Source organism: Phocoena phocoena, chromosome 6 (assembly GCF_963924675.1).
Source record: "Phocoena phocoena chromosome 6, mPhoPho1.1, whole genome shotgun sequence".
NCBI lineage: Eukaryota > Metazoa > Chordata > Mammalia > Artiodactyla > Phocoenidae > Phocoena > Phocoena phocoena.
The window spans coordinates 50,848,836-50,962,650 of NC_089224.1; the positions used below are offsets into that span (position 1 = coordinate 50,848,836).

The window sequence follows — 113,815 nt, forward strand, 5'->3', positions numbered from 1 at the left end:
TGTACAGTTCTTTTTTGGATGGTGCAAACCGCGCAAGTGCAGCATTAAAAACCTCTCCACCCTGGGAAACGATGCAAGAACATGCAGCTTAGGCTGCCAGATTCTCTCCAACACACAGCCAAGGGCTGGAGGCCCGTATACCCGCCCCCAAACCCCGTCCACAACAATCGTTTCCTCCCTCCCCGCCTTTTACATACAGTACACATACAAATACACACACGCAGAGCAGCCAGCAGGGGCGGGCCGGGCCCGACCACTCCGCAAACCGCAGGGGGGAGCCACAGCGGGCCAAGCTGTTTGCTCCCCCTTCTTTGTTCCTTCTCACTCTTATCTCTCTCCATCAGGCTGCACCTGTTAGGAAAAAGCGAACTTGGGGATCTAGGATCTCCTGAAGTCCCGTTTCGAAGCCACATACCTTCGGCGGGTGTTGCGTTATCCCCCCTCCGTCGGCTAGCAGTTGGTCCCGCCCCAGTGCTAGCGGGCGCCGAGCGGGAGCCGCGCGGGAGCAGCGCAGCGACGGCGGCGGCAGCGGCGGCGCGGTTGCTATTCGGAGACGTTGAGACGCCTCTGCGGCAGCTGGTGGCGCAGGTGGCTTGCGTGGACGCGGGCAGAGGCGGCCGGCCCGCCACCGCAGCCTCAGCGCCCGCGGCCCCGGCAGGTGAGCGGGCGGCGGGGACTCGCCCCGCCCCCCCCCCTCCGGTGGCCTCACTCCTGCCTGTAGCGGGGAAGTGGCCGCGGCCCGCCCGGGAGCAGAGGTTCGGCCCGGGGCTGCGATCGTAGGGAAGAAGGCTGGGGGAGAGGCCGTGTGTGGATGGGAGGGGAACGTTCCCTTGCCTTTTGCCATCTTTTTCTTCCCCCCGACCCCCCACCCTCTTGGGGCTTAAGCTTGGGAGAAAAAAGCCAGAGGAAAGATGGGGCGGAAGAAAGGGGAATTCGGGGCTGAGAAGCATCTCTGCCTCAGGTGGTGGCGTCTTTTCGGTCGTCGAGCGGTGGACCTTGCGAAGCCTGGAGGGCTAGCTCTCGGGCTGCGGAGGCCGCGCACTCGCGCGGGAGGAGCGGGAGGCGGCTCTCCCCTCACTCTCCCACCCCCTCCCCACCCCCTCCCCCTCCTCCTCCCCTTCCCCCGTCCCTCCCTTACGGCCCCTCCCTTCGGGTTTCTGAGCTTTAACCGCCCTCCATGCTCTCCCTCGCAGGCGCGTCGGGACACCCCGAGGCATCCTCCCCTCCCGCCGCCGCGGGAGCCTCGGCTGCCGTCCGCCTTCCCGCATCCCCTCGCAGTCCGCACCGTCACACCTCCTCCCTGTGCTCGGACCCCCGGCCTCGCCCCCGAAACATGACTCGCGATTTCAAACCTGGGGACCTCATCTTCGCCAAGATGAAAGGTTACCCTCATTGGCCAGCTCGAGTAAGTGATTTTTAGCCTTCGCGTTTAGCGGTGCTACATTCCCCAGAGGCCTACTTCCTATACCCTTTTCTCTTAATTTTTTTTTCTCGTGTCCTTTCTCTCCCTCGCTTTCACTTAGTCTCATTTGTAACCTGACCTTTTATTTTAGTTTTTTGCCCACTAATCTTCCATGTAATTTAAAAATTCAGGTGTTTATATATACTTAGGTATTTTCCTGTGGTTTGTTTTTGACAGACTTTGGCAGGTTTTCTTAATATGAACTATTTCAAGGTGATGCCATTAGTGTTCCATTGTAGGTGAAAATAAGTATGGATTTTGTGTTTAAAAATTAAGGGAACAGGCATTTTCTTAACTTTGAGTAAAATGCAAAATACCAGTGAAATCTATGCCAACTATTGGGTGTTGAAGAGTTCTACGTGATTAAATTAACATAGGTATTCTTTCCTGTTTTATGGTTGATGAGACCTTCTGGATTGACTTGTTTAATACGATAGAGGACTGGATATTCTTGAAAATTTTACAATAAGGTAGCATCACGGAACGTCTAGAAAGTTTATTTTCACGTTTTTATTGGTGAAGTTTGCCTTATGACCTTGAAGAAGTAGTTTTACCTCTTTGATTGTTTCCCACAGGCAAAAGGAGTAGACCCATATTCCTGGGTTCACGTGTAGTGCAGAGAGGTGATTAAGGACTGAGGGTTTTTTGTAACATTTAGGAATTGAGACTGTCTAAAATATCTAAGTACAATTTTCAGAAAAAGATCTTTTAGGTTATGGTAGGACTCAGGTTCTAAGGTAGTGATAGAACCTAGCAAATGTTGAGCTCAATTAGATTAGTAAGCTCAAGGTCCTTCTTAAATATAAACATGACATAGTCTAAAGTTGTAATTTCCACTAATTTACTCTTCATTGAGGACTGTATTTCTTAAAGATAATTAAATCCTGTAGTTTTAATTATGTCAGTTGGGAGGAAGAGTAACCATTGGTTACAGAGAATCATGGAGTGAGTTGCTGAGTGCTATCCAAGTATAAAATATTCACAAATTCTTAATTTTTCCCATCCAGCTCTTCACAGACTCAGGTTTACTGGTTTCCTTCCCCAGCCTGGAAAGATTTTTTTTTTTCCCTAGTCTATTAAATCTACCTTTTCAGTGGAGTCTTATTGAAATAATCCTTAATCATAATTCGTCTGTATATTTGATACTTTATTTCCTTTGTGATAACCTTTTATTTTAACTCTTATGTGCATTCTTTGACCTCCAGGTAGTTTGTAAGCTTTTCCAGAGAAATAGATACAAACTGAATTTCCTTATTACACACCCTCCCAATCCTTAGTACATAAATCATACGCTAAAAAACACCTTACTTCATGTTTAAGTAAAGAGCATAGGGAAACTGAGCAGGTTTAAGGCCCCTGCAAAATACTTTTTTGTGGTTTTAGCATCATTTATTTTGAGGTGTTATAAAATCCGAGCATATGGGGTACATCTTTATTCAGATTTCTATGCGACAGTGCAGTTAAAAACCAAATGAAAATGTTTTAAAAATTATCTACTCCTCTAAATCATCTTCCCTACATGCTTCAGTCTGTTAGGTGACTAAGAATGCTAATAAAAGCAAACCTAGAGTAGCCTTAGGAGGACCAGGGTATTTTCTTTCTTTCTTTAATAAATTCTATATTTAACATTTTAATTTGGATTGAAATGGGAAATTTTAGTCTCTTTCCTTTTCCCCTTTTTTTCTTAGAAGCAGTTGAACTTAGTTTTGATATTGTCTGTGTCTAAGAATTATGTTCCTTTTTCTATCTTCTCTCCAATCTTATGAATTCTAAGTCTTTGCTTTAGAGAGTTTAATTATGTATTTAAGGTCTCAGCTGTGAAGGTGACAATCATTGTTCCAGTTTTGATTTTAATGCTTTCTGTCTGTGTTTCCCAGGCTTCATTACTTTTTAAGTCTTGCACATTCTTGTAATCCTGTACCAGTAGTAATTGTTTTTAAAGTCAACTTTAAAAAATTGCCTAGCATTTATTAAACTCTTTAGGTGCTAGATATTTGCATAAACTTTTAAAGCTGTTTGCTGGCAGAAAGCATATGAGCTGAGGTGACAAATATATCCCTTATCTTAAGGCCTCTAAGGATTTTCACAATTTAACAATTTGTCACAAAGCCAAAAAGAAAGTATAATCTTCATATAGGTGGGGAAGTTAAGTTCCCAAGGGTGTTGGGTGCTAACGATTCTTATTGATGTCTGAAACCTTCAGATTGCCAACATCACCCTCATGGTCTTTTCTTAAACGTGATAATGCATGTGGAGCATCATAGGTCTGCTGGTGGTCTGTACCCTTCTTAATAGTCAGCTGATTTTTTAAATTAAAGTGTCTTTGAAATTATGAAAGTTCTGAAATAGAAATATTATTATGAAGTTTAAATAAATAAATAATGAAGTAGAAATGTTAAATTCTGGCCAGATACTACCGCCTGATGGCCTTAACTCTGGTAAGCGAAAGTATCAAGTATTACAGATGTGTTAGACATAACAGTACCTGATACTTTCTTCCTTCCTTAATTAGAAGTATTAAAGTATTAAAAGAGAAATGAAAAAGGAACAGGTAACCTCATGTGATTCAGCCATGTAGGTCTAAGATCTTTTCAGAATATGTGTTTCAGACTTGGAGAAATACTGTTTTAAACTTGTTAATGTTTCCTATATTTGGATAGCCTCCCTGCGGAAATAGAATTTAAAATTTTTGAATAGGTTCAGACTCTCTTATCTGGAATTCTTAGGGCCAGATGTGTTTAAAAATTCAGGACTTCGGGATTTTAGAAAGGTAATGATGGTACATATGCTATATATCTTGCTCCTAGTAGGGTCTGGGATGGCACATGGTAATCTAACACGATATTTCTGTGGAGAAGCATCACTAGAAATGCTAGGTGGATAAAAGAAATGATGGAATAGCTTCAGTGTCAATCCAGGTTTTGCTACCAAATGAGTTTTGAGAGAAATAATTGGTTTTCAGAGCTTCTTGGGTTTCAGAACTGGAGGTAAGGGATTGTGGACCTGTAGAACTGGTCCATTTTATAGCAGATCCCTTTTGGATGTCCTGTTTTCAGTTTATTCTGATGTGTTTAGGTGCGTATGATTTAAAAGATTTTAATTTTTCTGATCTTTTTTTAGGTAGATGAAGTTCCTGATGGAGCTGTAAAACCACCCACAAACAAACTACCCATTTTCTTTTTTGGAACTCATGAGACGTAAGTCCTTTTAGCTCTAAAAGCAAATCAGAGTTAATTTAGCACGTTCATTGGGCATATAATGAAAAACAAGTAGAGATTAATTCAGAGAGAAAATAAAGTAACAGGAGATGTTAAAATCATCTTTGAACTTGGAAAAAAAATCTTCAAGTTTCCTTTTAAAATTTATTTTTATGGTAGAAAAATCAGACACTGTAGATTGAACTTTTATTGAAATGGATGTCCTTAATCATAAAAGAAAGATGTACATTTGTCCTCTCATCAATCAGAAGAATAACTGATGGGTGAAAATATGTAAGGGAAGTTTTAACAAGGCATTCAGTATTCATATTTAGTATAATTAGTGCTTTTCATGACAGCCTGGCACCCTATTTTAGGCTTTGATTTTAGCACACAAATGGTATATTGTGGGAAAGGTGAGAAGAAATCTGGATAGTTCCTTCTGTGTGTATTTATATGGTCCTGAGAGCCACTGTTACTGCTCTGCTGCCCCTGGTGGATTTGTGGGCAGAGAACTGATTTGGTGAAGCAAATTAATTTTTCAAAAATTGCAAAAAAAAAAATTTCCAATAGAATATTGAACTGTTACTTCTGGGTACAGAGGATCACTCCAGGGGCTATCTCATTAGTTTTGAAAAACAATATACTATGTGCCTGTATTTTAATAGCCTTACAAGTTGTATATAACCTCGTTGATTTTGAACTTTAAGTTTAGAATTTGCAATAATTTTGGTAAAGTAGAGTTGTTTACCTGGGATCAGGTGAAATAAAACTGGTGATGCTCTAATTAGAATTATGTATTCCTTAGAATGTGTACAGTGGCAACATTGGTTTAATGTTGCTTAGCTACTGTATGAACTTGCACATAATTTTAAGAAATAGTTTTATTAATATGTACTTTACATCATAAAGTTCACTTGTTAAAGTATATAATTCAGTGGGTTTTAGTATATTTATTTCCATAACCATTAGCAGTCACTCTTCATTCCCTCCCCCTCCAGCCCAGGATACCCACTAGTTCACTGTCTATTTTTGCCAATTCTGGACACTTCATATTAATTAATTTATTTATTTTTGTTGTGTTGGGTCTTTGTTTCTGTGTGAGGGCTTTCTCTAGTTGTGGCAAGCGGGGGCCACCCTTCATCGCGGTGCGCGGGCGTCTCACTATCGCGGCCTCTTTTTGCGGAGCACAGGCTCCAGACGCTCAGGCTCAGTAGTTGTGGCTCACGGGCCTAGTTGCCCCATTCATATTAATGATATCGTACAATGCCACGTAATTATCTGCTTTAAAATATAATTTTGAGTCCAGAATTGTATTGGCCTTCACCGTAATTACTTTGAGTTGGATCCAGGTATATTCTCTGAATATAAAAATTCCAATTTGTAAAAAAAATGATGAGTTTCTGATTCTCTGGGATAATCTGTTTAAAACTCTTCCATAAATTTAATAGAGAAAGGTATCTTTTAATGAAAAACTGTGTACTCTCTATTTGAGTAGGGGTTTTCAAAGTGTGGTACCAGGTCAAGCTGCACCCCACATGGGAACAGCACATGGGAACTTCAGATAGTAGGTATGCAAATTCTTGGACCTTACTTGAACCAGAAGCTGAGGTTTGGGGCCCAGCAGTCTGTTCTAACTAGCCTTTCTGGTGCCTGTGAAGTTTGGGAACACTTTATCAGAGTAAAGTGAGTAGACGTTCCCTAGAATTTTTATGTATGCTTATAGTACCATAGAACACATAGTTAATTTTTATGCTAAATTTAGAAGAATGATCATCCCTTCCCCAGCATTTAAAAATGAGGATTTTTATGTTGTAAATATCTGTGATATACATCAGAACAGACTACACCAAATAATTAAATTTTCATAAGCATTGTTTGGTTAATAACAAAACAGTGGTATTAAGTGGTTAATGAAGACAGTGAATTACTAATTTTCAAGAATTAGAATATATTCAGGAAATTAAAGTATAACTTTAAAATTAAGCTTATGGGGCTTCCCTGGTGGCACAGTGGTTAAGAATCCGCCTGCCAATGCAGGGGACACAGGTTCGAGCCCTGGTCTGGGAAGATCCCACATGCCACGGAACAACTAAGTCCGTGAGCCACAACTACTGAGCTTGCGCTCTAGAGCCGGCGCTCCGCGACAAGGGAGGCCACTGCAATGAGAAGCCAGTGCACCGCAGCAAAGAGTAGCCCCTGCTCACCTCAACTAGAGAAAAACCCGGGTGCAGCAACAGAAACCCAGTGCAGCCAAAAATAAAAAATAAATAAATTAAAAAAAAAATTAAGCTAATGATAGTAAATTTTCACTTCAAAATGCACTTGTAATTTTTGTGCCTTAGTGATCTCATAAGTACACCATTACCTTTGGAAAGGCGGTGCTGTTGTATCTATTGGTCTGTTGACTTAACTTTTTGGTATTTAAGGTTGATTTTTAGGAACTAGATCTCACTGATTATTTGCCTTTCCCCTCCCTCAAAAGTTGGGAGGGCAGTTATGTGAACCTTTCAATTTGGAATTTGTTTAAATGGGAGTTTTTTCTAATAGCCTGTAGTTAGGGAGATGGGAAAGGAAGAACATAGAAGAAGAAATGGCAATTTAGAAAACTGTATTTATTCATAGCTTATTTATAGATTAAGTTTTTTAATTGTTAATTTGGAGCAGAATCCTCTTGTAATTGCATTCTTTTCCTGACTTGCAACCATCTGACTTTTCATAGTGTTTTATACCTTTCACAGTAAATTCATCCAGCCAAGTTTTGAATATTAGATAACAATGAGCCCTTATGTATACCAAACGTGATGGTCTACTAGGTATCATAAAGCTAATATATTCAAAACAGATTCTTAGTAAATGAGACAAGGATGCAGTGCTTTGCTGGAGGCAAAAATCGTGGTGTCATCCTTGATTTCCTATTGCAGTCTTTTCCCTTCCTCCCCACATCTAGTCAGCAAGTCTTGTTCTTTTCCTTTAATGTGCATTCTGATCTTTTTTCCATCTCTTCTACTACCACTTAAGTTCATACTGCAGTTAGTTTTAGAAATAGTGTCCTACTCCTATCTTTTTTTTTTAAAATAAATTTATTTATTTATTTTTGGCTGCATTGGGTCTTTGTTGCTGTGCGCGGGCATTCTCTAGTTGCGGCGAGTGGGGGCTACTCTTCATTGTGGTGCGCGGGCTTCTCATTGCAGTGGCTTCTCTCGTTGGCGGAGCACAGGCTCTAGGCACGCGGGCTTCTGTAGTTGTGGCGTGCGGGCTTCTGTAGTTGTGGCTTGCGGGCTCTAGAGCGCAGGCTCAGTACTTGTGGTGCACGGGCTTAGTTGCTCCACGGCATGTGGGATCTTCCCGGGGCAGGGCTTGAGCCCATGTCCCCTGCGTTGGCAGGCAGATTCTTAACCACTGCGCCACCAGGGAAACCCCCAATCCTATCTTGGTCTCAGTTTTCACTCTTAATGTATAGTCAAAGTGAACTTGATATTCCAGTCAGATCATGTCATTTCTCTGTCCAAAACCCGTCAATGGCTGCCTTATTACAGACAAAACTCCCAAGTTTTGTCGACAGATGCTATTTATGAGACCCTATATGAACTAGTCTGTGTTTACCATTCCAACCTCATCACGTTTTTTCACTGTTACACAAATATATTTCATCTTGTCTCAAGTCCTTCTTGGGTGTTTTCTCTGTTGGGAAAGGTATGTCTTCAGATTTTCAGTCATTTAGATCTTAGCTCAAATCCTCCTTTTTATGCTTTTTCTCCATTGCACTGATGACTGAAATTTTTTTCTTTTCCTTCACCCACAAGTGAAAAGCTTGGAGAGCAGGTACCTTGTCTATCTTGTTTGTCATCATTTGCTTAAGTGCCTGGCACATAGTAGCTGTTAAATAAATGTTTGGTGAGAGATAGACAGCTTTGTGACCTAGATAAAATCATTTATGGATTATGAATTTGCTGTCCATTAGCTAGCATTTGTATAGTTTTTAAGACAACTGATCATAAGGCTGTCTTTGAATCCCGCCATATATCTGCTGTATGACCTGCTGTATGGCAGGTTACCTAGCCTTGTGTCCTTCCCTTCCTTACTTGTAAAATGAGAATAATAAAATACTCGACCTCAGAATTTGAGGTGCAAACAAGATACTACATGAAAGATGCTTAGAACAGTGCTTGGCATGTATTAAACACTAAGCATATGTTAGCTATTAATAGTTAAAGGTAATGTTGCATATTATTTTTTCACGACTAATACTTGTGTTTATTAAATTGTTTGCAGTGCAGTTTGAATTCTGCTGACTAATACCATTGCTAATTGAGGGAATACTCTCATCTAAGGTCTATTTATTTTTCTAAAGTCAGAAAATTTTAAATGAAGATGGTGTTTTTGCCGCTTTTATCTCCTTACTGCTCTTGTCTTAATTCAAAGATGTTAGATGCACAGTTCTAGGAACCTTAAAAATATCCATCACAGGCTGTTTCAAAACCTGCCTAATGTACAGTTTTAGGAGTGAAGGTGAATGGGGGAGGTACTGCTTGTTGGTCGGTTTTTTGTATAACCTGTCCACAAGAAAGGAATAAAGAAATGAATCATAAGGATAGGATTTTATTTTCTTCTACACTAGTTTTTCTATACAGTTTCTGTACTACAGACATCGCTGTATGTGTTGGTGAGGGGCTTGTACGGTTTCTTATGAGCCTTATATAATGAGAGGAACTGTTTTTTCATCTCTATACTGTCAGGTTCATGGCACATTACGTAGATGTATCAGTTGTCTGTTGCATCATCTTCTATTATAAAATAGTGTGTGCTGTTATAAAATCTAGTTTAAAACAGTATGTTTCCTATTTTGTGATTTAATAATAATAGAGATGAAACAGCAAGTTAGAATCAATGTTTTAAAAGGTAGACGTTTCTGTATTATAATATGACTTGGCAACAGTTAAATGAGTTTTGAGCTTCATGTCTTTAGCTCTGATAAGCATTCGCATGCCATTTTTTATATGCAACTTTGGTTTGCTTTAAAGGAAAGGTTCTAGGTGTGTGATAACTGAGTTTTGTGAGACATTATGTGTATGTTTTCATGGGTATGTACATTGTTTCCAAAAAGTGACTTTAGAGAGAGAACTGCTTTTCTGTTTACTTACATTCTGTGAAAATTGGGATACACAGGAACACACTTACGGTCTTCAGGCATACGCCACTTAGGAAACACACTTGCAGGCTTTAAGTTGCTTCACAATTATAACATTAGTACTGTAGTTAATGATTTGCTATTTTCTTAGGACATTTTACATGAGCTTTGATCCTTGTGGGCTTTGACATTGGTATTTGGAATGAGTTCATACGTATAGGGATGTAACATCAATAGTTTATTAGTAGATATTTCAAAGACTATATTACAGTGGTTATAGGAAACCCTGAAACCTTTTTAAGGGAACACTGTACAGAGTGGAGGCTATGCTGTTTAATAGCTAGATAACCTTGCCTGCATCAGTTAATCTTTCTGGCCTTCAGTTTTCTAATCTTTAAAAGGAGGATCTTGGTGATCCCCAAGTGTTCCTTTCAGCTCTGGAATTTGGTGGGTAATACGCTTTGAATTAATGTATATCTTTTCATTGTAAAAATTTTAAAAACAATGTTAAAAGAGTTCTCTACAAAGGAAACAGTCATTTTTACTACTATTTTTTAGAAACAATCCCTAAACCTGTTACTGTCTTAGTATATTTTTTTTGAGATTTATATGTCATTTAAAAATGGAATGCTTTGAAGAATGAATCAGAGCCACAGCCACATAAGGTTGTGCCCTTGGGAACTAGTGCTGGCTGTTTAAAAACTAATCTAAGCCCTGTGTACCAAACCTGTGGGATTGCATCCCTGGGGAGGATTCTTTGTGTGTGTATGTGTTTTCTTCTTTTTTTTAATTGAAATGTAATTGATATATATTGTATAAGTTTAAGGTGTGTTGATTTTGATACATTTATATATTGGAGTATTACCACCATGATTTGATACATTTATATATTGCAATATGATTACCTGCCACCATAGCATTAGGTAACATTTCCATTAGGTCCCTTAATTAGTCATTTCTTTTTTTGTGGTGACAACATGAGAGGATTCTTTTTTCATCCACCATAGTTTTTTGAGTCTCATTAAGGAGCTCTGTAGTCTTGAGCATATCATTTGAGCCAGCAGTTCTACTTAGAATTTATTAGGAAGATACGTGAAAAGATTGAGCAATACATTATTTACTGTAGCTGCATTTTATAATAGAAAATTTGATACAGAAAATGGTCCAACAATAGATAAATTTTGGGAAAGCTATTCAATGAAATAGTATTTAGCTGTTAAGTAATTGTTGACATGAAGAGATGTTCATTATAATTTGAGAAAGTATTTATGGATGAGTATGTATCATATCCATTAAAATGACATGTTTATATCTGTATATATGCAACAAACAAGTGGGTGAAACCAGTGGCTATCTGTAATTGGTAAAATTCTGGATCATTTTTGTTTTCTTTGATGGGATGTGGTATTCACTGAAAAATATTTTAACAGCTTTATTGAGATGTAATTCATATCCCAAACAATTAATCCAGTTAAAACGTACAATTCAGTAGATCTTAGTATATCCAGAGAGTAGTGTAGACATTAGCACAGTTTTAGAACATCTCCATCACCCCAAATACAGACCCTGTATGCATTAGCAGATACTTTGCATTTCTCCTTTCTCCCTCCTGTCTTGCCATACGGAACCACTAATCACTGCCTGTTCTGAGCATTTCATATAAATTGAACTATACAATATGAGGTCTTTAATGACCTTTTTTTCTTTTAACTTAGCAAAATGTTTTTGATTTTGTTTGCGGTACGCGGGCCTCTCACTGCTGTGGCCTCTCCCGCCGCGGAGCACAGGCTCCGGACGCGCAGGCCCAGCGGCCACAGCTCACAGGCCCAGCTGCTCCGCGGCACGTGGAATCCTCCCGGACCGGGGCACGAACCCGTGTCCCCTGCATCAGCAGGCGGACCCTCAACCACTGCGCCACCAGGGAAGCCCATGTGTGAATATTTTTTTAACCATCTATATATAACATGAATTATTTAGATTTGCAAAGGTCTTCTCTCAGTTGGAATGGCATAGTTATTTAATTTTTGGTATATTGATAAACATGTAAATTTAAGTATGACTTATAATATGAACATAATAGTAAAATAATAGAAAGTAGTGCTTGAAAACCTGACTGGAGGAGGAGCAGGGAGAGAAGTTTTTTAAAACCTATTCTGCAAAATTAAGAATAAAGGTTAACCAAGTGTAATAAAAATGTATATGTAAAACAAGGTGGTATAAGACCAAATATAAGTGACTACACTATGCGAATAGAATTCTCTGTTAAGATCTTTTGATTGGATTAATCCTATTAAACTACCTTTGTCGTATTTTCTGAGACAAGGCTCAAACAAGTCACGGCCAGGTAACAATATAATGTCACAAAGAAAGCAAGAATGGGACCATTGCTGTCTGATAAAAGTAGAATTTAAAGTCAAAGCATGAAGAGGAGAGAAGGATACAGGCATTCCTTAGCTTTGCATAGTTCTAGTATGTTTAAATTTTGGTCACCATGGTTTAGGTAAACAGCGCCAGTCCCCGCAACAATGTTTCAAATTTCACTTACTCTGGAATACTAACTGTAACTATGTAGACTACAAAATTTGTTGCTAGTTCTTCAGTCCACAAATCAAGATGTAAATAACAGATGTATAGCATGTCACTTTTTTTTGAAGTTTCTTGGTGATTGGTCAGTGTGCATCTGTTTCTCACTTCAAGCATATATAGCACAATGTGTAGTAGTGTTGTTGCCTCTTTGTCTTTCAATGATAATACCCACCCAGGTTACATTTAAAGAAAAAATAAGATGGGGAATCGGCCAACAAAGAAACTGATAATGCCAGAAGTGAAATTTGAATTGAATGTAAATGCAGTTATAGAATAAATAGCCTTGTGAATAATAACCTTGTGAATGTAGATGTGCTGTATATAGGGAGACTAGATACACAGCCAGAGCAGCTTAGGGAAGGCAAGCTTATCAACATAAATGAGGGAAGTGGTTGTAATAAAAAGGATGAAGATGTCTCAGAGGAAGTGACACCAACAAAAAGCATTAAAGATATGCCATAACATTGAAAATACAAAAGACAAAATGTTAGAAACTGATCAGATTTAGAAAGGAGTATGACACATTGCCTTAGGCATAGAAAATATGCTTACTCCGTGTCATAAGTTGTGTGATCAGAAGGGGCAAGCACTGTTAAAACTATTCTTAAGTTTTTTACAAAGACAGGAAACACTTTAATCTCAATGTTTCTAATGTTTTAAATTACAGTGTACTAAATAATTAGTATTAGTTTTACTATATTTAAAATTTCCTTACACACTGTCAGTAATAGTGCATTTAGTGTTTTGACAATTTTTGAAGGTTTTGGAACAATTGTAATTTTTCCCATTGTTCAGTAAGATTGCCTTGCACAGTCAATTTTGTGTTCTCTCATTGTCATACAGAGTGAGGACTGCCTATTTTGGGGAAAGAAAAATTATATAAATTGAACTGTCAAACCTTTATATGCTAAATAACATCATGGTAGAATCAGTTTTCTCTTTTGAATACCTTTTTGGTTTAGAATCATATCTAAAAATGACCCATGTTTGAAGTTTTAAGACATTTTTCTGCAATTTTATTAAGTATTTAAGGTCCCTTCCACTTCTTCAAGTTTCTGATGCCACCAGTTTTGAACCCTTTGGGGATTTTGAACTATAAATTAGGGTACTGACTCGCTTTCTTCTATATTGCTGTTTCGTATCCAACTTTCTTAGTCTTCCCAGCTTTCAAACCTGTTGATAATGTCCCTTGTCATCCTTAGCCTTATGAGTTATGGGGTTTTAGGAGAGAGAATTGCTTTGCTCTAACTACAAGTATGTTTTATTTTTGATGGTGTTTTTAACTCGAGTCATCTACTTGGAATTTGAAGCTGATTATGCAGGAGGAATCGCTTTACTGTTTTAACTAAATGTGTTAAATTTTCTAATTTTAGATTATGGGTAGGAATGAATGATGCCTAGTAAGTCTGAATTTCTAGATCAAATGAGATAGTGATGATTTAAAAGTGCCTTAACTGATGTGCAGTTAAAATACATGGATACTTTGAGTATTTATAAATTGCAGAATTTAAATAATAAAGCTGACTTATATGCATTTGATTATATTTAAGTAGAGCCCTAAGTCTCTTTTTTATTGAAATTTTATCTTAAAGCCTTTTAAAATATTCTAAACTGGAATGTGAGCTATAGTCATTAGGTCCCTAATTCTTAAAGAATTTCAGCAGATACGGAATTTGTGATAGATAATTAGTAATTAATAATCTTAAATTGTAGCATATTTTAGAGAAAATGAGTAGTAATTTGATTTTCCTCTTGCTTTGGAGAATACATATATATCAGCCATTATAGCAAAAAACTGGTACATTCTCTGCATCTACCTTTATAGGATTGACAGACTTCTACAGAACTGACTGACATAGGGAGATATATAATGGGGCTGTTTTGGGGATTATATCTAAATATATATGTATATATACACAAAAAAAATAGTTGTCATCATTCACGGGTTCCATATTTATTAATTTGTCTGCTCACTAAAATGTATTTATAATCCCAAATCAATACCTGTGGTGCCTTCATGGTCATGTCTGTGTGTGAAATGGCAAAAAATTTGAGTAACTTGATGCACACATTCGTAGCTGAGGCTGAACCAAGGCCATGCTTTACCTTGTTTCAGCTCTCATATTGTAAACAAGTGTCCTTTTTGCAGTCTGTGTAGTGCCACGGCTTTTGTATTTTTGTGCTTTTTCTTGGTCATTTTGCCGTTTATAATAGCACCCAAATGTAGTACTTGAAGTGCCATTTGGTGTTCCTAAGTGCAAGAAGCCTGTGCTTTGCCTTATGGAGAAAATATGTGTTATGTAAGCTGTTGGCTGTGAGTTCAGTGTTAATGAATTACCAGTGTATATTAAATAAGGTGTCTTTAAACAGAAACACATAAAACAATGTTATGTACTGATTGGTTGAAAAAATGTTGTGACCAGAGGAACCTACCCTGTATTTACCCTGGAGCAGTGGTACAGTATTCCTTAATTCAGTGTTCATGGTGACATTATAGAATATAATTACCATGAATACAAGAATTGACTCTAATATATATGTGTGTGTGTGTATATATATATATATGAATGAACAAAGCAGTTACAACATCTGATTCCCTCATTGAATAAAGTAAAAGTCTTAACATACTTATTTTCTAAAAATCTACATGTATGTATATACAAATATTAAAACATACATATAATATACCTTATTGACAATGTTTTGAGTTGTATATTCCAAACTACTTTGTAGTAAAACTATATTTAGAATGCATTTAAATGTATAGATTAATGCAGTCTTGTGACACTCTTTCATTTTTATGCATGTTTATAGTAAAATCTGTAAAATTATAGCAAAATTTACCATTTTTTTTTTTTTTCATTTTACCATTTTTAAGTGTGCAGTTTAGTGGCTTTCAGGACATTGACATTGTCGTGCAATTTGTGTGGTTTTTTTCAATTAGGATTGTGGATCTAGGAGTTTGTGACTGAATTTAATAAAAGCATTTGGAATTAAATAGTATTTGTGACTACCTTGAATTTATGTATGATTTTTAATGCGTTTTAGATTAAAAATTTTTGATAATTGCGTTCATAGGGTAGTGCTATTTAATCACTTATATTTGAGATTGCTTTACACTCACATTTCCCCCCCCCTCCTGTTTTAGTGCTTTTTTAGGCCCAAAGGACATATTTCCTTACTCAGAAAATAAGGAAAAGTACGGCAAACCAAATAAACGAAAAGGCTTTAATGAAGGTTTATGGGAGATAGATAACAATCCGAAAGTGAAATTTTCAAGTCAACAGGTGCGTCATATTACGTAAAATTTAGTTTAGTATTATTTACTCAGTTTTGGAGAATAATCACTATTCTAGCTACAAGAAAATGATTGAAGAGCCTTATAAATTTCAGATTAAATTGTTCTTATTTATGAGGTTGAACCTTGGACTTTTGTATCTAGATAACTGATGAAATTCTTGCCTTCGTGGTCAAATAGATCTCAGAAAACTGGGAAACACTCAGTTGTTTAAATCCTGATTGAGGGTTTATTTAATGTATTGAATTTAAAGTCACATGTACTGTTTCCTTAAATTCAGGTTTAATAACTTGAAGGGTGTGTTTTTTTCTCATTTTAATTTCTAAATCCATAAAATTTATTAGAATATGAACTTCATGTGGGTTAAATTAAATATGTGACAAAAATACTTATAGCACTATGCAAATTATACTTATTTTTGGTTTCTAGAAGAGCAACCTTTAAACTTTCTTTATTCTGTGTGTGTGTGTGTGTGTGTGTGTGTGTGTGTGTATGTCTCCAGACTTGAATTAGTAAAAAGTAAACCTAAAGAAGGAATGAGTAAACCTAAAGAAGGAAATAACACACTGAAAATTTTGCAACTTTCTACCTTTAAATCTATATAATTTTTAGTTCTTTGCATGTACCATGCTTTTTTCTCGTGTTTGAGAACTCTTCAGATGCTGTTCTGTCTGGAACATTGAAATCTTTCATTGATGTTCCAGGGCTGCATTAGATGATCCTAAGTGCCTTCATTATCCACCCAAAAGTTATTTGTTACAGTATTCATCATATCACATCATAATTGCTTCTGTACTTGTGTTGACTGCCACAGGCTTATTAGTTCCATAAACAAGGAAGTTGTATGTGTCCTGTGTGCTGGCATTCTTACACGTGTGGAAGGAATAGTTACCCACTAAATGTTGCACAAATGTAAGAATGGATGAATGGTTTCCCATCCTTATTGCCTTGGGAGTCCAAGGAGACTGAGTTGATTGTTTCCTGAAAATAACATTTTGTAACTTAACTTGGATCATACATCCTATGATTGTGCTTTCAAGGTCGTTTTCATCCTCCAGATTGCCTAGCATAGTCACTTTATCCTTTGTTCCTATCTACCTACTTAATCTCCAGGTAGTTTTCACAGTACATACTTGGAATTTTCCATTTCACAGTGAAATTTTTCGTTGGTTGTGTGCATAAAACCCAACAATTTTCTGTTCTTAACAAAAGTATGAATGATTATGGTGGTGTGATGTACTCTGTGTTCCCAGCCCAGACATCCCCAGTGGCACATTCCTGTGGTTTGGTGCAAGCATTGATGCCCAAGCCTATACAAAAGAAACAACAAAAAAAAATTTGGCCATCATAATTTATAAATATTTCTATCGTGCTATAAGTAATTTTGGGCACATTTTTACATTTTTTATATACCTTTATAATTTGTGGGTTATCAGCATTGCCTTTTTTTTTTTACAGAAAAGGAAATGGGTTTACAGTTTAAAGACTTGCCAAAGGAAATAGCTAGAAAGGTGCACAGTTTGGATTGCAGTCCCTTCATCTTGTAGATTGGGAGCTTTACCCTCACTTCCCAATGTATACTGTGTTGCCTCTGGTATTCATCGTTTTGGTTAGTTTTATGAAAATCTAGGGACCCTAGGTTACATGCTTAAGTATCTCTCATATGGGGATATTTTTAAAATTTAATGATTACTGGACTCTCCCACTCAGTGTCTGTTAAATCAGAATTCATTTAAGTTTGGGTCTCAGGAATCTGCATTTTAAATAAACTAAGTTTGAGATACAGATCAATAAGAGTCCTTAAAGTTGTGATATATATATCCTTTGTTAAGGCTGTTCGTCTTAGAGTACATAGATTAGCTTCTTTATCCAGAATATTTCAATAGTTGAATACAGTGTAGGTCTGTGCTCCTCTAAATCACCTTACATTGTATCTTGTTGGGCATTTGCTGGTTAGAACATCAGAATGGTATTCTTTGTAATTGTACTTTTAATTTCTGCCTCACCGTTTTATCTGCTGAGATTGTATGCATCAATTGCAGGAATATAGTTCCATGTAAGACTTTCCTAAATAAAATAGTAGCATTTAAAACTTTTCAAAATTGTGTATATTAAAAGTATCCTGTGCAACAGAAATGAGGGTACTTTTCTAGCTTTCTTACAAACAGGCTTTGATTTTTCATGGGTACAAAATTTTAAAGTTGGCGTAAAATATTATTTTGTGAAACTAATAGACTTGATTGTTTATAGGCATCAACTAAACAATCAAATGCGTCATCTGATGTTGAAGTTGAAGAAAAAGAAACTAGTGTTTCAAAGGAAGATACTGACCATGAAGAAAAAGCCAGCAACGAGGTGTGTTTAATTTCTCTTGCATTCTAAACCCATTTTGTTGCAAGGAAGAATTGTAAAATGAGTTGATTGTGGCACAGTAGAGAGCAATCTTTAAAGTAGTTGAGTAATGAATGGGAAAATATTAAAGGCTTATTTCCTTGTGTAAATATTAAATATAGTATTGTAAAATAATTTTTGCATCTTTAAGATGCATGGATATTTTTATTTGAAGTTACTTTGCTGTGCAAAATATGAGGTACAACTGGGAGAGTCACTTACTGTTTGTTAGGAATATTTTTAAAGTGAGGTATTGTTGGATGGATGTACGGGAAAGGATATTGAACCGAATTTTTTAAAACCTAGATTTATTTCCAACTCTGTATTTGATTATCTGAGTGGGGATACTCATTTAGCCTTTCTAGGCTTCATGAAGTTGTTACTTGATCTCCAGAGTCCCAACCCTCTTAACATTCACAATCCTAAAACTGAGGATTCTACTGTAGAAAGAGTGTTTTGTAAATTTAAATAGACCAACCTCCCAGTGTACGAGCAAGTGTGACTTTTATATTTGATCTGACAGAGGAAAGCATTTTTTTTTTTTAGGTGAATATACTGGTGATTACTTCCACTTTATAATGAATTAATGTTGAGACTTTTAATGTTTATAATTTCAAAGGTCAGAGAAGCAAAACAAGTTTCCATAGTACTTTTAGTGAAACCTGCTTGTGATTTTTAATTTAAGAAATTTTCTTTCAGTCGTGGCATAATTACCAATTTCATCTGTTGTGTTTTTTTTTTTTTTAAGGATGTGACTAAAGCAGTTGACATAAGCACTCCAAAAGCTGCCAGAAGAGGGAGAAAGAGAAAGGTAATTCTACTGCTTAACCACAGAGATCTTAAAAGAATTTTTATTTTAGTTGGATTGAGGGAGTGTAGATAATGAAACGGTACCATTTAATTTAGACTTAGCCCTTCACTCTAAGTCCTTTAATTTTTTTAAAGGATAGGTTATGTTGTTCACTTATCAAAGCTATGTTTCTTTTCTTAGTGATACAGCACCCTTAAGTTGAATGGTATACAAAATAAAACGCACCAATTTTCATTCCTTTTAATGATGCTGTCCCAAGTTTTCTCTATAAAATGGATAATACATATACTCATAAGACTGTTGAGAGAATTAATGAGTTAATACATGTAAAATATTTATAATAAATCCTGGTACATAGTGCTTTTTAAGTGTCCATTATTATGTTGTTATTACTTTACAGCATTGTTGCATGAAATGAGAGTATGTGACAGTTTAGGACAAAGTACCTCTTATGCTTTTAATTAGTGTTTCTTCTTCCCTATGTGAAGTTTTGTTCATCACACCTTTTTCTGACCTATTTATGTCTCAGACTGTTATTATATGACAAAGCTACAAAGAAAACAAGAGTTCAGTCTTTAAAAAAATTTTTTTTTTGTAGTATTCTGAGTTCAGTGTCTTGTAAGGAAGTAAAATGAAAACAAATAATTACAGTGGCTTTCTATTCCCTGTGGGGTGTGTGTGAAGGGGCTATGATAACTTTAACAAGATTTTAAAAGATAGGCAGAATTTTAGTCAGGCAGATGAAGGAGGAGGAGAGGAGCATGTGAGGCAATTACAGGGGCATAGGGAGAATTTTGCTTCAAGCCATTTCCAGTATTGCATTTCAGTATTATCAGGCCATAAAGTTTGAGGGAAACAAGTACAAAAAACCCCAATGTGTTACCCTGAAGAACTTGGAGAAGGGGTGGGAAGCCATTGAATCATTTTAAATTTCAGGTACTTCTCTTTTTAAAGCAGTGTGAATGATGGGGATTGGACTGGAGCAGTGAGACCAGTTCACTGATAAATTCATTCAGAATTTTGGTCCTCACTTCACTGGCGCAGACAGAAAATCAGCAGCAAATAAGGAAGATAAGGTCTCTGTACTTACTGAACTTATATTTTCGTTGAGACAGACAATAAATACATAAAACAAGAGAATTAAAATGGGGAGTTATGATTGGGACTTGATAACTAAATTATGAAAGGCCTTTGTAAAGAGTTAGCATGACATTTTAGTGGTGTAGATGAGAGAATTTTAAGAGCACCTAAGGAGGTAAAGTTAATAGTTGATTGGAAGTGGGTGTGAAGTGAGGGGGAGGTATCTAGGATGACTCAGGGTGTTGGCTTGGATGACTGGATTATACACTGAGAATGCAGGAGATGTTTTGGTAGCAGAGGCATGAGGAGGAGAATGTGAAACACCTTTGAGAATTAGACTGAAGATACATATTTCTCTGACACCAAAGGGGGGAAAGGTAGAAGTTACAGTTGCAGTCTCTGACATAAAGATAGGATTTAGATAGGTAGTCAAGGGAGAACGTTTATTGAGAAGAACGCAGAAAACCAGAATCCTGAGAGATTATAATGGCGATGAAAAGGCTGCCTTGTAAAATTATGGCTGAGAATGAACTGTCAGGAGAAAAATCTAAGAGAGGATATCAAGCTGAACAAGGGAGGAGAGAATTTTAAGAATGAGGGTGTGGTTAGTAGTATCCTGATGCAGAAGGGGTCCAATAATAATTGACAATTAGGATCCCCCAGGATACCTTAAGGTCAAATGGTAAGAACAGATGAAGTAGGTTAAAGAATAAAATGTTTAATGTTGAAATTACACTGTGCTTTTGAAATCTTTGAAGGGGAGGAGAGAGAATGCAACAACAAGGATTTGCATGGTTAAGGGAGGGTGTTAAAAGTGGAAAAATACGATAGAGGCTTTAACACTTTTTCTTTGCGAAACCAGGAAAGATCAAAGATGTGGAAAGAGTATAAAATTACTGTAAGTTAAGAATAATGCTGGGTGAGAGAAAAGGGAGGACACATTTGAGGGAATTGACTTGATGGGAAAGAGATGGACATTTCACCTTTTTTCACAGTGAAGGGAAGGATGGGCAAGACTATTACAAACTTCTAGGGAGACTTGGAAATTAAGGGAATCCCTTTCTGCTGGCCTCAGTCTCTCCCTTCTCCCTCACCAAATTCAAAGCGAGACTGCATGTGTGGTGTAAGGCAGAAAGAAAGGATTGAAAGTTTATGCTAGAGAGAGAAGGAAAGGGCATGACAAAAGACAGGGTAAAGGATTAATGGATGGCTTTGAGATCACAAATGAAGTTGCATAAAATGAATGCATGTTTGTATAGTTTTTTCAGCAGGGCTCAGCAGCAGGGAATAATAGAGCAGGGAAGGTAGAGTTTTATAGTAACTCTCTGTTGGAGATTTGCGGGACAGGTGCAGCCAAACGAGAATGCAGATGAATAGTAGTTCCATGAGGGTTTTGAGGGATGGGGGGGACTTTATGTAAAGTCACGAAGGGAGTAGAGCTAGAAAGTGGGGTAACAGATGGGGAGAAAATTTGTCAAAGGCTTAGAGGTCTCAGTGAGATAAAGTAAAATATGGAAGAAGTTAATCTAGAGTCAATATTTGCATTTGAGATATTTAAATATATGAGATAACTTAATAGTCCTTTCTCTAGATAAAATATTTCTTTGAGTTAATATTTTCACGAGGAATGGTTTTGACTTGCATGATTTTGCTGTAATAGTCAAGAATATATGTCTATGGAAGGGCTGTATTTTTGCTTTGTATAGTGTTTATTTATGGCATTAGTTATTGATGACCTTGTTACCTCTTATTGGTATCTCATAAAGATTCCTACCTGTAATTCTTAGGCGACGTCATGATTTATTTCCAAAAATTGAAAGTGTAATTGAAGAGGGGATTTTTTTGCACTGAAGAGTTCATCAGTTTGATCTGAATTTTGGAGAACTTTTGCCCTCTTAACTGCTCACCCTCCTAACTCAATAGAAGAGCTCTCATACAGTCTTGGGTTCTCAACCTTTGGTATAAAAACAGATGCCCGGCTCCCTACTCCAGAGCTATCATCAAATCAGGATTGGGGTGGGGGGTGGTAGGTAGTCTGCAAGTTCCTAGAAATACAACTTGAGCTAATGTTTTGGAAGCAATTTTTGTAATGTTCCTTGAGAACAATTCAAGGGTTACCTTAGATGAGTTTCTTGACTTTTAATAATGCTTTGAATATACATTATTATATTGCAATTACAAAGGCAAAAATAATGTTTAAAAACTAAGAAAGAAATGGATAAATGCTCAGAAGTGGGACTGCTGAGTCAGATTTGCATATTCTGTATTGCTGATATAATGATCAGAAATGTATTACCAGTTTGATTTGATCACCATTAATCAATATATGAGTAATTCTCCACATTCTTACCAAAATTGGGCATTACCTCTTAAGTGTTTACAAATCAGATTGTTGATTAAAAGATTAAAAAAAATTTTTATCAGTAAGGTTGGATTATGCAAGTTTTGGCATGATGCTTTATTGCCTTTATTTTTATTGAGGTAGTTCAGGCTGAATTCTAAATAATTGGGGGTGGGGGAGCAGCTCATAGTAGTCCTCCCATTCTTCTCTTTGCTATTTATTTTCCCTTCTTTTTTTTTTTAGATGTTGGGGGTAGGAGTTTATTAATTAATTTATTTATTTTTGCTGTGTTGGGTCTTTGTTTCTGTGCGAGGGCTTTTTCTAGTTGTGGCAAGCGGGGGCCATTCTTCATCGCGGTGCGCGGGCCTCTCACTATCGCAGCCTCTCTTGTTACGGAGCACAGGATCCAGACGCAGACGCGCAGGCTCAGTAGTTATGGCTCACAGGCCTAGTTACTCCGCGGCATGTGGGATCCTCCCAGACCAGGGGTCGAACCTGTGTCCCCTGCATTAGCAGGCAGATTCTCAACCACTGTACCACCAGGGAAGCCCTGTTTTCTCTCTTTTCGATTATGATGTTATGTTTGCATTTCCTTTCTAATTGGTGGTTATTAACCTTTGTTGTACTCTAATGCTTGAATTGATTAAACTGATTCTCGTTTGGGGCTATTGTCTCATTACCCTGGGGCATTATAGTTTGCAAAGGGTCATTGCGATTTCTTTACAGTAGTAAATCCTTCTTTATGGAAAATCAGAATAACTCCTAGGGAAGAACAGCAGATGTCTCAGTTCAAAAATAAAACATGTACATTAACAAAGTTAAAGAATGGAAATATCAGCAACTGAATTTCTTGCCTTTTCTAACATTAATTTAGGTTGTACATCCTAAGTACGCAATATAAAGTGTTAGCATTTTGAGATACTCAATGAAAGTACGTTTATAAGCAGTGTGTGTGGGTATTACACTGTAATTACATTATACTTTAACATTTTGCATCAAGAATATTCATTTTATTTTTATAAATGACTTTTTTAGGTTGAGAATATCTAAAAAGTGAGTTTTTGTTTCCTAGAATTACTAGAATTATAAGCTAAATTTGAGGATATCACTCTGATGAGTTAACTGTTGAAAAATAATGAAGATCAATATATATTATGCTTGTATTTGAACTTGTTATCCTGTAGTGGCACGTTTTTGCCATTGAACTAAATTTGGAATTCCTACTATGTGCTAAATAAGTTAATTTAAATCTTTGTGATTCAGGCAGAAAAACAAGTAGAAACCGAGGAGGCAGGAGTAGTGACTACAGCAACAGCATCTGTTAATCTAAAAGTGAGTCCTAAAAGAGGACGACCTGCAGGTAGGATTATTAATGTTTAAATAGCTGGCTTGTGATTAATATTCTAATCCATTAAAGTGTTGTACCTCAGCTACTTTGGAATAGGGGAATAGGTACTTGGTTATGTGTAATATATAAATTCCAAAGGAGATAAACATTAAGGTTTCTGCTCTTTGTAATAAAGTATTTAAATTTGAAATAACTGCTTGAGACTTTTTCATTTTCTGTTTTATCCCCATTACATTTTCCTTTAATAGCAGCAAATGAGGCCGTGGTGAGATTTAAAATCCATGAATGATGGGTTTATTTTACCTCTTACTTTAGAAATATTAAGCTTTCCAAATGGAATCATAATGAAAACAAGAGAAAAACAGCATTTGAATAATCAAAGCTATTAAATTATTGCATTCTTTCTTTATTAGGGCCTGTACAATATGCAGATGTCTTCAGCACTGCCTATTTAAAGTATTTTACTAATTTGGCAAATAGGAAATAGCTTGGAAGGATCTGTCTCTAATACAAAGTAAAACAAAGAATATTAGCCAAGATAGAGCCAATTTTTTTTTCTACTTCATAACATAGGATTCTGTTTTCTTTCTTTTTTTTGGCTGCGTCTGGTCTTAGTTCGACACACGGGCTTCTCTCTAGTTGTGGTGTGCGGGTTTTCTCTCTCTAGCTGTGGCATGCAGGCTCCAGGGCTCCTGGGCTCTATAGTTTGCAGCACGTGGGCTCTCTTGTTGAGGTGTGCTAGCTCAGTAGTTGAGGCACGCAGGTTTAGTTGCCCCGCAGCATGTGGGACCTTAGTTCCCTGACTGGGGATCGAACCCGCATCCCCTGCATTGGCAGGCGGATTCTTTACCACTGGACCACCAGGGAAGTGAAGTCCCATAACATAGGATTCTTAATGAAACAGGATAAAATGAGTAATACCCAAAAAGAAAAAAAAACAATTTACCTAATTTTTACTTTGGAATTTAATAGTGTAATGGATCACATTAATGGTGTTGTTAGAAAATTCAATGAATTCTGATAACAAATTTTCAAATATGTGAGCATACATATACAAATAATACTGTAATATGTATCTGAATATAAGTGCTGCTATCTACTGTAAAGTTGAATTTTGTGACATTCCTATTAAACAACAATGAGGGATGTTCTTTTAAGCCCTCAGCCATACTAAGGACAGATTGAAAATACTCTTGATTCACCTCTGTAAATTTTCTGCTGTTAACTCATTTGAACCACTGGAGGGGATATGATTTTTAAAACCTAAAGTAATTGTTATCTGTTAATAAACTAATATTCTTAGTATATATCATTTGTAACTTTTATATGTGAGATCTACATCTTAACGGGAAAGCTGGTAGTTACAAAATTTTTTTTCCTGTGAATGTCAGCTACAGAAGTCAAGATTCCAAAACCAAGAGGCAGACCCAAAATGGTAAAACAGCCCTGTCCTTCGGAGAGTGACATGTGAGTAAAATTAGTTATGCAGTAAATGAGACATTTCACTTTCAATATGTATAAATTTCTTTGCATTTTTACCAGTTTTATTTACAGGGTGTTCGTTGCTATTACTATTTTGTATTTCTAAGAATTATGGGCAAAACAGTTGAAAAATAGTTTTCATTATGTAAAAAGTTGAAATTGATAGGGAATCAAGAAAAATCTGATACGATTATCGTTTCATTAATCTAAGACATTTTCTTGTATATTAGGATATAAGATACTTGGATAATGCAGGGTAAAATTTATAATAGTTCCCTTTGTTTAAGGGAATTTTTAGACAAAGTATTTTTGAAGCAATTTCCACAAATCTTGCTCCTCCAGAATAATCTTTATTTAAAAAATAATAACACTTAACATTATTTTTGTAAATTTAAAGTTTTAAAGTATTTTGGAATGATAACTAGTTACTAACAAAATAATCAGTTCTTTTTTTTCTTGCCATCTTTCTTTTCCATTATGGATCTTGTTTGTGTTGGATTTTCTGGGTAGAAACTTCACCAGCAGGAATATATATTTAGACAAAGAGGGCAAAACTTTGTAGCTATTGTGTTTAAAGATTTTATAGAAAAGGCTTAAGTGAGTATGTCATTTAAGAATGGATTTTACAGTGTTTTGAATGAAAATACTTTATTGGAAATTTGTTATAGAAGTGTTGGTACTTTTCAGCCAATATATGTTTAAAGAGTTTTATTTTACTGCCAAGCTAGCTGTTTAAATATTCTTGAAAATAGTGGCCAAAAATTACAACATGGTTTTTACTACTATAGTGAAATTAAGAAATTAGGTACATGCAGGTGAGTTTATGTTTTTAAACATACCAAGTAAATCTCACTTATCTCCTCCCTAAGATGTCTTCTCTAATAAGGGCACCAAGCATCAAGTCTAGGATTTTATGATCAACATAAGGCCTTGATCTAGAGACTTAGGAACTGAAACACAGATTATCTGCTCCCCTCTCCCTTTTGTATATGCACATTGATCTGGGAGGGATAGGCAACCATAATAAATATTCCCAAGGAGAAGATTAAGAGGCACACAGCAGTCATTGTTCCCCAGGAAATCTGTTGGGAAAATATTGTGAGATCCCCCTGTTTTAGATAATAAACAATATTTCCTTGATTAGGTCCGTCCCAATTTTCCCTGAGAGTATCTTCCTAGTCCATTTCTCTCCATGGCTTTTGGCTGATTCTTGGACTGGAAAGTATTAACCCTCCTTATTAGCTGAGCAGCTTTCTTATTCTGCTTTCATACTTTACAGAGTTGGGCCCAAGATTCCTTTTTAAATCTCCATTAGTTTCTCTTAATGCAGCCTAGCGTCCCTTTTGGTAGTAATAATACTTTATTGTTAGCGTGTGTCTGTTTAATTCTAGTCAGCTTTATAAGATTTCTCCAGACATGATTATCTTTTTATACTTAACTAAAAGCACTTTTGAGTTTATAGGTTTTCCTGAAAACCTACTCCCTGGTTTCTTTTTCATAGAACCATTTGTTCATCAGAAGGATCAAGGTATCCCAATTTGAATTCTTAAGGAAAGGCTGGCAACTTAACAACCTTGATTGGATCTTTGACTCCAGTCTTTGTCTGAATTTGAAAATCTTTTACTGGATGGAAGTGACTTTCAACACTGAAATGCATGGGATTTTTTTCTCCTTCCTCTGTCGTCCTATTATTTTTTAAACTTACCTCCTTCTTGAAGTACCCTATCAAATTTATGTTGATAACAATCAACTCAAAATGCCAATATTCTATCTTGAAACCTCTTCACCCAGAGCCACAAGTTCACTGAATAAGTTTTCTCTCCAGTTATCACAGATGACAGTTTTACCCATTGTATAATATGTTAGGGTTTCAAATGCAAAGCAAGTGTCAAACGTTTTAGGTTTTGATGATGGACAACCCCAAAATACCAGTAGCTTACAATATTTATTTTTCACTTGTGCTATATGTAGGCTGGGCATTGGCTGTTATAGATACTGTCAGCTTTGTATCTGGGCAAAAACTCAGTGGAGTGTAGAGCACAACTATATAAGCTCTTCTGAAACTTAAGCTCTCCACCATGAGAACAGCGTGTATCTGCTAGTGACAGCTTCTTTGCTGTGGGTCCTGAAATGACAAGACAGTGGATAGAGTCCAGAAGAGCTGAAACCATCTCATAATCCTCATGTGAAGTAAAAATATTTGTTATAAGCCACTGAGATATTTTGGGTTGTGTTTGCATTAATTTTTGCTATTAACATGTATTTATAATTTTATTTATAACATTTTAATGTTTCCTATTGTACCTTGACCTATTGAAAAGGGAATTATCACCATGAGGTCTGTATTTCATGGAAGATGGTAAGGAGGGAGGACCATTGGGAAAAGACTTAATTGCAGCAAGCAGTGACAGTTACGTTTATGGGAGTTCTCTGCTTTGACACTGTTTTAAAAACTTTGAAATAATAATCCCATTTCTTAAAAACTTAACGATACACTTAAATCTACCTTTAAAAAACAGCTGCATGGTATTCCACTGTGTATGTATCACAATTCTTAAAAGTTTATTTCTTGTATGGATACATTTTTTTAGACATTGTCATGTGTCGTTTTGTACATGTGCAAACGTATTGGTTAGAATACATTGCTAGAAGCAGATTTACTGGGTTAAAAGGATATTTTTATTTTTAATACCTGCCTCTTTGCATAGGGGGTAACATTTTGGGGGAGGCAGTTCGTCAATATCTAAGAGCCATGGGAATGCCTTTTATATTTGATTCTCTGTTCCCATCTCCACAAAACAATCATTATTAAAATATTTGCCCCCTTGTGGAAGTATTGAATAAAGTTAAGTGATTTTACTTTCCTGCTTTTTCTTCCATTGATTAAAAAAGTAAAGGATGAAACCTATATAACATTTGAAAATAAACATAGCCAATGGTAGTTACGTGACAAAAAATTTCTAAAGAAATAGTGATTTTTTTTTTCTTTTCCAATTTAATAATCTTAAGGGTTCAAGGAAGCAGTTGTCTGGTAGGTCAGTGGATTTGGAATTGAGATATTGGGCTATTTGACCTTTTGCACCATCATTTTCTCATTCGTTGAATGGGTTGGACTAAATGATCTGGGGTCCTTTCCAGCTTTCAAATCCATTGATGTAATTATATAATATGTGTAAGTCTCAATGAAATTCCTTGAACAATTTAACATTAAGGTTAATTGGCCATATATTTTACCATTATATGTGTCAGTTGGGAGCCTTTTACATTGCAAAGCATATTTCTTTAAATTTTAAAATGACCTTATTTCACCATTACGCAGTTCGATTCTGCAATTGTATTTTTCCCAGCATGGCTACTTTTATAAATACGTAGAATATGAGCGCCATAAAATCTAGGCATCTTACACATCTTATACACGACTGTTCCCCAAAGTCAAGAACGGTACCATGGCATATGAGATAGTACTCAATATTACTTTTAAGTGAATGAGCCACATTACAAAAAACATGGAAAACAAAGGGGAAAAAAAATCACTTTTCTATTACCCTAATGCCACTGTAATTTTTCTATCTTCTAACTCATATTAAAAGGATGTTCTTTTCCTTTTATGATTGGTTGATAATGACACTCCATTATATTTTACTTAAAGATATTTAAATTTTGTTTTTAAATAAAAAACAAACTGCATGTAGCTTATTGTTATCCAGAGTACTTACTCAGTTAACTCAGAGAGGTGGCTGAATGACAAGTACTAATGATACATAAAAGATTATTTTTCATTGTTGTGCCTGTGAAATAGGGTAACTGAAGAAGACAAAAGTAAGAAAAAGGGGCAAGAGGAAAAACAACCTAAAAAGCAGCTTAAAAAGGATGAAGAGGGCCAGAAGGAAGAAGATAAGCCAAGAAAAGAGCCAGATAAAAAAGAGGGGAAAAAAGAAGTTGAATCAAAAAGGAAAAATTTAGCTAAAACAGGGCTTACATCAACCTCTGATTCTGAAGAGGAAGGGGATGATCAAGAAGGTGAAAAGGTAGAACGTTTGCATATCAAATAAAATATTTGTTCTATTTTTAGTTTCCTATGTAGTTCTTAATCTTTAGGAAAGTTTCAGTATCTTTATGAAAGTCTATAAATGTGATTAAAAGTTAAAATGAATTTCTTTACCTTTCTGAATAAACTTGAATTACCTGTGTTAAAAAGCATATTTGAAACTTTATTGTACATCCTAAGTTTATTTACCTTTTCACAATTACATGGAAATTAAATGTTGCATGATAAACTTCCAGTAACCCCACCTACCTATTGACAGAAAAGGTAGGAAAGTAGCGAATTAAGCCAGATAGGTTGTGACCAGTGAAGACAGATGTAAAAAGGTACATTTATACATAGATTTTTATTATTTACCTCAATGAAATTCTTAACACTTCAGGCCTATTTAGGGTACATTTTATTGGTGGTACTTTATTTGAATACAACAGTTGTTTAGGAATTTCATTAAAGCTATACGGTTCTTTTCTGTATAAAAACACGTTTTGTGTATAGCCTTGGAATTCTACAGATCCAGGTTGTATAGGCCTTTCATTTATGTTTATCTAATTTATTAGTACTTCAGGACCCCAAAACTAAATTCGGTAGGTTGAGCAGGTACTTGTCAGTAAACAGGTACTGAAGTCAAAGTCATAGTACAGAGGCAAATAGCCTGAGGTACTTCATTTTAACTCATCTTAACCAAAGCATATCATTCCTATAGCAGTGCAGTAAATAATTATAAATCCCAAAATCATCAAGGGGAAAGTTAAATTTAGATAGCAACATGTAATTATGAGGGTTTTATTTAAATTAGTAATTTATTCATCCCTTAAGAAAACTAGTTGCTTCTTTTCTCCCAAGATTATAATCATAGAAGCATTAGTCACTGACTTGATAGTTAACTAAAAGCATCCTAATTCTCAAATAAAACAGAAGAGAAAAGGTGGAAGAAACTTTCAAACTGCTCATAGAAGGAATATGCTGAAAGGCCAACATGAGAAAGAAACAGCAGAAAGAAAACGCAAGCAAGAGGAACAAATGGAAACTGAGCAGTAAGTATTTTCTTTTTCTAAATTTCGATTTCTTTTTTTAAGCTAGCATGAAATGTTTAAACAATAGAATCTCGTTTTCCAGACTTTCTGAACCCTTTTAAAGAAGTGACTTTTTCAGTGTGTTAGAAAAATGTCCTCAGTATATGATAATCATGTTTCAGGCTTCATTCTTTTCTGAGTAAAGAGGAAATTTACTGAGATAATCACCCTGTGAATTATTTTTAATTTAAACTGAAAGTGCAGATAGGGCTTAACTGTTATAGTGGCTTTGTAGAAAATGTCCTTATCCTCTACTATTTTCTTGTATAATATTAAATAAAGATAATAAATTGGTGGAGAAGGAATGAAAGAAATACCCATATTTGTCATACCACCAGCAGCCCTCCCCCAGAAGACCAGCAAAAATAACAGAGGCACAGCTGGAAACCCAAGAAGCCAGTAAAAGAAAATTTAAAGGCTGACAGGGTTTGCATTAGATGTGTGCAATATAAGTCAAGTTCAAGCTAAGAAGTTTTGATACCTGGAGACAGTATACTTACCATGGGGCATTTCTTTCCCCTTTAAGTTTATTCTATAAAATAATTTTATAAGAGGGAAAACAGCAATGCCAGTGATGATTAGGCTTCATGTTTATTACATTTGTTTTCCTAGTTATCTTTAGACTGTCACTTCTGAGTTCTTTCTCTGAAAGGCCTTTCTTTCTTTGTGAAGCGTCTTGCATTATTCTGACTAAACTTTGTTTTTTTTGTTGTTTTAGTGAGGAGGTGATTTTAAAAACATGCTCTAGGTCACTAAGACAAACTTAATAAAAAACAGTGAAATTCTTAAAACTATTCTTAAGTAATTTTGTACTTTTTTTATATATAATCTGTAAGCCGAAAGTCTTTCTTGATAAGTATAGTGCTTGACCATCTGCTTTCTTAGTTTTTTTGGAGGATATATAAGCAGTTTTAGCTACTTGAGGGAGTAATTTAAAAATTGATCTAAAGCTCAGAAATGTTACTCCCTTTAATGTTAAACTTTGACCATTTATGTAAATACTAGAGTTATTTTTTGTTACCTATCCTTTCCTGTCCTTTCACTGAAAAGTTGTTGGACTGTTTGTTGCTTTTAACTTTATTGTGCTCCCCAAATTAAGATATAAAACTAGTTGTTGCTTAGTAAATCTAGCCCAGCCCTTCTTCAGTATCTCAGAGTTAATCTTTATGTGTTTCAATTTCTTTTTGAATGTCCTCCGAATGTAACTTTCTCAAATTCTAATATTTGTGTTTTCTTTCCTTCTCCTGTTATTACAAAACTTTGTACTTGGACAGTTTTGCTCTGTAAAGCATTTCAGATGCAGCTTGTATGAAATGCATTATGCAAAATAAAGTTTATTGTATTGTATTCCCAGCCAAACAACATGTAATCTACAGTAATAAAAAATATATCTCATTTTGGGCTCAAAGCATTAATCCAGTTACTGAAAAGAGAATACAAGTGGAGCAAACAAGAGATGAAGATCTTGAGACAGACTCATTGGACTGAATTTCCCCCTCCCCCCCCCTTGATGGAAGAATGTTCCAGATTCTAAATTGAGGACTTCATTAATGGCATTATTACTGTGTTAATGATTGTTAAAAAACATTTCCTGTAAGATACACACTACATACTAAGGTCGGCCATCATTCCTGTTAAAAAAGTTTTTTACCAAGCTTAAAATGAAGCTTTGTGTTTGAAAGTTATAATAAGCTCAGATGAAGATGGTGGTTGTACATTATTTCATTTAGAAAATATAAAAATTCATTTTGTTTTGAAGCTAGGTGTTAAACTGGAGTAGCTACTATACCCCCAGAGAATGGGGCAGTTGTGCCCTTCCCCTTGACATTCCTTTGTTGTTCAGTTCTTTAGAAGATTAATCATTGTTTTTTAATCCTGAGAGATTAAACAGCAGACTTGTTAAGAAAACAAAAATGAAACTGTAACCAAAATTTTAAAATAAAGTTTTTTAAAAAAAATACCTGATTTTTAGATATTTTTTTGTTCTTGTCTATTTCAATTGGTTTATTATAATAGGGCCCGAACTCCAAGTCAAGGTACTAGAAATTATTAAGAATTCATTTTTAAATGGTTATTTTTGTGATTTACAGTAAAATGGTACCTTTTCATTTGTGAAATGGTATGTAAATGTTAGTGAATGTCATTTAAGTTTGATATATTGGCACAAAAAAAATCCCACTCCATTTTAATCTAGTAGTATTACAAACAGTCTATTTAACCTTGAAACTAACTTTGAACCCCTCAAATTATCTACCCTTGGGAGATGTGGGAACAATTCAATCAGTCTATTTTGACGTGCTATTTTAAAAAATAATTGTGATGTAGAATTCATGAAACATAGGCATTCTCTTCCCACTATGGCCTGTTTATCCACTGACCCTAAAGTTGGTCTTTTAACATTTACCACAGTATTGTTGGAACAAAATTTCACTGAGGCAGCCATTAAAATTTATTTGTAATGCCACTGAAAAATTAGATTGTTAGATTAGCATGTTAATTTTTACGTTTTGAGTTTTGCTTATATTTATACTAATTAATACTAATGTGGCATTACTGAGTTCTAAAAATTATAGTCAATTCCTTGTGATCTAGGCCACTGACTATTTTAAATTAAAAAAGTTTTAACTTTTACATAAGGGATTGTGGGCATTTGGTAACCAGTCACAAAGTTCCAATGTTTTTGAAATATTTGTGTTAACATTTGATAGGCAGAATAAAGATGAAGGAAAGAAGCCAGAAGTTAAGAAAGTGGAGAAGAAGCGAGGTTAGTTATTTCACTTTCTAAGATGTATAAAATTGTATTCTACACAGAAAGGAAGTTTTACAGACACTTAACTGTATAGGTTTTGAAACTGGTCATTTTATGTTCTTATCCTCCAAGTACACATTTCACATCCCTAATGGATTCTATATACCTTGCATTGTTTTTAAGTGTTATCAGGTGAACTTGCTAAGGAGTCATGTTTATTATTTTACTGCTCAATATATGATGAAGTTAAATTTTTATAACATGGCCTAAAGCTAGATGTTTTACAATTTCTGACAAATCTAGTTTCAGATGGATTTTTTAGTTTTGGTTAAATGTGTAAGGATGAAGCAGTGCCTTAAGGATTGCAGAAGAGGAGTTATTGGATGCAGACTGGTTTTTTTAGCAACATGCAGCTAGATGGTGATTCTTTGCTTATATGATGAATGTTGGTTTCCTAAATACTAAAAATGGCAGATAACTTAATGATGTAGGCAGATTACAAAGAACATTTTTATAAATTTACCAACTCTTTCCATTATACTTTGCTTAGATTATACAAAAATACTGGTTTTGGAAAATCTATTTACTGTGTTTCACATTTTAATTTATAGAAACATCAATGGATTCTCGACTTCAAAGGATACATGCTGAAATTAAAAATTCACTCAAAATTGATAATCTTGTAAGTGTTTAATACCTCATTTAAAAATACAGTGCTGCTTTTATAGCTTCATATTTTATTTTCTCACATGATTTTATAAGTGTGTAAATTTGAGATAACAGACTATTACTGGTTATTTTGTACTGCCTTGTTATTTGAGATTTTAAAAGTAATCTCTAGAAATAGATTATATGGGTTGTGGTAATTAACAGTTACGAAATTACTATTTTGTCATGAAGGATGTGAACAGATGTATTGAGGCCTTGGATGAACTTGCTTCACTTCAGGTCACAATGCAGCAAGCTCAAAAACACACAGAGATGATTACAACACTGAAAAAAGTAAGTGATCTTGAGTCATGTGGATTTTTTAAATTTCCTCATTATCACCACTTCATTAAGTAACATTTAAAAAATTAAGAAAATTATATGTTTTGTTTTCTCAGATACGGCGATTCAAAGTTAGTCAGGTTATCATGGAAAAGTCTACAATGTTGTATAACAAGTTTAAGAACATGTTTTTGGTTGGTGAAGGAGATTCTGTGATCACACAAGTGCTGAATAAATCTCTTGCCGAACAAAGACAGCACGAGGAAGCAAATAAAACCAAAGATCAAGGGAAGAAAGGGCCAAACAAAAAGCTAGAAAAGGAACAAACAGGTATGTGGTAACTGTTCGCTGGAACTACTTTTAAAAAATGGCTTCAATATTTAATCCTATTAATACCTTATCTATATTGAATGATGAGAAACTCTCATAAAGCGCTTAGCAGAACATTAGCTTCTGGGTTTCTTTTTCATCAAGTTTAAATTAGTAGTAGTAGTGGTTGCTATTCTTTTTCCATTTAAATTAGGAAACATTTCTAACCTACACAGATAGTCAAGGGAAATGAACTTCCCATGTCCCCATCACTCAGCTTCTGCAATTATCAATACATGAGCATTGCCTTTTTATATCCCCATCAAGTTTCTCTGTGACACCCCTGAAGATTATTTTGAAGCAAATTCCAGATACACTGTTTCAATCATAAATATTTTAGGATGTATATATGACAGACGCTTAAAACAGAATTCATAGTTACAGGCATACCCCACAGGTTTGGTTCCAGACTACTGTAATAAAGTGAGTCACATGAGTTTTTTGGTTTCCCAGGGTGTATTAAAGTTTTTTACCCTACACAGTAATCTGTTAAGTGTGCAGTAGGATTATGTCTAAAAAAACAATGTACATACCTTAATAAAAAAAATACTTCGTTGCTAAGAAAATGTTAACAAATCTGAGCCTTCAGTGAGTCATGAGTCATAGTAGTAACATCAAATATCACTTGACCACAGATCACTATAACAAATATAACAAGAGTCAAAAAGTTTGAAATACTGTGAGAATTACCAAAATGTGACACACAGAAGTGGAGTGATCAAATGCTGTTGGGAAAATGGTGCTGATAAACATGCTTGATGCAGGATTACCACAAACGTTGAATTTGTTAAAAAAAAAAAAAAAAAAAAAAAAAAGCAGTCTCTACGAAGCCCAGCAAAGTGAAGCGCAATAAATCGAGGTCTGCCTGTACCATTAGCCACTTTCCCCAAAATTAGCAGCTTCCTCAATTCCACAGTACTAAAACATCTTAGCAGCAACTGCTTAATGTAGAAAAAAAAATGTTCCAAAGGAGTTGAATTTTGTTACTCACTTATTAGGGAATGATATAGGTCTCCTTAGAGATTTGTTAATGAAATAATATTTACCGGGAAGCCCTCATCATTTTGTCATAAGAGACGAAATCATGTTAATTAACTACTTTGCCACGTTTTGTTGTTAAATACAAAATCTTACTGTGATTCACACTGCTTTTTCTAAGAACTAGAATAAATCGTAATGCTCCAAAGAGTTGTACCACCCTTTCGTGTTCCTGATAACAGTAACAAATGGAATAATCAGATTAGTAACCTACTTCTTATATGGATAGATATATGTCGTAACCCCATTTCTTATTGTGCCTTGTCTACCCAAAGGATTACAATGTAATTTCAAATAAAATACAGTAGTAGAAACTTTGGGACTATGTTTTATTTTTGATTTTGGGTCTCTCTAACAGTTTTTCCATTGAAATCTTTATAAAGGTTCAAAGAGTCTAAATGGAGGATCAGATGCTCAAGACAATAATCAACCACAACACAATGGAGACAGCAATGAAGAAAGCAAAGACAACCACGAGGCCAGCAGTAAGAAAAAGTGAGGACATGTTTTAGTGGGTTGTGATGTATGTTTTAATTTTTAAATCACATTGCTGTTCCAAGGTTATTTGTGTAAGGGATTTATTTTCATCACTCACTTCCTGAATTCAGGATTCAAGACGCGAATTAAAATGGCCAAGCCGTAAAGAAACTTCGCTTGAAACTAATATGCCACTGTATTCAAGGGAATAGAGCAAGGCAGGACTCCTGTTAAAAAAAAATAACTATTCCTTGGACTTCTTCCACTGATAGCACCTTTAATAATGACCCATGTCCATACTTCTTGAATTTTGACAGGATACAGAAATTAGATCTAGAATCATAGGCTGTGTTGTATTATCATACCCACTCTAAAATAACTAGGTGTGTAACCGTAGTTATCCAAATCTTGGTTTGTCCACCGTACACTTTACGGACTTGGAATCAAGCATCCTTTAGTTCTGAAATTCAGGGAAATCTTGTCCGTGTGTATATTACCCTCTCTTCTTAAGATGTATAATATGTTGGTATCACAGATATAACACTTTCATGTTCTTTAAAGAGAATTCATTTTAAAGCTGGAAATGGTGGGAAAGGGCCTGGGCCATGATGCTTCCCTGAGTTATTTTGCTTGATGTGCATATTACTTTGTGAAGAAGACACAACATGGTAAAATAAAATTTTGGACAGAAGATAACAATTAACAATAAGTCACGGAAAAAATTCTTTCGGTGATTTTCAAAACAAATGCACAGATTTAATATCTTTTTTCCTCCTGAGGAAAAAATCCTAACCCCAGTTGTCACACCTTTCTTTCCCCCTTTTCTTTAGGCCATCCAGTGAAGAGAGAGAGACTGAAATATCTCTGAAGGATTCTACACTAGATAACTAGGTTGACATACCTGGAATATAAAGAACATTTGAGAAGTTTGTAATGGTTTTCATTCGAAATATTTAGACTGCTGAAAGTTTTAAATTTTTATAAGCATAGGTTTTGATGTTTAAAACTTGTTTTGAGGGAGAGATCTCCTTATCTTTGTTTAAAAGTGACTAAACATTGCTGATTGTACTTGTGCAGTATTAACAGCTACATTATACAGTAAATGTGAGGGAAAGTCCATTTTAGGAAATGTTAAACTGCTTTTCCAGACATTGGTTGTAGTATATTTTCAATTAGTGTGTGTATGTAATTGATAGTAGAAAAAGGTTACATTTTTAAAACTGCTACTTGTATAAACCTTCCCTCTTTTCCCAAATACTGTGGGTTTTGTGCATAGTTTTTACAAGTCTTGGATTTACCAGACTGTCTTTTCATTGTTTGTGGGTTTTGTAGAAGTTAATCATTTTTACGGTAGATAAAATGTTACTTCTATACAAGTATTCACTCCCTCCCTTTTATCAAAAGTTAATTTTAATCGCAGTCTACATTGTGCTACATTATCCTGCTGCTTTGTAACAATGTGTGGTCTGTATGCCTTTTTGTATGACAACTAGATACCCAACTGACGTTGAACTGTTCTACGGGGTACAAAACTCATGTTAACTTTTGAAGGTAATTTAGTTTTGTGGCTGGGAATTCAGTGAAGTCACATGAGTTTCCTGCAGCGTGCAGGAGTATATATAGGAATGAATCTGGCTTTAGGGTTCAACCATTTACGATCCTTTACAGGCACTAGTAGCTGAAACTGAAAACTAAATGATAAAAGTTTATTTTTGAGAAATGTCTCGAGTTTCTGAATTTTTTTAAAAGTCACACATTAAAGAAGTCACTAAGTATTTTTTTAATTGGAAAAAATGCAATCCATAATACTTTTGCAGTAAATAAAAAGTAAATACTATATAAGGAAACTGACCCATTTGAAAACATGGCTATACCAGAAGGGAAGTTTTATTTCTATGTCATACATGTGACAGGATTGCAAAAAGTGGAAACACAGTAGACAAAAGTAAAGGAGTTGTCTGTATATTCATGGATATGGACTAAATCAGGGTGAACCAAGGTTAACACAAAATTTAAGGGTAACTTAGCATTTCTAAGGTATTTTGAATACTAGGTCAGTTGGTGGTTTGCAGTAGCTTAAAAGACACTTCTCATGTTTAGAAACTGAATATGGGGAAAAGGCTTAATTACCAGTGTTTGCATGTGACATGCATCTTATGCTTTGACCTCTCAGGTAATTGTTTTCATCTACAGATGAAAAGTTTGAAACATTTCAGTAATTGGGAGTTTTGCTTTTGAGAGGTCTTACAATGGAACTAGGACCCACTGTTTCGAGGGAACTCTTGCTATTATATCTGTTTGGTCCTTAATACAATTTAAATTTGGACAGATTTATTCTAGTTAAGCCATAAGTGTCAACATGTAAACTTGTTTTGATTAAAGAATTTTTCTATCAAAGTCTACTAGTATATTACTTCTTTGCCATTTATAAAACTGTGCTGGAATTCTGGATTTGTTTCCAAGAGAGTATACTTGGTCATAGAAACTGTATTATTTGGGGACACAGGGTTACTAAAACATAAGCTCAAAATGCTAAAAATAAAGGAAATGTTATCTTTTGGTTTACCCTTCCTTTTCTTTCAGTGACCCAACGGATCTATATAGTTTTACCAAGAAACCACAAACTATTCAAATGCTGGAGAGAAATATAGTAGCATTCTGATTATTTATGTCTGATTTTATGGGCTGACCTTGCTGTAGCCAGTTGATTCATGTAGCGTTAAAACACTGTTGCCTTCTCTTCACCCTCATTTCAAGAAAAAAATTTTTTGTCATAGGTTGATTCACAGATAACTACTATTCTCAGAACTCTTAAGAAAAAGTCATATAAACAGGTATCAATTTTCGGGAGCACTGGCTCAATTTAAATTTGTATTTGACCAAAACTACATAGCTGAACAAGCCAGTAAGAGATAATTTAAATGAGATAGCTAGCCCCAACCCAAACGTATTTTTTTTAATATATAAGCAACATCTCTTGTGGTTTTTTTTTTTTTTTAACCATCAGATAACATTTAAAAGAGTAAGTTACATATGACTTGGCAGAATCAGTTGTTGCTTGTTTTCTCAGCTGCTCTAGAGAAATTTCAGCTGTATCATCTGAATTGGAGAACCTGAAACAGCTTGACTGGAATGATTTCAAATAGTAGGATGACAGATTTTATCCAGTTTTTGCTGATACATTGATTGTAGCGTACCCATACACACTTACCTGGTTAAAGACGTCAGGTCTAGATCAGGTCTGCCATCTAATCCTGTACAAGAGCAAAGGCTTTTACAGGGCTCTGTGAGGGCTTCACTAATACAACTTATCCAGAGAAAGATCTATTGGAAATAGCAAACCCATAATTACATATTAAGAAATGGAGAAGCTGCTATATAGCCAAAAATGTGTTCACATATTTATGCCGTGTAATTTTCCAACCTCAGAGATGACAGAGACACTGATATTTGATTGGGAGAAAGGTCAAATTATCCTTAAAGGATACTGAAGCCTAAAATAGGTATTGCTTTTCTAGGTAATTATTTTGTGCCTGTCCATCCACTAGTATATCAAAATTTCATTCATTTCTAACTACAGAGGACGTTGACTAATAAGCTCATGACATTTTCATATTTGGCTTCTTTAGATAAAATGTTGACTGTACTTTGTCATGTGTTTAAAACTGAATTTTACAGCTACAAAATCCCTGATTCAAGACATCTTAAATATGCCTACTTCAAGTTAGAGTGGGAGACCTGTGTAACTGATATGCAATACATTGGCAAGTTCTGAGAATAGTATGGTAGGCCTTTAGACCTCACCAGGAAATGGTAATAGAAAGGTATCTGAGCCTTTGTAACTTTGGTGAAGAAGTTAACCTTAAGAACCAGCAGAAGAATAATCTCAAAGAAGAACAAAATAAGAATTTCGATAGCAGTAATGTTTTAACTGACAGCCTTCTTTGCCAGTAAAATAAATTGATTGGTACGACACATGGATTAATGCTGCTTTATGACAATCCACTTTCTGGAATTTGCTGTTTTGAGATATGAAATGATGAAAATAAAAGTAAACAGTCCCTTGCATACTAATGGAAGACCTATAAGGAATGCAGTTTAAAAATAAAGGAAGCAAAAATTCATTTTTACCTGTGGAACTTTAAAGAATTAGATAAATCTTTGGTTTTCCAGCAGGATTTTCAATCTGTTCTAATTCAGCATCATTGGAAACATGAAGGTAAACATGTAGGCAATAACAGCCAGCCAGCCATGGAGGGACCTCTTATTTCCTTATGCTGATTTCCTGGTGTATTGACTGAATCGGTGAATATGACCACCGCTAGAAACAGGTCCTCGTCTTCTACAAACCAATCGACTTAATTGACTTATGTGGCATTTAAGTCCATAAAACATTTCACTGTCAACCTTTTAAACACACAGTCTTTTAGGCTTCATCAGTTTTTGATTTATATAGTAAATGTTCTTAGCCATCCAGGGAAAGCGGAATCCAGCCGAATTTAAATGTAACCTAGAAGAGAGAACGTGAAATTTAAGTGCAACACATTTAAAATGTTTAATTCTATTTAATATTTGTCCAGCATTCCTAAAAGTATTAAACAGAATTAAATTTTCCACCAATAAAGATTGCCAGAAAACATTTCAATATAGGTAGCTACAATTTTCTCTCATGGATCTAGACCTCAGAATTTATCAAAGTTGCCCTTTGGCCCAGAATGAGAATAGGATAACTATAGAGTATCATAACCAGAAGAATGAAGAGCTGGGATAGAAAAACAATTGTGTTCTTGCATACAGGATGCTGTGTATTATTGCCTAAGAATCGTGATCCACAGCTAGCAATCCAAAGGATCTTGATATCCCATGTCCATTCATTGGTCATATTAGATAAAATCTATTCCTTTAAAATCATGAAAATATTAAATTGACATACATTTTAAACTAATAGCATTTGTGATTCCAAAACTTCTGGTCAAGAAAGGAAGCTTCAGTTTAAGTGTTACTTCTGTAAGGTATGAGTGTATACTCAAGATCTTTATACATTCGTTATTCGTGTAGTGAGTCTTTCTGAAGTGTTAAGTGTGCCTAGTTTCTACCAAAACAAAACCTAACATTACAAAAGCGCTCAGTGTAAGATTAAATTACACAATAGCTACTCTTAATGTTGTATTTATTAAATAAGCTGCTTTTATTAACTTCTCCCTCATTTTTATTACAGATATTTGGAGCATCTTTACCTTGGAAGCCTCATGGTACAAGGTGTAGCGCTCACATTCTTCAAAGAATTTTCAAAACACTTCCATCACTTGATGTATAATGATAGATGAGCAAAAAGCCCTCTGGACAAAGAGTGAATAGGCATACTACAGACTGGGAGAAAACCAGAATACTTGTATCTGACAAAGGATTTGTACGCAGGATACATAAAGCACTCCTACAAATCAATGAGACAACTCAAAAATGGGCAAAACACTGAATAAAAACTATGCTTTGGAATATTAAAATAATTTAATATATTTCAAAACATTTAAATACATTCAAGTTGTTTAATAAGAAGACCTGTGATTTGAACTTTCTTTGCTGGGGTGGTAACTTCAGCTGATGGTCTCAGGTAGATCCTGCTCCTCGTGGCATTTCTTGGAAGTAAAGGGTACACATTTTGATATTAACTAAAGGTTCCAGGATCAACATAAGGATAAGCGAGGAATTCCCCCAGTTTGTTGCCTTCTGAATCATAGTGGAGCATTCGGAAGCAAACATCACAAAAGAAACATGGGTCCTCTGGTGCAAAACTGTCATTGTTCGTCACCCATCTGTAGTTAAAAAAGATGTATATTATTATAATCGACTTTTTCATGCTTTAATATGCTGCAGTAGTTATGACCTGTAATAATATGTATACATAACATTCCCACTATTGCCTTATTTATATAGTCCTTTATATAATTTTGTATACACATGTATACATAAGACATATCGCTACCAATACCCTACAAGGCAAAAGGACAACTACATTCTGAAAGACTTCTCCTTAAAGGTAAGTGGCAAAGATTGTAAATCCATACTTGAAAGCATAACATACTTGCCATGACATACCTATCCTTCAAATAACTGTTATCATAAACACAAATGTTCTCTTCTAATAGGCCATCTTGAAAATGCATAATATTAGATATACTACAGGTTTGATAAACTTTTTGCTTAATCTTTCTAACTGGTAAATTAGTACTGGTTAACTTGAAAACTCCAGCTTTTATTTTTTTAAACATCTTTATTGGAGTATAATTGCTTTACAATGGTGTGTTAGTTTCTGCTGAATAACAAAGTGAATCCGCTATACATATACATATATCCCCATATCCCCTCCCTCTTGGGTCTCCCTCGCACCCTCCCTATTCCACCCCTCTAGGTGGTCACAGAGCACCCAGCTGATCTCCCTGTGCTATGCAGCCGCTTCCCACTAGCTAGCTATTTTACATTTGGTACAAATCAATGCCACTCTCTCACTTTGTCCCAGCTTACCCTTCCCCCTCCCCGTGTCCTCAAGTCCATTCTCTACGTCTGCGTCTTTATTCCTGTCCTGCCCCTAGGTTCTTCAGAACCATTTTTTTTTTTTAGATTCCATATATGTGTGTTAGCATATGGTATTTGTTTTTCTCTTTCTGACTTAGTTCACTCTGTATGTCAGACTCTAGGTCCATCCACCTCACTACAAATAAATTTCGTTTCTTTTAATGGCTGAGTAATATTCCATTGTATATATGTGCCACATCTTCTTTATCCATTCATTGTCGATAGACACTTAGGTTGCTTCCATGTCCTGGCTATTGTAAATAGTGCTGCACTGAACACTGTGGTACATGTTTCTTTCTGAATTACGGTTTTCTCAGGGTATATGCCCAGTAGGAGGACTGCTGGGTCGTATGGCAGTTCTGTTTTTAGTTTTTTAAGGAACCTCCATACTCTTGTCCATAGTGGCTCTATCAATTTACATTCCCAACAAGAGTGCAAGAGGGTTCCCTTTTCTCAACACCCTCTCCAGCATTTATCGTCTGTAGGTTTTCTGATGATGGCCATTCTGACTGGTGTTAACTCACTGTAAAAACTCCAGGTTTTTAACCTAGAATTTAGGATTAAAATGTTACAGAGTGTATACAAATGGGAATATGGGCAACATTATTCAAATGAGATTTTGGTTTTTGACCTGAAATGTCACATTAAGTGAAAATGACATTTTTCAGTCTATCTGAATTCTGCATCCCATGGAATGTTTTGACATCCCCTGATTTCCATTTCGATCTGATAACTGATCTATCATGTTTTCCTATTGATCATTTAGAAAAGCATACTGTGAATATATGCAAATCAATCAATGTGATATACCATATTAGCAAATTGAAGGATGAAAACCATACGATCATATCAATAGATGCAGAAAAGGCTTTCAACAAAATTCAACACCTATTTATAATAAAAACCCTCCAGAAAGTAGGCATAGAGGGAACTTAACTCAACATAATGAAGGCCGTATATGATAAACCCACAGCCAACACCCTCCTCAGTGGTGAAAAACTGAAAGCATTTCCACTAAAATCAGGAACAATACAAGGTTGCCCACTCTCACCGCTATTATTCAACATAGTTTTGCAAGTTTTAGCCACAGCAATCAGAGAAGAAAAGGAAATAAAAGGAATCCAAATTGGAAAAGAAGTAAAGCTGTCACTGTTTGCAGATGACATGATACTATACATAGAGAATCCTAAAGATGCTACCAGAAAACTACTAGACCTAATCAATGAATTCAGTAAAGTTGCAGGATACAAAATTAATGCACAGAAATCTCTTGCATTCCTTTACACTAATGATGAAAAATCTGAAAGAGAAGTTAAGGAAACACTCTCATTTACCACTGCAACAAGAAGAATAAAATACCTAGGAATAAACCTACCTAAGGAGACAGAAGACCTGTATGCAGAAAACTGTAAGACAATGATGAAAGAAATTAAAGATGATACAAACAGATGGAGCAATATACTATGTTCTTGGACTGGAAGAATCAACATTGTGAAAATGACTATACTACCCAAAGCAATCTACAGATTCAGTGCAATCCCTATCAAACTACCAATGGCATTTTTCACAGAACTAGAACAAAATATTTAACAATTTGCATGGAAACACACGACCCCGAACGGCCAAAGCAATCTTGAGAAAGAAAAACGGAGCTGGAGGAATCAGGCTCCCAGACTTCAGACTATACTACAAAGCTACAGTAATCAAGACAGTATGGTACTGGCACAAAAACAGAAATATAAATCAATGGAAAAGAATAGAAAGCCCAGAGATAAACCCATGCACATATGGTCACCTTATTTTTGATAAAGGAGGCAAGAACATACAATGGAGAAAAGACAGCCTCTTCAGTAAGTGGTGCTGGGAAAACTGGACAGCTACATGTGAAAGAATGAAATTAGAACACTCCTTAACACCATACACAAAAATAAAACTCAAAATGGATTAAAGACCTAAATGTAAGGCCAGACACTATCAAACTCTTAGAGGAAAACAAAGGCAGAACATTCTATGACATAAATCACAGCAAGATTCTTTTTGACCCATCTCCTAGAGAAATGGAAATAGAAACAAAAATAAACAAATGGGACCTAATGAAACTTCAAAGCTTTTGCACAGCAAAGGAAACCATAAACAAGACGAAAATAGAACCCTCAGAATGGGAGAAAATATTTGCAAGTGAAGCAACTGACAAAGGATTAATCTCCAAAATTTACAAGCAGCTCATGCAGCTCAATATCAAAAAAAAAAAAAAAAAAACCCAATCCAAAAGTGGGCAGAAGACCTAAATAGACATTTCTCCAAAGAAGGTATACAGACTGCCAACAAACACATGAAAGGATGCTCAACATCACCAATCACTAGAGAATTGCAAATCAAAACTACAATGAGGATCACCTCACATCGGTCAGAATGGCCATCACCAAAAAATTTACAGACAATAAATGCTGGAGGGGGTGTGGAGAAAAGGGAACCCTCTTGCACTGTTGGTGGGAATGTAAACTGATTCAGCCACTGTGGAGAACAAACACTATGGAGGTTCCTTAAAAAACTAAAAAACAGAACTACATACGACCAAGCAATCCCACTACTGGGCACAGACCCTGAGAAAACCATAATTCAAAAAGCATCATGTACCACAATGTTCACTGGAGCTCTATTTACAACAGCCAGGACACGGAAGCAGCCTAAGTGTCCATCGACAGATGAACGGATAAAGAAGATGTGGCACATATATACATGGAATATTAAAAAGAAACGAAACATTTGTAGTGAGGTGAATGGACCTAGAGTCTGACATACAGAGTGAACTAAGAAAGAGAAAAATACCGTATGCTAACACATATATATGGAATCTTAAAAAAAAAAAAAAGGTTCTGAAGAACCTAGGGGCAGGACAGGAATAAAGACGCAGACATAGAGAACGGACTTGAGGACACGGGGAGGGGGAAGGGTAAGCTGGGACGAAGTTAAGAGAGTGGCCTGGACATATATATACACTAACAAATGTAAAATAGATAGCTAGTGGGAAGCAGCTGCGTAGCCCAGGGAAACCAGCTCAGTGCTTTGTGACCACCTAGAGGGGTGGGATAGGGAAGGTGGGAGGGAGACGCAAGAGGGAGGAGATATGGGGATATATATACATATAGCTGATTCAGTTTGTTATACAGCAGAAACTAACACACCACTGTAAAGCAATTATACTCCAATAAAGACGTTTAAAAAAAAAAAAAACATTGTGGTGGGGAACCCAAAACAAACTTATGACACTAAATTCTTCCCTTTTCGTCTAAATGGCTTTTGACTCTGAGCCACAGTTAAATAAAATCTAAACATGCAAAACCACAAAATTTTATGCAACCATATTTTGACCTCATTAAAAATTAGATGCAGTGTTATTTTTATCATCGAGAAGCTGTGGATGAAGCCAACTTTGTAAACTGCTAACAAGAGGCAGAAAGAATATGGCTCCCTGATGACATACATCATCCAGCATAAATTATCAACCAAACTAAAGTTTGACGTAATCCCTAGACTTCCATTATACATAATTCCTTATTGTCTAAAACATGGCTCTAACCTACTAAACTGATTTGTACTACTGTTTGTACTGCTTTCCTACTAAAGAAAACCCTTTATATTATTTATATTCCGGAGTGTAAATCCTCAATTCAAAACAGAAAAAAACTGAAATACCAAAAATCTAAAGTACTTGACTGTTAAAAACCAATACTTTCCAAGGAAAAATCAGAATCACTTACCTAGCTGTGTACATTTTACAAACAAAACATTTTCTGGTCCACAGCCAATGCTTCTTGATAAGAAGGGGATAGAGTGTCCTATCCAGGCAGTCATTATGATGCACAAGCCTTTTGTACATGAAAAAATAAATGACACTGTAGTGCAAATTTCTGTGATCCGTAATGAAATATATCCTTACCTCAAAATTAAGAACACAGTAGGTATATTTTTCAATTTATTGTGTTCCACAAAACACTTTCTCCAAAAGAGCATTTGGGATTAAACAATGTTTTCTTTCCTGTGAAACTTCCCAAATCCCTTTTTGGCCATGTGCACTATGACTCTTAAGAGGGAAATACGGTAGGCAGCATTTCTTGAATGTATTCCTTCAGAGAATCCTTGCTTTGCTCAACACGTAGTACACAGTCTGAGCAAGTGTACTCAGTACTATTTTACCTAGATTAAGTGGTTTTGTGTTACAAACATGGCTCTTTTTTTGCTAAAAGAGCTCTCATTAAAATCCAAATCTGGCTTCTGTTATAATGTGAACTGGTAGGACTTTAGTTTTAGGTGTCAGAATTCAGAAATTTTTGTTATAATGTGAATTGGTAGGACTTTAGTTTTAGGAGTCAGAATTCAGAAATTTTAAGTGGGAGTCAGTTCTCACTATGCCACTAATCAGCTTAGTGGGTTTGGATAAATCCATTAACCATGCTGGACCCCAGATTCTTCATCTGAAAAATGAATGGAATGCACAACAGTATTTTAAAGGCCCCTGATAATTATAAAATTTGATTTTTTTTTTTAGTAAGAAAGGGTAGCAATACATTAACTTCACCATCAGAAAATGATTAATAAACTTTTAATAGTTTACCAACTATTAAACTATGGAATGGCACTGAATGATTAAATCCTCCTGTAAGACAAAAATTACCTGCAGTCAGTTACATTAAAAAACTCCTTAGGAAAGTCCTACAGTGCACATGCTTATTAACAGGTGTAAATTGTTTTTCCAAGTTGCCTTGAATTTAAGGAATGACACTACAGCAATATGCCTACATTGTAAGAAATGTAAGGAAACTCAGATCACCAGAAAAAAGTCGACTGTCTTCCATCTTATGCTTATACTGAGGCACACTCCCCCTCATTTGAGTGAAGAGCAAGAACATTTTATAAAAACTTAAAGAACACTTTATCAAAGAAGTAAACCCATATAATTTTAAGTCATATAAATCTATGAGGTTTATGAGCTCTCCTGGCTCTTGCTTCATTAATTCTTCCCTAGAGGCAACTGTTTTCCATTCTTTTAACTGCCTCTTTTTAATTTAGCTCAACATCCCTCTGCAGAACTACGAAACTTTGGTTAACTAGATATTTTATGTTTAAATTACGACAAATGAATTAAACATCCCCCTAAGCCACAGAATTGACTATAGGTTCATTTTACTGTGTAACACTTTTGTTTTCTAGCTACTAATTCTCTCGTCGGCATTTGCTTAGGTTTCAGTGTACCTGTCACTAATTCAGTTCCTTATTTGCTGACAGAATGGTAAACATGCTTTCCAAATGGGCTACACACCAACGGGAGGTCTAGCAGTCTCAGGACATGCTTTCTTTGTCCCCTGTCCTGCTCCAATCTCTGGACTAAGCTGTTCTCTAGGTCTGTTCTACAGCCATCATTCTGGGAGTTTGCTTTCCCATCATTCTGAGAGTTCCTTTTATGTCTTATCTATTCTGCTTTGCATTCCGTGTTTTCTTTTTTCAAGGTTTACTCTTTGTGTAAAGTACTTCTGGTAGCTTCCTGAGAATGAGGGCATGGGAGGTAAATTTTTAGAGACCAGTCACTAAAACTCCAAAAAAGTGGAAGCAGGGACTTTCTAAAACCATCAGAATGAGTATATCATTGCTCCATAAAAAAATCTGAATTGTCTCTCAGTAGAAATCAAGCCAAGGATAGATCAGGGCTTATTCCTATATAATGGTCCTTCATAAATTGACAGTTCCTAAATAAGGAAATGAATAGCCTTATTCATTAGAGGTACCAGCTATACAAAATTTATAACTAATCCCTAAATCTCATTTTAGACTATTTCATTCCTGACCACTCTAAATCTTTATCAAAGCATTAAAGCCTTCATATTTGTCAAATATTAGAATTACTCTTCTCTTTCCCCAGTTACCTTTTACCTCCTTCAAATTTTGGCAAAAAGAGAAGAAACCTAGAAATATTGCTGCAGATTTGCAAAGCAAAGGGCCTATCTGATATACAAAGTGGATGACTATTACCTGAATAATAGCTGTCCAATATACAAAGATACTTACTTTTATTTACAGATTTTTAACCCTTTAATAAACAGTAAAGTATTTCTTTTTTTATAATAAATATCCAGCTTGTATTGTTTGTCTTTATACCAGCACTGTCATAAAATATAATTTTTTAATATTTTTTAATGGAGGAAGGAGCTCATGGAGACTCACAGAAGTCATACACTGTCCTCGGGCAAAGGAGAAGCTTCAGTTATTTTTATTTTTGGCATATTCTACCATTGCAAATGGCTCACACTGGTTAGTCACTAAAGTAATTATTACAGATTTTCGAAAAGACAAACAATAGAAGATGCAAATGGATGCAGAGTTGGTCACTGCATAGCAAGCAGTTATTTTTGCTGCTCCTGAATGAAGCTGCAGTGATTACTTTTATTCCTCTTATTTCAAACAAGCAAAACTACCTGTGCTTTTATACTGTGAAATAAAGAAAAGGAAAACAGGACAAATAACAAAATGTTCTGAGTTCTACCACTTACCTTATGTCAGTAATGACAACAATGTGTTCACAGTCTCCCTGGTGACAGTATAAGTAAGGAAAACCCAGTTTAATACACAAGTCATTGAAGGTGAAATCTTCCATCTTAGCAGTCTGAAACTTTCCATACCCTCTATCATGGGACTCTGACCACTCAATGATGGTTCTGAGGAGGAAAACGGCAAGGATGTATCACTGCTCCAAGCGGTTTGCAACTGCATATTTCACAAAAGCCAGCTCACCGAATTAACTGGAAAGCTACCAAGTTGAAATGAAAACCAGAGTGGATGATACATGTTGCAAGTAGGAAGGAACTCTGAATTTTTCTGTATCCATTAGAGCAGCAGTTCTCAAAGTAAGGTCCTGAGACTCCCACAGGTTTGTGAGGTCAAAATTATCTTTACGGTAATCTTAAAACTCTTTTCAATTCTTATTCTCTCATAAACGCCAGTTTTCTGGAGGCTATGTGGTGTGTGTTATCACTTCAGATTGAATGGAAAATGTGTAACGTCACTCTTCTCACTATTTTATTTTGTTCTGGAAAAGTTATTTTTCACAAAATTGTTATTAATGGTAACTATAACTGGACAATTTAAATTAGTTAATAAAGTATTTCTTAGTTTCAATTTCTAATACAGTGAATACTTACAGCTATAACCCACATAAACAAAAGCTCTTTGGAGTCAATTATTTATAGTATAAAGGAGTACGGAGACCAAGTCTGAGAACTGCTGCATTAGAATATAGATACAGATGGCTATAATGGAAGAGTTTACATAAACACTCAGAAAAAATATACATATATACTCTATTTGCCAGGATACCAATAATAAAAGTATGGTAATACTTTTATGTAGATAACATGATGTCAGACATAGATTTTTCATGTTATGTACATAAGCAACCTTACATACACATATCCACTGCAAACAGTATACACTGGACAAGCAGAAAAAATAGTGAAAGATTAATTTACTATCACCTAAACATGAAGAACAGAGATTAATAAAGTGTTCAAGTGGGATTTAATCTCTTTTTTCAGATGTATCTAAGGCTCAACACAAGGTTTACTATAATTTCTGAAACAGCAGATAATACATTTAAAAAATAATTCTAGATAGCTGGCAAAGATCTTGAAATGGTCTATGTATGTCTTTGGTAAGAAAATTTTCTTCTTGGGGTAAAAATGTGATTAACTTACTATAACCTAGGCCAACCAGATAACTTTGAAAATATTTTAAAAATTCAGAGATACTTTTTAACCCCAAAACAAACAAAAAACAATCTAACAAAATAATTCCTTGGCAAAGATTCTTAAGAGACCAACAATAGAATTTGTGGTGATAACCCTATTTTGACAACGAGAAACAGGAAAGACTTTAGGATTTTTGGAAAGTTATACCTGCTCAAATCTCTGCATTCAGGGTATCTTTTATCATTGTAAAATATTCCTTCAAAATAAAAGAAGGCTGATTTATATAGGTCCTGAAAGAAAACAGATGGTATTGAGAGAAAGTACAGTATTAACAATTATAAAATTGCTCTAAGTATTAATTCCACATTTGTGTGTCATAAAATCACACTAATATGTTTTACAATAACGTCATGCAACTTCATAGAATATGTTCAGTTCATTAATTTATTATTTAACAGGAACCTCCTATGTGGGAAGTATTATGTTGGTTACCAGGGATAAAGATATAAAGACACAATCCTTGCTGCTATTTTCAATTTTATCCTTTTGTAGTTTTAATCACTAGGTTTGATTTAAATTTGTATATTGTCTTGAGATTCATGAAAGGAACCCAATTAGAAATGAAATAAACTTTAATATTATTTTATTATATGCATACACGGCAGTGATAGTTATTTTGGATACCAGAACTAAAAACGAAACAAAGCCACATCTTTGATGTTTCCCCAGTGTTAATGACAATGATCATGGAGCTATGTTGTTCTGTCCTTTTTTGTACTTTCAATGGGCTTTTATAAAAATTCCCGCTGTATATTTTCAGTAACTCTTAGGCAGGCAGAATGTGAGTATCTATTCTTATTCAAGCAATCTTGCCCAAAGTACCATAGAACCCTCAGGTTTCAACTTTCAGACTACCAGACTTTCCATCAGAGGAGTGGTCTCTTAATCCTGACCTTATAACAGAATCATAAAAATACCACAGACCAAGTCTCACCTCAGATCCATTAAGTGAGAATCTCTGATGATGTGGCTCAGGCATCAATATGTTCCCAACCCCCTCAGGAGATTCAGATGTGCAACCAGCGCTAAGAACCACTCTGTTAGACTCGTCCTTCACCATTTGCTTAGAATTAGACCCCTGGGTGAGAGTCAGAAGACCTATGTCTTTTTCCTACACTTACTCCTCAGACCTCAGTTTCCTCACCTGTACAGTACCTGCCATGCTATGCTATCTTATAGGATTGTGGTGAGAATCAAAAGCAGTTTATGAACTATAAAAGATATATAAGTTTCAGGCATTAAAATAATATCACCCTAAGATAGCCTAATTTCTCTCCTTCGAAGCTTCGGTTTTTCTTTCTTATTTTTCTTCATTCCCCCACTTACAGACACCTGGCACTGGCATGAGACGCCCGTCTAAGACTGGCTATGCTATTTCTTCTCAGACTACTCAACTCAATCTCCTGACCCTCTGTTTCCCCGTGTAAAATCTGAGTAAAGCCAATACGTTCTTCCCATGTGGTTGCAGAGGTAAAAGGATATAACGTACTATAATGCCATGCCTAGCTGCTGTAACACAAAATACACCACTTACTATACTTCTAAACCTTCAAACAGGTAAGCTAGGGTCCAAAATAAAGATTCTGAAAGAATCACTACTGCCTTATTTTGGAAACAAAACAAAGTTTAGTGTATATAAAAATATGTTCATATAGAACTTCATCTTAAGTGATTCAAGCAGTTTAAAACCTTTGGTGTAATTATTAATTAGAATGGGGACTCTAAAAGAACAATCTTTTCATTATATCTTTTTATTATATCATTATATAAACGGCTAGAAAAGAAGATGTGAGTAATCTCACTATCAGTTACTTTTCATTTTCAATGGTAACCAGAGATCCTCAACTAACTAGTTTCCCTATTTGTCAGCTAGTTTAGCTGACCAAGTTGCAAGGGAGGGAAATAACCAACTGACTTGGAAAAACTGTAAGAAGTATAAGAAGTTACTTCTGTTATTAATCTAATGTAACCTAAAGGTCTACCTGTTACTATTTCAAATTTATAAACAAAGTAACTATGGATAACTAGTATGATCATTTGAACAAAGTCATTATCTATATGTCATTTTAAGCATCTAATAATCATGTACTCTCTTGCTATCATTCAAGTCAGCTGCGTTAGAAGCTCAGCAACATTCCTAAGATTTGCTGTGAGAAAAATAGTAATGGGGGAAAAGAAGTGTCAGAGAAGGCTGGGTAAGAAAATTTTTACAACTTAAATTTATGTTACCATTTTTCCTATACCCAGGCTTTACTTATAATAAGTAATAATAATGTGTGTGTAAAGTATTTTCTCAGAGTTTCTCTAAGTAAGACCCTTAAGAGACTATTGACAAAAAGAGATTGACTAATCTGAGCTATGTTAAAAAGATTGATAGATCAGACATTAAAACCTGAAGGACCATTAAAAACAAACAGAAACAAACCTGAGCAGAAAATACTGACACTGATTTTATTATATTTTAAAAATGTACTTCATTCTTGAACTACTATAGTCTAAAAACAAACATTAGCAAAACATTATTTTAGACATGGCTTTTCAAAGAGATTTAAATACACTGGCCCAATTCTCCTAGTCCTCTCACACACCAAATTCATCAAAGAAAGTATTTTCTTCAAATCTGGAAATAAGATTCTCATTTCCTCAGCTACAAGAGCTGCAAGTCACTAATATGTTCCATGATTACCAGTGAAATACATGCCAAATTCTCCCTGTCAAAAAAACCATTATAACTTAAAGACCTATTTTCAGTTTGTTAGGTGTAACAATGGCATGGGGTAAACAGATGAAATAATTCTGGCAAAATGGTGAGAACTGTAATGGGTACATAAGGGCTCCTTATACTATCCTCTTTTACATGTGTATGTTTAAAATTTTCCAAAGCAAAACTTTTTTTTTTAAAAAACACTGTAAAATACAAACGCCAATCATTGAAATAAAAATCTTTCCACAGGCCAAACAACTATGAGTTCACGTTTCTAAAACATAGCTTAGAAAAAGGAGGCAAATGAAACAGGTCCCTGAACAGGCAAAGATTCCACAAGCCCATGTACCAGAATCTTGCCGTTAATCACAGCACAGCTCAAGTTTTCACTCAGTGCTTGTTCACCAAATAAATAAAAGGGTAGGGAAAGATGTCTAAAGCCAGGCATAGTACCAACATGGCAAAGAAAGAACCTGGGGCTTTGAAGGCAAGCTGGCAATGGTCTGAATCCAGCCTCTACCACTGCTTACTGAACACAGGTAACTCATGACGATGCTTTGACCCATCTTTTTCTTACCTGTAAAATGGTGATAATTCTTTCCAAAGATCCTGTACTATCAACTAGTGTACTATACAACTGGCACACGATAAGTGCTAAATAATCAGAAGATATTATTTTAAGACATGGAAGAGGCAGAAACAATGAAACATCAGATGGATAAATAGGACTATGGGTCATTTAGTCCCCTGCTTAGAAAGCTGCTGAAGGCATGAGCACTGATGTACAAACACAATAAACTAAACAAGTCTGGTTAAAAACACTCTCCAGGATTCCTGGAGCTAAGACTGATTCCCAGATCTGACTCACCGCTGTGAGCGGTCATGACATGGTCGGAATAAGGAGGGTGAATTCAGATTTTTCTTCTTAACTTGATCTTATAAACTTATAGCTACACCTTGTTATTCTTTTTTCCCCCAGAGTGGAGAAACTTTGCAGAAGACTGCTTCTCCGTTAAAAGATAAATCTTCTATTTCCTGGTGTGCATACAGCCTTGAGATTCCACTTGTTTCTCTTTAATGTTTACCTTCAAAAGCGCCAAGCTGGCAAACCTGAAGAACCCAAATATCTTAAAACCACTTTCAATATAACTCAAAAACTATGCTGGTCTCCATGCCAGTCACCCAAAAGACTGGAATACAGCCAGCCTTGTGGGGCAGACAAACATATCAAATGGTATCAGCATATTATTATAAAGCACTATAATGGACAAACGAAATGGGGCCAGAGTGGCAAACAGAGGACAGTCAAGAAGAACCTCACATAATAAGTGAGAGAAAGGGCTTCCCACCCATGTTCAAACACTCAGAGGCATAAAAATGTATGGTACGCTTGAGCCAGATAAATTCATTGTGGCTGAAAGATAAGGTGTAAAAGCAGGGGGTGAACAATATAGGAAGTTCACTTGAGAATCACCATTACAAAAGGCCTTATATGTCAGCCTAAGGAGCTTGGACCACAGGCAACAGAGAACCACTGAGACTTTTAGATTGGAGAATGACAGGATCAATTTAAAAAAAAAAGTTTTCAGAAAGAACAGACTTATTCTTTTAGAGCAGTTTTACGTTTATCATAAAATAGGGAGGTACAGAGGCCTCCCATACACCCCCTACCCACCCCAACGCACAACCTGCCCATTATCAACACCACTCACCAGAGTGGTACATTTGCTACCAAGGAGGAGCCTAAACTGACACATCATAATCACCCAAGGTCCACAGCTTACTTTACAGTTCACTCCTGGTGCTCGATTTGTTTTTGAAAGACATCTTCAGTGGCAGGTATGGGACAATCTAAAGGTGGGGAAACCAGTTAAGAAGTCTCTGTAATAGTTCCAGGAGAAGATGCTGAGGGCCCAAACTAAAGCATACGGCAGTGGGAAAAAAAAGTCTGGAGCTATTATGGCAGGATAAACAGCAATGGAAAGGGAGAGTTTCATCTGAAGAAAAAGGGAGATGGTAGAATAATGAGTTTAAGACTAATTGAGCTTGAGGTATCTGGGTTCATTTATTCAGCAAAGACTCGGGCACTTCCTCTGTGTCATACATCATCACAGGAATACATCATTGAACAAAACACAGTCCCTGCCCTCATGATTCAAGGGAAGGAAGACAGATAAATATATAACATGATGTTAGGTAGTGATGAGTGTTCTTAGCATGTCAGGGAAAGAGAATAGTAATACAGGGAAAGACCTCTCTGTCAACGCAACATCTAAAAGAAGAAATGAGGGAGTGAGCCATCTGAATACCTGGTGAAGAACACTCCAGGGTGAGGGAACATAAGATACAAAGGCTCTGAGCAGGACCCTGCTTAGCATACATGAGAAAGAGCAAGAATGGCAGGTTGTTTAAAGGCAACAAGTGACAAAGAGGGTGTTAGGATATGAAGTTGGGAGGCAGACAGGACCAGATAATGGACCACAGTAAGGACTTTGTATTTTATTCTAGATATGAGAGAAAGCCACTATAGACTTTCAAGCTGAAAAGCAGCGGGATCTAACTGATACTTTACAGTATCATCTGGCTGGTACAAAGGATAAACAGAAGTGTGGAAAGGGGCAGGAGGAACAGTCACTAGGCTACTGAAAAAGTCCAGGCAAGAGATGATGATGATTTAACCAGCCTGGTCCTGTGAAGGAGCAAATACATGGGGAGATCCTAAATATGATTTGAAAGTAGAGCCAAAGCACTTGCTGATGCCTTCAATGTGGGATGAAAAGGAAGCAAAGATGATTCCAAGGTTTTTAGCTAAGTCACCAGGTGTAGAATGAGTGTATTTACTGAGATGGGAACACTGGGGAAAGTACAGATTTGAGGAAGAAGGGAGAACTAGAGTCTGTTTTTGAACAAATTAAGTTTGAAACGGCTATTAGACATTCAGTAATTGTCAAGGAGGCAGTCGGAAAAAATAAGTCTGGAGTTCAGAGAAGATGCTGGGATTGGAGATAAAAATCTGGGCTAGGAATCTGGATGAGATCGCCTAGGGAGTATACACAGAGGAGAGGTCTGAGGATTGATTCAAAGGGCTTAATAACATTCACAAGTCACGAGGATGAGAAGCATCCAACAGAAGAATTAAAAGTCAGATAGGAAGAAAATTAGGTGGGTGTAACATCTTTTTTTTTTTTTTTAATAAATTTATTTTTGGCTGCATTGGGTCTTCCTTGCTGCGCACAGGCTTGCTCTAGTTGTGGTGAGTGGGGGCTACCCTTCGTTGCGGTGCGCAGCCTTCTCATTGCAGTGGCTTCTCTTGTCGCGGAGCATGGGCTCTAGGTCCATGGACTTCAGTAGTTGTGGCACACGGGCTCAGTAGTTGTGGCACACGGGTTTAGGTGCTCCGCGGAATGTGGGATCTTCCCGGACCAGGGATCGAACCCGTGTTCCCTGCATTGGCAGGCAGATTCTTAATCAATGCACCACCAGGGAAGTCCCGGTGGCTGTAACATCTTAAAAGCCAAGTAAAGAAAGTGTTTCAAGTAAGAAGAAATATTCAATTGTGTCACGTGCTGATGAGAGGTCAAATAAGATGAGAACTAAGTCTATGGTGGCATCAGTAAAGTGATTTTGGTGGAGTGGTGATGAATAAAAGTGAGTGTAAGACAAAGTGGGGGGGAGAAAAAGAGAAACAATGAATTGAGGTACTATTGTTAATTCTTCTTCTTCTTAACTCATTAACTCTTGAGACAGTTTACTGAGAAGAAAGCAGAAAGATGAGATGGTAGCTAGAGGAAGATACAGGGTCAAGAACAGGTTTAGAATGGGAGATGGGAGATATTACAGCCCACTTGTGTACTGATGGGACAGCCAACAGAATGGAAAAAACTGATGATGCAGGGAAGAGAAGGGATAAATACAAGAACAAAGTCCTTGGTTATGCAATGGCGAATGGAATCCAGTAGACACCTAGATTGGCTTTTGATGGCAGCAGGTTTAGCCCATCCATTGTAACAGGTGCGAAGGCAGAATGCATGGGCAAGTGGGTAAATGTGGGTAAAAGACAATGGAAAATTCTTTTCTGATAACTTATTTTCTCAGTGAAATTAACAGCAAGGTTTTCAGCTGAAGGTAAGCCACAAGGAAAGGATGTTGGCAGTTTCAGAAGGAATAAAACAGTTACCTTGAAAAGTGGCAGAGTGTATCGACTATAGAGAGGTGATAAAAATGCCGGGCAGCACTGAGGCTAAGTGAGAATGCCCAGTGACGCTTATAAATAATGGGTTTGGAAACCAAGAGAGAAAGAGATTTACAAAGATTGGAGTATACTTAAAACCATGAAAACTGCGGGGAAAGCCCAGAAGAACAATTTAGAATAAGAATTAAGATGGGGCTTCCCTGATGGCGCAGTGGTTAAGAGTCCGCCTGCCAATGCAAGGGACACGGGTTTGAGCCCTGGTCCAGGAAGATCCCATATGCCACGGAGCAACTAAGCCCATGCGCCACAACTACTGAGCCTGCGCTCTACAGCCCGTGAGCCACAACTACTGAAGTCTGTGTGCCTAGAGCCTGTGCTCCGCAACAAAAGAAGCCACCACAACGAGACGTCCATGCACCACAACAAAGAGTAGCCCCCACTCGCTGCAACTAGAGAAAGCACGCGTGCAGCAATGAAGACCCAGTGCAGCCAAAATAAATAAATGAAATTTATATATTAAAAAAAAGGCTGATCCTGCATTTATTAAAAAAAAAAAAGAATTAAGATGAAACCTAAGTTATAATAACACCTATATGGCTGGTGATAAAGGAATGAGCCAAAAGAAGAGATTGTGATGGTTCTCGTCCAAACTCTTATCTCCATTCTAGTTGTTCCAAACATGCTGCCCGTCTTAAGTATCCCAGTAAATCTGAGGTCCTCTGCCAGAGTTGTACCAGGTAACAGAATTAGGTCAAGCTTGTTCTATGATGAAATTCAGAAGGATCAAGGCCCTACTGTTATTGAGTAAGCAATCCCTTCTGGAAACTGTAGGTGGCCAGTCTGACACTTGGGTCCTTTCTATCCTGATCCAATGAGTAGGCAGGGTTTCTCTGTCCTTTTGAGAGCAGCACCCTGGGAAACACCAGCAAGGATCATCACCAGATATTACATCCCTCTTTGCTTCGATCCTTGAACTAACAGGTTCTTCTATGGGCACTGATGCTCTCGGGTGGACTCCAACGCTTTGCTGGGGGCAGTTATGACAGACAAACTCATAGAGTTTGAAAGAGAAGAGTGAACAGCAAATTCCAATGCTACAGTGATGTCAAAGTGTATGAACATGGAATAGAGACCTATTGGTTAGACAATTAGGTGGCCTATGACCTTAGAAAGAAGAGTGTACAGAAAATGGTTGAGAAATAAATGGGAAATGAAGAAATCAAAACTGAATATAGCCTCATCTTTTAAAAGGTCTTGATGGCAAAAAGAAGGGAAGAGGGACTTTCCTGGTGACGCAGTGGTTAAGAATCCGCCCACCAATGCAGGGGACACAGGTTCGAGCCCTGGTCCAGGAAGATCCCACATGCCACAGAGCAAATAAGCCCATGCGGCACAACTACTGAGCCTGCACTCTAGAGCCCACGAGCCACAACTACTGAGCCCACGTGCCACAACTACTGAAGTCCATGCACCTAGAGCCCATGCGAAGCAACAAAAGAGAAGCCACCGCAATGAGAAGCCCGCACACTGCAATGAAGAGTGGCACCCGCTCGCCATAAATGGAGAAAGCCTGCACGTAGCAATGAAGCCCCAACACAGCCAAAAATCAATCAATCAATAAATAAATTTAAAAAAAATAGAAGGGAAGAGATAAGCTTGATGGAATGGCATAGAAGAAGAAAGCATTTACCAGAATGTTTATGAGCCTATTCACCTAAAATCACTATCTCCTTAGCTTATTATTATCATTTCCACTTGTTTTATGAGGGTTAGAAAAAAAAAATCACCTTACTTTGCTGATGTGTTCAGGGGCTTGGTCAGGAGTGTTGCTGAATTCCCCACCAATCTGGAGGTCACTGACACAGCAAATTGAATCCCTCAGTTCCGTGAGCTTTTGACTGCCCAATACCAGCATCGTCTGGTATGGTTTGTGTTCTTTGTGCTACGAGTCAGACAGTAAATAAATCAGTGTTCACTTAGAGACAAAGCAATTAAACTATAAATCCTGTCACGACCAGATCTAAATTAAGTTACTAGTTTTCTTACTTTAAGTTATTCCCATAATATGGTGTCCTGTGTTTTCTTAGATTCTGCCTTTGTCTACTCAGCATCGATTAATTATAGCTCCAAAGTAATCACCAAAGCTGTTTACATCTCCCCTGTGATCCAGAGCCCATACTCTAAAACCACCTCTTTTATCTAACTCTCATATACCAAGCCGATATTTCCCCTATCCTAAGTCAATCCAGAGCCAGGTACCAGAAACTAGGGACAGCCTGATAGCCCAGAGCCCAATGGAATTATTCAGGATAGTCAACCCTAAACTGTTTACTCTGCCCTGCCATGTCTTTCCCATGGAAACCCAATAAAGGCTGTGGCCTATGCTTTTCCTTTGCCTCCTGAGTGATACTGGCGCTTCCCCCTGTGGCCCTGCATGATGTGGCATACCCTTTCCCCTCAGGAAATGTAAACAATAAAAATCTTTCAATGGCACTGGCCTCTAGTGCTGTCACTCAGTCACCCCCATAAATTAAAATCCTATGAGTACAATTGAGATACTTGGTGCTGTGGTCTGACTGCTCATGTTTGTCCAAAATTCACACATTGGAATCCTAAGACCCAATGTGATGGTGTTAGGAGGTGGGGGCTTTGAGGGTGATTAGGTCATGAGGGTGGGACCCTCATGAATGGGATTAGTGCCCTTATAAGACAGAAGTATGTAACCCAGAAGAGGACCCTCACCAGATGCTGGCATGCTGATCGTAGACTTCCAGCCTCTAGAACTGTGAGAAACAAGTTTCTGTTGCTTATAAGGTACCCAGTCTGTGCTATTCTGTTATAGCAGCCAGAAAGGACTAATACACTTGGCAATAAAACTTTTTTAGTTTAAGCTGAATTTTATAATCAAGATGCTACTAAAGTGACACTGACATGAAGAGCCTTTGGAATATAACTTCACTGTCTTTTAAATTTTCCTGGAAGTTACCTCATTGAAGTCAAGCAATCTATACACTACCTGCATGTCATAAATGCAGAGGTTTGGTTTTACTGCTTTTGTTTTGCTTTGTTTTGATTGATAATTTGAGATCTTAATCAAACAAGGTAATTAGTACTATTTCCCAGATAATTCATAAAAGTCTATTCACAAGTGCAATTTATGTAGAGTAATATTTCAATGAAACCTTATCAAAGTTTATGATACATGTATTTGGAGAATCAAGAATATATACACTCTGGGCTGGGATAGAGTTCTCTTTATTAGAGACTCCTAAGAAATTCCTGGATACCCCTGACCTGTTAACTTTCTGCATTTTCATCTAAGAAGAGCTGAATTTAGCTAGTTCAATAACTTCCCAAAAATTTTGAATCGGTGAAAAAAAAACCCCACCCCCCTTCCTTCACCAGTTTTTCTGCAAAAAAAAAACCACAAAAAAAACCCCGATCCTCAAGAATTCATATTTTCAGAATCACTGTGCATTTACATACCCTTCCAGTTGCTACTAATACAGAAATCAGGTATACATTCCAACAGTGTAACTGTAATCCTATTACTCAAGAGATGATTTGAAATCTGACCTTATTTACCATATTCCTTATATAAACAAGAACCCAAGAATATAGACAGAATGTCATATGAGACAGCATATGCTTGCATTTATTTTGGTTCAAATAAGGTTCACATAATTAAACTTCAAATAATTAAATTCTTTGCCAAAAGTCACTCACATTATCTGTGAATCCAAAAGGTTTTACTACTGACCTTATGAAATATAACAGGGTACAAGATATTCACAGATAGGATAAGCTCTCCTTCTTCAATCATGTCTGCTGGATTTTCAGGCTTTTTTCCTATGGCATGTGACTCCTGAAGAAGGAAAACAAGTTAATAAGACATTAAAATCAGACACTGTGACCCAGATCAGAGGCAGTGTAGAATAAGGGTTATAAGCAAGGGCTTGAGTCAGCCCTGGGTTTGACTCCTAATTCCATTTCAAGAAAATTGTTAAAAACCTCTCTAAGCTTTAGTTTCATCATCTATAAAAAACTGAAAATACTTATTTTACAGAATGGATGCTGGAAATGTATAATAAAGCATCTAATAAGACATTTGGCACTAAGTGCTTAGCAACTGATGATAAGACAGGAGTATCACCTAATGTTGGTATAACACTGGCAGTTACTAACACTTTTACATACCTCCTCTCATATTATCATGAAAGCTATTTGATGGATAAAGCTTAGGTTCACCAATTTACCCAAGGTAAATCAGGGTTAGAATGCAAATACAAATCTGTTTGACTCTAAAACCCGTTTTTTACTACACTGTCACATCTTTAATCCATCAATACATCACACTCTCTTTTATATGTGCTTAATAACTATAAAATAGAGGCCAGCAGGGAGGACTGGTTAAGAAGTGAAGGTGCAAAAGATGTTTTAAAAACAGGTGGTAGTGACATTGTGCAAAATGGCACAGCAGGAAGCTCTAGGGGATCAGTCCCTCCAGCAAAGCAACCATTAAGATGGAAAGAGACTGGAATCAACCATTTTGGCACTCTGGAACCTCATCAGACACTTGTATCAACCAGGTGAGTGCCTGATGAAGGAGCAAGCTGCTGATCTTTCCTAGGTAAGCAGAGGGTGTAAACTAACTACAATGGGCTAAAAACTACCATCATTTAGCCCTGATGCAGACGTGGACACAGCAGCCTGTGGTCTTGGAAAAGGTGGCCGACACCAGGACGAGCAGTGGGATCTTGTTCTCCCAAAGCTGGGAGTAGTGTGTTTTGGTTGGTCTGGCAATGCCCTGAGGGCCTGGTACAGATACTTGCCTTCAGTGGCTTCCCCCAGCAGCATCTACTGGAAAATTTAGAGACACAGGACCCTTTGTGGAGTCAGACATTTAAGAAAATCTTGGTCAGGTCACTGGCTGACCAAATGATAATTAATCAGAAACATCAGTGACCATACGGGCACACCTTGGAGATATCACAGGTTCACCTCCAGACCACCGCAGTAACAAATACTGCAATAAAGTGAATCATATGAATTTTTTGGTTTCCCAATGCACGTAAGTTACATTTACACTACACTGTACTCTATTAAGTGTGCAATAGCATTATGCCCCCCAAAAACAATGTACAGACCGTAATTTTAAAAACTTTTTGCTAAAAAATGCTATCTTCTGAGCCTCAACAAGTTGTAGTAATAATGTCAATGTTCACTGATCACAGATCACCAAAATAAATATAATAATGAAAAAGTTTGAAATATTGTGGGAATTACCAAAATGTGACAGAGACATCAAGTGAGCAAAAATGCTGTTGGAAAAATGGTGCCAACAGACTTGCTCAATGGAGGGTTACCACAAACATTCATTTTGTAAAAAAACGCAATATCTGTGACGTATAATCAAGTAAAGTGCAATAAAATACAGTATGCCTGTACACAAGGACTACACATTGGAAAAATAGTTTGGAAATGTCACAAACAGGTCCAGCTCTCAACAAGTAAAAAACACACTCAGAATGTCTAGTTCTCAACAAAAACTTTTAAGATACACAAAGAAACAGGAAAATATTGCCCATTCACAAGAAAAAAATGAATCTGACATAAACTATCATTGAGGAAGCCCAAACACTGAAATTACTAGTCTAAGATGTTAAATCAGCTGTCTTAAACACACTCAATTAGCTAAAGGAAACCATAAACAAAAGAACTAAGGGAAATCAGGTTCCTCAATAAGATTAAAGATGATTTCTCAGGACTTCCCCGGTGGTCCAGTGGGTAAGACTCCAGGCTCCCAATGCAGGGGGCCCGGGTTGGATCCCTGGTCAGGGAACTAGATCCCACAGGGATGCCACAACTAAAAAGTCCACATGCCACAACTAAGAAGTCCACATGCCGCAACTAAGGATCCACATGTCGCAACTAAGAGTCCGCATGTAGCAACTAAGTGTCTGCATGTCGCAACTAAGACCCGGCACAGCCAATAATAAATAAATAAACAAACAAACATTGTTTTAAAAAAGATGGTTTCTCACCAGTAACCATGTAGATAATAATGCAGTGCAACGATATATTTTAAGTTGTAAAAAAAAACAAAACAGTCAACCAAGAATTCTACACCCTGCAAAACTAGCCTTCAGGAACGAAGAAGAAACTAAGCCATTTTCAGATAAACAAAAGCAAAGGGAGTTCATTACCAGTAGACCTGCCCTATAAGAAATGTTAAAGAGAATTCTTCAGCCTGAGATGAAGACACTAGACAGTAACTTGAATCTATAAGAAATAAGGAACACCGGTAAAGGTAAAAACATAAGTAAATATAAAAGTCAGAAGTACTGTACTTTTGGTTTGTAACTTATTTTTTTCCCTACGTGATTTCAAAAGCAAATGCCTAAAACAACATTTATAAATTATGTTAACAGACACAAAATATATAAAGATGTTATCTGTGACAATCACAATATAAAGGGAAGAGATATATATATATATATATATATATACACACACACTACTGACAAAGTATTACTAAAACTAGGTTGTTCTATAAGATGTTAATTTTAATCTGCAAGGTAACCACTAAGAAAATAAGAACACATACAGAAGGAAACAGAACGGAATCAAAAGGACACACCACAAAAATTCAGTTAAATACAAACTGAATGGAAGTAATGGAAGAACTGAAGAACAAAAACCATATATGACATACAAATAGCTAAATAGCAGAGGTAAATCCTGATCAGTAACTACTCTAAATGTAAATGGACTAAACTCTCCTATTAAAAAGGCAGAAGAGATCAGGGAAGATGGCGGAAGAGTAAGACGCAGACATCACCTTCCTCCCCACAGATACACCAGAAATACATCTACACATGGAACAACTCCTACAGAACACCTACTGAACGCAGGCAGAAGACCTAAGACCTCCCAAAAGGCAAGAAAGTCCCCATGTACCTGGGTAGGGCAAAAGAAAAAAGAACAGAGACAAAAGGATAGAGACAGGACCTGCTCCAGTGGGAGGGAGCTGTGAAGGAGGAAAAGTTTCCACACACTAGGAAGCCCCTTCGCGGGCGGAGACTGTGGGTGGCGGAGGGAGGGAGCTTCGGAGCCGCGGAGGAGAGCACAGCAACAGGGGTACGGAGGGCAAAGGGGAGAGATTCCCGCACAGAGGATCGGTGCCGACCGGCACTCACCAGCCCGAGAGGCCTGTCTGCTCACCCGCCGGGGCGGCCAGGGCTGGGGGCTGAGGCTCGGGCTTTGGTTGGAGCGCAGGGAGAGGACTGGGGTTGGCGGCGTGAACACAGCCTGCCGGGGGTTACTGCACCATGGCTAGCTGGCAGGGAGCCCAGGGAAAAGTCTGGACTGCCGAAGAGGCAAGTGACTTTTTCTTCCCTCTTTGTTTCCTGGTGTGCGAGGAGAGGGGATTAAGAGCGCTGCTTAAAGGAGCTCCAGAGACGGGCGCGAGCCGCAACTAAAAGTGCAGACCCCAGAGACGGGCATGAGACGCTAAGGCTGCTGCTGCCGCCACCAAGAAGCCTGTGTGTGAGTAGAGGTCACTCTCCACACCTCCCCTCCTGGGAGCCTCCGCAGCCCGCCACTGCCAGGGTCCCGTGATCCAGGCACAACTTCCCCGGGAGAACGCACGGCACGCCTCAGGCTAGTGCAACGTCCTTCTGGGCTCTGCCGCTGCAGGCTCGGCCCACATCCGTACCCCTCCTTCCCCTCCCCCCCCCACCCCCCCGGCCTGAGTGTGCCGGAGCCAGCAAATCAGCGGCTCCTTTAACCCCGTCCTGTCTGAGCGAAGAATAGATGCCCTCCAGCGACCTACATGCAGAGGCGGGGCCAAATCCAAAACTGAACCCCGGGAGCTGTGCGCTGTGCGAACAAAGAAGAGAAAGGGAAATCCCTCCCAGCAGCCTCAGAGGCAGCGGATTAAAGTTCCACAATCAACTTGATGTAACCTGCATCTGTGGAATACATGAATAGACAACGAATCATCCCAAATTGAGGACGTGGACTTTGAGAGCAAGATTTATGATTTTTTTCCCCTTTTCCTCTTTTTGTGTGTATGTGTATGCTTCTGTGTGAGATTTTGTCTGTATAGCTTTGCTTCCACCATTTGTCCTAGGGTTCTATCTGTCCGTTTTTGTTTATTTCCTTAAAAAAATTTTTTTCTTAATAATTATTATTTTAATTATTTTATCTTCTTTCTTTCTTTCTTTCCTTCCTTCCCTCCTTCCTTCCTCCCTCCCTCCCTCCCGCCCTCCCTTCTTTCTTCCTTCCTTCCTTTCTTTTTCTCCCTTTTATTCTGAGCTGTGTGGATGAAAGGCTCTTGGTACTGCAGCCAGGAGTCAGTGCTGTGCCTCTGAGGTGAGAGAGCCAACTTCAGCACACTGGTCCACAAGAGACCTCCCAGCTCCACATAATATCAAATGGCGAAAATCTCCCAGAGATCTCCATCTCAACACCAGCACCCAGCTTCACTCAACGACCAGCAAGCTACAGTGCTGGACACCCTAACGAACACAACCCCACCAATTAGCAGAGAGGCCGCCTAAAATCATAATAAGTCCACAGACACCCCAAAACACACCACCAGACGTGGACCTGCCCACCAGAAAGACAAGATCCAGCCTCATCCACCAGAACACACGCACTAGTCCCCTCAACCAGGAAGCCTACACAACGGGAACTACGAACCTGCAGGCTGCAAAACGGAGACCCCAAACACAGTAAGATAAGCAAAATGAGAAGAGAGAAAAACACACAGCAGATGAAGAAGCAAGATAAAAACCCACCAGACCTAACAAATGAAGAGGAAATAAGCAGTCTACCTGAAAAAGAATTCAGAATAATGATAATAAAGTTGATCCAGAATCTTGGAAATAGAATAGACAAAATGCAAGAAACATTTAACAAGGACCTAGAAGAACTAAAGATGAAACAAGCAACGATGAACAACACAATAAATGAAATGAAAAATATTCTAGATGGGATCAATAGCAGAATAACTGAGGCAGAAGAACAGATAAATGACCTGGAAGATAAAATAGTGGAAAAAACTACTGCAGAGCAGAATAAAGAAAAAAGAATGAAAAGAACTGAGGACAGTCTCAAGAGACCTCTGGGACAACATTAAACGCACCAACATTCAGATTATAGGGGTTCCAAAAGAAGAAGAGAAAAAGAAAGGGACTAAGAAAATATTTGAAAAGACTAGAGTTGAAAACTTCCCTAATATGGGAAAGGAAATAGTTAATCAAGTCCAGGAAGCACAGACAGTCCCATACAGGATAAATCCAAGGGGAAACATTCCAAGAAACATATTAATCAAACTGTCAAAAATTAAATACAAAGAAAACATATTAAAAGCAGCAAAGGAAAAGCAACAAATAACATACAAGGGAATCCCCATAAGGTTAACAGCTGATCTTTCAGCAGAAACTCTGCAAGCCAGAAGGGAATGGCAGGACATATTTAAAGTGATGAAGGAGAAAAACCTACAACCAAGATTACTCTACCCAGCAAGGATCTCATTCAGATTTGATGGAGAAATTAAAACCTTTACAGACAGGCAAAAGCTGAGAGTTCAGCACCACCAAACCAGCTTTACAACAAATGCTAAAGGAACTTCTCTAGGCAGTAAACACAAGAGAGGGAAACAACCTACAAAAACAAACCCAAAACAATTAAGAAAATGGGAATAGGAACATACATATCGATAATTACCTTAAATGTAAATGGATTAAATGCTCCCACCAAAAGACACAAACTGGCTGAATGGATACAAAAACAAGACCCATATGTATGCTGTCCTCAAGAGACCCACTTCAGACCTAGAGACACATACAGACTCAAAGTGAGGGAATGGAAAAAGATATTCCATGCAAATAGAAAACAAAAGAAAGGTGGAGTAGTAATTCTCATATCACACAAAATAGACTTTAAAATAAAGACTATTAGAAGAGACAAAGAAGGACACTACATAATGATCAAGGGATCGATCCAAGAAGATACAACAATTGTAAATATTTATGCACCCAACTTAGTAGCACCTCAATACATAAGGCAAATACTAACAGCCAAAAAGGGGAAATCAACAGTAACACATTCATAGTAGGGGACTTCAACACCCCACTCTCACCAATGGATAGATCATCCAAAATGAAAATAAATAAGGAAACACAAGCTTTAAACGATACATTAAACAAGACGGACTTAATAATTGATATTTATAGGACATTCCATCCAAAAACAACAGAATACACATTTTTCTCAAGTGCTCATGGAACATTCTCCAGGATAGATCATATCTTGGGTCACAAATCAAGCCTTGGTAAATTTAAGAAAACTGAAATTGTATCAAGTATCTTTTCCAACCACAACGCTATGAGACTAGATATCAATTACAGGAAAAGATCTGTAAAAAATACAAACACACGGAGGCTAAACAATACACTACTTAATAACGAAGTGATCACTGAAGAAATCGAAGAGGAAATTAAAAAATACCTAGAAACAAATGACAATGGAGACACGACGACCGAAAACCTATGGGATGCAGCAAAAGCAGTTCTAAGAGGGAAGTTTATAGCAATACAAGCCTACCTTAAGAAACAGGAAACATCTCGAATAAACAACCTAACCTTGCACCTCAAGCAATCAGAGAAAGAAGAACAAAGAAACCCCAAAGTTAGCAGAAGGAAAGAAATCATAAATATCAGAGCAGAAATAAATGAAACAGAAATGAAGGAAACGATAGCAAAGATCAATGAAACTAAAAGCTGGTTCTTTGAGAAGATAAACAAAATTGATAAACCATTAGCCAGACTCATCCAGAAAAAAAGGGAGAAGACTCAAATCAATAGAATTAGAAATGAAAAAGGAAAAGTAACAACTGACACTGCAGAAATACAAAAGATCATGAGAGATTACTACAAGCAACTCTATGCCAATAAAATGGACAACCTGGAAGAAATGGACAAATTCTTAGAAATGCACAACCTGCCAAGACAAAATCAGGAAGAAATAGAAAATACGAACAGACCAATCACAAGCACTGAAATTGAAACTGTGATTAAAAATCTTCCAACAAACAAAAGCCCAGGACCAGATGGCTTCACAGGTGACTTCTATCAACATTGAGAGAAGAGCTAACACCTATCCTTCTCAAATTCTTCCAAAATATAGCAGAGAGAGGAACACTCCCAAACTCATTCTATGTGGCCACCATCACCCTGATACCAAAACCAGACAAGGATGTCACAAAGAAAGAAAACTACAGGCCAATATCACTGATGAACATAGATGCAAAAACCCTCAACAAAATACTAGCAAACAGAATCCAACAGCACATTAAAAGGATCATACACCATGATCAAGTGGGGTTTATTCCAGGAATGTGAGGATTCTTCAATATATGCAAATCAATCAACGTGATACACCATATTAACAAATTGAAGGAGAAAAACCATATGGTCATCTCAATAGACGCAGAGAAAGATTTCGACAAAATTCAACACCCATTTATGATAAAAACCCTCCAAAAAGTCGGCATAGAGAGAACTTTCCTCAACATAATAAAGGCCACATATGACAAACCCAAATCCAACATCATCCTCAATGTTGAAAAACTGAAAGCATTTCCACTAAGATCAGGAACAAGACAAGGATGTCCACTTTTACCACTCTTATTCAACATAGTTTTGCAAGTTTTAGCCACAGCAATCAGAGAAGAAAAGGAAATAAAAGGAATCCAAATCAGAAAAGAAGAAGTAAAGCTGTCACTGTTTGCAGATGACATGATACTATACATAGAGAAACCTAAAGATGCTACCAGAAAACTACTAGAGCTAATCAATGAATCTGGTAAAGTAGCAGGATACAAAATTAATGCCCAGAAGTCTCTGTCATTCCTATACACTAATGATGAAAAATCTGAAAGTGAAATTAAGGAAACACTCCCATTTACCATTGCAACAAAAAGAATAAAATATCTAGGTATAAACCTTCCTAAGGAGACAAAAGACCTGTATGCAGAAAATTATAAGACACTGATGAAAAATTAAAGATGATACAAATAGATGGAGAGATATACCATGTTCTTGGATTAGAAGAACCAACATTGTGAAAATGACTCTACTACCCAAAGCAATCTACAGATTCAATGCAATCCCTATCAAAATACCAATGGCATTTTTCACAGAACTAGAACAAAAAATTTCACAATTTGTATGGAAACACAAAAGACCCCGAATAGCCAAAGCAATCTTGAGAACTAAAAACGGAGCTGGAGGAATCAGGCTCCCTGACTTCAGACTATACTACAAAGCTACAGTAATCAAGACAGTACGGTAGTGGCACAAAAACAGAAAGAGAGCTCAATGGAAAAGGATAGAAAGCCCCCAGATAAACCCATGCACATATGGTCATCTTATCTTTGATAAAGGAGGCAGGAATGTACAGTGGAGAAAGGACAGCCTCTTCAATAAGTGGTGCCGGGAAAACTGGACAGGTACATGTAAAAGTATGAGATTAGATCACTCCCTAACACCATACACAAAAATAAGCTCAAAATGGATTAAAGACCTAAATGTAAGGCCAGACACTATCAAACTCTTAGAGGAAAACATAGGCAGAACATTCTATGACATAAATCACAGCAAGATCCTTTTTGACCCACCTCCTAGAGAAATGGAAATAAAAACAAAAATAAACAAATGGGACCTAATGAAACTTCAAAGCTTTTGCACAGCAAAGGAAACCATAAACAAGACCAAAAGACAATCCTCAGAATGAGAGAAAATATTTGCAAATGAAGCGACTGACAAAGGATTAATCTCCAAAATTTATAAGCAGCTCATACAGCTCAATAACAAAAAAACAAACAACCCCATCCAAAAATGGGCAGAAGACATAAACAGACATTTCTCCAAAGAAGATATTCAGACTGCCAACAAACACATGAAAGAATGCTCACCATCATTAATCATTAGAGAAATGCAAATCAAAACTACAATGAGATATCGCCTCACACCAGTCAGAATGGCCATCATCAAAAAATCTAGAAACAATAAATGCTGGAGAGGGTGTGGAGAAAAGGGAACACTCTTGCACTGCTGGTGGGAATGTGAATTGGTACAGCCACTAAGTAGAACAGTATGGAGGTTCCTTAAAAACTACAAATAGAACTACCATATGACCCAGCAATCCCACTACTGGGCATATACCCTGAGAAAACCATAGTTCAAAAAGAGCCATGTACCAAAATGTTCATTGCAGCTCTATTTACAATAGCCCAGAGATGGAAACAACCTAAGTGTCCCTCATTGGATGAATGGATAAAGAAGATGTGGCACATATATACAATGGCCATAAAAAGAAACAAAATTGAGGTTTTATTAGTGAGGTGGATGGACCTAGAGTCTGTCACACAGAGTGAAGTAAGTCAGAAAGAGAAAGACAAATACCGTATGCTAACACATATATATGGAATTTAAGAGAAAAAAGTCATGAAGAACCTAGGGATAAGACAGGAATAAAGACACAGACCAACTAGAGAATGGACTTGAGGACATGGGGAGGGGGAAGTGTAAGCTGTGACAAAGCGAGAGAGTGGCATGGACATATATACACTACCAAACGTAAAATAAATAGCTAGTGGGAAGCAGCCACATAGCACAGGGTGATCAGCTCGGTGCTCTGTGACCACCTAGAGGGGCGGGAGGGAGGGAGACACAAGAGGGAAGAGATCTGGGAACATATGTATATCTATAACTGATTCACTTTGTTATAAAGCAGAAACTAACACACCACTGTAAACCAATTATACTCCAATAAAGATGTAAAAAAAAAAAAGGCAGAAGATTGGCAGGTTGGATAAAACTAGATCCATCTATGCACTCTCTGCAACAGACTCACTTTAGATATGAAGACACAAAGAGACTGAAAGTAAAAGATGGAAAAAGATATTCCATACAAATATTAACTGAAAGAAAGCTGAGGGGGCTATATTACTGTCAGGCAGAATAGACTTTAAGTCAAAGAAAGGTTATAAGAGACAAAGAAGGGCATTATATATTGATAAAAGATACAATCCAGCAAGATACAATATTTATAAACATACGCAGCTAACAGTAGAACTTCACAAGATATAAAGGAAAACTGACAGAACTGAAGGGAAAACAGATGGTTTCTACAATAATACTTGGAGATTTCAATACCTCACTCTCAGCAATAAGTAGAACATTCATATGGAAAATTAATAAGGAGACAGAAGACTTGAACAACACTAGAATCCAGTTAGAACTAACAGACATATATAGAACACTCTTCCAACAATAGCAGAATATACATTCTTTTCAGGGGCACAGGGACCATTCTCTAGGATAGACCACCAAGTCTTAATAAATTTAAAAAATTAAAATCATTAGAAGTATCATTCCTGGGACCTCCCCGGTGGCACAGTGGATAAGAATCCACCTGCCAATGCAGGGGACACAGGTTTGAGCCCTGGTCCAGGAAGATCCCACATGCCATGGAGCAACAAAGCCCATGCGCCACAACTACTGAGCCTGAGCCCTAGAGCCTGCGAGCCACAACTACTGAGCCCATGTGCCACAACTACTGAAGCCCAAGGGCCTAGAGACTGTGCTCTGCAACGAGAAGCCACCACAACGAAAAGCCTGCACGCCACAACAAAGAGTAGCCCCAGCTTGCCGCAACTAGAGAAAGCCCGCATGCAGCAACGAAGACCCAATGCAGCCAAAAATAAATAAAATAAATAAATTTTTTTAAAGAGTATCATTTTTGATCACAAGGGAATGAAACTAGAAATCAGTAACAGGAGGAAAACTGAAAAATTCCATGTAGAAATTAAACAGCATGCTTTTAAACCACCAATGGGTCAAGAAAGAAATCACAAGGGAAATTACAAAATACTTTGAAACAAATGAAAACGAAAACACAACATAAGAAACTTACGGGATGCAGCAAAAGGAGTACAAAGAGGGAAACTTACAGCTCTAAACATCTACATTAGAAAAGAACAATCTCAAACCAATAACCTGAGGAACCAGAAAAAGAAAACTAAACCCAAAGCTAGCAGAAGGAAGGAAATAATCAAAACTAACTCAAGAAGAAAGGGAAAATATGAATAGACCTGTAACAAGTAAGAAAATTAAATCAGAAATTAAAAACCTCCTAACAAAGAAAAGCCCAGCACCAGATGGCTTCACTGGTGAATTTATCAATACTTCCTGAAGTCCTCCAAAAAATCTGAAGAGGAGGGAATACTTCCTAATTCATTCTATGAGATCAGCATACTCTGATACCGAAGTCAAACAAAGACACTATGAGAAAACTACAGGCCAACATCCCTTATAAGTATAAATATAAAAATTCTCAACAAAATACTAGTAAAACAAGTTCAACAGCATATAAAAGGGATCACATATCACAACCAAGGGGGATTCATCCTCAGGATGCAAGGGTAGTTCAACAAATGCAAATCAATGCAATATACCACACTAATAGAATGATGAAAAAAACACATCATCTCAATTGATGCAGAAAAAACATTTGACAAAATCCAATACCCTTTCTTAAAACATTAAATAATGTTAAATAATTTTTTAAAACACTAAATAATACCCTTTCTTAAAACATTAAATAATGATAAAAACATTAAATAAAACAGGAATCGAAGGGAACTTACTCCATATGATAAATGTCATATATGGAAAACCCACAGCTAAACTAACACTCAATAGTTAAAGATTGATAAGGATGTACACTTCTGCCACTTCTATTCAACAAAGTACTAGAGAAATTCTAGCCAGAGAAATTAGAGGGAAAAGGAAGGAAGGAAGGGAGGGAGGGAGAGAGGAAGGGATAGAGGGAGGGATGGAGGAAGGAAGGAAAACAGGTCAAGTGAGCAACCAAATTGGAAAAGAATAAAGTTATCTCTGCCGATGACATGCATGATCTTCGACATAAAAAATCCTAAAGAACTCACATACACACAAAAATCCTGTTAGAGCTAATAAATTTAGCAAAGTTGCAGGATACAAAACCAACACAAATATCAGTTGTATTGGGCTTCCCTGGTGGCGCAGTGGTTCATTGTCCGCCTGCCAATGCAGGGGACACAGGTTCGTGCCCTGGTCCGGGAAGATTCCCACATGCCGCGGAGCAGCTGGGCCCGTGAGCCATGGCTGCTGAGGCTGCGCGTCCGGAGCCTGTGCTCCGCAACGGGAGAGGCCACAACAGTGAGAGGCCCGCGTACCACAAAAAAAAAAAAATAATCAGTTGTATTTCTATACAATAGCAATGAACAATTTGAAAAGAATATTAAGAAAACAATTCCATTTAAAATAGCAAGGAAGGGCTTCCCTGGTGGCGCAGTGGTTGAGAGTTCACCTGCCGATGCAGGGGACACGGGTTCGTGGCCTGGTCCAGGAAGATCCCACATGCCGCGGAGCAGCTGGGCCCGTGAGCCATGGCTGCTGAGGCTGCGCATCCAGAGCCTGTGCTCCGCAACGGGAGAGGCCACAACAGTGAGAGGCCCGCATACCGCAAAAAAAAAAAAATAGCAAGGAAAGAAAGAAAATACTTAATAAACAATGCAACAAAGGAGATGAAAGACTTGTACATACAAAAAAACTACAAAATGTTGCCAAACAAAATTAAAGACAACCTAAACAAACTGGAAAACATCTTTTGTTCATGGACTGGAAGACAATATCGTTAAGATAACAATGCTACCCAAAACAATATAAAGATTTGATGCAACCCCTATCAAAATCTCAATGCTTTTTTTGTTCTTATTACAGAAATAGAAAAACTCATCCTAAAATTCGTATGGAATTTCAACGGACCATGAATAATGAAAACAATTTTGAAAAAGAACAAAACTGGAAGACTAACATTTCCAAATTTCAAAAATGACCACAAAGCCACAGTAATCAAAACAATGTGGTACCAGGATATGGACAGACATACAGACCAATGAAACAGAATAGAGAACTCAGAAATAAACCTTATTTGGTCAACTGACTTTTAACAAAGGTACCAAAACCATTCAATAGGGAAAGGACAGTCTTTTGTGCTGGGAAAACTGAATATCCCCATGCAGAAGAATGAAGTTGAACCTTTACCCTATACCATACATAAAAATTAACTAAAAATGGATCAACAACTTAAGAGCTAAAACTATTAAACTCTTATAGAAAACAAGGTCAAATAAAAAATCTTCATGACGTTGGATTTGGCGATTGTTTCTTAAGTATGACACCAAAAGCACAAATAATGGAAGAAAAAAAACAGATAAATTGTATTTTATCAAATTTTAAAACTTTTGTATATCAAAGGACTCTATCAAGAGAGTAAAAAGACAATCCACAAAATGGAAGAAAATATTTTAAAGTTATATATATGGTAAGCATCTAGTATCCAGAACATACAAAGAACTCACAACTCAAAAACAAAGAGACAAGCCAATTTAAATACTGGCAAAGGACTCAAAGGACTTTAATAGAACTTTCTCCAAAGAAAATATACGAATGGCCAAAAAGCACATGAAAAGATGTCCAACATCAATAATCATTAGGAAAATGCAAATCAAAACCATAATGAATACCACTTCACACCCATTAAGATGGCTATTATCAAAGCCTAGAAAATAACAAATGTTGACAAGAATGTGGAGAAACTGAAACACTCCTGCATTGCTGGTGGGAATATAAAATAATTCAACCCCTGTGGAAAACAGTTTCGTAGTTCCTCAAAATGTTAAAGCTAGAATTACCATATGACCAAGCAATTCCACTCCTTGGTATATACTGAAAAGAGCTTAAAATGGACTCAAACAGATACTTGAACACTAATGTTCATTATAGCATTATTTACGATAGCCAAAAGGCAGCAATTACCCAAATGTCCAACAACAGATGAATGAATAAACAAAATGTGGTATATCCATACAATGGAATATTACTCAGCCATGAAAAGGAATGAAGTTTTCATGCATGCTACAGCATGGAGGAACCATTAAAACATTATAGTAAGTAAAATAGACCAGATACAAAAGAACATATACTGCATGATTCTACTTATATGAAATATTTATAATAGGCAAATCCACAGAAATGGAAAGTAGAACAGAGGTTACCAGGGGCTGGGGGAAGGGAGAATGGGGAGTTGGTGTTAATGGGTATAGAATTTCTGTTTGGGATGATGAAAAAGTTCAGAAAATAGTGGTGATACTTACACAGCATTGTGAATGTACTTAATGCCACTTAAATGAACATTTAAAATGGTTAAAATGTTAAATTTTATGTTATGTAAAATTTACCACGATTATAAAAAGGAGTGTGAGAGAAAACAGGTGCCCTTCTGCACTATTAAGTGCCTAAAACAGCATTTGGCTCGTAATAAGTTGTCAAGAACATGTACTGAATGAACCTATCATGTCTACTAACACTTAATTCCTCATTATTCACCATCTTAAATTATTCTGAGGGTTTTAGCTAAGAAATAATGGATTAGAAAAGAATATAGTTAAACCAAAATCAGGAGCAGAACAAAAATATCAGAAAGAGGGTGGTGAAAGGCATGAAATTAGCCTAATACAGAGGGCAAGACCAAAGTAAAAGCAAAAATAAAGGCCAAGATCTGACAGGAAAATGTGCCATCACTTGAATTTTTTTTGTTTTTTTTTTTGGCTGCACTGCATGGCTTGCAAGATCTTAGTTCCCTGACCAGGGATCAATTCTGCGCCCTTGGCAGTGAAAGTGGAGTCCTAACCATTGGACTGCCAGGGAATTCCCCATCACTTGAATTTTATCGGTCTTTTTCTCCTACTAGTTCCCAGTCCCAGTGAAGTTTCTCTAATTTGTTTCCAACTAAGCACATCCAATATAAAGCCCCCATACAGTCATCACTAACATCAATGAGAGTTTGTTTCATGGGAAGAGGTGGAAAAGATAAGACTTTTTACCATCTCATAAGCAAATGTTTCTTGTCTGCAGACCCGGTCTATCGTTATGGTTTCTTCCCGGTGTTCCAGAAGTCTCTTTCTAACCCTGTAACAAGAAAAATCAAACTTCAACATTCTTTACTGGGGCTTCAAAAATATCTTTAATATTTAGCTTTTTATTCTGAACTAATTTTAGACTTGAAGAAAGGCTGCAAAAATAGTACAAAGAATTCCCTTATATCTCTTACCTGGCTTTCCCTGTTAACATCCTACATGTTCATAGAATAATTATCAAGACCAGGAAATTAACATTAATACAGTATTATTAACTAAAGAACTTTTTTGAATTTCACAAATTTTTAACTTTACTGCCTTTTTTGTCCCAGGATCCTATTCAGACACCACATTGCATTTCTTATTTCTCCTTTCCCCTCCAGTCTTCTACAGTTCCTCCGTCTCTGTCTTTCATGACCTTGACACTTTCAAAGAGCCCTAATCAGTGTTTTTATAGAAAGTCCTTCAATTTGGGTTTAATTGCTGTTGCCTCATAATTGGAGTAAGCTTATAAACTTTTAACAAGAATACAAGAATGTTTTCCTTCTCACTGTATCATCCTGACGTTCATAATGTTAATATTAGTATGTCTTATTCCTGTAGATATTTACCTTGGTTAAGCTCCTGTCTGCCAGGTTCCTACACTAGAAAGATATTTTCTTTTCCTTTGTCCCTGATAAGTGTTTGCGGGGAGATACTTTGAGACTATGCAAATCTTGTTTCTCCTCAAACTTTCATCCAGGAATTTTAGCACTCACCAGTAGATTTTGTCTACAACACTTATTACTGTGGTTTATACCTAACAGTGATTCTCTATTTTCCTCCTTTAACATTTATTCAGTGGTATTATGAGGAAGACCTGCCTCTTTCTTCCTATTTAGTTATTTGGTTATTTATATTTTTAGTATGAACTCATAAATATTTACTTTATTCTATAGGTTAAAATCTAATACTACTGTTATTCTGTTGCTCAAATTATTCTAGTTTTGGCCACTAGGAGCTCCTTCAATTTGGCTCTGTTCTTTCAACAAGCCATCTTTTTTTTTTTTTTCTTGTTAAGTATTTCCTTGCTTTCTGGCACCACAGAAGATGCTCAAGGCTCACCCTGTATTTTCGTGTCTCAGCCCTGGAATCAACCACTTCTAGGAGCCCTAGTTCCTTCACTGGAGAGAGGTTTAGACACCTGTACCTGAGCATGAGGTGTTCTCATTGTTACTGCAGTCACTGCTTCCAGGACTCTCAGCAGAGAGAGGTACGAAACATACATATATATACTAAACCACACATGTACAAATATCTGTGTTTCTGTATTTTTCTGTTTATATATTTTTTAACTTCAATAATGTAGTTTATTTAACCCAATACTCTGTTATATATTTTTAAAGCCATTGAGTTTATACTAATACTTCTAATCCCAAACTAAAATCAGGATTCATTTTAGCCTTCAGCCTTTCCTTGTTTATAACTTTTCTCCACAGGAAACCCAGCTCCCTTTATCTATAATCTATTCACTTACACATTCAGTTCTTTAAAAAACATGGTTTCAGAATTGCTAACCTACACCCCTGTGAAAAACACTAAAAATTAATAGTTCTTTTTGTCTTCAGCCTTACAACACTGAATCCAAGTACACTTTTATACAGAATCAGATTAGATCTTTCTTACTAATTCTCTTCAGTGTTGTGATGCTATTCATTTGTAACACAATTAGACTCATTTGTTAGTTTCACATTCTATTTTGGGTCTCCCCCTACATCTTGGCTGGTTTTAATTGTCTGATTACTTTTGGGTTGTGTAAAAGATACGTGAAACACTACCATGATTCTAAGAGTTATAAAAGGTATACATATTCAGAAGTATCATTCCCTCTTTGTCCCGACCACTAACCTGTACCTATTTCCTTTCTTTCCACCCCTGTCCTACCCACCCACCGCAGGCCACCAATCTCTACAGTTCTGGTTTACCCTCTCCATTTCTTTTGTTCAAATACACAGATACCTATGTATTTTCTTATATTCCTTTTTGTGTCAGTCTGAGTTCAATTAGGAGAAAAAAACTAAACAGTAATTTGAACAAAGTTTAATCTAAAGAATTATTAACTTTTAACAGAGGACTGGAGTAATGAGAGACTGGCAAGTAAGAAGTAGAGAACGCTAGAGAACAAAGGAATAGCATACAAGGAACCCTACCCCTTGTGCTGAGAAAGAATACCCAAGGAAGGCTCCCTTTTCTTCCCCCAGGACTGAGAGCCAGACCTTATTGGAGAGGGAATGGCTGTGACTTGCTGAATGGCAGAGAAGTTGCTAGGGTGCATCAGTGGAACCTGCCGGAAATCTGCCCTCAAGGGTGACAGGAAAAGTTTTTCCAGGGAGGTTTCAAGGGGAGTGGAGCAGCAGGGAAAGCTCTGTGCTACTGACTGCCGGGTACTGCGGGAGCTGGATGCTGGGGAAGCTGTGTGTGCTGCAGGACCCTGCTGAGCCAGCACATGGCACCAAGAAGCAGAACTCCTTCCTCATGCAAAGTCTCTCCTGTGCCCTTGACTGACAAAGCTTAATACTGTGCCAGTTGGGAAAGGAAAAATATTTAAAGAGCTGAGACTCATTTTTACAGAGCAGGCAAAAAGGGTACACTTTTAGATGAGAACCAATAAACTGATACCCAATGAAACTTCGTTTTTACAAGCAGGGTAACGTATGCTTCTGGGCTTTGCTTTTGTCACGTAACAGTATTTCCTAGAAATCTATTGGTTCATCCTTCCTTATCCTTGAGCACAGCTACACAATACTGCACTGTGTGGATGTCCTATAATTTCTTCAACACTCTCCTATGTATGTATATTTAGGATATTTCAAATATTTGCTATTACAAACAATGCTGCAACGAATAACCTTATGCATAATAAATTTTCATATTGTTGGAGGTATATCTTCAGTAGAGATTGCTAGAAGTGGGACTGCTAAGTGCCTATGTAATTTTGTGTTGGGCATTACCGAATTTCCCTAGAGGAGGGCTGCTATCAATTTACATTTCCATCAGGAATGTCTGAAAATGCCTGCTTCCCTCAGACTCATCAAAAGAATGTATATTTTAAAATTTGTGCCAGTCTGATAGGAGAAAAAAGGTATCTGTCACTTTAACTTGCATTTCTCTAATAATGAATCTGCATGAACATTTCTTCATGTTTGTGAGTCATTTTTATATCTCTTTTGTGTGTGAGTTATTGGTTCATATCTTTTCCCCATTTTCCCTTTGGGTTTTTGGTCTTTGTCCCTCAACTTTTAAGGTATTATATATTTGGGTTACCGGCTCTTTGTGTATATGTTATATTTTCTCCAAGTCTGGCAGCTGTCTTTTGACTTTGTTTATGGTGTTTTTTGTCATGCAAAATTTTAAATTTTTATATGTAGTCCATTTTATCAATCTTTTCCTTTTATTACCTCTGGATTTAAATCAGTTAGAAAGCCTTTCACTACACCAAGGTAGGTATGTTTCATTTTCTGCATTTTGATCCCACTCCCTCTGGAGTTTATTCTTGTGAATAGCGTCATACTAAATTTCCATATGCATTTGAATCTAACTGGACTTTCTCTTCTATTCCACTGGTCTGTCTATTCATGAGCTAGTACCCACTGTTTTAATTATAAAGGCTTTGTAGTATATTTTAATATATGGTAAAATTACCAGGCACTCACAGTTTTCTCTTCCTCACCCAGTTTTTTCCTAGTTACTCTTTTTTTTTTTTTTTTTTTTTTTGTGGTATGCGGGCCTCTCACCGTTGTGGCCTCTCCTGTTGCGGAGCACAGGCTCCGGACGCGCAGGCTCAGCGGCCATGGCTTACGGGCCTAGCCGCACCGCGGCATGTGGGATCTTCCCGGACCGGGGCACGAACCCGTGTCCCCTGCATCGGCAGGAGGACACTCAACCACTTCGCAACCAGGGAAGCCCCCTAGTTACTCTTGAATATATTCCATATGAACTTTATTATCAACTGTCTAACTCCATAAAATAACCAATACTTTTAGCATTTTTATTGGGATTGCACTTAATCTGTAAATTAACTTAGAAAGAACTAACAACATTATAATGCTTAGTATTCCTATTCAAGAACACAGGATATCTTTCAATGTTTTCAAGATCTTTTCTGAGTCTTTCAGGAGGGTTTAAAATTTTCCCTTACCTCAGTTTTACACATTTCTTGTTAAATTTATTCTTAAGTATTTAACCTTTTTGACTATTGTAAATGGGATTTTCCTCCATTATGTCCTCTAATTGTTTACTGTTTGTATCTACGAAGGCCATTTTTTTATTTATCAATTTTGTATCCTGCTCTTACACTAAATTCTTTTTTGGTTTTTGTCTGTTTTAGCATTGATTTCTTTTCCAGGTAATACCATTAAATCATTCACAAATAGAGCTAGTTTTTCTTCTTTATCTACCCTTATGCTTCTACTTGATTCCTCTTGTCAAACTGCATGGCTAATCCTGTAATACAATGCTGCAAAGCAGTGAGATACTAGGCATGCTTGCTTATTCCAGATCTTAGCAGAAATATATGTACTGCTTCCCTATTAAATAAGATACTAGCTTTACAACTAAGGTATATATATTTTACCATGTTGTAACAGTAGGCCTGTTAGAACAGTTCCATGTTAGAATGGCCTGATTTTTGTTTTTGTTAGTAAATTCTAGTTTTATTATGTTGTGATCAGAGAGTGCTGTTTGTTTTATCTCTACTCAATGGATGTTATGTTTCCTCTGTGACCTTATAACCAACTTTTGTGAATGTGCCACACAGTCTCTAACACAGGGTTATAAATTTTATGTATATATATGTATCTCCATAAGACATATCCTACTGATTATGTTGTTTAGAGCTCTTACCTCCTCACTTTTTTTAGCCAGTTGATCTGTCTTGTGCTGAGATTGGTATATTAAAGTGCCCTATTGTTAGTATGTTTCTAGCTATGTTTCCTTGGATCCCCTATAGTTTTGTTTTATAAAGTTGGCTGCTATATTCTTTGGGGTATTTATAAGTATTCTATCTTAACTGTGGTTTGTGGCCTTTAGCACTAAAATGTGTCCTTTGTCATATTTAATGTTTGGGGACTTGAATTTTATTAGTCTGTTATCAGGACCATTACAGCTGCTCAATTTTTCTTTCCATTTATCTGGTATACTTTTGTCCCACCATTTATTTTTAACCTCTCTGAATTACTTTATTTTAGATGTGTCTGTTGTCTCTGCAAGGTTTTCGTTTTGTGAGCCTAATCTAAACCCTTTTATGAGACTGCAGAAAAACTGATGCCTTTGGCCTCAATTCTATTACATTTTCTAATTGTGTGTATTTTGTTATATTAGCTGTTTTTTTCATTATGAGACATGTCTTTCTGCTTGTCTATTTTTTAGAAATTGCAGAGGGAGGTTTGGTATTTGCATTTTTGTTCCAGTGGTTACCTTTGCATTTATATATTTTTTAATGCCCCTTGTTACCCATTTTCTCTCTGAAATATAATTGTTTTACTAGGATACATCTCAGAGTTGATAATTCTGAGTTAATTTTCCCAGGTAACCAGTGAGCCCTTTTAATTTGTTCAGGTTTTCTTCCCCATTCTGGAAATTTTTCTTAGATTATACTCTTAAATATTCTATCTACAAGCTATTGTACTAAAAACAATGTTGCTTAACCTTTGGAGAAAAGAAGTGCTAGAAATGTATTTTATGCCACAATAAAGGGGTCATGTACTTAGGTTTTGTTTTTACTTTACATTTTTAAGTTATTGGTAGGGAAAAGAAAGGAAGGTTTAGTGAAAGAGAAAGCAGAGAGAGACAGATTTTTGGCTTTTGGCACAAGCCTAATTCACTTGTGGTACTGTTAAGATTAAGATTAGTCTTATTTTAAATATAATAGTTTTAAAGTACATCAAAATAATCCCAGCTAAGGAATGCTGCACTAACTCCTTTTACATTAGACTATACATATAATTCTACTCACATTTCCTATGGAAGGGACTAGAAGACAACCAAGGAGATCCAGTTGATCTAGTAACAGAAAATAGCCAGGGGAAGCACTGTGTAAAGCAGTCTGAAAATTACTATTTCACATAGCTCAATAACATCATTATAAGCCAATTAGCATGTAATTAACTATAGAAAAAAAAAGTCTGCTTTATAAATATCAACTTTCTTCTTTTAGCCAATCTCTAAAAAAATCGCTTCCTTAGGTTTATGCAAGTTTCATTTATTCCACTCATCTACAAGTATCTACTGACTCCCTATTATTATATGCCAAAATTCTAGGAATGAGGGACATGGCAGTGGGTGTGATAGACACAGCTTATGGAACTTTTAAGTCTAGCTAGAAAACAGAAAATTAAATAAGTACAGTATAAGTGTGAAGAGTATTTCAATTAGAGAAGTATCACCGGCTACACGAGCATAAAAGGGGAGCTAGATGGAGTTCTTAGTCCTTCAGCTAAAACTTGAAAGATGAGTAGAAGTCAGCCAGACCGGGGGATAAGGAAGTGTGAGTGTTCTAGGCAAAGGCCTAGGATGAGAGAGCACATTCTAGGAACTGAAAAACAGTGTAACATGGCTGGAGCACTGCAGTGATGTAGGGCCGAAAAGACCAGCAAGATCCATTCTATAGAGAACCTTGTGATCCATTTAAGAACTCAGGACTATGCCTAAGAACCACTGAAAGATTTTATGTAAGAGAGTGAGACAATCAGATGTGCATTTTAGAAAAAAATCCAAATAATCTATCAACAATAGTTAAAGGGTACCAAATGGAGTAAAGCAGTCCGACAGGCTTAAGCGCAATTCACAGATGAAGGAGCTTGGACTCTCAATGAACCTTCAAAGACTTTAGAAGTGTTAGAAGAATTCTAGACATTACAAGTGTATCTATTTCCAAAGGGAGATAGATGGGTTGTAGAGATGTGGAAATGAATGTTAGGGACTCAAAGACTGGTTAGGTTAGGGTTCAGTTGGGAGAGGGGCCATGTGCATCCTGAGGCACTGAAAGAGAAAATGGTTGAAAACAAGTCAAGAAAGGCAGATCTGGGCTATGTGGAAGGTTTCAAATGTCTAAGTAAAAAAATCTGAAATTTGCCCATAGAGGAGAAGTTGAGCCATTGACGATTTCTCAGCAAATAAGCATGCTGAGGTGATAGCAGGATGGATAAGTCAGGAGAAAACACAGGACCTAGGAAAGACAGGAACCTTTTATAGTGCTCCAAGTGTTGTTAATGTAAGCGTTAGCAACAGGGATAAGAGAAACAGATTCGGCAATTACAAAAATAAGCCAACAACAAGGTAGGGTCGAAACACCTGCCTAAATAGAAAGGGTAGGATAAAGTATGACAACATAGCTGAGATGGTGCAAAGTAAACGGGCTACAAACTGGAAATTACAAATTTCACTATTACATGCAGTTTCTCTATAATAGTATTACCATAGAGCAGCCTTTCTCAAAATGTGGTTGGCAGACCGGAATTGATCTATGAGCTATTTGTTATCCAATCAGTACAGACAATGAGAGTAAGCATTTAGAAATGTTCACACCTATGTGACAGTAATATTACTGTTGAATTTAATGATAAAAAACTTGGAGTTTTATTATGTTTGTCTTTTAATTTCATTTTTCTAGTAATTCATTTTTATCCTATTTTACAAAAGTATGGATCTGACAGAAAATTTTCAAAAATGAGTCCTTTACCACACTATCAGAGTATTTAGCTTGCCACCCCAAAATCTAAGCAGATTAACTGTACCTTTGTAAACACTTAAAAATAAACACAAATTTGAGGGACTTCCCTGGTGGCGCAGTGGTTGGGAGTCCGCCTGCCAATGCAGGGGACACGGGTTCGAGCCCTGGTCCGGGAAGATCCCACATGCCTCGGGGCACCTGGGCCCGTGCGCCACAACTACTGAGTCTGTGCTCTAGAGCCCGCGCGCCGCAACTACTGAAGACCATGTGCCTAGAGCCCATGCTCTGCAACAAGAGAAGCCACCGCAATAAGAAGCCTGCACACTTCAACGAAGAGTAGCCCCTGCTCGCCGCAACTAGGGGAAGCCCGTGCACAGCAACGAAGACCCAATGCAGCCATAAATAAAATAAATAATAAATTTATAAAAAAAAAATAAAATAAACACAAATTTGAATATGGACTGGATATTAGAGATAATGCTGTTACTGTTAATTTTCTTAGGTATAATAATACCACTCTGATTAAGTAGTAGGATCATACTTTTAGAAGCTATACACTGATGTACTTAGCGGTAAATTATCATGATGTCTGCAACTTACTGAATAGTTCAGCCATAGAAAAAGACACACACGAGGGATCTCAAACACATACAGCTAAAGCCAATACGGCCACATGTCAACAATGGTTGAATTTAGGAGGTGGGATAACAATACCATACTCTCAACTTTCGAATAATATAATGTTGAAAAAAATATTTAAATAAGTAACAAAAGCAAAGTCCTCCATACCCCAAAGTCACTAGGTCAGTATTTTCTGGGATGACTTCTGGATCCTCCCCTTCCTCAAGGCACTTCAGTTTATCAAGACTAAAACAAAAACAAAGAAAGTAATCACCGCATCCTGTCCTTAGCAAGCAGGAGTTGTGTCCTAAATACATCACTGAATAATTAAGCAATCAGATAACCAGAATTAAAGGCGAATTCTGTGCCAGTGTTCTATAAAGAAAGGGATATATGCCTGGTTGAAGGCGGCCAATACTGTTAAATGGAGAAATAGATCGTTATTTTAATATTTTCATTTAAAATAAATCACTTTGAGGAATATCTCAATAACAGTATACCCAGGAGGTCCCCAAAAGAGACCAGAGATAATCAAGGTTTTGACACTGCTGTGGTTAAATATCCTTCCAGCCTCATCATAAACTAAGGTTCCTCCGTCGTCAAAGTGTCTTGTCAAAGACATACACGTCGCTGTTACTCTGATTGCTTTCCTACATTAATAAGCACTTTAAAAACTAGTGAATAGAAAAATTAATCTTTCATGCGGCTCTCTCGTCCCTTCAATCCCACTAGCAGAAATTGTGCATCCCATCACGGGACTTCTCCCGTTGTTCCGGGAAAGCTTTGATAGGGCGGCCCTTCTACCCCGGGGAGTAAACCACAGGCCCACCCCCATGATGAGGCCCAGGGGCGCGCAGGAGCAAGGCTGCACCCGGGTTGACTCCAAGCCGCAAGAGACCCTCGGCCCCGCACTCACCCGCACACCGCCCTCAGCTCGGCTGCCGCTTCCAGGCTGCAGCCCAGATCCCGGGCCACGGCCTCATCCTCCCGGCCGGAGTCTGCAACCCCTCGGCCCCCGGGCAGCGCCGGTGCCGGCGGCTCCTTCAGCGACAAGTCCCCTTCCCCGCGCAGCCGGCCAAGCCACAACTCCCCGAAAGCGGCCACATGGAAAACGCGCGTATTCGACTCAGGAAGCTCGTACTCTGGGAAGTTGCAGCCGCCACTGCTGGGAACCGGGTTCTGCCTGCCGCCCTCCCCGCCGCCGCACGTTGAGCCGCCGCTGCTGCCTTCAGCCATGTTCGCCCCTCTCCCTTCCCGGCGAAAAGCGGCTGATCAAGGCCTCGCGGGGCTTGCTGGGACTTGTAGTTACGCGGAGCCCGGGCCGGCGAGCAACTGGGCTGCACTGGCACAGCTTTAGACACTACGTTTCCCGTCAGGCCGCGAGTTGGGCCCGCCCCCGGGCGTGGCACCACGAGCCTCCGCGTGCAGGGCTTGAACTCATTGTTCTCTAGTCTCGGCTCACAGGAGGGCGGCTGCGGCTTTCTCTTCACCGCAGCTTGTTTGGGGGGTTCTCAGCCCGCTCGGTTACGCAGCATCGCTCTATGCGGGATAGGGCGGTTTTGGCACGCCCCTTGGTCCCCCTCGTTGTTTTCCTGTCGGCCCTGAGGTGCGGAACTTTTCCTTGACTCCAGGGTTCGAGAGCTGCGCTGCTGCCTCACTGATCCAAAGCCTGAGAGACTTGAGGGTCGAAGGCTGAGCCCCGGGGCATGACTGGCCCTCCAGGTCCGGTTCGTTTAGAACCTCTTCAACGGCCCCATGTATATACGTATCATTGCTGTATACGCGCAGAATAATGTTTACTGAGAGCCTACTGTGTATCAGACGCTGTACAGTATTATCCCTAACGTATATTTTTAAAAATCACAACAGCTTTTCCAGGCAGGTATTATCATCCCAGTTTTGCTGTTGAGGAAGGAGTTAACTGCTAGGAAATAGAAGCAAGGTCGGAAATCTGGGATTTTATCTGTAAACTAAGAAACTCTCCTTCCAATCTGAGGACCTGAGGATGTGCCCTTAGACATAGCTTGTGTCAGACAGTGTGGAAGGGTTCGAAGGAAAAAAGCCAAGAGTTTAAATAAGCAAAGGCAGAAAACAGAGAAGTCACGGTGACTCGGAATAGTGGGGCTGAGGCCATCTTCTCCCCTAGACTTGCCATTATGTAAGCCAGTAATTTCTTTTATCTTTAGATAGTTTGAGTTGAATTCTCACAACCTGAGGACAATTAGTCTTCCCAGTGCCTGTAAACCTTGCTCTAAATCCCTTAACAGGGGAGCTCTCACTCCAGAGAATGAAGTCTCGTTTCAGATGTAAGAACTCTAACATGTATCTGGAGATTGAGTAACATTGTCTTCAGGAGTGGAGACCACAATGGTTCCTGAGAAGCAGTGGGAAGGGGCAGGACCAGAAAGAACACAGCAAGGGAAGGTGGTTCACTATGAGGTGTGGCATTTCGGAACAGCATCTTTAGACGTGTGGATCGTAGGGATCGGGGGGAAAGAAGGGTTAGTGGTCGGCACCAGCGGAACTCCTTTGAGTCTTAGCGTCAGCAGCCACTCTTTGGAATAAGTCTAAAGAGGTCCAGAATAACCACTGCAGCATAAAAATTATTTTGAGCTGAAAGCATTTGAGAATTGGCTTTTTTTCCTGAACTCCATTATCTTCCTAAATGTGGAGCCTCCCCAAAGAACTCAATTGTCATAAATCCCCTCCCACAACTAGAGAAGATTGACTAGAAGTGGGCATCACACTTACACATTGTCACAAAGCTGTATCTCCCATCTGTTCTCCTAAGGACCTATTTATCTTTCCTGAAAGTCATTTGTTTTCCACTAAGTGCCCTTTCTCCCCCTCCCCTATTAAGAAGTCATTTGTTTTCCTGTAAATGCTGCGCTCCCCTTCCCCTTATCTCATTAAGATAGTACATAAGCCCAAATTCTAACCACCTCCTTGAGCCAACTTTTTCTGTGAACTCTCATTAATCTGTCTTTTGTCAGTTTAATTCACAGTTCCCAAATGACAATATAAGAGTGTAGAGGAAGTTTCTCCTCTTCAGCCACGGCAAAGGAAGCTTCTGGCCCTGTTGCAAGTTTGGCAGAAAATGGGAGCATTTTTAGACCTGGAACTAGGACCAGACAACAACAGAAAAGAGATAGAAAGATTCTAAGATCCCAGGATAGATATAGTCCTTGTAATTCTGGGTGAGTTTTGTATGATTCCTGAGGGAGGAAAAAAAACAAAAACAAAGGTTTCCCAATTGTGGATGTTGGAACCAACCACTGGGTTGAGGTCGTGGCATTAATTTAGAGACAGGATTCTGAGTAGTGGCACAAACCAAGATTATGACTCTTGATTGGAGAGTAGGAATAGGGAGACATGAGCTCTCAAAGTTTGCCTCTGAGCATTAGTTTCCTCACTTGACATGCTTACATGAGCTCATCAGGTGATGAAAACTGGCTTGCTGGGGGGAGCCGTGGCAAACTGGGGAGTACCAGCCTCTGTCTACAAAGCTACCATGGCTGCCATGTAGGAATGCAGGATTTCTCCACCAGAGCTTCCAACATTTCTAAAGAAGTCAGATATTTAGCTTTTTAACAACAACAACAACAAAAGTGAAATCTGATCTTCAAGTGTGGGCAATTAATTTTGTTAAATTACTTAAACAAGGAGGCCATTAGATTGAGGTGGCTCTAATTCAATGGCAGCCTGCCTCAGAAAGCCAAAGTCTAAGTCTGTAAATGCCTCAAGGTTACAAAATCAAAATGCTAAGGACAACCAATCGCAAACAGCCAACTAGACTTCAAGCTATAACCATTCAATAATTGCTTTGCTTCTGCCTTTTCTCTATAAGATTCTCTCCCCAGGCTCCAGTCAGTGGAGTTCTCCTAACCACTTCCTGTTTGGTGCTGCCCTATTTGAATTGATTTTTGCTCAAAGAGAGTCAAAAATTTTAACATGCCTCAGTTTATCCTTTAACAGTTCATATAACATTTTAAAACAGTATTCAAACCAAACACAATACACATAGGCATCTGGCCAGTGGCCTACCTGTTTGTGATCTCTGATCTACTGTATCTCTAAAATTCACCCAGCTCCCAATTTATGTAATTCCAAAAGTGAACTTCTTTCGTCTTGGTTTCCAAAGTAATTCTACCACTGCCCCAAGGCCTCCTTTCTCAGAATTAGACTACAGGTAACTGGGAGTCTCACTTGGGGTTGAAACCATATGTTTCCCACATTTCAATAGTAACTGTCCAAGTTGTATTTCCATCTAGTTCTCTCTGATATCTAAATCTTTCCTACAGCAAAGTCATTTATTTTATTCTTCTCCTCTGGCTTTGGCTTTTTTCCCTCTGAGTGGACAACTGGTCTGGATTTTTAAAAATATTTTTTGAATAAGCACATAATTTAAAAGGTAGAAATATCAACTGTATTATTATTGACTATATTCCAATATAGTCAATAACAATGTAATATCTTTGTATGGTGAGAGATGGTAACTACACTTATGGTGATCATTTTGTAATGTATAGAAATATCATATCACTGTGTTGTGCACCAGGAACTAACATAGTGTTGTAGGTCAATGATACTTCAGAAAACAAACTCGTAGAAAAAGAGATCAGACTGTGGTTACCAGGGGCAAGGGGTGGAGAGAGGGAGACTGGATGAAAGTGATCAAAAAGTAGAAACTTACAGTTATAAGATAAATGAGTACAAGGGATGTAATGTACAACATGATTAACATAATTATTGCTGCTATATATTATACATGTAAGTTAAGAGAGTGTATCCTAAGAGTTCTCATCACAAGGAAGAAAATAGTTTTTTTCTTTTTCTTTTACTTTGTATCTATATAAGATGATGGATATTCCCTAAACTTATTGTGATAATCGCTTCATTGATGTATGTAATCATTATGCTGTACACCTTAAACTTATACAGTGCTGTATGTCAATTATATCTCAATAAAAGTGGAAGAACAAAAAGATACAAACATCATGCAGTGAAAGTCTCCCTTTCTATCTTTCCCCCAGTCATGTAGAGCCCCTTCCTAGATTTCTGGAGGCAACCATAACCTCCAGTTAGCAATTTCTTGTGTATCTTTCCAGAGAAATCATGTATTTTATATAAATATATATGTATGTATGTATGTATACATATTGCACACACACATATGTATGCATGTACACACATATTTTTGCATACAATACATGCTGTTCTATATTCTATACCTCATGTTTTTCACGTGAGGTTATATCTTAAGACATCTTTTTATATAAATATAAAGAGCATCCTATTTCTTCCACTGTATCTGTCAAATTTCTTTAACTAGTTCTCCCTTGAAGTACATTTAGGCTGTTTGTAGTCTTCTGCTTGTACAATTAATGCAGCAATGAATAATCTTACAGGCAGTCATTTTGCTGATTACTATCTGTCCTCAGGCCCCAATTAAAATCTCTATTTAAAAATTATTCTTTTGCACTCTCTTGGATTACTCACCCTGGGGGAAGCTGGCTGCATGTCATGAGGACACTCAGACGTCACTATGGAGAGGCTGATATGATGAGGAACTGAGAAGAGGCCTCTTACCATTGATCAGCACTAACATGTCAGGTAGTTGAGGGAACCACCTTGGAAGCAGACCCTCCAGCCCAGTCAAGCCTAAGAGAATTGCATTCCTGCCAACACTAACTCATCTGTTCCCAGATTCCTGACCCACAGAAATTGTGTGAGATAATAAATATTTAAGCTGCCACATTTTGGGGTAACCTGTTACACAGCAATAGATAACTAATAGAGGGAGTGAGGTGAACACAGCCATGTATTAAGAGGTTAAATCTACACAAGGGACCTTGCCAGAGAGGCAAGAGGTAGGGAAATAATTAAGGAAACATTTGCAATAATCCAGTTAAGAGGCAATGGAGGGTCTATGAAAAGAGACAAGGATGGGCTCATCCAGCCCTGGAGAAACAACCTGAGTTTGTACATTAATGATGATATCCTATAATAGCAATTTTAGTACATTAATGATGTTATCGACAACAGCAATTTCAGTCATCTGACTCTGGTTGATTAGAGTTCAGTTGGCACAGAATTGAGGTCAGAGGGGACAAGAAAGGGAATAAAGTTTTGGATAGAAAGATTAATCATAAACTCAGTAAGGGAACTTGGTTTTAGGGGGACTTGGTTTCGATAATAAAAATGCATGAAGATTCATCTACTTGAACAGCAATATTTCTAAAAATGACTGATTCTGAGAGTATTAAATGCTACTGCACCCATTGAAATCACCTTTCAACTCTGACCTTGGTCAGGCTCCTCGTATTGAATGGTGACTTCCTTCTCCTAGTCATCTTCTTTTGACTCTCTGTTGATCCTATCTTGTTGAATAGCATTTCCAATTGTGGGACACCATTTGGGGAACATTCTTGCCTTGAGGTGCTGACATCTTGTTTGGGAAAAATCTGGATAATCAAGATTATGTCCTGTTTTGTCTGTTCTTTCCTTTGCTTTTACCGTTGTGAAATACACACACACACACACACACACATACACATATAAAGGATTCTTTTGGTTAAGCGTTGTTTGGTTAAGCACTGATGAGTTTTATCTAAAAATAGAAATGATGTCTCTAAATTTACAAATACTCTTTTGCAATCCAACCGTCATCTTGACTATGCATAAATCTCTACTGATCAATTACCAAAGCTACACTGCTGTGGCCATATTCTAAACCAATTGATTTTTCAATTGGGCTGGGCTCAGTCATTTACATTTGACCCATGATTAGCAGGGAGCATACCTAAATTTAAGTGACAATTACAGCGTGCTGGATCTTTCTTAGTTTCGGGTTCTGTGGGGCAGGCATTCCCAAAAGGTTCAAAGAAAGGCCCTGCAAGAGCAACTGTGGAACAGCTTCGGCTACAGCCATGTCTTCTTTGGTATTTCTACTGAGAGGGGTAGGGCCAAATGCCCAATTCTCATTCACCCCTTAGGCATCGAGAGGCTTTAGGAAAATAAGAACTAGCCAGCTCTTTCCACAACAGAGTTGAGGACACCTTAAAGATACCAAAAGGAGAAAATCTTTTGCTTGGTGCTGTTCCTGGATTCTCTGCTTCAACAGATTACATGTTCATGTGGAGGACTGCTTTCCTGAAGCCAGGGGACCATGTGGGAGTTTATCTCTGCCAAAGAAAGGAGTAGCAGAAGGACGGAAAGGGAATGTGTGACGGGAAAGACAGCTGAAGTACCCTTAGTCATAAAGGCAGTTGGTAGAATAATAATAACAATTTAGTGAGAAGTAAGATTTATAACCTTTCAGAGGCCTGATATGAATTATAAGGAATTTTAACAACCGAGGTGGAAAACCTGAATTGAGTGTCCTCTTCAATTCTAAGCAATGATCCTTTTCAAAGCTGAATGACTGTTAATAGATATATATTTGCATAATGAATTTTTTAAAATAATCATTGTTTGTTTTTTTTTTTTTGGCTGCGTTGGGTCTTTGGTGCTGCGCACGGGTTTTCTCTAGCTGCGGTAAGCAGGGGCTACTCTTCGTTGTGGTGCACGGGCTTCTCATTGCGGTGGCTTCTCTTGTTGTGGAGCACAGGCTCTAAGCGCGCAGGCTTCAGTAGTTGTGGCATGAGGGCTCAGTAGTTGTGGCTCACGGGCTCTAGAGCACAGGCTCAGTAGTTGTGGCGCACAAGCTTAGTTGCTCCGAGGCATGTGGGATCTTCCCGGACCAGGGATTGAACCCATGTCCCCTGCATTGGCAGGCGGATTCTTAACCACTGAGCCACTAGGGAAATCCTGCATAATGATTTTTTTTTAATTCTCTAAATTGTCTCCAACTAATTGTTTTAGGATACCTGTATTGTTTGCTGTTCTCCCACCATCCCCACCTCTGTTCCACTGATAAGTACAAATTAGGCAATTAGCTTTTTCCAAGAACAATGCCAAATTTATTGGAAGGTATTTAAAATCTTGGATTAACAAAGAGAGTGAGAGAGTCTACTGGTAGAAAATAATAGAATCAGAGAAAAGAAGTATCAGAAAACAGTTTAGTCCCTTTTGATGATAGGGACTGTGGACATGGAGAGATTTGGAAGAAGCTGTCATTTTTTGGAAGGAGGCTTGAACCAGGACATTGTCTGACTCCCATGATGTGAGGCTGGTATCCATCCTAAGATTCTGCAACCAAGCATACTTTTTAAAAATCTGCTGAAGTTCACCTATTATCTCTATGAGACATATTCACTGATATAAGAGGAAAAGATCCTGGAAATGGTATAAAATGATTGAGGGTTAGAAGCTGTGGGACCAGGTAATGAAATACTCTCTGATATTAGATTTTGCCCTTATCTCAGAAGGAAAGCATCTTTCCACTGTAAAGTTTCTTTCTTTCTTTCCATACTCCTTGGAAGCAAGTCACTAAGCACAGCTCATACTCATGGGGGTGTGGAGTGGGGAAGGAGTGGGAATTAAGTTTCATCTTCTGGAGCAGGGAGTAGTTACATATTGATAAGTTATCCTATAAGGGAGATTTGTCTCTTCTCCTTCACTTATTTAATTATTCAATCTTTTATTTATATCAGTATGGACTCATGGATATTTATTTTATGTTTTGGACTATCATCCATCACTATGTATTAATCACGTGCTTCAGATGCTTTGACATCGGGGCCTTGCTGAGCCTGGAGAGACTGCCCCTCCCAGGGATAGCCAATTTCTAGATATAGTAAAGGATTCTCCTTTGAGTGTGCCTTTCAAATGCAAACCAATCTACCCAGAATGGGCACCCCGCCCCGCCCCCACCTCCTCTATCAGGTTCTCACTCTCAAGGTTACTATTCCTCTGCCCTAATTAGCCAGGTCCAGGTACCAGCCAACTACAGGCAGCCCCTATGCCCCAGAACCACTGAAATTATTTAAATCAGCCAATCCTAAACCTGCTTACCTTGCCTCACCTGTTTCTTCCTGCAGAAACTACAATAAGGGCTCTTGCCCACATTTCCCTCTTGCTCCCTCTGCCTCCTGATCAATCCTGGTGCTTCCTCCTGTGGCCCCCTGCTGTGCGGCATGCCCCCTCTTAGGAACCGTGAGTAACAAACCATCTTTACACTGACAGTCATCTCTTGATCTGCTAGCCTTCACCATAGATGAATAAAACCTACATTTTAAAGCTACTTATTTATTTTACTGCTCACATTTTTCCAGCTTTGGTTATTGAGAGCTATTTCGTATCGGCTCCTGTGTCCCTTTCACATCCACCCTGTCCTCTTGTTTTCTGAGCACTTCCTTACTTTCCGGGGCAACAAGATGCTTCTGACTCATATACTCCCTGCCCAATGCCTAGAATCAGCCATTTCTCCAAGAAACCATGGTTCTTTTTATTGGAGAATGGTATCACCATTGATTTTTGTAAACAAAGTTTTATTTACATGAACACAGTCATGTTTATTCAATTTCTCATTGTTTATGACTGGTTTTGCATTACAACAGCAGAGTTTAGTAGTTACAAGAGACCGAATGGCCTGAAAATCCTGAAGTATTTGCTATCTGGCCCTTTACGGATGTTAACTAGACTGTGTGATCATTTCACAATACATACAAATATTGAATCATTATGTTGTACATCTGAAACTAACATAATGTTACATGTCAATTATACCTCAATAAAAAATATGTAATTATAGTAAAAAAATGTTTGCTGACTCCTTTTTTAGATGAAGGTGACGTGCTTCTTTCTTTCTCTTTAAAATTTATTTTATTGAAGTATAGTTGTTTTACAAGGTTGTGTTAATTTCTGCTGTACAGCAAAGTGATTCAGTTATACATACGTATATTCTTTTCTCGTATTCTTTTCTATTATAGTTTATCACAGGATATTTTTTCTTTTTTGCTGTACGCGGGCCTCTCACTGTTGTGGCCTCTCCCGTTGCGGACCACAGGCTCCGGACCCACAGGCTCAGCGGCCATGGCTCACGGGCCCAGCTGCTCTGCGGCATGTGGGATCTTCCTGGACCAGGGCACGAACCTGTGTCCCCACATCGGCAGGCGGACTCTCAACCACTGCGCCACCAGGGAAGCCCTATCACAGGATATTGAATATAGTTCTCTGTGCTATACGGTAGGGCCTTGTTTTTTTATCCAATCTATATATAATAGTTTGCATCTGCTAATCCCAAACTCCCAATCCATCCCTCCCCTACCCCCTTGGCAACCACAAGTCTGTTCTCTATGTTGCTTATTTCTATAAGAATAGAGAGAGGTCTTATGGAAGTCCAAAAACTGAAGTGTTCATGAGATCTGACACCAGGAATCAACAGTACATTTTCTTCCACGGCTTTCTGGTTTCCATTGTGCATTTCCCCTCCGTTCCTTTCCTCTCTATCAGGTAGTTCTTACTGGCCCCTTATGTAGGCTGCTAAGTTGCGGTGCGGGGAAACTCCCCTTCTAGCTAGGTTAGAAGGGAGGAGCTGGTAAAGAGGAATTTATTTAGAGTTGGCACCACCTTCTAGGATGGTAAAGAGAGCCACGTACACCTCTGGTCATGTAAGCTAGGCCCAGGGAGAAAAAGAAAAAAAGCAATTCCTTCCAACACAATTATGCTTTTGCAACTTGTCGAATTAATGCCATTTTCACATACATTTTCCTTGTATATGATTAGACACTGTAGCTGAGGAAAAAACTACTCACCTTGGAAAGTGTGCCCTGCTTTTTAGGAACATTTCTAAAGATGTCAAGCACATCAAACACTAGGGATTATCCTCGTGCTTCCAGTCAGCAGTAACTAAGCAAAGCAGAGCCTCTCAGGTGCTCGAGTTTGCAACTCCCTAAAAGACAGAGAGGAGGACTGTCCTCTTCCTCCAAGGAGGGCAGGGGTTTACTGAGGGAGTGGGCAGGCATGGGGGCACCTTGCTGGGGGCTTCAAAGAGAGGCTACATAGGTGGAGAGGGGTTGAAGAGAGGGAACATTTATATTAGACTCCCTGCTTTTGAAGACCTAGTCTGGAAGGCATTTGCTAGTGTCTAGCAGAATAAAAAATAAAGTCCAACACCATTACAAGCCTAATCCTGGGTGATGAACATCTGTAGCTCATTCATAATACAGTGTGTATCTGGTCGGGGAGACTGAGCAGCAAAGCTTGTCGGGAAGGAGCAGTAAGTGCTCTCTGATGGCTTAGTCGTGCTCCAGCAATGAGAGGGCAGGAGACACGCCTGCAGCATCGGGGCAGAGTCTCGCAGCACCAGAGACAGTCAGACTGCCTTTTCCCTTAAGGCAGAAAAGAAGAGATCTGCACTGCTTTGCCCCACATGCTTCATACTTGCGTGCTGCATAAGGACACCTGATAAGGTTGCCAGATTTAGCAAATGAAAAGTGCGGGAAATCCACTTACATTTGAATTTCAGATATACATAATGAATGAATAACTTTTTAGTATAAGTATATCCCATGCACTATCTGGGATATACTTGTACGAAAAAACATTTTGTTGTTTTTGTTGATCTGAAATTCAAATTCAACTACTCTTTATTTTATCTGGCAACCCTATGCCTGGGTCTACTTCATAACCTTTCAGATCAGCTCCTGGAGCTGCCAGAAACTTCCCTCTAGATCTTTTGAGGGAGAGAGCAAAAGCTAGAGGCAGAAAGAGGACAGGACTGGCCCAGTTTTTCCTGTTTTGGAAAAGCCCTGCGTACCAGGCCGTGCTAGGCCATTGGTCAGCATTCAAATGGCCCTGTCCTGTGTCCACTTCCGGTCTAACTAGTGTGGCCATGGTCATGGCTGTTGGGAGGTGTGGCGGCCCATACAGAGTTTGTTTACATAGGTAGAAGGCAGTTAGGCATGTCATTATGTCCAGGGCACTTATGTCTGCCAGCAGGTTCCTTCACTCCAGCCCCCCTCCTCCCCACTTCTCTACCTCACGCCAGAATAGGCTCCTTTTCTAGAACCCGTAACCTCAACTCAGTGCTGGCCCCTCTCCTCCCTTAGTCTGAAGACTCTCACATATGACTCCGATGTTTTTTGACCTGCTTAACTGCCTCCTGACACTCACTCACTCTTGCCCGCATCAGGTTGACCTTCTAGCCTGCTGCTTTTCCTGCACTATTTTCCTCTGTTCATCCAGATCATTTAAGGCTCAACTAAAATCACTCAGTTCTGTGAAGGCTTTCCCACTCCAATCTGTACCGTTCTGTCCAAACTTTATACATTGTCCTGGATCACCTCAGAAGTTTAATTGGCCTATGTTTGTTTCCTTTCTTTGAAATTGAAAATCAAAATCATAGAACTAAAAACTTTTTAAGCACTCATAATGCCAACAATCCCAACCTAAAATGACTTTTTAAAAATTTTGTAATATGTATATATCATTTATATGGCATATATCATTTATATGGCTGCCTGCTGTCCCATATTTATATCTTTCAGCTTTTGTGATCTGAGAGGTAAGACTCCTTGTCACCCAGCTCCAAATAGCAACAACCCAAGAGGATGATTAATCCACCTTAGAGCACATGCCCACCACATAGTGTCCCATTCCTTTCAACCAGTGGCTGTGGCTAGAGAAATGACCTGTTACGTTTGGCTAGATCTAGATCACCCTGTGGCCACGGGATTAGGTACTATGATCGACAACTCTCCCAGAATGAAAAGCAGAGTTGGCAAGTAGATGGGAGAACAGTGCTCCAAAGGAAGGAACGTAATCATGGGTAGACAGAAATAAGAGCTGTCTACAAAAACCAAGGTTCTTCTAAGTTTTGGTAGAATGACCCAATCCCCTCAAATCTGGTCATCCTTTGGTGAATTGAAAACAAAATTTTTGCGACTATGACACTGAGGACTGAACTCTCAGGCAATGGTATGTGTCAGAGGACACTCTAATTTGAGAGACACTGATTTTACTTAATTATACCTTCTTTCCTTTGAGTGTCTGAATAAATTTTATAATAATCAGATGGTATGGAATGTCTAAGGAGGATGATTGTTCTCCTTCTTTTAAAGAGGAGGGCATTGAGTCTTGAAAGAAAGGAAAAAATTTAAAAGGTCTGTCTAACGACATACACTGGCCCATTGCTTGAGGTAAGTCAGAACTTTTCAGCCTTGTACCTTATACCCTCCATGAGGGAGGCTCCTAAAGTTAAAAATATCAGTGGATTTTTTAAAACTGGAAGATGACTTTAGGGTATGCATTTTTGTTTCCTCCCCCACCAAAAGTGTTTTAAATGAAAATCCTTCACCTCCTTTCAGGAATAAGGCAGAAGGAATGTTGTTTAAATTGAACAATTACACCCACATCATAAAAGTTCTGTTTCCAAATCTATCTGGTAGGTTTTCCTGTTGACAACATTTTGGTTTCACACAAGCCAAAAATTTCCTCTAACGTCTGTGTTTTTAAAGGTGCCTAGTCTCACATTATGTAATTGCTGTGAACAGTTAGCTATTAGAATATTACTACCCACATAAGAGGGAGGTGAAGCAAAACATTCTTCCCTTATTTTCTTTTGCCAGCCAGTTGCTGACTCATAGAGCAGTTTTAAAAAACTGTGTTGTCTTCTGAGCCCTGTGTCTAACTTTGGTATTTGCTTGCAATGTATTTTTTGAAAATTTGTTTACATTGTTGAATAGATAACATTTTCACTTTGTTCAAAAATAAAAAATGTCCAGTGAAAAGTCTCACTCTCACCTCTTTCACTGCCTTTTCAGTTCTTACTGCCCCATACCCAATGGTAACCAATTTTATCAGATGTATATAACTTGTACAGCTTTTTAATATAAATGTGAATAAGTCTGAATATATATATATATATTCTCATTTTACCCCACTTAAAACAAAGGGCAGTATTGTTCTAAACATTGCTTTTTTACTTAGCATTTTATCTTTTTTTTCTTTTAACATCTTTATTGGAGTATAATTGCTTTACAGTGGTGTGTTAGTTTCTGCTGTATAACAAAGTGAATCAGCTATACATATAGCTATATCCCCATATCTCCTCCCTCTTGTAACTCCCTCCCACCCTTCCTATCCCACCCCTTTAGGTGGTCACAAAGCACCGAGCTGATCTCCCTGTGCTATGTGGCTGCTTCCCACTAGCTATCTATTTTACATTTGGTAGTATATATAAGTCCATGCCAATCTCTCACTTCATCCCAGCTTACCCTTCCCCCTCCCCAGGTCCACAAATCCATTCTCTACATCTGCACCTTTATTCCTGTCCTGCCCCTAAGTTCTTCAGAATTAGCATTGTATCTTAAAGATCCCTTCATGAACTCATCCTTATTCTCCAAAACTCATTTTAAACTTTAGCTACTCTGCAAAGACTTTCTGATCCCCTTTCTAAAATTGTCATTTGCTTCCACATCAGTGCTCTCACTGCCTCATATCTGTACCCTCATTATAGCTCTTAGATTTTGTACTGAGATTATCTATTGGTATGGCAGCTACTTTCACTGGTCTATGATGTTCAAGAGCAGGGATGCTGCCTGTACATTTTTGTAACTCTAGGACCATGGACAGTGCCTAGTGTGCAGCAGATGCTCAATACAGATGGATGGATGCATATGTTGATGAATAAATAAATATGACCAAAGAAATTACTATTCCTGGAAAAAGTTCCAAAAATTATCCTATAGAGAACCTAGGACAAATATCAATGTTAAATACAAGTGTGCATGATTATGCATTAAGATTTGGCTTGGGGCTTCCCTGGTGGCACAGTGGTTGAGAGTCTGCCTGCCGATGCTGGGGACGCGGGTTCGTGCCCCGGTCTGGGAGGATCCCACATACCGCGGAGCGGCTGGGCCTGCGCGTCCGGAGCCTGTGCTCCGCAACAGTGAGAGGCCCGCGTACCGCGAAAAAAAAAAAAAAAAAAAGATTTGGCTTGGCTAGGTGAGTTGACTGAAAGAGAGGTTCTGAACCAGGAGCAGGATACATTGAGCTCAGATAAGTAGTCAACAATTGAGATCTGGGGCTTCCCTGGTGGCGCAGTGGTTGAGAATCTGCCTGCCAATGCAGGGGACATGGGTTCGTGCCCCGGTCCGGGAAGATCCCACGTGCCGCGGAGCGGCTGGGCCCGTGAGCCATGGCCGCTGAGCCTGCGCGTCCAGAGCCTGTGCTTCACAACGGGAGAGGCCACAACAGTGAGAGGCCCGCGTAGTTCCGCAAAAAAAAAAAAAACCCAAAAAACCAACAATTGAGATCTGTACTGGATAAGGTTCCTATGGATGCAAGAACCAGAAACAGATCTTCTATCACTTAAGCAAAAATTAGATTTATTGTGGAAGTTCACAATAGAAGGCAGAGCTATTGTAAACAGCCAAGCCTCAGGAAGGGTTGGTAACAGGGTCAGTCCTTTAGAAACAAGAAGAGCTTGTGGGTTTCTCTCCTGAACATTGCCAGAGACGACTCAGCTCTTACCACTTTCTGTCTCTGTTTAAGTTCTCAAAGTTCCCAGGAAAGTACCGGATGGGTCAGGAGTCTCTTCCCTTGGATCATTCAGGCATAACTAAAGGACAGAATGGGTAACATAGGCATAGCCTCTCGGGAAACCATTATGTGCCAGGCCGCCATTGTAATTTTTGACTACAGAGGAACCAAGGTGACAAGGTGTGGGTTTCTTATCAGGTGTGTATGTCAGAATGACAAGGAAGCCAGGGAAACCTAGAAACCAGGTCAGTGGGGTAAGGAATAGGATAGGAGAGCAGGCAGAAGCCTAGACATCAAGACTTGGGCAATAGGTCAGAAGTGGACTGACAGGCAGCCAAATGTGAAGTTGGAGTCATCTGAGCACATCTGGCCCCAGGTCAAGATTGGCTCTGGGAACTAGAAGAGGCCAAGCCTGCCCCTGGGAAATGAGTTGGGGAGCCAGTAGGAAGGATGTGCAGGCTGGGCCTGGCATGGACCATTCCTTGACACAGAATTTGGAGCAGAGCTCTTCATTCATATGTACTTCCCTTCACTCATTGGCCAGCTGGCAGTGTGAAGGACTGGCCCAGCATGCCTCAATCCCAACAAAGTGTACCAATAACAATGCTCATGTATGTCACTGTCTCTCGGTTATTGGTGTTTATTGTTTTTTTTCTAGTTGTTGTTATTTGGCCTTGAATCCAACTTATATGCTGGTGTGACTGAGCAAAGGGAGGATATTAGTGTTCATTTTGTGTCTACTCTGTTCTAGACATAGTGATAGAGATCTCATATGCATTATTACATTTTAAAAGTATCCTCAAAATAGCTCTTTGAGGGAAGGATTAGGCCCCTTTTTATAGATAAATTAACTGAGGCAAGGAATGTGTCTTTGTCTGTTCAGGCTGCTATAATGAAATACCACAGACTGGGCAGCTTATAAACCACAAATATTTATTTTTTACAGTTCTAGAGGCTTGAAAGTCCAAGATCATGGCACTGGCAACTTTGGTGTCTGGTAAGGGCCCACTTCGTAGATGGCTATTTTTTGTTGTAATTTCACATGGCAGAAGGGCTAGGGAGCTTTCTCTCTGAGGCTTCTCTTAAAAGAGCACTAATCCCACTCCTAAGGGCTCTGTTTTCATGACCTAGTCACCTCCCAGAGGCCCTGTCACCTCATACAATCACCTGGGAGGTTAGGTTTCAACATATGAATACTGGGGGAACACAAACATTCAGACCAGAGCAGAAGGTCTAATAACTTGAACCAAGTTCTCTCAGACCCCAATGCTCATATTTCCTTCTTCACAACACTCTCTAGACTCTTTAGGGCCTCATCACATGCACACTGGGACCTGTTTTCTTGATAGTGACTGTATGACAGCCATACTGCCACAGGCAATGGAACGTACTTGGAATCAGGAAACCTCAACTCTGGGCTCAGCTGTGTTATCAATTAGGTGGTGGCTTAGTTTTCTCATCTGTAAAGTGAGTGGGTTGACCTAGCCGACATCAAGGCTCTTTTACTGCTCTAAAAATGCCATGTCTTTGGTTTCATAGCCTTTGAGGCAATTAAAGATCACTTCTGCTTTAGAGAACTTTAATTTGGTCTGTAGCTATATACCATGCTGGTGCCACGTTTCGTTAGCCTCTGCAAAGATATGTTGTATTCTTGACATTTTTCTTTATTCCTTTGCTAACATAGGCATATGTTTCCATGTGATATCATATATGATTCAGGGAAGCAGACTTGTACACCACAGCAGTGTGCTCTGGCATTCCCAAGGAGTCTTTGAACTTACCTATATAGTTTCTCAGGGATAAGGTACATTGCCATTTTCACTTTCAGGATTGGCCCATAAAAGTTATTTTAAAACTTTCTCCCCCATTTTTAGTGGTGAAAATTGTTTTTCAAATATAATTCTTATTTAGAACTCCAAACTGTAAAGCAAATGTAACTGGATATGAAAAAAAAAGTTATTACATCAACAGCTGAGAAAAAAAATTCCTGCTGGGGGAAAAGTGGTTTTTGGATTGGAAAAGACTTCTATGTAAAGAAAGTGAGACAAACTTTTGAGCACTAGAAGTGAACGGAAATTTGGAGGTGGAAGGATTGTACAAAAGAGTAGAGAAAGGGCCCGGCCGTACAGTGGTAGGCTGGAACTCAAGGCCCCTAAAACTGATGGAAGGATCTTTTCTAGGAGTGGGTGTGTCTAATATTCAATTTTTAATTCTTAGGTTTCTGTGATGGAAATCTGAGTGTAAGTGCCTGACATTAAGCTTTTGATTGCCGAGGCATCCACTTCGAAGATATCCACCTTGAATAAACATACTGCCAGCATTGTGCTTTATAAGGTTGATAGATAGTCAAATCATAGAAAGTAGTAGAACATAGCAGTTAAGAGCACGGGTCTGATTTCTTAGTGTAGACACATCCTGGCTATATGAAACTAGGCTACTTATCTGTATTTTCATTGTCTCCCCTATAAAACGGAGTTTACAGGCTAGTTTTATTGCTTTATACAGCTGCACTTTCATTTTTGACCTAAACTGAATAACCCCACTTTGTCATTGATTTTTTTTTCTCCAGACTTGGATCTTAATGATTTTTAGTTTATCCCAAATACATGAAAATCTTCATAAAATAAAAGGGATAATTACAGATAAAACAACAGCTAATAAACAAACTTCTGAAAGCAAGTCTATTGTAGAAATTTTAAACTACATCTAGTAATAGTATCTAATTGAGCACAGAGTTTCCCATGAAGGTAATTTTTAGTGGGATGGTATAACTTTATCATTATCTCAAGTACGATAAAATAGAAGAAATCACACACACCTTCCACTTGTGGGCATGTGGATCTGCACAGGTGAGACCCCAGTGTGACACCCACGGAAAGATGGCCAAAGATGAGTCCCCTGGTAATTAGCATGGGCATAGTAGGAATAGGCCACAAAAGATTAGGGTTGACCAAGTTTAGAGATGTGGTTCTTATTTTCCCTAATAACTAAATCCTTACAGATACCCAACATTCCCAGAGGCTGGGTGTCTTTGTCCTTTTGTCACCCACCCCCACCCACCCTGTCTACTATCTATTTAGCTCTACCTGTGATGTTTCTTACTTCTTTTGGAATTTGCTAATAGGCTGCCTCTTCCCAGCTTAGATGCCCTGGACCATCTTCCTATTTGGATATTAGCCAGCAGCATTCAAGTCCTGTCTCTTGTTTCTATAATAACCAGTTGCCAGATTCAGGTTTCCCTAAATTAACTGACCCCTAGCTTTGTTCCTAAGTTCATACCCAGACTTCATTGGTTTGGCTCTGTCAGATAGCATCCAGGATCCAGTTAAAACACAAAGAACCTATATTCTAGAGCCTGCAGGTAGAGCAAATTAAACAAAACGTGAATAGAAAGAAAGAACTAATAAAAAGAGAAGTGAGAAAGGTAAGTCACAGAAGTAGTATATTAAATTATTAAAACAAACTGGATTATTTGAAAATATTAATGGAATTGAGGAGGAATGATAAAGAAAAAAACAGGAGAGGCAAAATTATAAATATCAAGAACAAAAGAGTCTCTTTAGACAGTGGTGCTGGGAAAGTTGGACAGCTGCATGTAAATTAATGAAGCTAGAACACACTCTCACAGCATACACAAAAATAAACTCAAAATGGCTTAAAGACTTAAATGTAAGACATGACACCATAAAACTGCTAGAACAGAACATTGGCAAAACATTCTCTGACATAAATCATACCAATGTTTTCTTAGTGACCTAAAAAAAACCATCTACCAAGGCAATAGAAATAAAAGCAAAAATAAACAAATGGGACCTAATCAAATTTATAAGCTTTTACACAGCAAAGGAAACAATCAACAAAATGAAAAGACAACCTACACCCTGGGAGAAAATATTTGCAAATGATGTGACCGACAAGGGCTTAATTTCCAAAATGTACAACAGCTCATACAACTCAATAACAAAAAAACAAACAACCCAATCAAAAAATGGGCAGAAGACCTAAACAGACATTTCTCCAAAGAAGACATACAGATGGCCACTGGGCCCATGAAAAGATGTTCAACATCACTAATTATTAGAGAAATGCAAATCAAAACTACAATGTGGTACACCTCACACTGGTCAGAATGGCCATCATTAAAAGTCTACAAATAATAAAGGCTGGAGAGGGTGTGGAGAAAAGGGAACCCTTCTACACTACTGGTGGGAATGTAAATTGGTACAGCCACTATGGAGAACAGTATGGAGGTTCCTGAAAAAACTAAAAATAGAGTTGCCATATGATCCAGAAATTCCATTCTTGGGCATATATCTGGACAAAACTGTAATTAAAAAAGACAGAGTCAAGGGCTTCCCTGGTGGCGAAGTGGTTGAGAGTCTGCCTGCCAATGCAGGGGACACAGGTTCGTGCCCCAGTCTGGGAAGATCCCACATGCCGCGGAGCGGCTGGGCCCGTAAGCCATGGCCGCTGAGCCTGCACGTCCGGAGCCTGTGCTCCACAATGGGAGAGGCCACAACAGTGAGAGGCCCGCATACCGCAACAAAACAAAACAAAACAAAACAAACAATAGTTAAAAAATGGGCGGAAGACCTAAATAGACATTTCACCAAGGAAGACATACAGATGGCCAAGAGGCACATGAAAAGATGCTCAACATCACTAATTATTAGAGAAATGCAAATCAAAACTACAATGAGGTATCACCTCACACCAGGCAGAATGGCTATTATCAAAAAAGCTAGAAACAATAAATGCTGTAAAGGGTGTAGTAGAAAGGTAACCCTCCTACACTGTTGGTGGGAATGTAAATTGATACAACCACTATGGAAAACAGTATGCAGGTTCCTCAAAAAACTAAAAATAGAACTACCATTTGACCCAGCAATCACACTACTGGGCATATACCCTGAGAAAACCATAATTCAAAAAGAGACATGTACCACAATGTTCACTGCAGCACTATTTACAATAGCCAGGACATGGAACCAACCTGAATGTCCATCGACAGATGCATAGATAAAGAAGATGAGGTACATATATACAATGGAATATTACTCAGCCAGAAAAAGAAATGAAATTGAGTTATTTGTAGTGAGGTGGATGGACGTAGAGTCTATCATACAGAGTGAAGTAAGTCAGAAAGAGAAAAACAAATACTGTGTGCTAACACATATATATGGAATCTAAAAATATAATAAATGGTACTGATGAACCTAGTTCAGGGCAGGAATAAAGAGGTAGACATAGAGAATGGACTTGATGACATGGGGTGGGAGGCCGAAGTTGGGGTGAAGTGAAAGTAGCATCGACATATATACACTACCAAATGTAAAATAGTTGGCTGGTGGGAAGCAGTAGCATAGCACTGGTAGATCAGCTTGGTGCTTTGCGATGACCTAGCGGGGTGGGATAGGGAGGATGGGAGGGAGGCTCAAAAGGGAGGGGATATGGGGACATGTGTATGCGGGTGGCTGATTTGCTTTGTTGTGCAACAGAAACTAACACGGTATTGTGAAGCAATTACACTCCAATAAAGATGTATTAAGAAAAAAAGATACATGCACCCTTATGTTCATAGTAGCACTATTTACAATAGCCAAGACATGGAAACAACCTAAATGTCCATCGACAGAAGAATGGATAAAAATGTGGTATATATATACAATGGACTGTTACTCAGCCATAAAAAGAATAAAATAATGCCATTTGCAGCAACATGAATGGACATAGAGATTATCATACTAAGTGAAGTAAGTCAGAAAGAGAAAGACAAATGCCATATGACATCACTTACATGTGGAATCTAAAATACGACACAAATGAACTTATCTACAAGACAGAAATAGACTCACAGACATAGAGAACAGATTTGTGGTTGCCAAGGGGGAGGAGGGGTGGGGGAGGGATGGATTGGGAGTTTGGGATTAGCAGATGCAAACTATTATATATAGAATGGAGAAACAACAAGGTCCTACTGTATAGCACAGGGAAATATATTCAATATCCTGTAATAAACCATAATGGAAAAGAATAGGAAAAAGATATGAATATATATAATATATTCTCTGAATCACTTTGCTGACACCAGAAACTAACACATTATCAATCAACTATATTTCAATTTTAAAAAAAGAATAAAAAATGAGGGCTATCACTATAAATCCTATAAAAAGAAGGATAATTAAGGAATATTATGATCAGCTTTACGTCAATGAATTTGACAAATTAGATAAAACATACAAATTCTTGGAAAAACCTAACTTACCAAAACCAATACAAAGAAATAAAATACCTGTATAACCCTATAACTGCTAAATAAATTGTATTTGCAATTTAAAAAACCTTCTCAAGAAGAAAACTCAGGCCCAGATGATTTTACTTGTGATTCTATCAAAAATTTTAAAAAGAAATAATATCAATCATACACAAACTCAGGAAAAGGGAAGATACAACACTTCCAGATTGTTTTATGAGGCCAAAAAAACCTGACATGATTATCGCAAGAAACAGAAACCACAGAGTAGTATCTCTCATGAACAGAGACACAAAAACCTTAACTAAATATTAGGAAATTGAATCAAGAAATATATATATGAGGATAATACATCATGACCATGCAGAATTTATCTACGAATGAAAGTTTGATTGGCTTAACATTCAAAAATCAATCAGTATAATTCATTGCATTAACAGAATAAAGGTAAAAAATGTTATAGCATCTCAACAGATACAGAAAAAGCATTGCACAAAACTCAACATCCATGTATGAAAAATTTCAGCAGACTACAAAAAGAAGGGAATTTCCTTAATCTGATAAAGATCACCTACAAAAAATTATAGCTAACTTTATACTTAATGATGAAAGACAATGCTTTCCCCCTAAGGCTGTGAACAAGGCAAGGATGCTGTTATGGACTGAATGTTTGTCTCCCCTCAAAATCATATGTTGGAACCTTACCCTCCAATGTGATGGTATTAGGAGGTGAGGCCGCTGGAAGGTAATTAGGATCGATGAGGTCATGAGGGTCGAGTTTCCATGAATGGGATTAGTGTCCTTATAAGAGTCATGAGAGAGCTTGCTTCCTCTTTCTTTCTGCCATGTGAGAACACAAAATGTCAGTCATCTGCCACACAAAAGTGGGCTTTCACCAGAACCCAACCATGCTGGCACCATGATCTTGGACTTCTAGCCTCCAGAACAGTGAGAAATAAGCTGCTGTTGTTGATAAGCCATCCAGCTTATGGTATTTTGGTATAGCAGCTCAAACTGACTAAGCCAGACGTCTACTCCTACCACTTTTATTTGATACTATATTGGAGGTCCAAGTTAGTTTAATAAAGCAAGAAAAAGGAATAAAAAATATAAAGAGTGGAACAGAAGAAGTAAAAATGTCACAAACAACATGACAGTCTACATAGGAATTGCTACAGAAACTGTGAAAAATCTACTAGAAATAATAAATGAGTTAGCAAGATTGTAGGACACAAGATGAATAATAAAAAATAAACTGTGTTTCTGTATTACAGCACAGAGCAATTGGAAGTTAAAATAAAAATCAATATGATTTAAAATGTCATTAAAAACTGAAACACTTAGGGATGAATTTAATGAAATAACTGTACACTGAAAACTACAAAACAATACTGAGAGAAATTTAAGAACACCTATTTAGGAGATGTATACATGTTCAGGGATTGGTAGACTCAATATTATTAAAATGTTAATCCCACCCCCTCAAATTATCTGTGGATTGAATGAAATCCTAATCAAAACCCCCACAGTATTTTTTTGTAGACAATAATCAGCTGATTCTCCAACTTATAGAGAAATGCAAAGGACCTAGAATAGCCAAAGTAAACCTGAAAAAGCACGAAAAAATTGGAGGACTTGTACTTCCTGATTTAAAGGCTTACAATTCACCTGCCATGTAATATTTATAAAATGGTAGCAATTGAATAGACTATCACGTTCAGAAATAGACCCACACATATATGGCCACTGATTTTTAACAAAGGTGCCAAGGCTCAGTGCAGGAAAGCACAGTCTTAAGGGTGTTGGATCAACATGAAAATATATATGTATGAAAAAAAAAACCTAGAACTTTACCTCACATCCTTTATAAGAATTATCTTGAAATTCATCATAGATATAAACATAAGAGCCCAAACTGTAACGTTTATACATGAAAATAAAGGAGAAAATCTTTGTGGTGTTGTGTTAGGCAACGGTTTCTTAGGTAGGGAACAAAAGCATAACCATAAAAGAAAAATTAATAAACTTGACTTCATCAAAATGAAAAATTTTGCTCTTCCAAAGACACTATTAAGAAAATTAATGGCAAACCATGTAGGGAACATATTTGCAAAATTCATATCTTATTAAAAACATGTATCTAAAATATATACTTTACAATAATAAGCAATGCAGTGAAAAATGGGCAAAAGAGTAGAACTGACATTTCACTGAAGAATATTTTAAAAACTGGCAAATAAGCACATGAAAAGATGCTGAACATCATTATTCACTAGAGAAATGTAAATTAAAGCCACTATAAGACAACACTACAAACCACTGGAATGATAAAATTCAATAAATGACAATTTTTGGCAAGGATATGAAGCAACTGCTACTCTGTAAAACAGTTGGACTTTTAAAAAAAAAAGTTAAAATACACTTACCATACATCCCAGCAATCTTGCTAAATATTTTCCCAAGAGATATGAAAACATTTGTCCACTCAAAACTTCTACTCAGATGTTCATAGCAGCTTTATTCACAATAGCAAAAACTGGAAATAATCCGAATGCCCAGCAACTGTTGAATGGAAAAACATATTGTAATGTTACAAAATAATCACAAAAACCAATTCGATTCCATACAACGAAATATTACTCATCAATAAGATGGAACAGACTGCTGATATACACCAACGCAGAGATAAATCTCAAAGGATTATGCTGAGTAAAAGAATTTCTATTTCTAAAATCACTGTGACAGAAAATTGACTGGTTTTTGCCTGGGCCTGAGAGTTGTGGGAGGGGAATGACTGCAAACTGGCATGGGTCACTTTTTGGGGCTATGGAATGTTCTGTATCTTGTTTGGCGTCATGATTATAGGACTATCTACATTTGTCAAAACTTATCAAACTCCACTTAAAATGTGTGAATTTTATTGCATGTAAGTTACATCTCAGTAAAACTCAATTTTAGGAAAAAAAATATTGCCTTTACAGAAATGAGTAATTTTATTTACTTATTAAATCAAATAAAGCCCTTATAGCTTTTCTTAAAGTATAGCAATTGAATAGAATATCAAGTTCAGAAGCTTCAATTTGTATTTAATAATACTGAGAGTAGGGCTTCCGTGGTGGCGCAGTGGTTGAGAGTCCGCCTGCCGATGCAGGGCACACGGGTTCGTGCCCCGGCCCGGGAGGATCCCACATGCCGCGGAGCGGCTGGGCCCATGAGCCATGGCCGCTGAGCCTGTGCGTCCGGAGCCTGTGCTTCACAACGGGAAAGGCCACAACAGTGAGAGGCCCGCGTACCACACACACACACAAAAATAATAATGCTGAGAGTGAAACTCTATAAGACTTACTAGAAAAAAAGAGACAAAGCGGCTGCTTAGAGAGAGTTGCCTGGGAATTGATCCACTAGGTTTAACCACATCTCACAATAGATCTGTGTTCCCTGAATTTTCAATAGAGGGTTCCTTATTAACACCTGGCAGTCAAGGTAAGGCTGCCTCGCTTATGCTCAGCACACCTTGCTTAAATTCAGGTATCCGAAGAGGGTTGCCAGGTATCTTCACTCCACACTCAGAATAGACTGAAGGGAGCATACTTGTAAATGCAAACACAGGCTGTGTTCTGTCCTGGGCTGGCTCTGGAGGGTTCCCGCAGGGCTGAACATAGGCCCACATTCAGCTCCTCGAAATGTCTGATCTGGAAAGAAGACAGCTTGTGATGAAAACCAATCTCTTGGCAAAAGCTACAAATTACCATTTCAGAATTTTCTAGCACGAAATAACTATACCGTATGTTGTTCATACCCCTTGGGAGATGCCCTTTAAATTATGTCTTAATGCATGAAAGAACCTTTACTCAAGAGAGAACAAGAAAGGCAGTTCCTATAAAGGACTCTGAATAAAAGAGCCAATGAGCTAAAAAGCAGGAGTCAGCAATTATGGAGGAAAAGGACACAGGATTTGGTTTCTTTAACCAGCTTGACACAAAGCAATCCCCAGCAGAAATCTCAGAGCTCAGAGCTAAGCTCAGTTGTTTGCAAAGTCTAAGCTAAGTATACTGATACCAACTTCAAGGATGAGGTGGAGTGGCAGCAAAAAGCAAAACAAAGGATGATAATACATGTTTTGCTGTTCTTAGAGGCAACTTGGTACAGAAAGATGGTTTTGTGGCTTAAGTCACTTCACCACTCTGGGTTGGCCTCTCTCCCTGTCGTCTCTCCCCCATTTTCTTTAAGGTTAATAATATCTGTCTTGATGAGCAATTGTGAGGTTTAAAGAGAACGCATGCAGGACACCTTAGCACAACGTCTGGCTCCAAGCAGTTCAGTGAGTACTAAATATTATATGTAACAGGATGTTAAACGTCACATGTTGCAGATTAAATTGTAAATATGCTATGTGAAGGATGTATGCATTTTCTGTGGCTCTCCACATGGGGAAGTGGTAACATTGCAGGATTAAATTCCCAGATGGTTAGGAAAGAGTAAGCAACTCATCACAATAGAGATGCACTTGCCTTTATCAGGGGACGCAGAGCGATCCCCAGTGGCGGGGGTGTCTTGGTTATTCTGTGTATCCTCTAGATCCATTATTCTCCCTAGGAGGCTAACCCCAGAGAACTCTATTACTTGAGTTCCCTTGCTGGCTAGCTACCAGGTGGGTTTGGCCAATGCAAAGCACTGGCAGGAAATCACTGAGCAAGAGGAGGGAGTTCTAGGCATTTCTTCCCGCTGCCTCCTTGCATAGGTATTGTGTCTTTGGCAATGTTTGCATCCTTCCAGGACTACACTACAGAGAGGCGTCTCCTCTTTTGCAATCTCAGCCTTCACTGGGCTCTGGTGCTACTGTTCCCTTCCCTTGCCCTCTCCTACCAGGAGTGGTAATGGCTTTCACTGTTACAAATCTGTATGTGACATCATCCCTTCTGTGTTCCATTAATCCTGTGCTCACCTCTATAAGCAGGCCCTTCATTAGAGTCTCTTTGTTTGAACCATCTGGGGCAAATGTTATTGTCTGCTAGATCAGGGGTCTCCCCGAAACTCATAAATGCACTCTCTAGAGAAAGATAAAGCTTTCATTATCAGGCAGTTTCAAAGAGTGCCAACTAGTTAACTGTAACACTGCAAGTAATAATTTTCCTGGAAATACAAGAAACACAGGTAGTAAAAGAGAGGCAAAGGAGTAAAAGCCCAAAGTGAGAGAAGGAAATGAGTTGATAACATCTGGCAATAAGCCAGAGCTGGGCAATGGGAGGAGAGGCCCCAGCTGAACATGAAGTTCAAAGTTTGCCTATTACATGAGACTTGAAATACTGAAAATTGACCAGGGGATCTTGAATTACCTGACAATAATTAGAAAAGCCATAGGATCTGCTTCCATTTTTATGCAGGGGAAGAGGAAGAACAAGCCCCAGTGAGTATATTTCAAAGGAGAGTGGGAGATAAATTTGTTTATTCTTATACACTAAGGGCATGCTATTCAATATAATGCTTACATAATGACAGCTCTAGAAAGACTTATTTACACAGCACAGGTCACGGAGTTGGGGCCCAAGCTGGATTTTGCTTGCCTATCTACTTAGCTCTAGACCTGCTGCTAAATCATCAACTTTATACTGGCATGGCAACCTGTTCATTTCCTTATTTTATGAGCAGAGGACATTTCCTTCCTATTTCTTTGCCTTGGTATAATCTTTTACAAATGCCACACTGACATGCAGATGTATATTTATATACTTACATAACAAATCACCATGGCTTGATCAGTTTAACTATTAATCTGTACTGTCTGGTTAGATGGAAAGAGAAGATGACTGTTGTTCCTGTTTAGATTGCACGCAGAAATCCGTGGTGGACTTGCAGGAGGGCGGTGGATCACAGAAGCATGACCTAGGAAAGGACTGTCATCACCAAATCCAACTTCTTATCATGGCCATATTCTGTGCTACTTTCCAAGGGATGATACTTAGCGTTTTAGCATCTGAAATGCAATTGTTAGGGCATCCTAAAGTGTTTGGGCCTGGGGGCCTGACTCCCTTTGACCAAAGACACATATATAAACCTAAAATGCCTATTTGTTAATTAACCACTAGATCTGTACTGATCACGACCAAAGAGTTATGTTGCTGATCAACATGTTCTTGTCCTATTTGCAAAATCTACGTGGGAAGCCAGAATCCAATAAGAAGATTACTCAGGGAGCACAGAATTAGCGCAAAGGAAAACAACTGGATGACTTTAATGGCTAATGTCATCAAGGTGTGATAAATGGCAGGAATCTAGCTGTTAGACTATCTTGGCCCAAGGATGGGGACAGCAGTGTGCACCCTGGCCCCATGCTAGATGCATCAAGTCCGCATCTGTGTCTCTCTTGTTCATGCTGGTTGGGTTCATCTACCAACCCAACCACAACCAGATAGACACTCTTTCTTTAGGTGTGTTAACAAAGATACTTCAAGTTATGGTAACCTTGGCTGGCCTAGAAATCTTGGCATCCTTCTCTTTACCATAAGATTGCCAACCTCTGATACAATTCTTTCTTTGCTTATGATATAATCCAGCTCACAGAGGGCATTTTTTTCCCCCTTTATCTCCAACTTCTAATTGAATCCTCATTTTGGGCCATGTCTACCACCTACAGCTACCAGATGGGAATGCATGATCTCTAGAACTAGTTTTCACGGAGTGCTATGCTTCTTAATTTCAGACTTCCAAGCAGAGGGCCAGATGGTTATCTGTCTGTAGATGTTTCTCTAAATAGTTTCTGCCCTCGGGACCTCATATCAAAGGTTATTGCTTTTTAAAAAAATTTATTTATTTAATTAATTTTTGGCTGCGTTGGGTCTTCTTTGCTGCATGGGCTCAGTAGTTGTGGCGCGTGGGCTCAGTAGTTGTGGCTCACGGGCTCTAGAGCGTAGGCTCAGTCGTTGTGGTGCACGGGCTTAGTTGCTCCACAGCATGTGGGATCTTCCCAGACCAGGGCTCGAAACCGGGTCCCCTGCATTGGCAGGAGGATTCTTAACCACTGCACCACCAGGGAAGCCCTAGGTTATTGCTTTTTAATGGGCACATCTTGGACCTGACGAGCTATCATCTCTAAAATCTAAAACTCTAAAAGTCCATGCTCTGACCACAAACTCCCATCCTTCCAGCTCTCACTCCAGCTCTAACCGCTAACCCTCAATCTCAGTGGAACTTTGAAATACCTTAATCCCTTTATCTACCCACTCCTGGCCATATTTCCCTCACCTAATCCATAGCCTGATGGATTAACACGTAACCGCTCTCTCACTAGGAGGCTCAAGACTCACATCCTAGTGCTTTTCCGTACTTGCCCTGCACTTCCATGAACCAGACCTTGGCCTTCTTTGCTTCCACACAAAGGCAACAGTTTTGCTGAAGGAAGAACAATCATTAAGCAGACTGGAACCACTTCAGGTTCATAATCTTCAATTTTAACTGTACTCACCTTTTTTTTTTTTTCTTTCTTGGCCCAGAGGCTTGTGGGATCTTAGTTCTTCCACCAGGGATTGAACCTGGGTCGCGGCAGTGAAAGCGCCAAACCCTAACCACTGGACTGGCAGGGAATTCCCTGTACTCATGTTTCAATAATTTCTTTACCTGATAACAACAAGCTCC

General features: G+C 38.0%; 2 protein-coding genes across 7 annotated transcripts; one reads left to right on the top strand and one right to left on the bottom strand.

Moving 5' to 3' along the window:
* The first annotated feature begins 228 nt into the window (after nucleotides 1–228).
* On the top strand, nucleotides 229–38,265 carry PSIP1 (PC4 and SRSF1 interacting protein 1). 3 transcript variants are annotated; one of them, XM_065879831.1, is made up of 16 exons: nucleotides 229–658; nucleotides 1,194–1,405; nucleotides 4,583–4,659; nucleotides 15,525–15,663; nucleotides 17,925–18,029; nucleotides 18,814–18,876; nucleotides 23,561–23,657; nucleotides 25,037–25,112; nucleotides 28,927–29,155; nucleotides 30,088–30,206; nucleotides 32,954–33,009; nucleotides 33,606–33,676; nucleotides 33,895–33,996; nucleotides 34,101–34,314; nucleotides 35,775–35,886; nucleotides 36,699–38,265. In XM_065879831.1, the coding sequence occupies exons 2-16, from the start codon at nucleotides 1,334–1,336 to the stop codon at nucleotides 36,757–36,759; spliced, it is 1,593 nt and encodes a 530-aa protein (XP_065735903.1). In that variant the 5' UTR covers nucleotides 229–658; nucleotides 1,194–1,333; the 3' UTR covers nucleotides 36,760–38,265. The 3 variants fall into 3 exon arrangements, with proteins under 3 accessions (XP_065735903.1, XP_065735904.1, XP_065735905.1); XM_065879832.1 differs by lacking the exons at nucleotides 32,954–33,009; nucleotides 33,606–33,676; nucleotides 33,895–33,996; ... (1 more) ...; nucleotides 35,775–35,886; nucleotides 36,699–38,265 and adding an exon at nucleotides 31,600–32,195; XM_065879833.1 differs by lacking the exons at nucleotides 229–658; nucleotides 32,954–33,009; nucleotides 33,606–33,676; ... (2 more) ...; nucleotides 35,775–35,886; nucleotides 36,699–38,265 and adding an exon at nucleotides 31,600–31,624 and having other exon boundaries at nucleotides 1,334–1,405; nucleotides 23,588–23,657.
* A 2,770-nt stretch (nucleotides 38,266–41,035) lies between these two features.
* SNAPC3 (small nuclear RNA activating complex polypeptide 3) lies at nucleotides 41,036–85,744 on the bottom strand. 4 transcript variants are annotated; one of them, XM_065879119.1, is made up of 9 exons: nucleotides 85,418–85,741; nucleotides 84,670–84,747; nucleotides 76,140–76,224; nucleotides 60,897–61,001; nucleotides 58,929–59,078; nucleotides 50,388–50,470; nucleotides 48,987–49,151; nucleotides 46,203–46,310; nucleotides 41,358–41,681 (listed from the first exon to the last, which is right to left on the bottom strand). In XM_065879119.1, the coding sequence occupies exons 1-9, from the start codon at nucleotides 85,735–85,737 to the stop codon at nucleotides 41,534–41,536; spliced, it is 1,242 nt and encodes a 413-aa protein (XP_065735191.1). In that variant the 5' UTR covers nucleotides 85,738–85,741; the 3' UTR covers nucleotides 41,358–41,533. The 4 variants fall into 4 exon arrangements, with proteins under 4 accessions (XP_065735193.1, XP_065735191.1, XP_065735194.1 ...); XM_065879121.1 differs by lacking the exon at nucleotides 58,929–59,078 and having other exon boundaries at nucleotides 41,036–41,681; nucleotides 85,418–85,744; XM_065879122.1 differs by lacking the exon at nucleotides 48,987–49,151 and having other exon boundaries at nucleotides 41,534–41,681; nucleotides 85,418–85,737.
* Nucleotides 85,745–113,815: the final 28,071 nt, after the last annotated feature.

Coding starts and splice junctions, on each gene's coding strand:
- PSIP1 (XM_065879831.1), top strand. CDS start 1,334: ATGACTCGCGATTTCAAACCTGGGGACCTCATCTTCGCCAAGATGAAA. Junction 33,997..34,100: donor TGATTACAACACTGAAAAAA/GTAAGTGATCTT, acceptor TTGTTTTCTCAG/ATACGGCGATTCAAAGTTAG. Junction 34,315..35,774: donor GCTAGAAAAGGAACAAACAG/GTATGTGGTAAC, acceptor ATCTTTATAAAG/GTTCAAAGAGTCTAAATGGA.
- SNAPC3 (XM_065879119.1), bottom strand. CDS start 85,737: ATGGCTGAAGGCAGCAGCGGCGGCTCAACGTGCGGCGGCGGGGAGGGC. Junction 50,471..58,928: donor CCCCTGAACACATCAGCAAA/GTAAGGTGATTT, acceptor GTTTTCTTTCAG/GACCTATATAAATCAGCCTT. Junction 49,152..50,387: donor GAATGCAGAGATTTGAGCAG/GTATAACTTTCC, acceptor TTTCCTCCTCAG/AACCATCATTGAGTGGTCAG.